General features: G+C 41.8%; 1 protein-coding gene across 2 annotated transcripts; it reads left to right on the forward strand.

Annotated features, from left to right (window-relative positions):
* The first annotated feature begins 1,781 nt into the window (after positions 1-1,781).
* On the forward strand, positions 1,782-76,799 carry NNT (nicotinamide nucleotide transhydrogenase). Of its 2 annotated transcripts, none has more exons than XM_084628356.1 (22): positions 1,782-1,898; positions 5,220-5,427; positions 12,317-12,546; positions 14,179-14,396; positions 16,791-16,878; positions 17,583-17,671; positions 19,604-19,791; positions 21,543-21,676; positions 23,819-24,010; positions 25,940-26,093; positions 34,943-35,104; positions 36,341-36,451; positions 37,444-37,589; positions 39,184-39,379; positions 40,451-40,684; positions 45,915-46,075; positions 47,214-47,393; positions 51,006-51,165; positions 52,513-52,594; positions 65,295-65,413; positions 72,106-72,221; positions 74,651-76,799. In XM_084628356.1, exons 2-22 carry the CDS (start codon positions 5,277-5,279, stop codon positions 74,798-74,800), a joined length of 3,261 nt encoding a protein of 1,086 aa, XP_084484482.1. In that variant the 5' UTR covers positions 1,782-1,898; positions 5,220-5,276; the 3' UTR covers positions 74,801-76,799. The 2 variants fall into 2 exon arrangements, with proteins under 2 accessions (XP_084484482.1, XP_084484483.1); XM_084628357.1 differs by having other exon boundaries at positions 1,804-1,898; positions 5,224-5,427.
* Positions 76,800-144,179: the final 67,380 nt, after the last annotated feature.

The following is a 144,179-nucleotide window of genomic DNA, read 5'->3' on the forward strand; positions in this document are numbered from 1 at the left end:
GGAAAACCCACTGGAGAAAACAGCAGCTCCCCCCACCACTCCTAATGTCTCCCGCCCGCTGGCGGACCCTGCAGATCAGCACCTCCCACCCGCTGCAATCAGCTGTTTCATGACAGGCAGGAGCAAGGGCACAGCATGCTCAGGGAAGGGGTGGAACTGGGTAGGAAGGGGGTGGAACAAAGGTGGGGCATGGGTGGGGCCTTGGGGGAAGAGGTGGACTCGGGGCAGAGCTGGCAGTCAAGCACCCCCCCGGCACTTTGAAAACTTGGTGCCTGTGCCCAATATAACCATACAGGCTATAAATGTGAGAATTAGCAACACTGTAATTGTCACACACAATTTAGAGACAGGTGGGAGGGAGGGGTTTCAAAAATGAGACAGGCCAAAACATGATTTAATCCTTTTAAAATAATCTCATGATTTTTTTTTTTTGGGAGGGGGGGTCTGAACTTTTGAGGTTGCTATTTTCAGTACTGTTACTAGACTTCTGAGTACTACTATTGAGCATGATCCAGTTGTTCTGATTTAGGGTTAGGGCTTCCCTCATTAAAAATCTCCTTACAAATCACATTCACCTTCACTCACATCCACTTTATATTTAACATTTTAAAATTTGAAATTAATGCTATGAATGCTGTCTTTGGACTTGACATTACTAGGCAGGGGGTTTAAAACAAACAAAAGTAAGTGTGGAACTCATTGCCATAGCACAAAAGGACGCACCACCTCAGGGGCATCTTGCACTCACAGATAGGTTAAAACTTACAAAAATGCCTATTCCACTGTAAAATGCCTAAATTGTACCTGTAAATAATACACTAGAGAGGAATTTTGAGACTACAAAAATGGAAGATAAAATGGGCAAACTGATAAATTGTTCCTTGTGAGCAGTCCTCTGTAAAGCATCATGTTACCTATTTTACTGATATTCTAATAATTAGAATTTATAGTCACTCCTTTTTGTGGTGTATAGGCCACACTAAGATTGTCACACAAAAGAGGATCTTTTGCTACAGCACACACATTTCAAGAACTAATAAAATGTACTATTTATGCAATGCTTTACATGTTCAGACTGCTTCCTGAACAAAACTCAGCTAATTAATTAGTTAAGCAAGATGCCTAAGGCACTTTATACCCCAAACTTTTGCCTTCTTGAATGTGCCTGTCTGCAATCTGCAACACACATATGACAACATATTACACACAGCAAAGGAGATGTAGATACATCTAGCCACCATTAGCCCTAACAATAAGAACAAATGACACCTCCCCTAGACTCCAGTGGTTTCCAGCTCTGGTGATTTTTAAGACAAATCTCACAATATTTGGAGTTTCTCTTTATGCCTCAGCTGCTGAAATAGGGACACTGCACGAGGCTCTAGCTTTCACTAAAGAAGCGCCTATCCTGCAGGGCTGTCCAGAAAAGCTTGGAAACCAGACCTAGAAACACCACAAGGCAAATAAAAAGACCCCGCCATATCTTAGTTTTAAACACTCTTCCCGGCTTTTGACCTCCCCCCACGCGGCTGGCAGCACCAGGACGCGGCCGGCAGCACCAGGACGCGGCCCGCGCCAGCCAGGAGAGCAGCCGGCAGACACTCGCCCCACGGCACAGTGCAGCGTGGGAGCGAGCTTGGCGGAACAGTTACAGGCGCACGCGCCGGTCCATACTGCAGACGTTCTATGAGCGTCATGTGATGAAATCCGCTATTTAGGTACTCTCTAGATCACGTGACGCGCTTTGCCTGCAGCGCTTGAACTAGATTTCTTCCCAGTACTTCCGGGTTGGAGGACGTTCGCTCCGCCCCTTTGGCTGGGCCCTGGCGCGCGCCGGCTCATGCCCGAAGGTCGGCGCAGTGGGAGCAGGGGTCGGAGGGAGCGCAACGTGGAGGTCGGTGGGTGCTATTGTTTCCTATAATGGGGCTGGGGAGGCGTCTTATTTATTCTTTAGCAAAAGGATGGGTTAATCAGTTGCGATTGCATGCAGAGCTAGGGGATAATCAGCTGCTTTTTACCCTGTCTTTCCGTTGCAATTGCAGCTGGTTTTATCCTTCTACTATATGTAGCAGATGCTTGGCATGCAATGGAGTAAAGGCTGATTTATTCTCTCTGCTCCCCCCTTCTACTGAAATTGCAGCAAGTGCTTGGGGAGCAGGGGAGGGATGAACCAGTAGGTGCTATTCTCTTCTCTTTGGAACTGCAACGGGGGTAAAACAGCTGCTGCCTACTCTATCCCCATTTCACTCAATCACGAGGTGTGGGGTAATACTAAACAAAAACTAAATGAAAGTAGATCCTGGGGCTGGAGACTTAGTATAATTTGCTGATTCGAGAGAACTTGGATGCAAGAAGGTTTTCAGGGGGAAAAAACTTGAACAAAAGGAAGTTTCTATCTTTTACAATAGCAGGACAGTGCTGAGGTATAAACAATGCATGAGAAAATCCCAGCAGTGGTAGTTCAGTTCTCTATCACATTTCAAGATGGGTTTTTACAGTGCAGGCCGGTAGAGTGAGTTAAACGTGGTGATCAAGAAAAAATTTTGGAAAAATCAAGTCTGAAGAATGAAACTTGCAGGAAGCAAGGATTCAGTTTCTGTTACTTCACTGTCGTAACGAGGGATAATGTATTGAGTTTGAGGCAACAATAGAGGACAGATCTACAGTAGTAATGGGAGAGATGACCTTGTGCTACCTAGACACAATGTGGTTTCATGGAAACATAGTTTTTGTAAAGGTTTAGGGGCGGGGCTGTAGAACGGAGAAGGAAGCTGTGAGACTAAGTGAAAAGAAGCTTGCTGCGTGGATGTATGCATGTGTTTTATGTGGAGGGAAAGGAAGATGCAGTGAGTCTGCCTGATGTCATGCTTGCACGGCTGTAGCATTTTTAATTCAACGTTGTAGATCACTTCTTTCCTGTAGGTGTTAGCTCTAAGTTATATATAGACAAATGAAGAGCTGATCGTACCAGCAATTCCCAGTGAAGTAATGGAAATTACATGTGCTAAATAGTTCTTCGATTCAAGGCATTTGGCACAGAATGTAAATATAGATGGACAGAATGAGGCTCAAAGAGCTTTAATGACTTGGCCAAGGTCAAAAAGGTCATTTATGGCACGAGAAATAAAACTCTGAACTGCTGACTTCCACTCTTGTGCTCCAGTCATCAGATCATGCTGCTTTCATAATGTGCATGTCTTTTCGATTGGCTGGAAGATAGGCGCAGGCTAGGTAGTTAAACGCGCAGAAGTTCTAGGCAAGGAATTTCAAATTATTTCAGTGCTGTTTCAATGAGTGGACTTGGAGACTCCAAGGAGAGAGTGACTGACGGGCGGTGGCCAATCAGACAGGCCTTGGGGTAAGGCATGAATAGTATTGCTCAATGCAAGCAGCCAATGAGAACCCGCTAATGAGAGCGGCGTCGGGACGCCGGCTGCTTGTGGAGCTTGCCGACGTGGTAGCGCGTTTTTGTGCATTGGTGGGGTTGGGTGAGGATTGTCCTTTAAAGGGGGACCGTTTCGCAGACAAATGTTGCTTGGTAACCTGAGGTGGCACAATTCATGTTTATTTATCCCTACTACGAATGAAGGGGATAGATTTCTTATCCTAAGTGCCTGTCTGAATACGTGGCATGAGGACTTGTAACTTACTGTGCTACAATGTTTTCTATTTATGGTAATTCCTTTAGAAACCATAGCTGCCTACTGAGCGCTGTGTGGTGACTGGGTACTTCGGGCAGGGGAGAGGGGGAAAGGGGCTGGAGTTTTTTCAGCTAGGAGAGCTGTGTGTCTTGCCAAAACAGCGGAATTGTCCTAGCATATCTCAGCCTATTGTTGTGTTTTTTAAAAATTAAAATATTGCATGTGAATCAGTGTACTCCGGTAGTTCATGGCTATTGTTTTATTTTGCCAGTGTTTGGTGTAGGCATTCAGAACTGTACTTGGCACTAAAGAGGAGACCAACAAATTAGGGTAGTGAACATGACAGATACATCAGAAAGGCACCATTCATGCAGGATGCTGTATGTGACCAGGTTCTCATTGAAGTCATTGGGCCACACAGAGATGCAGAGGTTCATCTGTGTGCAATGCACTGGCCCCAATCCTTCAAAATTAGCAAATGTTTCTGCTAGCTGTGGTTAGAGTCTAACATTGGAACGGCTGATGCCAAAACTTTCAGTAGAAGGAATTGTTATCTTGACTCTCTTAAGACCTATGCCAAAAGTCTACATGCATCTCTATGCAAGTTGGTTTTTCTCTCTATTTTCTCCTTTTTTAATGTTTTTTATAATTGAAGATTTAGACTTCAGTCTTGATTTATCAGATTTCACAATCTATACTTCTATGTAGTGAACTTCATGTACCCCAGATTTCATAAATCCTGACTAATTGTTTAATTTCAGTAAAATTGACTTAATCCTGAAGGACAGCATCCTGATGACAATAGTGACCTACTTGATAGCTATTGTATAGTGGTGTATACCTTCAAGCTGAACCTTAGGTTCACTAACATAGTCTCTACTTTTTGATAAGCAATACAAATGTCTGAATTAAGTAATAATTGCATCTTACATGGCAACAGGAAAAGGTAATGTAAAATATTTTATTACAGTCAATTGACTTTCTTATCAGTCTATAGTTAAAATGGATGTAAAAGCAAGTGTGATTTATTGTTGTTAGATTTCTCTGGAGGTGGGGGTCACTGACATCAGTTCTCACTAGTTGGATCAACATTTGTTTATAACACTTAAAGGTTTAGTTTTAATGGTCAAATATCAATTTATATTGAGGGCTGTAAATGCCTCTTATATTTAAGAGGAAGCATGGCAGTTGATGAAGCATGTGACTGAGTAGGGAAATGGATCTCATACCCACAGTGTCATTGATTTAGTGTGGCTTTTGTCAAGTCACGTACACTTTTTCTGTTTCTCTGTAAAAGGGGACCTGTATCTATCCTGCCTATTTGAGTATTATAACTTTGAACTAGTGCTAATAAAATGCTGTGTACATTGACGGTACTGTTATTCCTGCCATCAATCTGTCTATTTTTGATGGTGGTTCAGACTTTTTAGGAAAAAGTGGCCTTTGTTTTCTACTTGGAGGGGACAGATGGGCATTTTGTGTGGTTTTTGTCAATTGAAATAAGCATCTGACTCTACACAGTTCATCTCTCTAGTACCATTAATTGTTAATGCCTCTGTTTGTGATTTCTGTGCACAGCAAGGCTGCAGCAGGGATTCCACACGTGGCAGTCCTTGCTGTTAGATCCCAGGCAACATGGCGAGCCTCCTGCGTACAGCAGTTATCAGCTGCTCAAATCCTCTCTTCAACAATGTGATGTCACGAAAAGTGCAGACTGTGAAGATGCCATGCTTGCGAATGTTCCAAACCCATCAGGTACTCTGGTGTCAGGCACCTGTAAAACCAGGTAAATTAATTTAATAAAACAATTTTGTAGAGCAACTAGGTTTTCCTTTCTAAACATGGAGATTAAACTTCCTAAGTAGGTATATTTTGAAAAGGTACTGCTTAGATGAAAATGTACAAAACTCGCCCCTGAATCATTTGAGTTAATTCTAGTGCATTAGAAGCTGTACAACTTTACATTTGTTTCACAGACCACTGTGTAACAGAGTTTCTCCTTAACCACCTCCTCTCTCAATTCCCAACACCTTGGGGCCAAATTATGCTCCTGAGTATATGTTCAGAGCTCCTACTGAGTATGGCCTTGATTTAGGAAAGTACTTCTGCATATGCTTAGGTTCCATTGCTATCCAAGGCCTAGTTTACACTTAAATTTTGCTTGCATAGCTGTGGGGAAAAAACCTCACCTCTAACAGATGTATGTATCCTATGCCCTAGGATAGATGATGTTATTCCAACAAGTGTTCTTTTGAGAGTATATCTTATTTAATTCAGGGAATAGTATAAAATATGACATCAAAATAACTCTTGCTGACATAAACTGTGTCTGCATTTAGGGGATTTGCTGGTGTAGCTATATAGGCAAACCCGTTCAACTATAGATGAAGTTTAAGAGACTAAAGCACATATTTAAATGCTTCCCCGAATCTGGATGCGTCCCTGGGCCTAATGGGAATTTAGTGTATTAAAATCTGAAGACAGAATTTAGCCTTTGGCCATAAAAAGACTTTGCTGATAGTCCACAGACGACACAGACTGCAGTTTGACAGCTTCTTTGATAGTCAGTAGTAATTGTTTCTACAGATTAGGATAGACATCTTCATGTGATACTTGATGTTATGCCTTAAAGTATTTACTAACTACACAGTACTTCTGTCTTCAGAACTATCAATCCACGTGAAATATCATGTGTGTGTGACACTTACTGTTATGCCATCCAGTATTTAACACTGAAAGTAACCAAACTTAATAACCCTGCTAGTTGATGATTCAATTGGACCACTTTTTTGTTTTTGATAATCTGAGCATTGGGATTCAATAAACAAAAAAGGCAAATGAAGGGTAAATTTCTGAACAAAATGTCATGTTCTTCTCTGTTATTGACTAGGTATACTTTTATTTCTGTTGAATACTTTCTTTTGGGTTGGGGATTCTATAAATAAATTCATCAGCATATGAACTAAATTACTAAATTTCACTGTAACCTCAGAATCACAATTTCTAAAAATAAAATTAGTAAATTACTGTGATGTAAATCTGTATTTGATTAAACATTATTTAGCATTCAGAATCAGCTTGTTATAAAGAAGAAGATAATTTGAAAAATGTTAGTACATTTGTTTAGCTATTTAGGCTTGTAGGTGCTACCTCAGATTATATCCCCATATCTCACTTTGTATTGCAGAAGAGGCTTAGCCTTTATTTAAAAAAAAAAATAAAAAGGGAAACTTTGTGCTGATTCCCTTTTTCCATTTGAGATTAAATAGTCCGAGCAAAATGGGGAAGAGATTTACCACTGAGAAATCATTCATTGGAAGATATTTATACTTACATCTATTTAAAGATTGTTTCCACATTGTGTGATGTATAGTGTTTGATGTGTGCTCTGTAAGACTGAGGTTAGTGAAAGGATGTCAGTAGAAAAGTTGAAATTAAAGGTAAAATTGAAGGGTGGATTCTTTCATGTCACTGTTTGTTCTGGTTGCCATTTTCTTCGTCTCTTAGGAACGTAAGAATTGCCATACTGGAGCAGACCAATGGTCCATCTAGTCCAGTATCCTGTCTCCATCTATGGCCATTACCAGATGCTTCAGAGGAAGGTGCAAAAACCCTGCAGTAGGCAGTTATGGAGTAACTTGCTCACAAAGAACGTTTCTTCCTACACCCTCCCTTAGAGATTGGTTTATGCCCTGAAGTGTGATGGTGCATATCCCTCCCTAAACTCCTTTTTTTTTCTTTAAGCTTTTTAAAAATCTTTCCTTTGTAATATTTCATATTCTTGTAACTGTCAATTATTTCTAAATCTTGATAAGCTCTTAGTGCCAATGAGTTCCACAGGCCAACTGTTTATTGTGTCTATTAAAAAAGAAAGCCCTGAACATTTCCTTTCATTAGTTAAATTTGCTACCTTTCAGTTTCATTGTCCCCTTGTTCTTGTAATAAGATGTGGAATTAGAAGCATCTGATCTACCTTCTCTACACCATTCATTTGTCTTCATCACATCACTGTTCTTCAGAATGTCTCCTCGTCTTACTTCAGAACTCTGAGAACAGGTGAGCAGCTTCCTCTGAAGCTGATGTTAAAGTTGGTAACTAGCTGAGTTTTGTGCCTTCCTTCCCATCCTAAAGACATAGCACATAATCTGATAGTTTGCTGGGGAAAAGAGACTATGTCTGATTTTCCTCTCTGATAACATTTATTGGTATCACTCTGTATCACGGCACTCTCTGAAGTTAAAGTACTATGAAAAAAAGGGCTTGTATTTTTCTTTTGATTTCTCTACCCAGTTCTTGTTAACTTTTCCTGTTCGTTTAATATAGTGACTTGTTCAGTATTTAATCTTTTAAGTGGAAGTTAAATGGAGAGTAGACTCCTAATAGGCTCAGTTTCAATTGTTAGATACTTTTAAAAGCTTGGGAATCTAATTTGTCTACCTATTTTGTGTTGAGAGGAGATTTGTTTAAGGCCATGTGCACTTTGAAAGTCTCATCAATGAGCAGCTGAGTTCGCTGTTTACTTTTCACAGCATCACAGCAGCAAGTATGTTGCCTTATTAAAAATATTTCTACTTGTTACAGTTTGTGTATACTGTTCTTGAGGTCAATGGGACTATGCAGTTTTGGAATCCCACCTTAGAAACCCAGGTGATAAAGTGCCTCTCATTACCTAAGCTAGATAGTTGTGCATCAGCAAGCTTTTATGTATCTATTACTTGAATGGAAAATGAGTGAAAAGTTTAATGGCATCTCAGTGCCTGTGCGAGGTTCCAGGAAATTGAATTCCTTTATCCATGGCATGGGAAGCAGTTCAACCGTCACAACATTTCCCCCCCAAGTTACCTCAATTCTGATATGTAGGGTAAGAGGGCAGGTCAGTCTCCATGCCTATTCAGTCCTTGGCCCCTCTTGAGTACCAACTGGGTTGGTGGGGGGAAGGGAGGGAGAGACTCTGTGCTGTGAGGTTTGCACATGTCTGATGGGAACAGGATCAAAATAAACCTAATTTCACATAAGCCATCAAAACATCTGCTGTTGCCAGAGGCTGCTCTTGAGCTCGTGACTTACAGGCTAAGTCTCCACTTGTACTTGAGTCCCTGTAGAATCTTGTTAATGTTACAAACTATGTAGGCTATATGGAATGGGTAGGTTCTGCAGGAAGTGCTGTTGGTATTTCAGTAGGAAATGCTTCACACTCCCCTCCCTGCACAACTTAGGCTACACTTACACTTGGATCTTGGGGTGTGATTTCCAACTTCAGTAAACGTCCTCCAGCTAGTGTGCTAAAATAGAGGAGTAGCTGTGGCAGCATGGGCTAGCAGCCTCAAGTATAAACCTGCCTGGACTCTGTGGGTATGCTCTCAGAGAGGCTAGCCTGTGCTGCTGTCCATACTTCCATGGCTACAGCTGTTTTTAGGGAACTAGTTTGATGAGAGCTACTGCGAGTATGTCCACTCAAGTTGGGAATCACAACCGCAGCTCCAGGTGTAAATGTAGCCTGTTATTTAAACCCATGACTCAGAATGAGAGTGGACAATGCACTCCTGGAGATACTTCTGGGTTTTAAATTTCATTTGAAGAGTGATGATAACCCACAAGTTCCAGCTCAACTATATTTAAATTCTGCTTGTGTAAAATATCACCTGCAGAATATCTCATGTAGTTTCCATTGGATGTAGTGATCGTGGTGTCCTGCCCTAACCCGTTAATATAGTTCTTTGCTCTGCATTGTTAAACAGCTGGTCTTTTTTGTTGGGAAATGAAATGCCTGCAGATTGAGATACAGGGCTTGAAAAGCATACTGGATTACTACCAGCTAGATGCTGATGATTGTGAGTGGGCAGCACTGTACTGAAGTGGAGTCTTATGGCTGGTGGAAAGCGTGTAGTGCATTTGTGGAGTTGGTGGAGAGCAGGAAAATCACTGGGTATTTCTCAGTGACCTGCTTTCCCTGTTTCTAGGTGAAGGGCAAAACTTTCCATATTGGCGATAGATTGTAGTGTCTGTTAGAAAGGACACTAAATCAGAATAAAACATCCAGAGAAATACATTTTTCATGCAAGTAACATCTAACAGAATGAGTGAAAGAAATGAGAAAACTTTGCAACTGTCACACTGTGGATTTTCCCCTGAGCCTTCCACACAGCATCAGGGGAAAATAAATGGAATAAAAAAGAAAACTAATAAAACGATCAATTAGCAATGCAACTTGAACATGTGGTAGCAGAAAATGCTTTAAAGTCGCTTATTGAAATTTACAGTTGTCTAGATTAAGTTTGTGTTCTTTTGTGTTCTCACTCCCTCCAGTGTCAGAATGATATAAGGGATTGATCACGCTCTTCTCCCTTTTATTGTTTGATTTTTCCCTCAGGCTCCCCAGATGCCACTGCACTGTGGAGCTTCCTCTTCCTTCCTTCCTGGCTTTGTAAAAGTGTGTGTGTGTGTTTTCTCTACTCTCTCCCTTCCTTTTGCCATTTTGTGTCCGCTTTCCCCAAATCAGCCTCTGCTGTTCAGAACTTCCCTGAGCCACAGAGTGAAATTGACAATAATCTGCTTAATTTCACTTCTGCTTTCTAAAAAAGCATGTCATTTTCACTGACCTGAATTAGATAGAGTCAGGACTGGGTCCTCCACTACTTGGGTAGCTGGAAAGGCAGGGGAAGAGGTGCCTCTTCCAAGCAGCAAGAGAATAGAATAGAGTGCTGTTGGCACTCCTATTTGGCTGGCAGAGAAAGCTTCCTACTTGCCTACTGTGGGAGTAGGGGATGTTGTTCCAGTTGTATTGTGATGTTTAGGAGGGCTGTATATTGATGAAGCGGATGTTTGTAAAGTACCTCTCAGGTACTTGTGACTAATTGTTTTAGATACAAATCATGGCTATTACAGTGATGTAGCATTCTTTAAACACTGCTTATTTTGATAATTCTGTTTTGTCTGGTAATGGGGGAGGAGTTATGTAAAGAACTGTAGATGTACTCTGAGTATGTAGACGTTACATACTGATGTTTTCAAACTGTTCTTCACCATTGCAGCAATTAAATTTTGGGTGAAGACAGTCAATATCAAAGGAAAAGCTGAAATAATTAAATGAAATACACCTCTGGCTGTTGGGCTGTTTCCTCCCCTTTAATTTCTACTACCACTCATGGGTAGGTGTGTTCTGGCGTCAGTTCTAAAGGGTGTGGGCGACTGGCTAATCTAATTAGCTCTTCAAATCCAGATTTTTGTAGCAGCAATGCCAGATAATTATCAAGAATTGAAAAGTTGTGACAGCATGAATATTAACCTAAAAAAAGTGTCTGTTTAGATTAAATATAAACACTTTGTGTTTCAGGTTCATAGCTATAAGATAGTTCTGGGCTCAAGGGTGAGTCAAAACATCCCCTTTAAAAAAAAAAAAAAGTTGTATAAATAAAGGATGGGAGTGGGATAGCAGAGCAAACACCTAAATCCCCCAAACATACACTTTATGTATCAAATGTTTACATTGTATAAAGTCTGTTACAAACTCTGTTTATCACCATCTTGTATCAAAGGATGTAACATTCATGGTCAAATTGAAAACCTTGTAAATTAATTTGCAACAAAAGTTCACTTTTACAAAAACAGATTGAGTATGACTGGCACATCTCTCTCATCCATCTTTATGGATGGAATAGGCTACATAAATTGTAAATCTCCATCTCCTTAATGCAAATGGTATGTAGGACCTTCTGCAAATAGCACGACACACATTCTTATTCCTCTGTGGAAATTCCATAGACTTAAGTGGTAACTGTTTGCAGGACTGGGCTGAGATTCGATAGAGCACACATTTTTTAATGTGCTAGTACCAAAATAGTGAGGGTTGACTGACTGTGTGTGATGTATGTGTTATATAAATAAATCTCTATCAGTCTGGAGGATATTTAGACATTCCCAGTTGGATTAGACGGTTTTAAACTATTTCAGACTTGAGACTCAACAATGGGTCTTTAAATGTGCATAAATCAGAGGTTGATAATTTGAGAACCAAAGTTGTCAGTAATAAACACAACTTCTCAGCTTTTTAGAATACTGAGGTTGGCTTTTTCAGTCCCTTATTTCTCTTGAAAATGACTGTAACTTTCAAACTGAGAAAACTAATAGGCTGTCATCCCAATTTAAAAAAAACAAACAAACATTTAGTCTTTAACAGCTTTTACAGCAACCATCATCCAACATCCCAAAGTGCTTTACAAACCATTATGTTTCACAAGATACCCCTGGAAGGTAAGTAAGTATTATACTCATTTGTAAAAAGAGTAGGCTCAAGTACTGATTAGTATGGGTTCAGATCCAGGCTCTATTGTACTTTCATTAAGCCAGTCAAGCCCATAGTATTTTAGTGTAATTTATACCCATCTGAATCTTTAGAGACTTCTTGCTGCCTGTGAGCTGACTTTCCTACTACATTGAACTGCTGCTGTCACCTGTTGGTAATTAAGGAAAAGTGATGCTTGGGAGTAGAACTGCAAGATGTTACATTTCTGGAAAAAAATTGCTTAGCCTCTTACATCTGTTTTGAGAGCAGAAAATTGTTAATGTGGGATGTATCTATAAGTGTCAATACAAAGTACAGGAAAATGCTGTAACAGAACATCAGATAGTTCTTATTACTGCTAAACTAAATGCCATCTTTTCCTATGCATTTACAGGAATCCCATATAAGCAGTTGACTGTAGGTGTTCCTAAGGAGATATTCCAGAACGAGAAGAGGGTGGCATTGTCACCAGCTGGTGTTCAGGCTTTGATTAAACAAGGATTCAATGTTGTAGTCGAATCGGGTGCTGGAGAAGCTTCCAAATTCTCTGATGACCACTACAGGGAGGCAGGAGCAAAGATCCAAGGGACCAAGGAAGTATTGGCTTCTGATTTAGTACTCAAAGTAATTCTTTTTTCTTCAATATACTGTATTTTAAATGTTTTAGGGCTAATATATGACTTTTCCAAACCATTTCATATAGTTCTGCTGAACTTCGAGCTCCCTCTTTTTTTTTTAAAAAAAAAAAAAAAAAAAAAAAGCTACTGTTTAATTCACATCTTGCACATTTCAGGTTTTACCTGTGTTTTAATTTTCATCACTTGATTATTTGTTGACTCAAATCTGGGCACTAAAAACTCTACTAAGCTGGAAAATAGGACTAAACCTTTGAACAGAAGTTTTGAAATGGTTTGAGGACAACTTCTTGCTGTTCACACACAGAGTAATGGCATTTCCCAGAGCAAAGTAAGGAGAATGCTGTTCAGAGCACTGAGTAGAAAGGATCCCTGCCCCAAGGAACCTGCACTCTTAAGACTAATAATAGAAAAGAAATCAGTTATTTTTCTCCTGTAATAGCTCTACATGTGGTGCTAGCTTAAGAATAAATGCCACACACCATCCTCCAGTTGTCATTCAAAGACCTTATGGCAGCAGTGTGCTCTGAAGTGGCCATCTTAAAAATATGCTCAAGAGAGGGACTGGCTAGCTAACAGATTTGGACATCTAAGCCCTCTGGGTCTAAGGCAGACACCAGCAGTGCAAGCTTCTTTGTGTTTTTCAGCCTTTAGAGGTGGTGATATCTTTAAGAGTAGACTGGTTTCCTGATCTCTTGAGGAGTAGGACTGAGACTGCCAGTGTACATGTTAATTACAGTAATGCAAACATGTCCTTCACAAAAACTATTACCAGCTGAATAACTCATTTCACACAGGACCCTTGAATTCTATTTCTATACTGCAGGGCCGGATTAACGCAGGGGCTTTAGGGGCAGCAGCCCAGGCCCCGGGCTAAAGGAGGCCCCAGTGCAGCAGGGCTGAGACAGTCTGTCTGCATGCTGTGGCCCTATGCCGCTCCCAGAAGTGGCCAGCTGCTGGCACGTCTCTGCAGCCCTGGGTGCGGCAGGGAGGGGGCGGCTCTGCTTTCTGCCTCCGGGCCGGAGCCTACACCTTGCACCCCTCCTGCACCTCAACCCCCTGCCTCAGGTCAGAATCCCATCCTGCGCCAAACTTCCTCCAAGAGCCCGCACCCCTCACCCTCTCTTGCACCCTAACACTCTGCTCCAGCGTGGAGCCCCCTCCTGCACCCAAACTCCCTCCCAGAGAGAAACTAATATAACAGCTGTTCTAAGGTCAGAAATAGGCTATTTTGAATTAACTATATTCTACATGTTTTAAGACTGAAATGTAACCACAGAATGGTTTTATGTTAATTAAAAGGCAGGTTTATTAGAGCATTAATATCCTCGATGCCATAATTGTGATAATTTTGTTTTAAATTCTGTAAAAAGACTTGTATACAGGGACCCCACAAAATCTAATAGCCCCAGACCATAGGAGAGTTAATCCGGCCCTGCTGTACTGCCACTAAATTACCTAGGTCTGATTTTAATCAGTGACCTACAAGTGAAAGGCACGTTTCATTAGTTTAGTTGTGTAAACAATCCTTAATAAACCTCTTTGCCTGTTCATATTTTTCCATGGGACATGCAGTAATTTGTTTGTATTGATTAATCTAAACCCTTCTTTTTTCCTTCAGGTGAGGGCTCCTATCGTTAACCCTGCACTAGGAGTACATGAGGCAGATCTTTTAAAGACAGCTGCTACCCTGATTAGTTTTATCTACCCAGCTCAAAACCCAGACCTACTGAATAAACTTGTAGAAAGGAAAACTACTGTCTTGGCTATGGATCAGGTTCCACGGGTCACCATTGCTCAGGGATATGATGCTCTTAGCTCCATGGCCAACATTGCAGGGTATGGAACTAACTTTTTTTCACCTTGACTGTAAATATAGCTAGATAAAGGTAACCTAACATTCTGGTATTAATATGTTGTGTCCAAAACAATTCTGCATTGGTTTTCATGCAGCTGTTTCAAGAAGAATCCGTCTATTAGAGTTGTCTAAACTTGTCAGTCTCTTATGGTCAGCCTTGCAGTGTTCAGATTTTTTTTTTTTTTTTTTTATTGGAAAGCAATTCTTAATCTGTGAACTTGTTTGTAGTGCCTCACCCAATGAATTAGATCAGAGTGGGCTTAAGCTATAGTTGAGATAGCGAAAGACTAAGATACACAGAGTGACTAATGTCCAACACAGAGGTTGGGGATAAGACAGTATAGAGTGCTCTAAATGAAACCCACAAGCATGGCAGATGGGACTGAAAGCCTAAACTCCCCTAGGATTTGCGTTCTCAGTAGCTTCTGTGGTGACAACTTAGTTGGTAAACTGGCTGTCAGCAGGTATTATGAACATTTGCTTTTTTGTACAGGCGTGAAAGTGTCACTCTTCAAAGTAAGAAAACATTTTGTGCCCTTCAAAATGTATTTAGCCTCTTGCTCTAGGCAAATTACCAGCTTGTTTGTGGATGTATACAGCTGATGTTATTTTTTAAATTATACTAGAGAAAACCAGGTAATGGCTTGAATAATTATTCTGCATGTCTTCTCATTCATCTTATATAGTTTTAATAGAATGTGACAGGATGTCATAATATAAATTTTATAACTTTAAAATATAAGTTTTGACCCAAAGAATAGGCATTCTTTTGTGTACAGAACTAGAGATAGTCATAAGACCTCCTAAAGAATATACACTTAAAATAATGTTTTGGTGAATCCAGAACAATTAGCATGTTTCTTATTGTGTTAAACACCAATATAGCGCAGATACGGAATTGTCGGTATCCCATATCTTACTGTAAAATGTTTGGACTCCTGGTGAGCAGGAAATAAGTCCCAGTTTATTTCTAACAAAACAGAGACCAAAATAAGAGAATTGGGAAATCAGGCATGAAGCATACACCAGAAGAACTTTACTCCCTTAATGAGGCCCCAAGGCTCCTTTGTTTCCTTCTCCACAAGACTAAGCTGCGTTCTACACTGGAGAAGTTAGTAATAATGTTCCTGCACTTAAAAGGACATTTGCTCCTTTTCTTACAGTTTACGCTTTGCAAAATCACTGGAAAAAAGGGAAGATTGAGCACAGTAGGAAACAAGTACGCTAGTCAACACGTTGCTATTTACGGAAATGCAAGTTGGCCAATGAAAAGACCTAATGGGGCAGCATGAAGTGATAAGCATATTACATTACAATCTGCTGTACTAATATTAACTAAGCCTCCAAACACGCCTTTACGGTCAAGTAGGTTATTATCTGTTTTCAGATGGCGCAACTGAGGCACAAAGGTTAAGCAACTGATCCAAAACCACACAAGGATTCATTAATAAACCTGAGATGAGAAAGTTCTTGACTCCCAGCTGTGTGCTTACTCACCCAGACCGTACTACCTTTAAATCACAGTTACTGTACTCTGCAGTTTCCCTGTATGCAGATCCTCACATTATGCATACTTAAGAGAGCTGATGCTGCAGAACTTAACTTCCAGGATTGTAAACTGTTAAAGTTAGTTGCTAAGTGTCAATATATTTATCACATTTTAAAACCCCAGGCAAGGGAATGAGTGGTTAGAGACATCAGAAATCTTCCACTGCCCCACGAATACAGGCTCTTAAGTAGAAAGTGCATTGTAAGGTTTTAAGAAGATTTAAGTACCAATTGTATAGAAAGAAGTAATAAGCATTTTGAGCTACAGGGATGCATACAGACAAACATTTCATTCAGGCTATTTTTTTTTTTTAGAGATCTGGAACTTTAACTTTTGCAAAAAGACTCAAACTTTTTTAAAGAACATTTATGTTCAGAATAAATATGGGCAAGTTTCAATCAAAATTAGAGGCTCAAAAATAAGTGTTTAGAGTGGCTTGTTATAAGTGAGTTGCATCCTTAACTGGCTAGCACTTCTCCATGGCATATGACAAATGCTTGTTTTGACTACATTTTCAAGTGTTTTTTTGAGCATAAACGTATAGCTTTTACATCAGTTTGCATGTTTCACTTAAATGCGTGGGTGTTGTTTGGGAGGGGAAAGGAGGGGGGCATTCCCCCCTCCCCCCGCCGACTGCAAGCCGTGGAATTGGTCCCTCCCCACGTGTGGCCCCATTGGCCTTACTGGAGCTGTCATCCCACCCCAAATATAGAAGTCAAACTATGCCTATGCTTAAATGTGTGCCTCTTTGACTGCTGCAATGGCTGGGTGGGAGTTGGACATGGAAAAATAGTGATACTATGTTCTCATCTTTTTCCTTTGACAGTTACAAGGCTGTTGTACTAGCAGCAAATCACTTTGGTCGATTTTTCACTGGTCAGATCACAGCTGCTGGTAAAGTTCCTCCTGCCAAGGTATGTGGACTGAGAAAATTTATTCTGTAGCAGAGGTGATTTCATGAGTAGAGCAAACCCCTGTTGATGGGTGTTAAATATTTTTTGATGGGCTTGGCTTTAGTTTCAGATTTTAGAACCTGTTTATTAATTCTGAGTCACTCCTTATTCAGGCAAAGTTTTCATTGTCTGCAACTCTGCATATAAAGAATGTTGAACTTCAATAAATTTCACTTATGCTTAACTTTTTTCAGTTTAAGCTTCTGATATAAAATCAGTTCATGCATTAGCAGGGTGGGGAGGGTTTTGGAAACTATTTGGGATTGTCAGGCTGGAACTTTGGTGTCTTAGAATCCTGATAGAAGTGGCCATTGGTTGGGTTTAATGGGGGGAATGAAAGAAAATCAGTTGAGAATGGGAAACCAAAGTTTATGTAAAATGGTGGAAACATATATTCCTTACGTCAGTCTATGTAGACTCCATGCTGTATATGGGCTGACTCCCAAATTATTAGACATTAGAAATGAATTTTATTAAATAATGTGATATTATGAACTATACCCTAGTCAATTTGGACCCTGTACTCTAAGGTAATCTGTTAAATAGATCTGGTCAATGAGTCACATTCCCTATGGGGAATTCTGTACTATGTCAAACAGAATTGGTGCCACTTTTCCAGATCACTTTGTATGTAGCTTGATCTCTAATAACAAATGTTATTCTAGGTCCTTATAATTGGAGGGGGAGTTGCAGGGCTAGCTTCTGCAGGAGCAGCTAAATCAATGGGAGCAGTGGTTCGAGGATTTGATACCAGGTAAGTGTGGGTGTTTAAAATGTTAGTGGCAACTCAAACTTATCTTTAGCTTTTCATGAAATGGTGGAATGTAAACAAATCGTCCTGCCAAGGATTTTATTTCAGTTCACCCCAAAATAGAAAAATCATATCCTCAATCATTCACATTGTTCATAAGAAGTGGCTTAGAACCCACTAAAGCCAGAGGATTATACGAGTAAAATGAATGAAAGAGTGTTTACTTGTTCAAACTTTCAGGAGAAACCCCGCAGCACCTTTCAGGTCTCTGCTTATCTGGAAGCTGCAGGGGAGGAAAGAAAGAGAGGAGGCAAGGTTTATATACTCTTATTTCCCAGCATGCCTTGCCTCAGACCAGGACTACTTGGCTACCACAAGGGACTATGTTTCCCTTAAACCCTGCTATCCTGTATCCCAGAGTGAGGCCATCTGGGAATTCCTGAGCAAGGCTTTTTCCTTGCCATTGAATGGGAAGCAGAGATACAACCCACTCTGCTCCTGGAACTCAAGCATTGAGTTAGAGAAGCAGAGTCAACAGTATGAGACATTTTAAATGCTACCATCCTAAGACTGCTTCCTCTGCCTCAGAGATCATTCTCCTGTTCCAAAGGCATTTTTAAGAGGCAAGCCAGGAATAATGGGGTAATGGTGGCCCAGAAAAATTTCCCTCATGAGCCTTAAATGTTTGTTTCTCTCATTAAAGGATTTGCTTTTATTGAATTATTGTGTGCATATCCTAGAATCATAGGACAGGAAGGGACCTTGAGAGGTCATACAGTCCACTCCCCTATACCATGGCATGACTAAGAATTATCTAGGCCATCCTGGACACGTGTTTGTCTAACCTGCTCTTAAAAATCTCCAATGATGGAGATTCCACAACCTCCCTAGGCAATTTATTCCAGTGCTTAACCACCCTGACAGTTAGGAAGTTTTTCCTAATGTCCAACCTAAACCTCCCTTACTGCAATTTAAGCCCATTGCTTCTTGTCCTAGCCTCTGAGGGTAAGAAGAACAATTTTTCTCTCTCTTCCTTGTAACAACCTTTTATGTACTTGAAAACTGTTATCATGTCCTCTCTGTCTGGAAAAGAGAAGACTAAACAAATCCAATTTTTTCAATCTTTTTTCATAGGTCATATTTTCTAGCCCTTATACGTTGTATTGATAGTAATATTGTGTATCTGGTTATGTTTTCAAGCACCAAAGGCTTGGATATACCTTTTGTCAAATTTGAAGAAATAAAAATGAATACATATCAATTTTTTTATGGAGTGAAATGCTGCAAAAATTCTGGCAGAAGCACTCTGATTATGGAAACAGCTTTCAATCCATTACATTTAAAAATAACAATTGATTATATAAAGTGTGTGTGGGATGGGGGAGGAGGAGAAGCAAGCATTCTTCCCAATGGATTGTTTCTCAGATGCAGAAATTAAATTCCACCTTAGACTTTCCAAGTTTTCAAAATACATGTGCTCAGCAAACTGAATATTTTCATCTTGATGTGCAAGGATTTCTGTGCATAATTCCTTGCATGTTGAGATTATATTGAAATTGGAAAGTAGTCTCTGGAAACTTTATATTTTGCACTGTGCTGCCACCTGACGTTAATAAAATCCTGCAATAATAAGATTATGTGAGTGCAGGAACAACTGCAGTCTATCTGGGGTGATTATGTTCTGTATTATTATAGTATGAGTGCCTCGCGATTTTTAATGTGTATATATCCTCAAACATCTTTGTCATGTACTAAAATGCTGTTATGCCCATTTTACAGAGGAGTAACTGGTCATTGGACCATACTTTCTCTCTGTGCTCTTCCTCTCTCATTGGTACTATAAGGGTCTCCAATAAAATCCTGGATGGATTGAATTGTCACTACAAAAGCTGACTTGACTTTTTTCTGTGGTCTGTGTTTTGTCTAAACCTTTAGAGCTGCAGCTTTGGAGCAATTCAAATCTCTTGGTGCTGAGCCTTTAGAAGTAGATTTAAAGGAATCTGGAGAGGGGCAAGGCGGGTACGCAAAAGAAATGTCCAAAGAGTTTATTGAAGCTGAAATGCAACTTTTTGCCAAACAATGCCAAGAAGTTGACATCATCATCAGTACAGCTCTTATTCCTGGTACGTCACCAATGCAGCAGACACGTTTTCCTCTTCTGCTCTGAATACTTTTAATATTCAATCTCCACTAACCTCAGGTAAGTTTGTGCATCTTTGGGGCTATCTTGACTCCAGTGCAAGGGAGCAGAAGGCTGTTGGTAATTCAGATTTACATAAATCTGTCCCTCCTCTTCTGTTGGTGGGTTCTAGTTCTTGAAGAGGTTGCCATATTTGTCTTTCCCACAGCTGATGCCTTATGTAAAACAGGTGTTCAGTCTAGAGGGGAGTAACCAGCGAATCATGCTGCACTATTCCTCCCTTATCAAGGACTTTCTTGTTAGAGGGGCCTCCTTTGCTGTTGGGGTTCCTGGTCCTTAGACCTTTCAGGGATGGCTCTCTGTCTTTCACCTTGGTGATTCTAATGTACTATTTTGCCACGCACTCAGCACTCTTCCGCAGCCTCAGGACTCTTGATTTTGTGAAGTTCCGTCAGTCTTGCTAGAAAATAATTAGGTATTGGGAAAATGTACAGTTTCTTTTATCAGTCAAAATTTAAAAAACTCTGTGCAGATTAAATTAATTTAAATATTTCTCCTTTTAACACAATCCTCATATTCTTTGTACATATAACATAACTAAAATTATTTTGATTCATTCTATACTATCCAGCCTAGATGTTGGTGGCCAAATTATGCTCTGTTACACTGGTGTAAACATGAAGTCTGTTGACTTCTATGTGTACTATCTTTATGCTATTGTAAATATAAAAGGAATTTGCACTAAATGAGGTGAGGCTCTGCAGAACTCCTGCCTAATTGACTCTGGAACATGTGCAGTGAATAAGACAAATCGTTCTGCAATAGTAGCTTGTGATCATGTAATTAAAATTTGAATCAAAACCAGGGGGATCAGAGTTTAAGGTTGCATGGACAAGCAATTTCTGAGTGCTTTGTTTTGCAACCTTAATATTCTTTTAACTGTTTGTGTGTGGCATTGGTGATTGTTGGGTGTGACTTCAGCTGTGAGATCTGAAATTTCTCTTCATAGACCTTCCTTACCTTCATTTCTTGTCAATAGATTATTTCAATATTTGCTTACATAAGAAAAATCCAGAAATAAATGCATTCTCTCACTTAAATAAGCTTGAAGTTGCTCTTTTAAGGCCCCTGTTGCATAAAGAGACTCGCTTGCACAGTTTGACTGGATTCATTGGGATTCCACTGGCTGAATCCCTTTGCAAGATCCAGGCCTAACTTCTGCAGAAACCATACACCTGGAATGAATAGGGATGACAATGCTCCTAGATCCTATTGCTGCTTGTATTTGGAGATCCAGAGGCACTTTAGAAATACTTCTAGTTTATTTTTCAAAGGTAAATTTGCAGGTCATATCCCAAAGATAAATAAAATAAAACGAAATGCAGAATAGCATCTTTTAACATTGTTTTTTACATAACTAAAAATGTGCTTTTGGGAGAACAGCATTTTATTATTTCTTGAGGGGTCATGAGGAGGTTTTACACTTATTTGGGGAAAAAATTATACTATCTTTTCTCTCTGCAAATACACACAAATGTAGGTCACATACGAGTTTGAAAACATTCAAACTAGAGACCAAATTCCCTCCTTAATGTTCACATACAATTTCTGTTGAGTTGTGTGGTAACTATATGCAGATAGGTATATTTCTCTGAGGGGAGAATTTGGCCCATGGATATTAGCCACAGGATGTGACATGTAAGTGTAGCCTGCTATGTTTTCTTGTCTTACCAGGTAAAAAAGCTCCTATCTTGTTTCGTAAAGACATGATTGAATCAATGAAAGAAGGTTCAGTTGTTGTGGATTTAGCTTCAGAAGCAGGAGGAAATTTTGAAACTACTAAACCAGGAGAGCTTTATGTACACAAGGTATGGGCTTTCTTATGCAGCTGTTCTGGATTTATAAGAGTGTGTGTAGTTTGAGGACTCCACAGCTTATAAACTAAACACTAAAAATGTGTAGCTTCCTGGTCTACCATATAGGCTTAAAAAAAAAAAAAAAAGATATATGACTAACACTTTGTCACCAGTCATATTTTTAAAAGACAAATGTAATTCAAGGCCTGCTCAAGAAGGATTGCCTTTAAACAGATCATGTTTCTTAGACTTGGTAAAGACTGATCTGCCTCAGCTATGACAAAGGCTATGGCTACACTACAGAGCTTACGGCGGAACTGCTAATGCAGACACTCTATGCCAGTGGGAGAGCGCTCCTGTCAACTTAATTACTTTAGCCCCACAAGTGGCAGTAGCTATGTCGGTAGGAGAAGCCATCCCGCCAACATTACGTTGTCCACACCAGCACTTAAGTTGGTGTAACTTGGGTCGCTCAGGGTGGCTTATTGACATCCCTAAGTGATATAACTTATATCAACATAAGCTGTAAAGTAGCCATAGCCTGATATTTTTTTCTCCTTCTGTATTTAACTCAACTTGTTTTGGGATACCTAATTCAAAAAGACCAAATCTGTCTAATTTGGTAGGTTAAATAATTTGACTATTTCAGTTAAATGTTGTGTTCTGTTGAAAATTGATAGTAACTGTTTTTTCTTTTGCTAATGAATATAATTTACATCTCTTTGGCAGACTTCAGTTTCACAGAACAGAAATACGTCTTCATAGTCTTAGAAGTTAAATTATTTTATTTCTTTAGATTTGAACAATAAAATGATACATATAGAAAGTTTCTAAGCACCCTGAAACTAACTTAAACATTGCAACATTTAGTACCACACTTAGGAAGGAAAAATCAAATACACAAATACAAAATGGGAAATAACTGGCCAGGAAGTAGTACTGCAGAAAAAGATCTGGGAGTTATAGTAGATCACAAATTGAACATGAGCTAACAATGAAATGAAGTTGCAAAAAAAGGCTAATATCATTCGGGAGTGAATTAACAAAGATTGTTGTAGCTAAGACATGGGAGGTAATTGTACTACTTACTAGACATGGTGAGTCTTCTGCTGGAGTATTTTGTCCAGTTTTAGGTGCCACGCTCTAAGAAAAATGTGGACATACTGAAGGCAGTCCAAAGGAAAGCAAAAAAAATTATAAAAGGTTTAGAAAACCTGACCTATGAGGAAAGGTTAAAAAAGAAGGGAGGGGGGCATATTTAGTCTTGAGAAAAGAAGTCTGAAGGGCAACCTTATAATAGTCTAATAGTTTAGTATAATCAGTTATGTTAAATGCTGTCATAAAGACAATGATGATCAATTGTGCTCCATATCAACTGAAAGTAGGTCAAGAAGTAATCTGCTTAGTCCGCAGCAAGCGAGATTTAGGTTAGATGTTAGGAAAAACTTCCTAACTATAGAATAGTTAAGTACTGGAATAGGTTACGAAAGGAGATTGTGGAATCCCCATTACTGGAGATTTTTAAGATCATGTTAGACAAACGCTTGTCAGGGATGGTGTAGTTATAGTTGATCCTGCCTCAGCATGGGGGAATGGATTAGATGACCTCTTAAGGTCCTTTCAGCCCCACAATTTTATGATTGTGATTAAAAAAGCAAATATAGCCAAGGACAAATAACTCGACTCAGCCAGACAACCAACTATAAAAAAGCTCCTTTCCATCCCCTCATCAATCTGGGAACACACCCTTAATGCTCTCCCAAAAGACTGAAAAGATTTAATAGGCTATTCTGTCCACCTCTCATCTGGCTGCTTAAAGTACCTGAAGTTATAACAGAGTATTTTTGAAATTAGAGATGAAAAAATGCTCAGGTAGTGCATCCCTCTTAACATTCAGGCTTAATCCCAATGGTGTGCAAAGTGGATGGATTTACTCATGTTGTGATATAAACACTGTTGGTAAAAAACACAAACAATAAGTGTAAATCTTAATGCAACAGTTTGTTTTGTAACTCATTAAAATCTATACAAACCTGTACTAAAACTAAACTTGCTACTTGATGTGCATATCCAGAAAGGTTTGGGATGTTTAGAAACCCTGTTTCTTTTGAGAATTATACTGGACTTTTAAATATTTCACTTGGTTTTATTTAGGGAGTTACACATATAGGTTACACAGACCTTCCAAGTAGAATGGCTACCCAGGCCAGTACTCTGTACTCCAACAATGTTACCAAACTTCTAAAGGCTATAAGTCCTGATAAGGAAAACTTCTACTTCAATCTGAAGGACCAATTTGACTATGGCACTCTGGACCATGTTGTTAGAGGCACTGTGGTAATGAAGGTAAGTCAGCATACTATGTCTTAATAACGTATTTTTGTTTACTTCCCAGACTTATCATTGAAATCTCCTTAAATCCATCCTAAGGAGGTAAATATTCTCTGTCTTTTATGTGTAGCTTGTGAAACACAGCCTTGTTCATGTTCATGTTAAACATTCCTCTGGTCTGTGCAATGATTGTGTTATCACTACTTTTTTTTATTAAAGGGCCACCATCAATTTGAAAAGCACATTTATCTGAAAATGCTGTGCCTGCTACAGTTAACAGAAAAGCCTAAGATTTCTGTAACTGCAAAAAACAAAAATGTTTTTCTGTATTTTTTGTTTGCTTGCTTTGTGAATTTTGACAATACTTTCTGAGTAAACATTTATGCTGTTCGCATTTATAGTCAGTGTTCCCCTTGCTGAAAAGATCCTTATAAGCATCCTAAAGGGAGCAGAAAAATAAAATAAAACTAAAACTTCTAAAATCTATTTTTAAGGAATTTAAACAAATAAAAATTAGGAGATTCTACTTAAAGGGAGCTCTAGCAGAAATAGAATTTTAACATTACATTTAAAAATAGATCAAGTAGACAGTGTCCTTTCAAGTTGTTTTTTAGTGTAGGTCAAAGCCAAAGGAAACTTGAAGGCCTTAATTTATTCATAGAACAGGTCCAGCATCGGCAATGGTAATGCAAATTTCTCCTCTTTCCATATTAATGTGCCTCGTTTGTGATCTTATGGAACGTTTAAATGAGAGGGATTGTTCATTGTGATATTGGTGTCTGTCCACTAGAACCTGGAATAAGACCTTGAATTAGTTTCCTCATATTCCAACTTTAACTGGGAAGGGAATGAGTTATATATAGATACTGTATTGTGCTTTTTTGTCCTAACGTGTGCTTAACAGTACATGTAATCAAGAGAGACTCCTCTGGGCAGGAAATATGTCTGTCTATATGTTTGAGAGGCAACATGGCTTAGATAAGGCACTGGGCCGATAGTCAGGAGACTGTTACCCACTCTACTACTGACACGCTGTATGACCTTGGGCAGGTTGCTTAACCTTTCTGTACTTCTGTTTGCCCTCCTGGCCCTTGTTTGTCTTGTGTATTTAGATTGTAAGTTCTTTAGCAAAGAGCAAAGCTCTTACTGTATGTTGTACAGTGCCTAGCATAGTGGGGCCCTGATATTGATTGGAAATTCTAGCTGCTAGTATAATATACTCCCTCAGGTGCCTAGCACAATGTTAATTCTGTGAATAAATAATAATGGGGGTGGGGAGATGCTACTGTCAGTGGGGAACGGGAGGGACAAGAGGGGGAGCGAGGGAAGCTACTGAGACTGGATGTGGCGGGGGAACCAGCTCCAGGCTGGTGAGGGATGACCTGGAAGTTCCTACTTCTGTTTTTATGGCAGTTCCTGGTGCCCTGGCTCCCCACCCCAGTGGCTGGCACACACATTCCTGCCCTCCCCCAAGCTGAGTATCTCTTCCAGGACCTGTAGTAGTTGGAAGATAGGGAGAAGAGAATTGTTCCTACCTCCTTCCTGATGGCCGGCCCAATCTCGCGTACCAGCCCCTCCTCTGGGTCAGAAACCTAGCTGGATCCTGCCCTTGCCTCTGAGATATTTGCAGGGGAGGGGAGGGCAGAAACATACATCCGCCCTTTCAATATTTCCGTTGCGGGGGTTCCAGCCCCTGCCCACCTCTGGTTCCATTGTCCCGTACAATAATCTTTAACTTTGTCTAAAAAGATGTTTGTTATGAAGACCATTCTGTTCATAATGATGGCTCTTATTTGTCAAGCCACAAACCCGATTTTCACCCGTCATTCTTTGATTTGGATCTTGACTCTTGTCTAAAGAATTTATTGTTTGAACAAGCAGCAATGACCAGCTGGGCAAGCCATCTGTCATTCTAGCAGTAACTGTAACTTTTTGTATTGTCAGGATGGCAAGGTGATTTTTCCAGCACCTCCACCAAACAACATTCCTCAGGGAGTCCCTGTGAAACAGAAGAGTGTGGCTGAGCTGGAAGCTGAGAAGGCAGCCATGATCACACCTTTTAGAAAAACTATGACTACTGCATCAGCATACACTGCAGGTGAGAGAACTTAGTTACCTAACCCTGGATGTAGTTGCAATGTCAGCGTGTTGTGTGCTAAATTCAGCCTCTTGGAACCTTAGGCTTGTCTACATGGGAAAAGTATTCAGAGTAGCAACTGTGTTAGTCTGTATCCACAAAAAGAAAAGGAGTACTTGTGGCACCTTAGAGACTAACCAATTTATTTGAGCATAAGCTTTCGTGAGCTACAGCTCACTTCATCGGATGCATTCAGTGGAAAATACAGTGGGGAGAGTTTTATATACATAGAGAACATGAAACAATGGGTGTTACCATACACACTGTAACGAGAGTGATCAGGTAAGGTGAGCTATTACCAGCAGAAGAGCCGGCGGGGGGGGGAAACCTTTTGTAGTGATCACTACAAAAGGTTTCCCCCCCCCCGCCGGCTCTTCTGCTGGTAATAGCTCACCTTACCTGATCACTCTCGTTACAGTGTGTATGGTAACACCCATTGTTTCATGTTCTCTATGTATATAAAACTCTCCCCACTGTATTTTCCACTGAATGCATCCGATGAAGTGAGCTGTAGCTCACGAAAGCTTATGCTCAAATAAATTGGTTAGTCTCTAAAGGTGCCACAAGTACTCCTTTTCTTTTTATGGAGAAAGTAGTTTATCTTAATTCACTTTGGAAGTAAATCAAGCTGAACTGAATTAAGATCACTTTAATTCTGAATAAGAGCATCCACACAGGATGCAGTGAAACTAATCCACTTTAAAAGTTAATTCACATGAATTTTCCTGGGCATAACCATGTAGACAAGTTCTTAATGAAAAATAGTAACTTTAATCTTTCCATTAGTAACTAGTTCTAACCTGGTTGACTGCTGACTTAGTGTAAAAACAATGCAATAATTGTTTCTTGGAGAACAAAACGTAAAGAATCTCACCAGAAATGCAGGTATAACAACATCTCAAATAGTCCAGAGTAATTAGGCATGCATGTGTGTATGTTTGGCGTACTTAATTACGAATTTGTGAAATACTTAGTATTCCAGCAAAGTTCTTGGAGTGTATGTGTTTGAGTTCTTTTTTGGAAGTGAATTTTTTCACGCTTTACTGGACAATAAAAGACACTAATTGCCCACCAACTTTGCTAAGTATTGGGAACAAGTTTGTTTTTGAAGAATAAGCAGCAGGCAATGGAAGTTGCCAGTAGGTTTTCAATTAGCATTTTACGTGCACCAATATTGTACATTAGCCTATTAAGGAATTCAGAATATGTAATTGCTATGTTTGTTTTCTTTTCTTCTTTAAAACTCATGGTTTAAGTATTGCAACGGAATTTCAGCATGATTGTGTTACTCTTATTTAGCTTTTGTATTTAATCAAAACAGGAGAGACACCACATTCAGCACTACCTTTCCTAAGGTAGAAAGCTCTTCTACCAGTGTAGCTTTGTCTGTGTGCATAAGAAAAATCCAGAGAGCATGTTTATTAATAAAGATCAGCACCTGCAGAGCCTCCCTTCAGGTCCACAGATCTGATTAAATTCACACACAAAACTGTACTTGATATTTAGCTCAATGCTGTCACAGTTCAGGGCAGCTGCATCTGTATTCCCCTTCATGGCCCAGCAAGAGCACTTGCTATTGGGTCCCTGCTCCTCAGCTGGTACCTCTCTTGGGCAGAGACCCACGTCTCTCTCTGTCTTGACTGGGGTATTTCCCAACTGCACAGGTCCCTTCCTGAACTGTGACCTCCCCAAGAAACTCCGGCTCCCTACGCTGGTCTGCTTTATTTTTTGCTTCAGAGACAGTAGACTGTATAATTGCCTACAGTTCAGCTATCACACAGTGCTTTCTAAGCAAGCACATGTATTCTTAAGGTAAAAGAGAAAACATTAACAAATAATAAAAGAACATACATGCATGGTAATAAGCTTACCAGAGATCATCTCCCTACTCTAACAAGGGCTCTGTCTGGTGAACAGTCCTTCAGACTCCACCCAGGGATTTTCCTGTGGTCAGAGGTTCATCACAGCTTCACCTCAGAATAAGCCTACTCGTGAGTCAGAGAGTCCCTCCTTTATCCAGTTTGGGTCTCTGAAGACACCATGAATAGGTAGTCAGCCAGACAATGGGTTTCCCCTTCAGGGGGAAACTTCAGAAGGCTGATTTCTTACATAATTGGAGTGAGTGCATTTTCATAACCTCTTAAAAGAAGTTACATACAATCCCTCAATACTACATAAATATTTGCATTTTTAATGTAATGGGCTCCTACAGTACTTAAACCTTATTGAATTAATTTTAATTTAATTCAGTCAGGTTTGTCCAAGATATTGTCATATCTGTCACAAATGCTTTACTCCCATTGTACAGAATTTAAAGCTATAAGTACATTTGCAATCTGGACAGTAGTAGTAACTTGAGATGAACTCCTCCCAACACCTGGGCTGACACAGACAGTTAAAGTCTTATTGGATTTGCCAACTCAAATTTCAAAGTAGCCTTTGAGCTGATAAGCTATAATTAGTCCCCTATAACTATAACTGCTGAGTTAATGATTTACTAATTAAGGAGTCTCCAAGTGGGCATTACTATTTTAGAGAGAGCCGTTACCAGCTATTGGGTAACTTAGTTTAAATAGTGAGCCCAGTGCAGTCTGGTTGAGATAGACTTGTTCCATTGTTTCTGGCTTTCAGTTTGACGAGGATGGCATTTCCCCCTTTCTTTCCTCCTGGGAGTTTGCCATGTCTTTTTTAGCACTGGGAGGGAGCAGATGGGTGAGGGCCCTCTGGACCTTGTTCTCTTGGCTCATGTTTAGGGCTGGATCTGCCAGAAGGAATAATGGGCTTCCATTCACCTTTTACACAGCAAGGCAGCAATCTTCCTTGGTCTTCAGACCTTGGCATTTCCTGTTGTCTTTCATCACAAGAAATAATTTTCAGCAAAACAAGGGGTGCACAGCCAATGCTATTTCGTGCATGGGTCAGCAGGAGTGCATCAAGGGTGACACAGTTGGCTATTCATGGTCTGGTCAGATTGGGAGAGATGCTCCCTTGTCCCTTGTGATTGCGGGTCTCTCGTACTGTCTAGGTCAACATTCTGTCACAGTTCTCTTTGACAACCATCTGATTTTCACATCCCATGTGCCATTTGCTTGGAGTACCCATTACAAAAACCTTTTATTTCTGTAAACTGTGCGGATTTATTCTGGACAACAAACTGGAACCACATGTTTCCATAATTGATCACTTTTCAATGTAGGCCTGCATTTCAAGCCTCTGTTCATTGGCTGAGCCTCAGTCAGGGGGTGGGGCTATGAAGAAGGCCAGAGCTTTATAGAACAGTGAGCAAGCGACCAGGGACCGCTAACGGGGAGTTTCGAGAGGGAGTTTGGAAGGGGAGTGGAAAGGGGGCGAGGTACACTTGCCATTCTTTAAAACCTTTAAACTAGACTATAATCAAAACATCTTGATTTAAACAAAAACCCTATCATTAACCTAGGTAGCTGTAGGAGAGAATGGAGGCAGAAGCCCAGCAGCAGAGTGGGGGCTATCCTGTTTATTGCACTCGGTGTAGCATGTATGATTACCTGTCCTGTGGGTGGCTGGCATATGTGTGCATTCAGTGCAAGGAGCTCCTGGCCCTCTGAGACCGTGTACGGGCTTTGGAGGCCAGGGTGGCGGAACTGGAGGAGCTAAGGGAGGCAGAGAGGTATGTTGATGAGGCTTTCCAGGAGACTGTAGATTTGTCCCGCCTCTGGTCAGACAGCCTCTGCACTGTTAAGGAGGATGAAAGGCCCAGAGAAGGAGAGCAGTCAATGGGAGCAGAGGGAAACCTTCCCAGAGTTGGGGCCCTCTTTCCAGATGATGATGGGATATCCTCTCGCACTGAGGTTACCTATCCGGGGGAGGGAACTCCGGTCATTAGGAAAAGGCAGGTGTTCATAATGGGAGATTTGATAATTAGAAACATAGATAGCTGGGTTTGTGATGACTGGGAGAACCATATGGTGGCTTGCCTGCCTGGTGTGAAGGTTGAGGATCTCTCAAGGCATCTAGATAGACTTATGTGTAGTACTGGGGAGGAGCCGGTGGTTGTGGTACATGTAGGTACCAATGACGTAGGGAAGGGTAGGAGAGAAGTCCTGGAGGCCAAATTTAGGCTGCTAGGAAAGAGACTGAAATCCAGGACCTCTACGGTGGCATTCTCAGAAATACTTCCAGTTCCACGGGCAGGGCCAGGTAGGCAGGCAGAGCTTCAGAGTCTCAATGTGTGGATGAGACGATGGTATAGACAGGAGGGGTTTAGATTTACTAGGAACTGGGGACACTTTTTCGTTTAGGTGGAGCCCATCCTTTCTGTATAGGCTCCCCCTATCCCAAAAGTAGATCCAAACTGCTGGCACTTAACATTAAAAAGGTTGCAGAGCAGTTTTTAAACTAAGAGATGGGAGAAAGCCAATTGCTGCAGAGGCACACGTGGATTGGACAGAGACTTCTCTTAGAGGAGAGTCTATTGATAGAGATTCTCTAGGTTTTAGTCAGGAGGAGAGCATGGAAGAGGATAAAGAATCTTGACACATCAGAAGAGGGCAGACAAATAAACAGTGACAAGTTTTTAAAGTGCTTGTACACAAATACTAGAAGTCTAAATAATAAGATGGGTGAACTAGAGTGTCTCGTGTTAAAGGAGGATATTGATATAGTAGGGATCACAGAAACCTGGTGGAGTGAGGACAATCAATGGGACACAATTGTTAGGGGGCTTATTCCTTCACCCACTTACTTCCCTGGTCCTTCTCACATGAACAGAGAGCAATAATACCCAAAGTCCAAAGGTGCAAACAATTCAGTGTTTATTGGGGGTGAACTTCCAGCAAGCATGATTCCAGTTTCCTTCCTTAGTGTCCCCCTTCCCAGCTCTGACACCACAGGGCCTTACCTGTGTCCCTGTTCCCATTCCTGCCCTTAGCTAAACATGATTCCAATTTCCCCACCCCATTCCCTGTTCCCATTCCTCCCCCCACACAGTTCCTGATTGACTGCAGACTATACAGTAAAACTTGAGTTTTGCTTAGCTATACCTTAACCAATCATTTTACTGAAATTTAACTAACCAATCCTAACATATTGTAACATGATTATTTAATCAATTATATCCCACCACCTTAATTAGTTTACACCCAGCAAAATTAATTATACAGCAGACAGAAACAATCATAGAACCAGACAGAAATTATACAGACAAACAATAGGGAGATGGGGACTACAGTGATAGAACAACAAAGAAATAAGGATTTCACATCCCAGCTATTGTTAAGTGAGTTCTTGCCAGACAGGATGCTATAAAATGAAGTTTCCTTTTACATCTTCTAGGCACTTCCCTTTCTCTGGAGGCGATAGGCATTATTAGGACAGGATTGTATTCCTAACAGCCCAATAGCATCTTATTTCAATGTGACTAATTTGGAATGTAAGGATCTGACCATTCGCTTCCCAGCTTATGGCTGCCTCTGCTGCTTAGCCAAAGATCTTAGCCTAAGCACAGGGCCTCAGACTGTCACAGTAAGAGAAGGACCTAACACCGGCAGACAGTGATTTTGGTTCTTTCTTTTATTTCTCTAAAACTAGCTAAGTGATAAGAATACACCTAAATTCTTAGCGTATAGTCCTTTACAGACAGGCCTGAATATCTATATCCTAACAACAATCATTCCGGGGTACAAAATATATCGGAAGGACAGAACTGGTCATGCTGGGGGGATGAGTGGCACTATATGTGAAAGAAAATGTAGAATCAAATGAAATAAAAATCTTAAATGAATCCACATGTTCCATAGAATCTCTATGGATAGTAGTTCCATGCTGAAATAAGAATATAACAGTAGGGATCTATTATCGACCACCTGACCAGGACAGTGATAGTGACAATGAAATGCTAAGGGAGATTAGAGAGGCTATCAAAATAAAGAACTAAATAATATTGGGGGATTTCAATTATCCCCATATTGACTAGGTACATGTCACCTCAGGACGAAATGCAGAGTCAAAATTTCTCGATACTTTAAATGACTGCTTCTTGGAGCAGCTGGTACAGAAACCCACAAGGGGAGAGGCAACTCTTGATCTAGTCCTGAGTGGAGCGCAGGATCTGGTCCAAGAGGTAACTATAATAGGACCATAATATAATAACATTTAACATTCCTGTGGTGGGAAGAACACCTCAACAGCCCAACACTGTGGCATTTAATTTCAGAAAGGGGAACTAGGCAAAAATGAAGAGGTTAGTTAAACAGAAATTAAAAGGTGCAGTGACTAGAGTGAAATCCCTGCAAGCCTCATGGACACTTTTCAAAGACACCATAAAAGAGGCTCAACTTAATTGTATACCCCATATTAAAAAACACAGTAAAAAAACTAAAAAAGAGCCACTGTGGCTTAACAACCATGTAAAAGAAGCAGTGAGAGATAAAAAGGCATCTTTTAAAAAGTGGAAGTCAAATCCTGGTGAGGTGAATAGAAAGGAGCATAAAGACTGCCAAAGTAAATGTAAAAATTTAATAAGAAAAGCCAAAAAGGAATTTGAAGAACAACTAGCCAAAAACTTAAAAGGTAATAACAAAATGTTTTTTAAGTACATCAGAAGCAGGAAGCCTGCTAAACAACCAGTGGGGCCCCTGGACTATCGAGATACAAAAGGAGTACTTAAAGATGATAAACATTGTGGAGAAACTAAATGAATTCTTTGCTTCAGTTTTCGTGGCTGAGGATGTTAGGGAGATTCCCAAACCTGAGCCGTCTTTTGTAGGTGACAAATCTGAGGAGGTTTGAATGAAGTGTCACTAGAGGAGGTTTTGGAATTAATTGAGAAACTTAAGAGTAACAGGTCCCCGGGACCAGATGACATTCACCCAAGAGTTTTGAAAGAACTCAAATGTGAAATTGTGGAACTATTAATTATGGTTTGTAACCTGTCCTTTAAATCAGCTTCTGTACCCAATGACTGGAAGATAGCTAATGTAACGCCAATATTTAAGAAGGGCTCTAGAGGTGATCCCGGCAATTACAGACAGGTAAGTCTAATGTCCATACCAGGCAAATTAGTTGGAACAATAGTAAAGAATAAAATTGTCAGACACATAGAAGAACATAAATTGTTGGGCAAAAGTCAACATGGTTTCTGTAAAGGGAGATCATGTCTTACTAAACTAGAAGAGGTCTTTGAGGGGGTCAACAAACATGTGGACAAGGGGGATCCAGTGGCCATAGTGTGCTTAGATTTCCAGAAAGCTTTTGTCAAGGTCCCTCACCAAAGGCTCTTACATAAATTAAGTTGTTATGGGATAAGAGGGAAGATCCTTTCATGGATTGAGAACTGGTTAAAAGACAGGGAACAAAGGGTAAATGGTAAATTTTCAGAACGTAGAGGGGTAACTAGTGGTGTTCCCCAAGGAACTCAATCCTATTCAACTTATTCATAAATGATCTGGAGAAAGGTGTAAACAGTGAGGTGGCAAAGTTTGCAGATGATACTAAACTGCTCAAGATAGTTAAGACCAAAGCAGACTGTGAAGAACTTCAAAAAGATCTCACAAAACTAAGTGATTGGGCAACAAAATGGCAAATGAAATTTAATGTGGATAAATGTACAGTAATGCACATTGGAAAAAATAACCCCAACTATACATACAATATGGTGGGGGCTAATTTAGCTACAACTAATCAGGCGAAAGATCTTGGAGTCATTGTGGGTAGTTCTCCAAAGATGTCCATGTAGTGTGCAGCGGCAGTCAAAAAAGCAAACGGGATGTTAGGAATCATTAAAAAAGGGAGAGAGAATAAGATGGAGAATATCTTATTGCCCTTATATAAATCCATGGTACGCCCACATCTTGAATACTGCGTACAGATGTGGTCCCCTCATCTCAAAAAAGATATACTGGCATTAGAAAAGGTTCAGAAAAGGGGCAACTACAATGATTAGGGGTTTGGAACGGGTCCCATATGAGGAGAGATTAAAGAGGCTAGGACTTTTCAGCTTGGAAAAGAGGAGACTAAGGGGGGATATGATAGAGGTATATAAAATCATGAGTGGTGTGGAGAAAGTAAATATGCAAAAGTTATTTACTTGTTCCCATAATATAAGAACTAGGGGCCACCAAATGAAATTAATGGGCAGCAGGTTTAAAACAAATAAAAGGAAGTTGGTCTTCACTCAGTGTACAGTCAACCTGTGGAACTCCTTACCTGAGGAGGTTGTGAAGGCTAGGACTATAACAGGGTTTCAAAGAGAACTGGATAAATTCATGGAGGTTAAGTCCATTAATGGCTATTAGCCAGGATAGGTAAGGAATGGTGTCCCTAGCCTCTGTTTGTCAGAGGTTGGAGATGGATGGCAGGAGAGAGATCACTTGATCATTACCTGTTAGGTTCACTCCCTCTGGGGCAACTGGTATTGGCTACTGTTGTCAGACAGGATACTGGGCTGGATGGACCTTTGGTCTGACCAGTATGGCCATTCTTATGTTCTTATGTGTGTGTTCTCAGAGTAGTGTAATGTTGGCATCAGGTGTGCACTACTCATTTGTCCAAGATGATAATGAATTATTGTACAATGCTGTGATGGAGGAGGAGGGAGGGTTTTTAATCCAAGCTGTATCTTCACCATAGTATCTGAGCACCAAGAAGTCTCAAGAAGTAAGAGGTGTTCAATAGTGTACAGTTGGGTACATTCGGGAAATGGGGTGGACACCGGGAAATGCACAGTCATCAACTGCTTAATCTGATTTACATATTCAATGTGTCTTAGTTTCAGTGGAGCAATGTAAATAAACCATTCAGAGATCACAATTTTGCATTAACCTTGTCCTCCTTAGGTCTGACTAGTTTGCTGGGACTGGGCATTGCAGCTCCTAATTCTGCATTCCCACAGATGGTGACAACGTTTGGTTTAGCTGGAATAGTAGGGTACCACACGGTCTGGGGTGTGACCCCTGCTCTTCACTCTCCACTCATGTCCGTGACTAATGCCATCTCAGGTAGGTGACTACCCTGCAGCTATGTGTGTTGTCTAGAGGAAATATTGGGTGCAGCTATGATATTTTATGAGCTTTTAGTAGCAGTTTAATCCTCTGTATTTAAGATGCCACGGAGCCAGTTTTGGTGCTATTCCAACTGAACCTTTTGCCATAAATAGCAAAGATAACAGATTTCATGTGTAGTTCTAACTACTGGTAGCATTCTTCAAAGAGAATTAGTTACAAATCTGTATAGGCAAACATACTGCATATTTTTAAAAGCAATTAGCCATATAACTGGGTTGTCTTTTGCTTGGGACATGGTAACCTCTTTCCTGCATACCATACCTCTCCCTTCCAATCTATCCAAAATCCTGCAACTAAAATCATCTTCGTCTCCTTCCTTTCTGGCAGGCTTGCTGCTCTCTGCTTCCCTCCCCTTCCACATCACATTCAAGTCTCTTAGTCCTCACCTTTCAGGTCCTAAACAATCTGTGTTTACATCTCTGGTTTCACTTCTTCCTACTTCCTCTTTTACTCGCTTCACTCCTCTTAAGCCTCTCTCCTTCTCCTGTTCTCATCTTCATGCCTTCTTCAATGTTACGCTTTTATACTTGGAGTGGCCATCTTTCATGTTCCTTCTCAAAACTCACTTCTGGAAAGTCTCCCACTAATGACCTCCATGAGGTTTAAAACCCGCTCCTTGCCCTTAAAAAATTACACCAGCACTTGAGCTAGTCTGAGTCTGAACAGCTTTGTCTGCTTTTCCTGGACTGTAAGATCTTTCAAACAGGCCATCTCCTCTTAATGTTTATACAGCACCATACAGAGTTGCAATTACTGCCATTTTAATAATGAAATTAGGATTGACAGTAAACTGGCCATCACTTTGGAAATAACGGCTGTTCTCAGCCCTCATGAACAACAAAACAGGTCACATTTGTGGCCTAATAACTCAGCCTTTCATTTATAGATGTACAGCCAGTGCTGCTTAAGTTAACATTTAATGTGTTATATTCCAAAAATATATTGGTCTGTTACTTTTTACTAATGTGTTCTGTAGCACACTGGGATAGTTTTTGCAGTGAAATAAAATTATTGGCAATCTTAATTCAGAGGGATTAAACTACAGTAATGTGTACAGTGTTTGGCAAAACTATAATCAAGTGGTGTCTATTGATTCTTGAACAGAGATCGCTGCTTGGTATATAATCACCTGTTTATATTCAATAACTTACTTGTATCTTTTTCTAATAGGACTGACTGCAGTTGGTGGGCTGGCATTGATGGGAGGAAACTATTTCCCTGAAAGTACTCCTCAGGGTCTTGCTGTGCTTGCCGCTTTTGTGTCATCTGTCAACATTGCCGGTATGAGCATGTTAACTTTCTATGAACATGAATCAAAATGCACTGTGACCACAGTCCATTAATGCCTTCCACTTTTGTAGTGGTATAGATTTAAAGGACTCTAATTTAATTTATGGATTGGAATCACTTAAAAAGCAAACAAGCGAGTATGGTTGTTGACGGTTGCATTCTTGTGTGCCCCTTCTGTGATGTGACTTTCTGTTGGAGAAAGTCTTAGGACACCAGTGGTCCTTTATAGTTTAATCACTTTAGTGATTACATGGAATACATGTATTCCTCTGCATCGTGAGATGGTATTGTATTTGTCCATCTCCCTTCTTTCCAGTTCAAAATTGTGGCCAATCTACAAAAAGACTCATAATAAAAATAGGGAAAATAAGTCTTTCCACTATGTAACATGGAAGGTCACCTGACTCCTTTGAAGACTGTTCCTGGCTTGGACTGGGAGGGAAGGGAGCAAGCATAATCTCCCTTCTGATACCTCTGTTGGTAAAAGTTTTGACATGTGGTTAGGGTGTTGGTGGCATAAACAGAGGACAACCACTGCAGAATTTTCATTGGAAACTCCAGTGTGTGTCAGTGCATTTCTGTCCCACAGTAGAGAGGAGAAGTACGATACAGGCATGGATGATGAGTGGTGTGATCATCAATGAGCTATGCTGCTGAACAGGTCGACAATTGAGAGTAATGGCAGATGGGTAGGCCACCTTGCAAATCCGTGTGGTGTCCTACAGATCTTGGTATCTGTCTGTGGTTTCCAGCCCACCAACCCCTCCCTCCAATTGGATGAATTTCCTGTGTAGTCTAAAGAAAGTAGTTATATATGACTTTAATTCTAGATACCTGTATACTGGCTGGTACACCAGATTCCAAGTTTTCCAAAGCCCTTACTCATGTCCCAGTGGTTACTAGGATTAACGACATTTTTTCCTAGTAGGTTGGCCAAGGCCTAGTTTCAGCTTTTTTTTTTTTTTCTTTTGTACTTTGGCAAGGTGGCTTTCTGGTTACGCAGAGAATGCTGGATATGTTCAAGCGTCCTACTGATCCCCCTGAATACAATTACCTGTACCTGCTCCCTGCTGGTGTCTTTGTAGGGGGATATGCAGCTGCTCTCCAGGGTGGCTATAATATTGAACAGGTAAGAAGATCCTTCATTTTCTGTCATTTGCTGATCCAGCTTTCAGCAGGTCTCTTTCCCATTTGGCAACTGGTCTTAAAGTACACAGTGTTCAAATCACTTTGATCAAACAGGTTTTGAAATAAACCTGCAAAAGGAACTGTATCCCGCTGTCCTTCATCTCCCACCCAACTCTTTCTCAAATTGCCTCTAGCGTTACCTCGTTATTTATACATGTGGTAAGATGACATGGGCAAGGGATCAGAACCAGGCAAGACAAGGTCAAACGACTTTTCTGACATTTTGCAGGTTTGTAAGTAACTTAAATGCCAAAACTATTGTAGCATTAACTTCATTGTGGGAAAGGAAAAAATACACTCTGTCGGTCTTGTTCCCTTTCTCCCCCCACACACTGAATTGCTATTCTTTCAGCATTACTTTCTTCTCTGTGCTTTGCCATGCTTTCCACTTACTGGGAATGCTTCACTCTTCAGTTTACATTATGAATTCCCTCTCCCCTTTACCTGATGGCTGGGATATGGAGCTTGTCTGTACGTCAAGTACAGGCTTTTAGAGCAAGCATCCACTGAGTGCTAGTGACATGTCATACTTTTCTGTTGATAGGCTTTGGAGGGCACAAACTATTAATGGCTTTTCATCCTCTGCTTATTTCCACACAGGCAGCCAAGTGTTAGCTAACTCCATGAGCTAGCTCCAAACCTGCAAATGAACCCTGGACATTGACTTTAGTTTTGCAAAGTTTCTAAATAACAACCTCTTTAAAATATCTTTATATTTCTAAAATAGCAGCAGGGTTTTTTGCATTATGAACAAATCTCTTAAAAACGAATAGCAGAAATAAAGCTTAAATGCTATTGAAATGAGTGCTCTAGCAATACCTAAGAACGAAATAGAGAGCGAAGAGTTTTTTGAAAATTTAAAACAAAGGTAGGAGTTCTTTTACCTATGTCTTAAAACTTTACCCCACAACAAATGTGCTTTACAAGGGACATGTAGAGGGATGGGATTCTGAGCTAAGGCCATGTCTACAAAGATTCAGCCCAGAAGGAATGATAAGAGAGAAGGTCTTAAAAATAATCCCATTTCTCACAAGGTAGAATATCTTATTATAGTGCTGCTTGTTCAGATTCAGATCATACTACTTAAGAAAATGGAAATAAATTACCTTTTATTTTTTGTGGCAGTAACAATCTAAACTAACTTTGTCACGGGGATTTATAACACAGTATTTTACAAACACCAATTTTATGCTATTTAAATGATTATTTAAATGTATCCATGTAAGCTAATTTTTTTTCTTTTGTAAACAGGAAGCCAAATGTATCATAAGTAAACATCAACAATTGTTTCCATGCCCATTAGGACAGTTGAAGCAAAACTCCTCAAATTTTGATTTAAATACAAGATTTTAAAATGACCACAATCACATTACAGCAACAAATTTGCACACCACAGGAAAATCTCTAACTCCTCCTCAGGAGCGTTGGTTAAGATCAAATCCACCTTTGTGAACCATCAGCACTAAAAAATCTGTCTTTCACATAATGATCAGAAAGATTTTAATGTATATATGTGTGTTTCCATTATTTTAAAGATGATCTATCTGGGCTCAGGCTTGTGTTGTGTTGGTGCTCTGGCTGGTCTGTCCACTCAAGGAACTGCTCGCCTGGGTAATGCTTTGGGTATGATAGGTGTTGCCGGAGGTTTGGCGGCTACTCTTGGAGGCCTTAAACCATCACCAGAATTGTTGGCTCAGATGTCAGGTGCAATGACCCTTGGTGGCACCATAGGTGAGTACAGCACCATGTAAAAGTCAGTTTTATAACTTACAAGTGAAATTAATAGCTCATGGTTACATGCCCACTTTTGATATCTTTACTCTAACTTAGCGCCTATAGAGTGCTTTTATCCTTCTATCAAAGCAGTTTACTCTGGTGGGATGAAAATTGTGATCCCCACTTCTCAGATAAGGAGCTGCCTGCTTACAACAAAGTACATTTTACCCACCCACGTCCCCCTGCCATAGTAACAAGTGGGATACCAGTCCTGCTGCAAAGCTCAATACCAAGGTCATTAATGAAGATATTCAATGAGATCAAGTTCAAAGGCTGATCCTTGAGGAACTCCACTAGTAACCTTCCTGCAGCCCGATAATTTACCTTTCAGCACAACCCTTGGTGTCATGTCTTTAGCCACCCACCTCACAATTACTGTACTAATCCCAATTTTCTCCGTTTTAACTAATAATTTCCCATTTATTACTGTATCAAATGCCTTGCTAAAGTCCAAATAGATTAAATTTACTACACTCCCCTTGTCTAAAAAAAAACAGTTATCAAAGAAAGATATTGGGGTAGTCTAGTCTGGCACAATCTACCTTTGTTAAACCTTGTTGCATTTTATCCCTTTTTCCGGTTACCACCAGGTCTTTAATTATTATTTCCGTCAAAATTTGTTCTGAAGGCTTGCATACTATTGAGGTCAGACTAATGGATCTGTAGTTGCCCAGCTCGCTCAGTAAGAAAATTAAGGAACAGAGAGACTAAGTGATTTGCCCAAGCTCACACTGCAGGTTAGTTACTGACTGAGAAACTGAAATCTGGTCTCCTGAGTCTAGTCAGATTTCCTCTCTTTTTAGACTATGCTGCCGCATATAAAAGGAATACTGACTCCAGTGGAAGCTTCTCAGGTGGCTGTTGTCTAATACTAATAAATTTCTGATTTTTTGATTTCCTTATTCGTACAATGTCCCCTAGGTACAAAATTACTGACATTACTCTATTGAACAGAATACACAAGCTCATGATCACATAAAACAGTACCTTATAATATTTTAATTCTTTGTCTCCAACTCTTACCAGGTTTGACAATTGCTAAACGCATCCAGATTTCAGATTTACCTCAGCTAGTGGCTGCTTTCCATAGTTTGGTAGGTTTGGCTGCCGTGCTCACCTGTGTAGCAGAGTACATGATTGAGTATCCTCATTTCGCTACTGATCCAGCTGCAAACCTCACCAAGATTGTGGCGTATCTTGGCACATACATTGGTGGTGTGACTTTCAGTGGCTCCCTCATAGCTTACGGGAAACTGCAAGGTGAGTGTTGTCCATATTGGCTAAAAGCAAATTTTAAAATTTATTTTGTTTTTGTCATTGACTCTCACACTCATTCAATAAACTGTGTGTGTGGAGTTAAAAAAAATTCTGTTTTACAGAAAGTGTATCAGGTGAGTTAATATAGGCTTAACTTGAGGGGTTTTTTAAATGCTGCCTTGCACTTTTTAAATGTGTTGTGTAGTGCTTTATTTGTGGATGATCTGCGTTCAGTCTCCTTATGGACAGTATTTCTCATGTTAATTAACAAATAATGTAAACAATCCCTAGCCCACATTATCCAAAACTTAGTACTGCTTTGGATTTCTTTATTTCATGTACTGTACATGCTTGCTGTCTGGACATAATTTTCTTTTACTGAAATTTATTAAAATTAAAAGTACATTAATCATCTGGCCAAGTAGACAATTTAGGGTGACATCATGGCCCTATTAAAGTCAATAGGGGTTCTGTCACTGACTTCCATGGGATTTCTCACTTAGAGTACAGATTTCTTTTACTAAATCAATTGACTTCGCAAATGTTACATGACCCTATTTTAAACAGTCAAATTCATTAAAGTAATCTTATTTAGATGCATTTCTGCCTACATACCAAATGAAATCTGTCTCTTCTTTTTACATTTATAAACATTCCTGTGATACATAGGATCTTTAAAGATTCACCAACACCTGATGATTGTTCTGTACCTGAAGTACTAATTCTTCATTTGACATAAGTTGATTGCTGTGGAAGTGATTGAGTGAACACTTCAGTGCATAGGTACAAGAAATCGAAGACCATGTCCATACTAGGGCACTCTAGCTAAAAATTCTCACCAGTGCTAACCAATGTTCCCTCTAATTTTTGACAGGCCGTGTGCGCAAAAAATTTCTTATGTGCAAATTTTTGTGTGTGCGGTGTTTCGCCCTGTGCGCGGGGTTTAGGATCTGTGTGTACACGCACAGCTTAGAGGGAACAGTGGTGCTAACCCTGGTATAGCTTGTAGTAGCACTACTGGGAATTTTTAGCTGAAATTTCTCTGTATAAACAAGGCCTCACACAGAAGGTGGAAATAGAATATACAAACAAGGTGGTTTGCCCAGATAATTTCTCTAGTAGAGTGCTTTAGGAGGAGGCAGCTTTTCCTTGCTACCTCGTGAGCTCAAATCCTGAGTTGCCTGCCCCAATCCACCATCTCCTCTCCCTTTTCACCTTCGTAGTACCATTGATGGGACATCCTTGTTTCCATTACTGAGCCAGAGATACCAGAATACTCTTCTTTGTTCCTAGCACTGGAAGACTGCCCTCCCCCGAGATTTCTTGCCCTCCCCCGAGAATGGTCCTCCTTCTGAATAAACAGGCCTTGACCTGTGATAGGAGATGCTCATTGCCCGAGTTCCTCCTGTTTGCTGGGTGAGGTGCTGCAGTTTTTCTTGGTTCTGGCACCCCTTGTGGGTTGTTGCCCTTGCTGGATGGGTCTCCAGTGTCTCAGCCCTCTGGTGAAGTCACAGAGTCAAACTTGGGGTAACAGAAGTTCAACACACAGTCTGCCCTTATTAGGGTCTTCAGCACTGTCTTGGGGCCCTTCAAATCTAGCCCCTTTTTTGGGCCTTAGGTAAAGAGTCCAACTGGAACTGTTGGTCTCCCCTCACCATGGTCTTCACTGCTGGGCCCCTTTAAGTCCTGCTCTTCACTTGGACCTCTCAACTGAGTCTTGTCTCCTTGTCAGGGCTGAGGCCAATTCGCTAATGGCCGGTGCAGGGACCAACCCACTACTCCAGGTCCCAGCCTAGAGACCCCTACACACAGCAGCCACGTACTGCTTCCTTTGGTTTGCTGCTGCTATTTCATAGTCCTTTCCCCCTGTAGCTCCTTTCTCTTCACCCTGACCCCTGGGCTGAAGTGCTTAAATCCTCTTTCTCCTCACTGAATGCAAGTACCACCAGGACCTTTCTTCTGATTCTGTTCTCGAGCTTCATTGATCAGCAACAAACACCCTTCCTTGCTCCTCTGGTCCCAGCCAGGAACTGAACTGCTTAGGCACTGCAGGTCCTTTTAACTGAGCCTCTTGTGTTCTGTCATTAAACATACAGCTAAGGGTAGCATAAAATCCCTCCTTTACCTGTAAGGGGTTAAGAAGCTCAAATAACCTGACTGGCACCTGACCTAAAGGACCAATAAGGGAAGAAGATACTTTCAGATCTGTGGGGGAAGGTTTTGTTTGTGCTCTCCTTGTTCTCTCTCTCGGACAGAGAGGGACCAGGGCAGGAAAAAAACATCTCTTAAAACCCTACCTGAAATAAGCATCTAAGATTACAAAAATTGTAAGTAATAGCAAGTAAATGTGTTAGATTATCTTTTGTTTTAGCTTGTGAATTTTCCCTATGCTAAGAGGGACGTTTATTCCTGTTTTTGTAACTTTGAAGTTGAGCCTAGAGGGGAAACCTCTGTTTTAAATCTTTTTTATTACCCTGTAAAATTACCTTCCATCCTGATTTTACAGAGGTGCTGCTTTTCATAGAATATCAGGGTTGGAAGGGACCTCAGGAGATCATCTAGTCCAACCCCCTGCTCAGAGCAGGACCCCAATCCCCAATTTTTGCCCCAGATCCCTAAATGGCCCCCTCAAGGATTGAACTCACAACCCTAGGTTTAGCAGGCCAATGCTCAAACCACTGAGCTATCTGTCCCCCACCATTATTATTTTCTTTATTATAAAGTTCTTCTTTTAAAAACCTGATTGATTTTAGTGTCCTAAAGATAAAGGGTCTTTGCTCACTTTGTTAACCTATTGGTTAGTATATATTGTCAAGCCTCCCCAGGAAAGGGGGTGAAGAGGTTTGGGGGAATATTTTTGGGAAACAGGGACTCCAAGTGGCCCTTTTCCCTGAATGTTTGTCTAAATCACTTGGTGGTGGCAGCAATACCATCCAAGGACAAAGAAAGGATTTGTGCCTTGGGGAAGTTTTAACCTAAGCTGGTAGAAATAAATTTAGGGGGTCTTTTATGCGGGTCCCCACTTCTGTACTCCAGAGTTCAGAGTGGGGAGTGAACGCTGACAGGTTCTGATTGGCTGGCTGCTTCCCTGCAGCCTTTCTAGGTGTGGCGGACCCACCTTCATTGCGCCTTTCCTGGTGTGTGGTAGGACCACAAAGCCTTCAGTAGTCACAGAGCCCTTTTTTGTTACTTTCTGATGAAATATATGTAACCCTTCTGCCCGTCAGAGTTGGCAGCAACAAGGGCCGAGTTCAGTATCTAGGGGTTTCATTCCAATCCAATAACACTATGCAAAACCGGCTCAAGCCCCCACCCAGTGACCTGGGACAAATATATACCTCCCCCGCTGGGCGCCTCCAAGAGGCGATACTTCCCCTCTCGCAAGCACAGAGAAGCCTTTTAATAACCGAGAGAAACAATGTGGTATTATGTTGGGGAAACACCACCAACAGGATTCCTAACACAACCCATGAGCAAAAAACCCACCCCAAGCAAATTGGGGCGTGTCCTTTCCCTTTGGTTCTTGAGTCCAGCAACCCAGAATCACCCAAAGTCCCAAAAATCTCTGTCCCTGGTCAGGGCAGCCCCAGAGTTCAAAAGTTTATCTGCAGAGTTTTACCTCTCAACCTCAGTAGAGATGTGTGTGTGTGTGGGGGTGGGCTGGTGGTGGTTAAGGGGCATCTTAACGTGGTCGAAAGCTGATTGCCCCTCCTCTCCACGGGGCTCCACTCTGCCAGCTGCCCCCATTAGCTGCTCCAGGCATCCAACAAACTGCTCTGCTCTGCCAGCTGTCCCGCAAACTGCTCTGCTGTATATCTTCAGGCTCCCGCGCTACTTAACACAACACTCAGTGATTTCAGCTCTTAGTAAGTTTAGCTCTTTTGTGATTTCAGCTTGAAGTAGGGGAGCCTCAGTGCTGGTGCATCATTAGCCCAAAGTGAATTCAGCTCAGCAGCCTGTAACTAGATTCCTAATGGAATCAAAATTAGCTCTGATATTCCACAGTGGAGAGAGGAGGAAGTGCAATTAGCATGTAAGGTCCTCACCAGGGGGCCTATACCACCAAGTATTAATACTTGTCCCCAGCCTCTCTCCGTTTACTGGGTTTTGGAACCCATGACCCTTGCCTAGTGAGTGCTGCTTAGTTGATGGTGAGTCCCTCCATCATAACAAAAGGCCAAGTACAGTTCCACTGTCCTTGATTCATGTAATCAGGATAATAACAGTTTATTCCTGCCCCAATAACAGAGAAACTGGGGCTCCTACAGCAGCCAAAGTGACCATCTAGGCAGGGGGTGTGTGCCTATGCAAATGAGATCAGCCCCTGAAGTTCTTTTCTACAACCCACCATGACTCACCATCAGAAGTCAGGGTAGAGCTCATCCTGATTCTGCTTACATATATATGAATGTAGAATCTGTACCTAATTGGGGATTGGCATTGTGTGGTACTTCTGGTCCTGCTATAGATAGCACAAGTAAGTCTTCACCTCAGAGCTAGAACTGTATATGTAATGCATGTTCCTTTCTGCCTTCACATTCTCTCTCTCTCTCTAATCCAATCCAATCCAATCTGCTTGTTTTTATCATGAGAAATTCAGGTCAGGTTTACCTTGGAATATTCTGTGGTGACTGGAGAACTTTAGAAATTAATAAACATCATAAGGCACTAAAAACTGGGCAACTGAGAGGGAGGGATTTTTATTCTGACAGTTTAAACTTTGTTTTTGTTAATAGTTATATAATGCCAATGCTTAATTAACACTTCAGGGAAAGGATATATTTGTTCCTTCCTCCTGTTAAAGTCAAAATACTCATCTCTAAGGGCGCCCCCTCCCCTCCACCACCCAAAAAAAGAAGTCTCAAGCAAGAATAGATTTGATGTTCCTAGGAGTCCCACTTAACTTTGTCTGTCTAGCACATTGTTTCAACGAGTTCTCTAAAGCTCATAACATTTCCCTGGGTATTCATTAGCTATGTCTCCTCCCTAGAGATGTTACGCACAATCCAACGATACATGCTTGCATTTTTAATACAATGAGCTCCTAAGATACTGAAACTTAGTTCAGTAAAGTTTGTCTAGGAAACTGCCATATCTGCCAGTTTCTGCCTTTAACTTTGAATTTCACTTTGTTTTTGGGAGTTTTACTTTCCTTTAATCTCTTGGGGGGGACGGGGGAGTCAGCTGTCACTCATGCATTTTAGGTTTTAAATGTGATAATGTTTGATTCCAGGTGTCCTGAACTCTGCACCACTCCTTCTGCCAGGCCGGCACTTACTGAATGCAGGTTTGCTGGCCGCTAGCATTGGTGGAATGATTCCATATATGATTGATCCTAGTTATACTACAGGACTTACCTGTTTAGGTTCAGTGTCAGCACTCTCTGCTGTTATGGTAAGTCAGTGTGTCGCACAATACACAAAGTGAACAGCAATTACTGACATATAGAATTTATTTTGTTGCAATATCTGTTTTGCTGCAATATATGCTGAATGCCCACATAGCAAGGGAGCCCAGGGGAATCAGCATGTACAGAATTGTCAGGTGTTTTTTTGCCACATACCAAAATTGTCCCATCAATCTATTGTGATGCAGTGGTTATCATGCCATAAACCAGAGCTACTGTATCATGGACCCATGTGAGCAGATGAAGCTAATCTGTAAGAACTCAGGTAAGGTGTGGTTTAGCATATAGCTTTACAAGATGTGTAACTTTTGTATCCCTTTAAAATGTAAAATATTACCTTTTTGCTGAAGTATGCTATATCATAAGCTACTTCCCACCACATATATTGGACACCTCTGCTGTGATGCCCTGGTAAAAACTGTGGTACTGGAGTGGAATGGGAGCTAGCGTGGGACTTTAAAGGATCTGAAATTAGGCCTCGGTTCAGCAAAGTACTTACACATATGTTTAGTTTTGCTGAATCTGGGTCTTGGTGAGGACAAAACTAGTTTACTGTGCTGAATTATCCTTCTTGCCTTTGCTATTTTGGGCATTCAGCACCTTACAAATACCTTTTAGTTCACTTTAAAAATAAATTACAGTAGAATTTGAATTCACCTTTTTAACTCAAGTACTGTATCACGAATTAATGGAACTATTTACAAATAGGATAAAATAAAGACGATCAAGAGAGACCTGTTTAACGATGCCACAACATATTTATAGAGCTTCTACAAGTCTCTTTTTTTTTTCTTGGTACATCAGCAGCATGGTTTCTCTTTGAATTGTAAACCTGTTGCTTTTAGGGATATAATCACTTATTTTTAATCAAGGTCAGTGTTAACAAAAGACCTTATTTGTGAAGCTGTGTAATGTGTTTTTTCTGTCTAATCTTTGAAGGCAGAAATTATCAGAAATCCTATATGTTAATCTCTTTTACGTAGAACATACTTGAGTGTGTGGATCAAATCATTTTGGGATCTAATTTAAAGCTTTTTAGTAAATATCTGCAGTAAAACTCACATCTCTGTTGCTTACAATTTGTAAGGTTATGCTGAAATGTATATATATTTTTTTCATCTTCAGGGTGTCACTTTAACAGCGGCTATAGGAGGTGCTGACATGCCTGTAGTTATTACTGTACTGAACAGTTATTCTGGATGGGCTCTGTGTGCTGAAGGCTTCCTGCTTAACAACAACTTGCTGACCATTGTTGGCGCTCTCATTGGTTCCTCTGGTGCCATCCTCTCTTACATCATGTGTGTGGTAAGAATTAAATAGAAATTGTGTTCATACTTGAAGTTGTATTGCAAAATAACTGGGGAGCCATGCTCAGAATCTGCACTGGGCAGGGAAGGGATGTAGGCAAAACTGCTATGACCTGTTAATGCTGTTTAGAGACTGGTAAATTTCTTTATGGTCTTAATTCAAATTGTTGGATTGGACAGACTGAACCTTTTGTGAAAGTAGAAGAAGCAATTCAAAGATCAAACATGCCTGACTTTTCTGCAGTTCTGAAACACTTCTCCTTTATAAGGCCCCATTTCAATAACCCTTCCCTAAGCAGCAAAGTACTGAAGACTCTGTTTTTAATTCCCATTGACTCAGTGCTCAATTCAAAGTTAAGCATGCTCTTAAATGCTTTGCAGAACTGGAGCCTAGGAATCTGATACAAAATCCATTGAAATCAGGGAGAGTCATTCCATTGACTTCAGTGGGCTAAGGATCACACCATGAATACCTAAGTAGTCTGACTCCTCAGACTTGAACATCTTTGTAATCTTTATCCATTAGCAGTATAAATGAGGTTGAGACTTGTCTGTCTGTGTTCACAGGAAAGCCTGTTTTCATGAGTGAACTCAGCTATGAACCTTTACAAAGCCTGTAATGTGTGTGGTTCAATCTGATGATGGCTTTACTTACCATTTGAGTTAGTAATCTACAGTCCTAAGTGATGTTAGATTGGTTTGTTCAGAGTTTGATGAATATGAATCTCCACTGGGTGGCAGCAGATGCACATTAGTCTGTTATTTACAAATCTGGAATAATGTTAAGGGTTTAAGTTTAACCTGTCATGTGTAATCCTATTTTAGTATTAGTAATGGACTGTGCTCCTGGAATGCTTCCACACTAGTCTTTTTTTCTTCTTTTCCTCCAGCCCTTCTCGTTTTCTAAGCGGGATAGATAGCAGAAAACTGTGTCCTTACTGTGCAACAACTGCCATTTTTGTCTGTTTCCACTATATAATTTTCAGACCTTTTGGTTTCTCCTCCAACTCTTGCCTTCTTTCATATCAATGTTGCCATCTGTTCCCCTCCTGATATTTCCCTGTTACTAACTATGACTGTCTTCCATTACTCTGTTCCTGTTAAATTAGAGTTGGTATTGTGCAAAATGTCCTGTATAATTTAATGTGAACTTTTGTTTAAACTGTTGCTCAAGAAAGATAAGTAAAAAGGTATGGTATGCATGGCCTGATCAGGTCTGTACACAGGGAAGTTTGGAGAGTACGGGCAATCATGTTATATTTGCAAACTTTGGAGAGTTTAGCTTTTAAGATGATATTCAGTGACTCTTGTACTGTTTTAACCCAGTATAGATAACAGTCAATCAGCATAACTGCAACTGAGTTACTGAAGTGCAATAAACACAATAATGTGGTGATATTTTTCAGCAGGTGTCAGTTTTCTACCTTCCCCTAAGTAATGGACTTTGTTCCATGTTATGAACTGCCTTCCAAAATGTCGCTTTAAATGCATTACTATAATCCATGGGACTGAACAGCTTTTATTCTTCAGCAGCTCTATAATGAAAAAGAAACTTTACTCCCATGACCTGGTAGGCAAAGTCAGATTTAAGATGATATAAACTCTTTTATAATGCAAACATGACTCAAACTGTGCCAGTGAAACAACTTTCTTCTCAATGTGACTTCCATCCAAAACAATATATTTATTGAAATTTATCTGTTGCAGATGAGGAGGTGTTTGTGGAAATTTCTTAATGGTTGAAAGATTCATTCTACTGGATTTTTAATAACTTTTTTATGATTAAAACTAACTTAATCCCAAGAAACATTCCAGATCTCTTAAAGTTTTTATAAGACATTCATAGATGAATCTGCCTGTTGTGCCTTGGACAGGGTGAGTTAAGGACAAAGTTTTAACCTCCAAACCAAAAAAGAAAAACATCTTGCTGTTAGAGCCTTCTTGTTACTTGAATGGTTTCTTTTTCTTTACAACCTTAACACAGGCCTATTTTCTTAGAAAGTTTTTGCTTTGTTAGGAGAACCCCCATCCCCTTTGCTTTTGGTTTATACCTATAGATGGACAGGCTGTTCAACCGTTAACTAATATTTAAGCACTATGCAAATTGCCTGTCTGTGGAATGCACGGTGAAGTTTAGACAATAAGAAGACTTAACTATTCTGGTAATATCTTGGGGCACTGTCTCCTTTTCTGATTTCGTGGTGTTCTTGCACAGTGAGGTATCTCTTTCCTTTTAACTTCACTTGTAAAGACCTTCCAAGTAAAGTACAAGCTTTTGGGGTTGGCCTGTGTATCTTTAGGGAGCTGCTGCTTCCCCCTCTCTCCCCCCTCCCCCCAAGCTTCAACAAGACTGGAGGTTGCTCTATATCCTGCAGGATCAGCCCCTGTGTCTTTAAGGCAATTGGGTTTTGTTGGGATCATTCTCCTCTTTCCAGACCACATTACCTGGCAGTTAGCCACTACCGTGCAATTGCCAATAAATTCTATTTTTCTCTTCTTCTTCCCTTGAAACAGGGGGGTATTAAAGCGTCATAGCATACATCCAAAATTGTGTATTACTTATAGGTCTCAGAATGGGTCTGATCCAATGCACATTTAAGTCAAGGGAGGGATTGCCATTGACTCCAGTGGGCTTTGGATCATGCCCAACATCTGTCCTCATGATTTGTGAAGTGCTGTTACCACATCACCTGCGAACAAAGGCCTTCCACTTGTAACATCCTTGTCTCCCTTTCTTTGTTCTTCTGACAGGTGTTTGAATTCTCCAGAGTGGCACATCTTCTAAGGCTGTAGCAGATTTTGTTTAAACACTTAATTTGACACTGTACACTTTCTTGTGGGTTTTCCTCTCATTTGTATGTATGCACATTGACATCCGTTCTTATTAAAAGATTTGGTCTGGGCTATAACCTGGCATGGTGCGCACACTCTTAACCTAAGAGCCAAGTTATTTCCCTTTTATTCCCCTTTAAAGTTTGTCAGACTGTAATTACAATGAATTTTGCCTATTTCCTGATAGTACCTGAATATTTTGGGACCCTAGCTATTAAAAAAGCATGCATCATAGTAGTTAGTGTCAGCTAGAGGTTCTTGTTGTCAGTCCATGAAACTAAATTCTCAGGAGGAACAGCTTTTTCAGCTAAGAGCTCATGCTTTTAGAACTCTCTTTTTGGTGGTCCACCAATGTCTGGTTTCGGTCCTCTTCAGTTCCCTAATGCATTGTTTGAGTTAGTATTTGGTTAGCTTGGCTTGTGTATTTTGCTTTGTTCTATTTTATTTTTCAGCTTGAAGCTGTGGTGGCAGCGTATCAAGCTACCTATAAGGGCCATTATCATACTATGGTTTAGAGATTCTATGGTGACAGGAAGAACTGGTCAAAAACGAGGAACATCTTTTGCAGAAATTTCATCATTCCCACCCCCAGAGCCCCTTTATTGTTGAAGTGTCCATTTTTGTTGTTGTTGTCGAAATGTTTTAATTTCGGGTAAAAAAAAAAATTTTTTTTTTAAACCATAAGAGTATTTTCAGAAAAACATGATACAGAAGAAAGTTTGCTTCACAAAACTATGTTTCTGTTATCCTTAGATTTAGTCATCACCTTGTTTTTCAGGCCATGAATCGTTCCCTTGCTAATGTCATACTTGGTGGCTATGGTACCACTTCAACAGCTGGTGGGAAACCTATGGAAATTACTGGTACTCACACAGAGGTCAACTTGGACAATGCAGTTGAAATGATAAGGGAGGCCAATAACATTATCATTACTCCAGGTAAGAGGCAGTGACAGTGGATATTGTAAGATACTAGAGGGACGTAGTCAGGTTATAAATCTTCATGATTCACAATCGTAAGAGGGGACAATGTGGTTTAGTGGTTAAGGTACTAAACTTGGAGTTGGTAGTCTTTAGTTCTGTTCCCAACTTGGCCACTAGCCAACTGTGCAGCCTCCTTGAGCAAGTCACTTCAGTTTTGTGTGTCTTGGTGTCTCTTCCTACCATTTATCTAGTTTATTTAGTTCGTAAACTCTTAATGTCTGAAGCTGTCTCTTACTCTGTACAGCCAATACCTAGCACAACAGAGTTATAATCTTGGTTGTGGCTTTTAGGCACTATCATAATACAGCTAGTGGTAGTAATTAAATTTCTGTACCGTGGATTATTAGAACTGGAAGATTTTGTGGTTCTTCTCCAGTAACTCAAGGTTCTATTGTTTGGACTGCTGATAAATATCTAAATCCAACCACTGAGATAATAAAAATCCTGAAAACACTTTACATAGGTTTTATAAAACCTTTTTTATGGCCAAAAACATGTAGGTTTTGTATACTTCTGTAACAGAGTATCCTTTTAAAGAGAAGTTGGTCATTAATTATATTTCAAGATTTGTTTTCATTAAACCACATGATGCCAATGGCTGCATTGGACAGTATCTTACTATTAATTTATAAAACTCCACCAGCACTCTTATTATCCTTGTACATATGCCGTTCAGGCAAATACACTGTTTCATAAGAGTTACCTTTGCTTCAAACAGGCACACAGATGTATTTTTTTGGTGTTTGGCATTTGTTGCTATCATTGGTACTTCCAGCACTATATTACTGGAAGAATGCTGCTTACAATTTATGCCCTTGAGCGTTTTAAGGGTGATGCATGTTGCTCCCATGCATTATTTCTGTACAAAGTTAATGAAAGTAAAAGAATTATATATCCCTAAAGGCTGCATCTGGATTTGCATTGTAGATATCCAAAATTTGGTGGAAGGTACGAGTTTGAAGGTATGACAGTAGCTTCTTCACCAGTTTTTGGCTATTTTTGTGTGAAGCCTCCTGTTCCAGTACAACAAAACAGGATGTATGTTTCTGTAAAACTGAAGTTTACCATTTGTAGATTAGTTGTCCAAACAGATGTATTGATATCACAAATGTAGTTCAGTCTAGAGAGCAAAAAGAAGAAGAAAAAATTAGGTTGTGCTGAAACCCTCATGAGTAGTTGTGATGTTTGAGTGCAGCTTTTTTATGGTTAGAGGTTCTGGTGTCCACAAAAAGTAAATGAAACAACTTTTCCTACTTCGAACTCGAGAAACAATTGTTTAAGTAAGGGGAATATTTCTTTCAGGTTATGGTCTGTGTGCAGCGAAAGCTCAGTACCCCATCGCTGACCTGGTGAAGATGCTGAGAGAACAAGGCAAACATGTCAGGCAAGTACCATTGTGATACTTGTGAGGGGGTGTGTGTGTGTGTGTGTGTGTGTGTGTGTGTGTGTGTGTGTAGAGGGAGACATAACAAAGGATTTTTGATTGTATGAAAACGCCCTAGAAGTCTGTCTTTTTGCTGTCACCAATTATGCTTCTACTGATATCCGAGAACGAGCTAATTAGAGGAACGTTCTAGTCTTATCAACCTACCAAACAGTCTAATAATTTCATGATACTGTTTAATCACACAGGTATTGGTGCCATTTATTGACTTCAGTGGAGTTGCATCCATTTATGCCAGCAGTTAATTTGGTGTTTGGGTACAGCAGTAACCCTTTATCTTTTTAAGCTTAGTACTACTTTGTTTGGTTTCTCATGCTGGGCTCCATCCTTACAAGCAATGGCGACAACACTCTTTAACCATTTACTACTGTTGCTCAATATAAGTGCTCATGACATCTTTGGGAAGTTGAATCTCTTTTTTTATATTCCCCTTCTCTTGGGAGTATCTCTCAAAGAACAGTCATTTGGTTTTCTAAAGACACAACACATGAAGGAGACTTCTGTGCAGGAACGTCTACTTCACTGAAATATAGTACAGAGTCCTGTTCCCTAACTTTTGCTTCACTCATGCTTCCCTATTGCACAGTCACTGTCTTCTGGGGAGGTTTAAAGTAGGAGAGGATATGGCTCTCTTGGAACTCAGGAGTGGCAGGAAGGAAGGGAAGGGAGAAAGAAGGGGAAGGGACTGCTAGGAGAAATCAATCCAATACCAGATGGAAGGATGTTAAGGTACCTCCCCCTGAGGCAGCAGTCTTCACACCATGAGTACAGGCTTTATTTTCCTCAGGAAACTTAAGAATGAAATCCAGAGTAACTGATTTATACTAATGGAATCAATGTTTACAGTCTGAGGAGCCAATAAAACACACGGTAGTGGCCAGTAAAAACACAAAAGGTGGGCAGCTCTCCCTGGGTGGCTTTATTTACACTAAAAAGGGGGTAAAAAGGCTTGCATTTAAAATATTGGGTAAATCTCTCTCTCTCTTATGAAGGCTAATACATATAAAAAAATTCTACATTTCAACTTTTTCTCACAACCCACTGAATGTCGTCCGTCATGTCTCCCCTTCCCCCCCCCCAAAAAAACCCAAAAACCAACATGTTATGAGTTAGCTAAGAATGCAGAGTACTTGATGGCAAATTCATTTTTAAATGCACAAGTGCTAGCAGGCTTTCAGACACTGGGGTCCTTTGGCAACTCTGGTGATGGGGTAGGAGAGGCATACAGAGCAGCAGGAGTGCTTGGAGATCTCTCAGGAACCCCTTAGTCTATGTCTAACAGTGAAGTGGTATAGCCTGCTCTAAACTGTGGCAAAAGGTTTCCTTCTCAAGGACGTCTAATTCTGAGGAGGGCAGATCAGGCAGTCCCCTCTGTTAAGATTAGCTCTCTGGTCTAGCGTGTTCCTAAAAGTCCTCGCAGGGTCTTTCTGTTGTCCGTGGCAGAGACTAACTTGCAAAGGATACACTGAGAACTCTGCATGAGCCTTCTAGTCCCTTTGCAGCTCACCATTGGACTCTCCCAAATGACAGTGCTGCATCATTTAGTCTTTTACACCCCATGCCCTTGGGTGTAAAAGCACCTAGCTTCTGATTTATTTAGAACGTTCCTGGTGTCTGCCCAGCCCACCGTGGCTACTTTCTGAAGAGATGGGCTTTTGTTGCCTTTGTAGCTCCAGTCATAAGAATTTGGAGGCCAGGTTTTTTTCCTGAAGTTACTGTTGCAAGTTGGACTATAGATTTTCACATCCATATTTACATCAACTCCTCTAGCTCTACAGGTAAAGGCTGGAAATCAAAACAAGTGTTACTCTATTGGGGTAAATTCTATGGAGTGTACGTTACAGAAAGGGGAAGTAATTCACAATGAAGCTAACAAACATGAAAACTTTAGTCTTTTCCTCCTTCCTTTCTCATAAGAATTAGCTTTCCCGTGCTTTCAATACCTGCCATGTCTCCATCGCTAATTGTTTTGGAAACTATTTTTTAATTATGGTAATTTAATATCTTAAAAATTAGTCAAGTCTCAGTTGTCATATTGAAAAAAAGATACTCTGACAGATGCTGGTTAACCAAACTCATTCTCTAATTTCTGCATGTTTATTTTAAGTACATGATGACTTTGCTTTGGAGTCAATGTTTTAGCAATTAGTGTGTTTTTTTCTTCAATATTTTCCACATTCATCGAAATGATATTGATAGTACCTGGCAGTGTTTGTAGTATATAATTTGATGGATAAGAGTACCAGTTAGTAAAATTTGTTCATTAGCAATCACCCAAAATAATGCACTTCTGTGTAGCAGTTTAATCTGCATGTAGGAAAGCTGAATGAGGCCCCTGCTGTCTTTCTTTCCCATGGCAATTCTTTTCATCCCTTATTTTCTCACCACTAGTGGAAGCTGGTTGCATAGCCAAATTGTATTAAAGATACTGAAGGCCCATTAGGCATGTAACAAAAGAACCTCATTTTGGGTAATATGATGACAATATCCTGTTCTTTCTTTGATTTTTCCTTTTATGGCTTCTGTGTGGGCTAGCTTCCTTTTTCATAATGATATAAAGTATTATTGATTTCACCTTGTATGTCAGCTTTGTATGGGAGAAATATGAATGAAGCTTTGTGAAGTAACTGGATTATATTTAAAATGAGTCAATTTCAGGAAGAGATTGCTGCAGTGGTTACCTAGTATTTTAATGAAATAAATCTGTATTTACAGTTTGTGGTAATTTAGGCCTTTCATCACTTTGTGGAGCTCCCACAGTGTTCATTGAGTGCAGCTGCTGTCCCTCTGGTTTCAGTAGGTCAGAAGTGCCTCAGGACCCAAGCACGCCCAGCATCCAGATGCAGTGACACACACACACACATCCTCTGTGGCTGAGTGCCAGCCTGGACATATGATTGTCATCAGTTTGTTATGCCCATGCTGTGCCAAGAAAAATTGCATTTGTCATATGGTCTTTTTTTTTTGCTTCATGGCTCATGATTGATTCAGAGACACTGTTTCCTTAACTTTGCCTGTAGTCATAACACGCTCAGTGAAGAGCATAGATTATGTAACATGATGTATAACATTTTATGACTAAGTCTTAAAGTCGGAAATACAGGAGGGTTTGCAAACTTAAGTCTGCTTTAGTTATTAAAATGCATTGCTAACATCACCACTGACTTGAAATGCTCTTGCAGCATATCGCATATTAAATCTATTAGTAGAATCATGTAAGAAAACTGCATGTTATCCAACCTTCCTGCTGTCTTTTCCTTTCTTGTTATTGACTGGTAGAGCTACAAAAAGTGTCATAGACTGGAAGGTTCCCAGAATCCATTCCCAGAGGGAAGACGCTTGGTCTTCAAGCAGTTTTATTCTCTTTACCTTTGTAGTAGCACAGAGCTGTCATTGAAGGCTCTCCATTTACCATATATCTTGAATGGTTCACTACAATGCATGTAAAGGCGTGATTCTGAATTATCTTAATGCACTTCAGAAATGGATCAAACTAATTCAGAATAAGGCATTCTTAATCTACAGCAAAAGCATCCACATAGGGAGTTAATCAGGAATAGCTAGTCCACTTTAAATTCATACCCTACCGTAATCTGAATTAAATTCAGTGTAGGCAAACCCTATAAACATCCATCCATAGAATTTTAATCTCTTAAATTATATATTTAATGGTGTGTTTAAAATAAAGAAATTCTCAAATACATAGCATATTGAACACCGTCTGCAGACATTCTAGATTCACTATATTTTGGCCATGATATCAGTTGTGTGACTTTATAGCCATTCTTATAGAATGTATGTATTTAAAATTTCTGCTCAAGGTGCAATAGTAACCAATTACAGTAGTTTAAGGAAGTTCCATACAAGTGCTGAAGTAGTCTAAGAAAGTGCACACACTTAATTTTAAATCTGTTGACTAATGCCACAGGCATGTGGGTTCTTTACTTTTTAGCTGCCATAATCAGTGGAATATGCAGTTGTGAGAGAAAATCTAGATTACTTTCTGAATATTTTTCTCAAACTTCAGTCACTAGATGGCTGGTCTTGCCTAATTTTTATAGGTGAATATCTTGGAAGGACTTATGTGCCAGTGTCTCATGACCTCAGGACACAAGGCAAAGCCCCTATCTTCTTTCTTAGGCATTTGAAAATGGGGTAAATTTTAAGGTAAGTGGACTTGAGTTTTTAAATTTACTTTGGTTACAGGTGTTGGGATGTAGTCAAATTGTACTGCTGCATGTAGGATACTAGGTGTTGCATTTTAATTATGCTAAGGGTTTCTGGAGCATATGGAGGGATGCCATCTTTAACTTTTCTTTACATTTAAATAAATAAAACTAATTAGTTTGAATTCTTAAATTATTCTTTCAAATTAAATGAATCTTGCCTTAAAGAGTCATAGAGTTTAATACCAGAAGGGACCCCAGATCATGTATTCTGATTTCTTGTATATCACTGGCCACAAACACCAACCAGAGCCCGCACATCAAACCCAACAACAGAAATTAGACCACAGTGTGGTCTCGTGTGGTCTGTAATTCTGTTATGTGCCACAGGGAAAGAATAAGAGGGAACAAGTTGCATCAATGCCTGATACCCTTGCAATGCCCAGGAATTGCTTAGGTGAGAGATAACCACAAAATCCTGGCAAATGACCCACACCCCATGTTGCAGGGGGAGGTCTTACTTTACTAAAAGAAAAACTGGAAGTGTTTTCTTGACTGAAAGGTCTATTTTGTAAAAATGGACAGTTTAAAATCTTTTCCAATCAGGCCTTATGCTTTGCGTAACTCAGATTTTCATGAGCAATAAACAAGTGCTAGAGTATCTGCATGCCCTTTGTACTTTCAGTTGTCATTCATGTTATCTCTCCATGAAACTGGAGTGTGTTTTTTAAGAGACTTGGCAGATGTGTATGTACTGGGAACAGAGAAGCTGCATGTGTGGAACAGAGGGCATAGAAAGTTAAAAGGGGAGAAATTGGGCTCTGTTGAGCAAGCTATCCTGTGTGTGTATAACTTCTACAAATGTTCAGAAATTAAAAAAATTTGTTGAGCAAGCTAAAATAGGCACGAAGCAGATGTAACTTACTTAGAGCACCCTATGTCTCATCAACTTTGGCATAGTTACAGAAATCCTATTTTTACATGGATGAAGTGCTCTGGGAGGAAAATTGCCGAACACTGACTCCTGTGTGTTGTGTTTAACGTTAATTCATAATGCATTCTTTTAGTGCAAACACCAGAGTCACATGACAATGAAATGATCTTGAACCACTTCTGCAATGGGTTAAATATAAATAAGCTTATTCAGGATTGAGGAAAATAGTATTGTTTTCTTTTCATCTGTTTTGAGTAAAAAGATTGACTACATTAACCGCAAATAGTAAATCCTACTCTGAAGTTCTTCAGTCCTCAGTAAGCATTAAAAATAGAATACTACTGCATCTGTAATAACATCCTCGGCAACTGAGTTTAAATTCAACACAGACAAAATTGCACAAAAAATTAAAGCTATTTGATCAGTGCAGAAAACTGGTATCCCAGGATTCCTGACATACAGTCCGTTCAGCTGGCGGGGGGTGGGAGGGGTTAATGCATCAGCACTGGTAGTGTCTAGTTTTGTCGTTTGGGAAGGCTTTGTTTCTTCACGATAGGGTGTGTACTGTAGGGGAATGCTTAACATGTGACCGTCTAGATTTATTTATAGGGCTCACATGGCATTTTCAGATTTTACAGAATCTAAACTTTCATTTTTAAAAAGGAAACTTTCTAGCCAATAGGGCTGCGAAGAAGACAGTCCAAATGTGAGCTGATTGTAACAAATTCAGTACCGTCTTCCTGTGTTGGCAGAGAGTCTGAAACAGTAACCCTTTATTCATGTCACTGAGGTGGTGAGACTGGGTGCGCATTGTACTGTAAATGCTAGGCCATCTCTACAAGTGGGTTTGACTTCTTCAGCCTAGTGTGCCCCCTCATCCCACTGCTTAATTTTACATATATGCAGAGAATATATAGACAAAGAACAGAAGACATCAGCATGTGTAAACAATTCTACCAATCAATTTTCATGAATCCAAATGCTTCTGACTTGCCCACAGAAACTAGCTTTTTCTAAAAGAAACCCATATAAAGGGCTGGATTTCAAACCAGCTCCCCATTTTATTTTATCTTTTGATATAGTTTTGCTAAAATGTATTCATGTTTTTTTGTTTTTTTTTTCCTGGTAACTCATATGGGTACAAAATTTGGGCACAAGGTTATGCCTCTGAAACTAGAGACTTGAAAATTGGGCCCAGAATTGTACCATCTGACTTATTTGAGGTCCAAAAAGAGAACCTGTGTTTTAGTACAGCACTGAGCCAACCCCTCCGATAAACTAGAGCATGGTCATGAATTTTAGTTCTTTGGGCTGAACTTGTTGTAGCCTACACGTTTTGCCAGACACGTATAAGTTCAGCAGGAGGAGATGCAAACATTTGCATAATAGAAGGTCCTTTAAAATTTCTTATTTTTCAGTCGAACACTAAAAACTTCCTGCAATTTTTTTTTGAGAAAATCTGATGTTCTTGCAGCACTGATATTAAAGACACTCGAAAAAGATACTTCTTAAGCAGTTAAAGATTATTAATAATTCTCCATCTTTTCAATTTTCAATTTCTTCCATAAAGTTTCTCTCCTGTTATATTTTTAGATATTTCCAGAATGGAATGAATGAGTAGGAAAAAAAATGGGTTTATTTTAAAACTTGTTGTGGGAGAATACGTTTGGCAAATATTTTATGCCCGTAAAAAAGCTTGTTGTTTTCAAGAACTGCTGTTGTAATGTGCAGTGAACAGGACATGTCACACCCATCGCACATGATGGCGGTGAAAACAAGAGGTTGAAATCCCCTCTGTTTATGATAAATTGAGTGCAAATCTGTAACTATAAAAATAATTCTGCAAGGTTATACAGTGTTCAGATGGGACATTTTTAAAAGTGTCCTCTTTTTCTGGTGTTTCTAGTGTAATCTCTTCCATGTTTGTGAGGAACTTGGTCTGTATTGCTTCTTCTCAGCCTTGCCATGCTCACCTGAATGGCTGGTAGGAGGATCTTCCTTTTTGAGATGAGGGGACAATTTCTCTAACTATCTGTGTAAATGTTGCCTGTATGAAATCTTTATCAACATGATCATGGTGAGTGTCTGTACACACACTCACACACTCTCTATCTCTAAATGTATATATTTTATTTATTTATTTATTTATATATTAAAAAATCTGGTTTGACAATTTTGCATGAATTTTTTCCAAGGGGTACTGGCAAGCCACTGTCATATTTGGTCATCAAGACTTTCAGAAACAAACTCCCTTTGGGAGTCATTTATATGTCTCCTGTCAAATAGATTTTATATAAACAGTTCATAAACCTCCCAAATGTGTAGTGTATGGTTTCTGGCAGTATTTGTCAAAACCTGTGACAGATGATGATCCATACCATAACTCCTCCCATCAAGCAAAAATGTTTCTTGCCCCTTCTTTTTCTTCTTCCCCTTGCCTCTGCTGAGGGAAAGTCAAAGGTGAAACTTCATTCACTTGGCAACTTACGTGTTGGTTTGGGGATCAGCCCTGGAAACAAGGTTGTGTTGGAGTATTTAATAAAAACCTCAAGCATATTTTGTTTTTTTTATTTATAAGCCAGCTTTAATCAAAAAGAAGCTCAAATAATTTTATTAGAAACTAAAGAGAATTTTGTTGGGAAATCTTTGTTCCTTGCCAAAATAGTGATGATTTTCTAATATGTTTCAAAATAAGAGTTCTTCTAATGTACTAAAAATCATTGCATTTGGGAGCAGTTTGGAAGCAACTGTGCTGCTGCACATGGTTTACATTACTGAGTGGTTGATGTGAAACTTTAAGCTGTTAATATTTTGTCCTATTTGTTTTGCTGTCCTGTATCTGATTCTAGGTATTTTCCTCTGCACCAGGATCGCAAACATTTGCCAGCTAAATATAATGTATTCTTTTTCCTTCCTGTGCAGCTCTTGTATAAAACTGGCTTCCATTCCACTCTTGAACCAAAGTTTAACGATACTTGCATCTTGTCACAGCATCTAATAGTGCTTAGTGGTGTGATCATTCAATATGTCTGGTTTTGAACTTGGAGTTCAAATTACCTGATATTCAAGTTGCCTTAACTCGACCTTACTACTGGTAGTTGACCAGATTATTCTCATTCTAAATTTATATTTGTACAGCATTAAAATTACTAATCACTATACATCAGTGATTGTAATAACTGGCATGGTATCACACTTTTATCTGTGCCAAGCAAAATATTGTGTAAGATCATAGTCCAGCGTATATCAGAGGCAGTTGATAGTGTTCTCAGAAAAGAGGAAGCTGGTTTTCGGAAGGGGCGTGGATGCACAGACCAGATCTTCACTCTAAGAAACATAATAGTACAGTGCTTAGAATGGCAACAGCAACTCTACATAAATTTTATAGACTTTGAAAAGGCTTTTGATAGCATTCACAGGACTAGCCTATGGCACATTCTGTGGGTATATGGAATTCATTTCCATATAATCAACATCATCAAAAGCTTCTATTTCAACTTTACATGCAGTGTTGATTACAGCGAGCTCAGTTCTGAATCAAAACAGGAGTACGTCAGGGGTGTGTTATGTCTGCAATCCTCTTCAGCAGTGCCATTGACTGGGTAATGTGGCATACAACAGAAGACATGCCAAGAGGCATTAAATGGACACTCTTCTCATCCCTTGAAGACCTGGACTTCGCAGATGATGTCGCTCTCCTATCGCATACCCAACACCATATACAAGAAAAAACAACTTGGCTCACTGCATTCAGCCAGCAAATTGGACTGAAAATCATCCTCAGTAAGACAGATATCATGACCCTTAATATTGTCTCTTCATCACCAGTATGGATAGAGGATTATGTTCTCACCAATGTAGAAACATTCACATACTTGGGCAGCACCATCAACCAGGACGGTGGAACAAGCTGGGACATCCAGAACAAAATCAGTAAAGCCAGGAACATCTTCAGGAGCTTAAATACAGTCTGGAATCATCAACATACAAAACCAAAACCAAACTCAAGATTTATCAGAGCTGCATACTTTCAACACTACTTTATAGTGCAGAATGCTGGGGAATGAGAAAGTATGACATGTCCAAATTGTCTTCATTCCACACAACCTGCCTTAGAAAAATACTCCTTATCTTTTTGGCTCAGAACAATCTCAAACCAAGATCTATTGACACAGTGCAGCCAAGGGGATCTGAGCACCATCATTGCCAGGAAGCATTGGAGATGGATCGGTCACATGCTTTGGATGGAAACTGATTCTATCACCAGAGTAGCAATAAGATGGACACCTGAAGGCAACCGAAAACTAGGCTGCCAGAAAACAACATGGTGAAGAGCTATGGAAGCCGAGCTGAAAAACATGGGGCACAGCTGGGGAAAGACATGCTAGAAACAGACAGGAATGGAGGAGCTTCGTCACTGCCCTAAACATCAGAGGCATAATAGGAACATGATGATGATACATCAGTGGTTCAAAAACTGTAGTTTGTGGACTTTTGGTGGTGTTTATGTGAACTGATTCCATCATAATGATGAAACATGCACAATTCTCCTGTCCTAGCAAATTTCTATTGCTCAATCATCAGTCTTCAAGCAGAGCTCTTTTATATTTCTTTAAGAGCTCCTTTATCACACCTCTGATTCTTTGGTTTGATGTACAGGAACTGAAGTCACTTAATTATCTCTTTGGCATTTCTTTGTGTAAATTCAGCCATGATCAAAATTGCCAACTCCAAAACTGGAGGATATCAAAGGTATTGGACAACATAACCCACCTGCAAAGTGGCCTGGAGGAGAGACTAGAGAAGTTGGGGCTGCAGACAAGGAGGTGATTTGGGTCTGATAAATGTAAATACCTGTACCTGTTGAGAAGAAATGCATTAAAATAGTGGGAGGAGTTACAGCTAAGTGGTCATACCCATGAGATTAAAGCAAGTTAGCACCTATCTCCTGAATTTTGTCCTAGTACTACTTTCATGTTCTGATCACCGTTGCTTCTTTGGAGAACATGTTGGCTTATGATTAGTAATGTGGGAAGGAAATGACCATGAGAAAATCTTTTGTAGGCTAATGGTCCTCAGTATGGAAATATTTGAGACTCTGCTATATTGGGCTCAAACGTAAGGGTGAAAAGCAGCCTTATAATTAAGACAGTTTTTCAGTTTTACAGAAACAAATCTCTCCATAGTATCTTTGGATTCATAAGCTGGGGAATATCAAGTAGGAGTAGGGAGGTGCTATTAACCTCTGTGTAGCCTTAGTGATGCAGGGAGGAACTGTTCTGTGGAGTTGCCATCATTTAGATGAGATGAAAAAAACAGAGGTCCTGACCATTTGCCTTCACCAAAAATTCTATGGCTAAAACTCCATCTACTATTCATCCAGAGTAGTGGATATTATCTCTGGTGCCCTGGTTAAATTCCATTTTCGGAATAACCTTTTGGCTACCTAAACTTGCTCTGCAATGTCGTTAGGATATATGGTAGAGACTTCATATTCTGGCCTGCATTATTTGTAGTTTTGCTGCACTACTAGATGTAAGGTACTGGAAAACTTTATATACCTATAACTGTATCCTCTGGTGTTCCCTTGCCTCCAACAAATATTCAGGTAAGAGGTGAACTCTTAAGTAAGGCTTTCTTGGGTAGAAAAAATTGCAATGCTAACTTTGTACGTTTTGTCAGTGTTTTGATATGGTAAAGTATTGAGTGGAGAAGAAAAGGAGAACTCTCAACATGTGCACTCTAAGAAAAAAATCAAGCAAAAACTAAATAATCATTAAGGAGAGCAGACTTCTGTTCCTACTGTAAAGACCTTAATTACTTGCATTTTTCTTTTAATGACTACCAGATGAAATGGTCATAATTCTGCCTGACAAAGTTCATTTGTAACAAAGTAGATCTAACTTGTCACCAATCTTATGTTTTTATAGTATCCTGTTTTGTCTGAAAGTTACAGCATAATACATCAAGCAAAGTACAGATGACATTTTACTCTTGCCTTCCTCTCATTGGAATAAAGTTGTTAATAATGTCAGAGTCTGGGGATTAGAGGAATACATGTCATGAGACGGAGTGTCCTCTTTCATTCTAAGGAGATTTCATGTTCTTTGAAAAGATGCAAAGAGCTACCTGCCAACTTCTTAAAAACAGATTTCTAATGCCCCATTTGAGTTCATTGCATGAAGTAAATAAAGTAGAGCACACAGCCTTCTCCCCCTCGCCCCAGTTTAATCTTCCATTTCATGAGAGTAATTTTATGGCAATTACTCTTGTTACCCTGATAAATTCAATGGTTCCCATCTTTCAGAAATTAAAATAATTTTATCCAGAAGCGGCTGAAGTCCTAGATAATTGGGACAAACTTTCATTTAAGGAAACTCTTGTGTTCCAGTCTGAATTCTTGAAAGGATATATTTTATCTGTAACCAACAGAGTAAAGTATTCTCTCTAACTTAGCCTTGAAGATTTTTCTGGAGAAAGTTGGGAGATACCTTTTGGTTGTGGAACACCCCACATCATGTTCCATTTTTCATGGGAGAGTTGTTGATTCTGGTCACACCCCTAACTATATGTAGCATTTGCAGCTCTTGATAACCTAAGGAGCCTTCCCAACATCTGTTTTGGGAGCTAAAGACAAATATGCCATTCATATGTTTTTAATTCTTCTAGTATTGTTTGGGAGATACACACAAACATTTGGCATATATGTTTCACTTTGGCTGGTGAGAGAAGGATTTGTCAGCCAAAAGGGAGCAGGAAAAAGGCAATTATCTTTAAAATAGTTTTTAAAACCCCACCCTATTGAAGTAGAATATTACCTTGTGGAAACTTTACTTCACTGTTGCTGTGTTGTTCACCAGTGATGTATTTCCTGACACTTCCCATTCACTTACCTTGAAAGCCTCTGCCACTAGTTCCTCTGCTGCTGTAATTGGGAGTGCCTCTGTCATTCTCATTGTTACAGGATCTCCAGAGGCAGCTTCCGTGTGGATCAGCATACTAAAAGGGCTTGCTCCATTAAATAAATGTTAAAATCTACTCAATTTCCAATTAAAATCTGTCAGAATTGGAAACTTTTTCTCTTGTCCTGGATGCGTCAGTGGTTCTTTAACCTTATAAATGGCCATCTTGTCTCAGGGTAAGAGGCAAATTTAGGGGCTTTTCTTGCCTGTGGTTTCCAACACATGAATTTGGTTTTGGCACAGCTTTATGCTGAAGGATTTAATCTGTGGTCCTTGAGGCTGAAGGGTTGAGATATAAAATCGTAATCTAGTGGCTTTATGTGATTTCAAATATCTTCCTCTTCTATAACTCCTTCCTTCCCACTCTGTCTCCCCAAACTCCCAGGAAATACTGAAAAATACATGTGATTTGTCTTTGGAGATTTAATTTTTTTGTTAGTAATTCTGTATTTGGTATTAGCACATTTAGGAACTAGCATTCCAGCCCACACTTGGCCACATCCTTAAAGTATTAAATGAAACAAGATATATCTGCTAATGAGTGTGTTCTTTTTTTTGTTTGTTTGTTTTGTTGCTAGGTTTGGTATTCACCCTGTGGCTGGTCGGATGCCTGGTCAGCTGAATGTGCTCCTAGCAGAAGCAGGTGTGCCATATGATATTGTGCTGGAAATGGATGAGATCAATGAAGATTTCCCAGGTTAGAGAGAGTGATAACTTGAAAACTATGTTATTTGCTAGTATATGAAATGTGCAGTGGTTATGTTTTGTTTATTTTTCAAATGAAAATAGAGGCAGATATAATATACTGTGTGTGTTCGTTTGTCCGCACACGTCTATAACAATAGGCAACTTCAACGGTAAGCTTTGTTTCCAGCTCTGCTTAATGCTTTCTATTAGAAGACTCTCTTATTATATGCTTTATAAATTTACCAACTTTTAACCATTCAGGCTGAATCTTTTGGAAAGTTTCAGCAAAACCAGTTCAGCTGTTTGTGAACATTGTTAGAGAAAAGTGTTTGTTTTGCCAAGGATTAAAACATTCTTACAGATGCTTCATTAACAAGTTTTAACCTTTCATATTCTGGAGCAGAGACTTGAAATGGGGCAGAGGGGTTACCTTGGAGTCAGAAAGGTGCCTCTTACTGTCCTCATGAATGTTTACACAAATTTGGCCAAGGAATAAGCCTCTGAAAATTGCCATGGCACATGTTCAGTAGAGGTTTGCTAGAGGCTGGCAACTAAATTCTGCAAAGTTCCATCTGCACTAAGCATGCTCCAACTCAAGGCTGCAGGGGTTGAGCAGGACTTTCCCTTGGCTGTGGCACCAAGTACGAGACCTGAGGGCAGTGTTCTCCTCCCCTCCCCCGGCCCCTTTCTGTATTCTCACTGCTTCCCCTGCTGATGCTGAGGGAGCATGGACGAGAGGGAAGACTCATGCTGACTCAAAGGTAGAGGATTAAGGAGCAGAGAGGAGATGTAGACAGGCTAAGGATGGGAAGGAACAGGAACAAGAATAGAAGGGAACAGAAACAGATTGGGATGGATAGGAATACAGGTGGGTGGGTGGGGAACAGAAATAGTGTGGGGAACATAAGAGCAGAGGGAACAGGCTGGAAGGGATATGCTAAGGGATCGGCTGGGAATGGGCTAAAAGATCTCTAACCACTAGAGAACACTCCTCTCCAGAACCTGAAATTCAGCATAGGATTTCTGATCTATACATTACTTTGCTGTGAAGGCCTAATAGCTGTGAAACCAATGGTATGTGGTGTGTCTCATCTCCCTGTAGTGGCTGGTCAACAGGAGATAATGGTACTAGATACTGTCCAGTTTAGCCAATGTATCTATTCAGGGGACACCATCATAGGGCCTAATCATATCAGCCACACTAGCAGAGGCTCGTTCACCGGAGCATCTACCAATGTGATATATGCCATCATGTGCCAGCAATGCCCCTCTGCTATGTACATTGGCCAAACCGGACAGTCTCTACGTAAAAGAATAAATGGACACAAATCAGACGTCAAGAATTATAACCTTCAAAAACCAGTCGGAGTACACTTCAATCTCTTTGGTCACTCAATTACAGACCCAAAAGTGGCAATTCTTCAACAAAAAAACTTCAAAAACAGACTCCAACGAGAGACTGCTGAAGTGGAATTAATTTGCAAACTGGATACAGTTAACTTAGGCTTGAATAAAGACTGGGAGTGGATGTGTCATTACACAAAGTAAAACTATTTCCCCTTGTTTATTTCCCCTGCTACTGTCCTTGTAAACTGCTGGAAATCAAGGCCCACCTTGATTATCACTACAAAAGGTTCCCCCTCCACCCCCCGCTCTCCTGCTGGTAATAGCTCACCTTTCTTGATCACTCTTGTTACAGTTTGTATGGTAACACCCATTGTTTCATGTTCTCTGTGTATATAAAATCTCCCCACTATATTTTCCACTCTATGCATCTGATGAAGTGAGCTGTAGCTCACGAAAGCTTACGCTCTAATAAATTTGTTAGTACCTAAGAGTATGTCTACACTACGAAATTAGGTTGAATTTATAGAAGTCGGTTTTGTAGAAAGCAGTTTTATACAGTCGATTGTGTGTGTCCCCACACAAATGCTCTAAGTGCATGTAGTCGGCGGAGTGTGTCCACAGTACCGAGGTAACCGTCGACTTCTGGAGTATTGCACTGTGGGTAGCTATCCCGCAGTCTCCACCACCCATTTGAATATTGGGTAGAAATCCCAGTGCCTGATGGGGCTAAAACATTGTCGCTGGTGGTTCTGGGTACATATCGTCAGGCCCCCTCCCTCCCTCCCTCCCTCCCTCCCTCCGTGAAAGCAAGGGCAGACAATCATTTTGAGCCTTTTTTTTCTTGAGTTACCTATGCAGACGCCATACCACGGCAAGCATGGAGCCCGCTCAGCTAACTGTCACCGTACGTCTCCTGGGTGCTGGCAGACGTGGTACTGCATTGCTACACAGCAGCAGTTTATTGCCTTTTGGCAGCAGACAGTGCAGTATGAGTGGTAGCCGTCGTCGAAGTCCTGGGTGCTCTTTTAACCGTCCTCGATGAGGTCAGGGGTGCCTGGGCAAACACGGGAGTGACTCAGTCAGGTCACTTCCCTTTTAAGTTTCGTCTCATGGCGATTGAATTCTACCGGCAGTGCACTGTCTTTTAATCAGCAGCCAGCAAAAGATGATGGCCAGCAGTCATACTGCACCGTGTTCTGCTGAGCACCCAGGAGATGACAATGGCCAGCGATCGTACTGCACAGTCTGTTGCCAGCAAGATGTATAAAGATAGATGAAGTGGCTCAAAACAAGAAATAGACCAGATCTGTTTTGTATTCATTTTCTCCTCCCTTCGTCCATGAAATCAACGGCCTGCTAAACCCAGTTTTGAGTTCTATCCTGGAGGGGGCCATTCAGTTTCTCGCAAAGCCACCCCCTTTGTTGATTTTAATTCCCTGTAAGCCAACCCTGTAAGCCATGTTGTCAGTCGCCCCTCCTTCCATCAGAGCAACAGCAGACAATCGTTCTGTGCCTTTTTTCTGTACAGACGCCATACCATGGCAAGCATGGAGCCCGCTCAGATCACTTTGGCAATTAGGAGCACATTAAACACCCCACGCATTATCCAGCAGTATATGCAGCACCGGAACCTGACAAAGCAAAAACCAGGCAAGTAGGCGACGTCAGCGTGGTGACGAGAGTGATGAGGACATAGACACAGACTTCTCTCAAAGAAGGGCCCTGGCAATGTGGGCATCATGGTGCTAATGGGTCAGGTTCATGCGGTGGAACGCCAGTTTTGGGCTCAGGAAACAAGCACAGACTGGTGGGACCACATAGTGTTGCAGGTCTGGGATGATTCCCAGTGGCTGCGAAACTTTCCATGCATAAGGGCACTTTCATGGAACTTTGACTTGCTTTCCCCTGCCCTGAAGCGCATGAATACCAAGATGAGAGAAGCCCTCACAGTTGAGAAGCGAATGGCAATAGCCGTGTGGAAGCTTGCAACGCCAGACAGCTACCAGCCAGTCGCGAATCAATTTGGACTGGTCAAATCTAGTGTGGGGGCTGCTGTGATGCAAGTAGCCAACGCTGTCAAAGATCTGTTGATATCAAGGGTAGTGATCCTGGGAAATGTGCAGCTCATAGTGGATGGCTTTGCTGCAATGGGATTCCCTAACTGTGGTGGGGCCATAGACGGAACCCATATCCCTATCTTGGTACCGGAGCACCAAGCCAGCAAGTACATAAACCACAAGGGGTACTTTTCAGTAATGCTGCAAGCACTGGTGGATCACAAGGGACGTTTCACCAACATCAACGTGGGATGGCCGGGAAAGGTACATGACGCTCGCATCTTCAGGAACTCTGGTCTGTTTCAAAAGCTGCAGGAAGGGACTTTATTCCCAGACCAGAAAATAACCGTTAGGGATGTGGAAATGCCTATAGTTATCCTTGGGGACCCAGCCTAGCCCTTAATGCCATGGCTCATGAAGCCGTACACAGGCAGCCTGGACAGTAGTCAGGAGCTGTTCAACTACAGGCTAAGCAAGTGCAGAATGGTGGTAGAATGTGTATTTGCATGTTTAAAAGCGCGCTGGCGCAGTTTACTGACTCAGTTAGACCTCAGCGAAACCAATATTCCCACTGTTATTACTGCTTGCTGTGCGCTCCACAATATCTGTGAGAGTAAGGGGGAGACGTTTATTGCGGGGTGGGAGGTGAGGCAAATCGCCTAGCTGCTGGTTACGCACAGCCAGACACCAGGGCAGTTAGAAGAGCACAGGAGGGCGCGGTGCGCATCAGAAAAGCTTTGAAAACCAGTTTCATGACTGGCCAGGCTACGGTGTGAAAGTTCTGTTTGTTTGTTCTTGATGAAAATCCCCGCCCCTTGGTTCACTCTAGTTCCCTGTAAGCTAACCACCCTCCCCTCCTCCCTTCGATCACCGCTTGCAGAGGCAATAAAGTCATTGTTGCTTCACATTCATGCATTCTTTATTCATTCATCACACAAATAGGGGGATAACTATCAAGGTAGCCCAGGAGGGGTGGTGGAGGAGGGAAGGACAAGGCCACACAGCACTATAAAAGTTTAAAACTTATTGAATGCCAGCCTTCTGTTGCTTGGGCTATCCTGTGGGGTGGAGTGGCTGGAGGCCCCACCACTGTGTTCTTGGGCGTCTGGGTGAGGAGGCTATGGAACTTGGGGAGGAGGGCGGTTGGTTCCATAGGGGCTGTAGCGGCAGTCTGTGCTCCTGCTGCCTTTCCTGCAGCTCAACCATACGCTGGAGCATATTAGTTTGATCCTCCAGCAGCCTCAGCATTGAATCCTGCCTCCTCTCATCATGTTGCCGTCACCTTTCAGCTTCAGCCCTCTCTTCAGCCCACCACCTACTCTCTTCAGCCCGCCACCTCTCCTCCTGGTCATTTTGTGCTTTCCTGCACTCTGACATTGTCTGCCTCCACGCATTCGTCTGTTGTCTGTCAGTGTGGGAGGACAGCATGAGCTCAGAGAACATTTTATCGCGAGTGTGGTTTTTTTCCCGCGAGTGTGGTTTTTTCTAATCTTCACTAGCCTCTGGGAATGAGAAGATCCTGTGATCCTTGAAACACATGCAGCTGGTGGAGAAAAAAAAAGGGACAGCGGTATTTAAAAAGACACATTTTATAAAACAATGGGTACACTCTTTCACGGTAAACCTTGCTGTTAACATTACATACACAGCACATGTGCTTTCGTTCCAAGGTCGCATTTTGCCTCCCCCCACCACTTGGTTAGTCCCTCCCCCCTCCCCGTGGCTAACAGCGGGGAACATTTCTGTTCAGCCACAGGCAAACAGCCCAGCAGGAACGGGCACCTCTGAATGTCCCCTTAAGAAAAGCACCCTATTTCAACCAGGTGACCATGAATGATATCACTCTCCTGAAGATAACACAAAAGAGATAAAGAACAGATGTTGTTTGAATGCCAGCAAACATACACTGCAATGCTTTGTTCTACAATGATTCCCGAATACGTGCTACTGCCCTGGAGTGGTAAAGTGTCCTACCATGGTGGACGGAATAAGGCTGCCCTCCCCAGAAACCTTTTGCAAAGGCTTTGGGAGTACATCCAGGAGAGCTGCGCATACCAGGGCAAATTAATCATTAAACATGCTTGCTTTTAAACCATGTATAGTATTTTAAAAGGTACACTCACCAGAGGTTCCTTCTCCGCCTGGCAGATCCGGGAGGCAGCCTTGGGTGGGTTCAGGGGTACTGGTTTCAGGTCCAGGATGAGAAACAGTTCCTGGCTGTCGGGAAAACTGGTTTCTCCGCTTGCTTGCTGTGAGCTATCTACAACCTCATCATCATCATCTTCCTCGTCCCCAAAACCTGCTTCCGTGTTGCCTCCCTCTCCATTGAAGGAGTCAAACAACACAGCTGGGGTAATGGTGGCTGAACCCCCTAAAATGGCATGCAGCTCATCATAGAAGTGGCATGTTTGGGGCTCTGACCCGGAGCGGCTGTTCGCCTCTCTGGTTTTCTGGTAGGCTTGCCTCAGCTCCTTAAGTTTCACGCGGCACTGCTTCGGGTCCCTGTTATGGCCTCTGTCCTTCATGCCCTGGGAAATTTTTGACAAATGTTTTGGCCTTTCGAAAACTGGAACGTAGTTCTGATAGCACGGATTCCTCTCCCCATACAGCGATCAGATCCCGTACCTCCCGTTCGGTCCATGCTGGAGCTCTTTTGCAATTCTGGGACTCCATCATGGTCACCTCTGCTGATGAGCTCTGCACTCACCTGCAGCTTGCCATGCTGGCCAAACAGGAAATTGAAATTCAAAAGTTTGCGGGCCTTTACCTGGCCAGTGCATCTGAATTGAAAGTGCTGTCCATAATGGTCACAGTGGAGCACTCTGGGAGGCCAATACCATCTAATTGTGTCCACAGTACCCCAAATTCGACCCAGGAAGGCCGATTTCAGCGCTAATCCCCTTGTCGGGGGTGGAGTAAGGAAATCAATTTTAAGAGCCCTTTAAGTTGAAAAAAAGTGCTTCGTCGTGTGGACGAGTGCAGGGTTAAATCGATTTAACACTGCTAAATTCGACCTCAACTCCTAGTGTAGACCAGGGCTAAGGTGCCACAAGTACTCCTTTTCTTTTTATGGATACAGACTAACACTGCTGCTACTCTGAAACCTGTATTTAAGTTGTAAGCTGTTCAGGGTAGGGACTCTTCCAATGAGTTTGGGGCTCCATTGTGTGAGGCACTGTACACTCTCTGTTGGCACTGTAGGTGCTATCGTAATGCAAATCAATATTCATAGTAACTTCTGTATTGTGGTTCCTGATTTTTCAAGTTCTGTTTTTTCCTTTTTATTTTTTTAATGCAGAAACTGACCTGGTCCTTGTTATTGGTGCTAATGATACAGTTAATTCAGCAGCTCAAGAGGATCCTAACTCGATCATTGCTGGAATGCCAGTTCTAGAAGTTTGGAAGTCAAAACAGGTAAGGCGAACAAATAAAACATAGTAGCAACCTCATTTATCCACCTTTTTTTAAAACAGCTTTTGTTTGGAGATGCTAATAGGATTATCCTACTTTTTCTGTTTGCATACGAAGTTTCCCCATCATGTTCTGCACTGTGCACAACAGAATATTCTGTGCTTCAGAAGTGCACTGCAGAGCATTAGTAATGTTGTAATACAATCATATTGCTGTGCTCTGATCCAGTGAAGCTAATGGTGGCTACAACTGATGAGGCTAAAGAGTAGAATTAGGTTGGCAAGTATATTTGGCACTGTTGGCCTGGGGAAGGGTGGAGTGGACAGACAGCCATGTCGTTTCCTTATTAGCTGTCATTCCTCAGATAGTGAAACTAATAAAGCAGCCAAAGGAGTTAGTCTGGTTTGAAAAATGATCTAGCATGTAGAAAATTCTTAAATGTAACTCTACCTCTTATCCACACCTCACCCCAACAGTATCTGTATCAGTGCAGCAGTACAAATGTTATCAATTATTCCTTGTCACTAGTGTGAATTCTCAGTATTCAGATTTGCCATCCTGAAACACTCAAGTGCTCAGAGTGATGGGGTTATTATTAGTGTTCTCTCAATAGCCCTTTATCATGATTGGAGGAATACATATAAGCATGTTTTATCCATGCAGAATGCTTTGTTATGGCCTCATTTCACATTATGCTCCAGTAACTTCCCTACCTCCAAGTCCACTGATTAATCTCCTTAATTGGCTCTAGCATTAATTATCCCAAACGTATTTGTTTCTTCTAAACAGTTTCTTCAGAACTGACAACCCATTATTTCACAACGGGTTATCTTGGAAAATAGTTACCAAGAATGTGATCTTATCAACTATTGGTGCAGGACCTTCCCGCAAATATTTCTTTTGGTTGTTGTTACCGAGAGGCTGGGTTCTAATAGAAAGCAGTTGCTTTATTTGTATAATATTCTTGAGTGCCAAAGTCTTGCTTTGGTTCCTTTGTGATACATAAGGTGTAAAAATAATGTAGAGCTATCCTACATCAGATGAAAAGATTGTGGCGAACAAGAGACTTCACTGAAGGTTGGAAAAACCTGTGCTCCTGAAGCTGGCATAGTCTTAAATTGCTCAACTTCTAGAGGATGAAAATCTGTTAAGCTGTAGTGACTAAGAAGGCACCATTTTGCCAAGCTATGCCTGCTTCTTGGAGCTCCACAGCCTGAAACAGTTAACTGTGGATTAGAACTAAGCACCTTTGAGAGCACAGAAGACTCTTGAGGAGAATTGAATCAACTCAATATTACAGCCAACAATGGACTTTAGGTAACTCACATTTAAAAGATGATCATTCACTTTATCCACTTCCCAGTCATTGCAATCAAACATTAGGGAGTGATGTCAGGGGATTCTTTAATCATGCTTTAAGGGCCTTCCTGACATCTTTCTGCAGTCAGCTTTTTCTGCCCAGTTAATTAAATGTGTTGTTTCCCGCGCAGTAAACTTTAAATGCAGTGGTCAAGAGTAGAGTTTCCATAGGTAACTTGTGTGTGCAATAAGACTTTTTAACTGGATCATTATTACCCAGTCTCAAGTGCTGTGGATCTGAGATGCTACATGCGCTTGCAATTAAGGTGTCACATCCTGCATTTTGTTACATCCATTTTCATTGTATTTTTAACTTCTTTAGTATTTTGTACAGCGTCCAGTGCACCCTTGGGAGTGTTTTAGTATAATAATTCTTCACGCTCCTAGCCGTCGTCAGGGTAAGTCTAGACTGCAGCTCGGCGTGAGACTCTCAGCCTGGGTAGACTGACTTGTGCTAGCTTCATGTGAGCTAACATCCTAAAACTAGTAGTGTGGACCCAGCAGAGGCTTGGGCTAGCTAGTCATGCTCGGACCCAGAGCCTGAGCTGCCACCCAAGTCACAACATTCATATTGCTATTCTTAGCATGCTAGCTCGAGCCGAGCTGGGGTAAGTCTGTCTACCCAGGCTGGGAGGCGCTCTCTCCCAGCTGTAGTGTAGTCATACCCTCAGTGGCTGGAGAGCATTGGGTTAGGGCTTGTGGGTGCCAGTACAGTCCCTAGTCAGCCATTGGTCTTGCTTTTGATTAAAGCAAGCCATTCCTTCCCTGGGTCTAGGAACACACCTTACCTATGCCGGGGGTGAGGTGGAGACTGAGAATCAAACCTATGTTTCCTGCATGGAAATGTGGAACATTACTTGGAGGCCACCTGTCTACCCTGTTCATGTGACAGAGTGACATTGACTTGCAAGTAGTATATTCTGTATATTGGCACCCATAAAGTCATCTATTGCAAGACATAATATCAAATCACTTATTTTTTTATTTTGTGTATTGAGATTATTTTCAAATCTCCTGCACTGAGGGAGAAGGTTGATATGTGCTATGTCGAATATAAACTCTTCCCTTTGCAGATCATTGTTATGAAGAGATCTCTGGGTGTCGGTTACGCAGCTGTGGACAATCCTATCTTTTACAAACCCAACACCGCTATGCTTTTAGGAGATGCCAAGAAGACCTGTGATGCCCTGCAGGCCAAAGTCAGAGAATCCTACCAGATGTAAATACTGATAATCACTTATCAAAGTTAATATTTGGCCAGTATGAAAAACAAAAAGACCATTATTTTGTACATCAGAATGTAAGGCAAAGTTATGAGAAAAAAACACGAGTGCATAAATTGGCTTATATAATTTTGACATCTGAAAAAAATCAATACTACGTTAAGTGTCTAGAAAAACCTGAATTGTGTTTCTGTTGTGGGTTTTATGGATGCTATGAATCAGGAACACTTCAGCAGAATGAGTTCATCTTTAGATGAATCCAGTTGGACTGAATTTTTTTCCTCTCCCCTAGTAGTCACCTAGGTAATATAAATTGAAATGTAGGATTTCATGGACCTGTTTCATTAGTTTCCAAGTATGACATGATATAAACATATGCACCTAAAGTGCTGAAATATTTTTCAGCAAATGCAGCTAATTCAAATCTTTATCCCCTCCTACAGTTGTTGCCATTTCAACTGTTCTGAGAAAACAATGGCCCCAATCCCGCAATCAATTCTGTTTGGGCACCAGCAGTTGCTACACTAACCTGATTGCAAAATCTTGTCCACTGCAGGATATTTCAGTTTCGGTTCACTTTTGACTTTTAATTATATTTTGCTACTTTCAAATGTATTTTGATGCATTCTTAATCAACATTTTTGTAATGCTGGAAAAAGGCACTTTCTTAACATATTTAAGATGCTGGAGAAAATGCAAATCAAGAGTTTCTTTATTACCATTTTTTAAAATTAATCAGCTGTCGTTTGGGGACTGTAAAAGCATACCAATCTTACAATCAATGTTTTCAATATTTGACTTTCCCTTAATCTAATTAAGTGCACTATTTAAATTTTCATAATAAGTACGGCTAAGCGGTAAATCAGTTTATGGCATATAGTGCTAATTTATTTTTATTATGTTAAGAGTACTTGAATGGAACTCAAATATTTGCCTAATAAAATGAATTAATCATGTTTGCACAATGATGTAGCAGTTGTCCTCAGTGACAAAAGCTAAATACAAATAGTTATATTTGTGTTAGAAAGCATTAACATCTGGGGAAAACAAACTACTATGAAGCAAGTTTAAAATTGATCCATCCTAACTGTTTATAAAACTGATTTTTTTAATCACATCATGTATTGGGACCTTGCATAACTCAATAGCATTTGAGAAATATTACCACTTAGCTACCTCTGTTTTTATGTAAGGATAACTTAAAACCCATTTTTTGAACAGGTAGTATATCAAGAAATGTAATAATGTATGAAAGTAACAGCCTTTTTAAAAATCTGTCTTTTCTATAAGCTCAAAAATAAAATTAGCATATAAGCATAAATATGTTGTTACACAGCATAGGAATACTTGAGTCATTAAATTCTAACTTAACACACTGGGGCAGCTATGTTTGAATGCAGTATGTATGGCCTCGTAATATAATTGTATTAATAGCTATATTTCTGTTGGGTCTGTGCAAAAAGAAAAAGAGAGAGAGGGGAGAAAAGGGACTTAAATAGAGGGCAATTTTGTAATCATGGAATATTAATTTTTTTGCTTGACCAAGTCTGATTTGAGTATTATTGGCTGCAGTGTCCAACTTATTTCTGCTTGCATGTAGCTAACTAAAAGTTAGTCTTTTCTTAAAATGCCTTTTCCTTTGTATTTGAAATGAAAAATGTAATTTGTTATGGATCAGAGGTGCCAGGATTAACTTTAGAACTGTGTTTGATCATAAAACATCAGAGAATTATTAAAAAAGTTTAAAGAATGTGGTTTTTGTTCATAATCATTGGTCATCTCCTCTTCAGTATAGCGTAGCCTAAAAAGGTAACTAGCCTGACACTCCACTTTGGGAGTCACAGCATCAACATTATACTGAAGGCAGGGCAGGTTTGTTTTATGCCCTTTGTAGCAAAATCTCTTTGGATGCTTCTATTTTTCACCAATAGTTACCAGTCCTGAGCTGACAAGCTCTTGATTAAAATTTGAATAAAAGTTTGTTTGTTTTTTTAAATCATCTTGATCTTAAGAGGTAAAATTCTTATATTTTTAGAATGTAGTTCACTATTAGTCCTTTCAGCTGGGGGTCGTAGATTGTTGTAATGGTACCAATAATCTAAGTTAGACATTTCTACACTTGATGACATTTAAAATACAAGTGGATGATGATCTCCCTATATTTGCTTACTTAAGTACACAATCTAACTTCAGGCAATCTTGCAGACAGGTTTCCCAGGGTAAAAAGGAAGCTGTTCTCTTCAAGTTTGGATCTGGTCAGAACTTAGCTCTTTCTTGTAGGTATCCTATCCAGGAGCAGCAGTCAGAGGCCTTGATTCAATAGGTAGCTTTCTCTTCCTCTTGATTGATTACAACTTGGAGCCAGGACCCTTTGTGGTACCAAAATTTGGTTAAATTGTAAGAGTTCCTGCACCTGGATAGTGAATAAAATGTCCATGATTTATTTTTTTAAACTATGTTAATACCATGTCCCAGCCACATTCCAAGTTCAGTAACTAAATTCTGCCTTCATACATTTCTCCTGCACTTTCTGCTATCGAGTATCCCATTCACTTTCTGCCCTAAACTGTGTGTCGTTTTGCACTCTACTGTTACTATCTGTTTTGACTTCAGATGTGGCTTGCATTTCAGTGAGGGGTGAAGTGATCCCAGTATATAACTTGAATGAATAAATCGGTAAAGTAATCTGCAATCCTCTGGAATGAAAGCACTTTGCAACACAATAACTTGCATTTCATATTCAACCTTACAAAGTGATGGCATAGTGTAAATTGTATTAACATGGCTCTTAAAAAGGAGTACTTAATGAAACGTTAGCCTGTGACTCCAGGGGTCAAACTTGTGTTTTGTTCTGGTATTTTTAAAATGAGATGATGATGCAATGAATAACTCATTTCCTGCTGTATCAACTGTTAGTTTTTTTTACCTGGAAAGTATAGTGGGACTCCAATTTCTTCAGAGATGGAAAGTGATGGAAACTCAAGCATCAGAAGAGGCACCATAGGCTGCAATTCCTTTCTTCCAGTCCTGCAGATTTACTTTGTAATGACTTAATCATAAACTTTATGCTCCACTGCTGTGTGTATACTTTGAGCAAACTTTCCAATCCCACAGGAGAACTTTTTACATTCAAGAGTTTGAATATTGGGAAAGTTGGGCCGCCTTGTTCGTATATCTAGGCAGAGTGGTTCAAATATTAAATTTATGGAATTTGCCAATTTACTGGGTATTGTTCCAGCAACTGTGATTGGTGTAGGATGGCGAAAAAATTCCTCTGCTAAAATGGCAGTGACTTGCATAATCCAGTTGCTCTGTAGTCACTCATAGAAAATAAATATTACATTAATTAGGTTACAGACTATTCTCATGTGATCCTTAGTGTTGTATAAAAGAAACAGAACATGCTATTGTAGCTGGTTTAAAACTTTCAAAGATGCAAGTTCCTAAAAATGTCTAATTAGATATTTTGCTGTAGCCACCTATCCTAAAATCTTGTTGTGAAAAACTCTGCTTGGAATTAAATGGTTTTAAAATGGAAGAATGGTTGCTCCCAGGACATTGATCTCAGTGGCCTTTTTGGATGCGGGACCTTTATCTCCATAAGCATGGATATGAAACATTTGGATAACAAGAAGTCCATGAAGAAAAATGTTAAAATGAAACTTTAAATCATTTGGTCTATTAATCTGTCTTTACCTCCCTCTGAACTTTGGAACCTCCAGTCCAGTTTTGCACACAACCTTGATTTAGGACACTGGCATTTTTGGGTCCAACTTATTACCTAATTTAAAGAAACTGTTATGTAAAATCCCCTATCTAATTTTTAAATCCACCCCTCTTGAAATTTTCAAATGGTCCTTTTTATATAGGTTGTATTTTAATCCTTGCATGGCAACTGTAGAAAGAGCAAAGGAAGCAGAATCACTAATAAACCATATTTAACTGCTGTGCTCGTATCAATATTCTTAGTATGCGAACAAGGAGAAAATTAGAACCATGTTGGCTTTGGCTGTATGATTACGTGATGGCTCACATAATAAAGCCAATGTTCTCTCATGAAGGGAACAAGTTATGTACAAACAAGGTTATTAAAGTAATAAAGTAAACATTGAAGAATGAATGACAGTGGGGCACTGAGATAGCTTTGTGCCTTATACATCTCAGTTTTGTTTATGAAGAGCAGAGGTGTTACATATAGGACAAAAGTCTGTTCTTTGCAGCATATGTACTTTTATTGAATACGCTGATGTGTGAATTAGCTAGCACTGTGGATATTTTGCAATCAGGCTTTAGATCTGTGCTCGTAAAGGTCCTACAAGGTCTCTCTGCTTCTTGAACCTCTTCTCCATCTCCCCAGTTCTATGCTGATTAGACCCGGAGAGCTGGTTTTTGTCCAACCCCATCTCCCTTGTGGGAAGGAAGTCACAGAAGGACAAAAGGGCTGAGAGGGCTTCACAGTCAAAAAGAGATGACTACAAAAAAGATTGTGGTTGTTCTCTAGTTCAGTATAAAATTGTTATTCTGTTAAATAGTGTAACTGATAGTTTCTATGTTCCTGGGAATTTTTTTTAATTAACAGCTAGCACACATTTTGAAAAGCTCTAGCAGATGTTAAAGTTGTCCCATGCAATAATAGCAGTTTCCTGTTTTCTTTATTAAAATATTACAGATGTGGATAGGAAGAACTGTTTGAGAAATGTTAAATCAGAAAATCACAGTTTTATCGTCATTATAGCCTATGAGACAATTAACGTAAATGTTTGGGTTTTTTCTTTTAGGAGGGATTTACTAACATGCAGACACCACAGGAAGATGACTTTTGCCTTTGATTTATAGGCACACCAACTCTTTATTTTAACATCACCGTTCTCTTTTTGAAGTGTCAGTTTAGAACTGGTTTGGTACTACATGCAATTTTAAAAGCTATAATTAATGTATTTACAGTACATGTAAGTGCTAAGTATTGCTAAAATCACCCTTGTATTGCACAGCGTGGCCCACAGTGGTCATCAGCAGGAATCTCTCTCTACCCCCTGCTCCCATTTCTTGGCCTTGGGATTTTATGAGGGTTCCAGGGCCATCTCATCCTAATGGACAGGTAGTATGACATGCTGACAACAGTATTAGGTCCATGGTTGAGATTCTGCTAGTCTCCCTGGCTCAGAGGGGCCTCCTAGAAGTACAGGAAGAGCCGTAGGCCACAACTACAAGACAGACTTGTGCCTTTTGTGGTTAGTGCAAGCAAACAGCAAGAGAGGGAGCATTGTGACCATTACGGGCATACTTTAGGGGAGGACAAGGTGCCAGCTTCCCTCAATAAGCACACTCTGTCTCTGGATAGTGACAGCTTTACCACGCGCCAGTTATGCCGTGTCTCTAGCATTTCCTAATCCTGAGAAATTGCTGGTTTTGTAGTCATTTGAGTTCCTAGACCTCTTTCAATCTGGTTTTTGGCCTGACTTTGGTATTGACACTTCGCTGATTCATTGGTCAATGAATTCCTTGCCAGTAAATGAAGGTTAAGCATCTGTGTTTAGATCTGTGAACAATCATCCATGTGGGTGACCCTGAAGCGGTTGAACTTACCTGCAGACCATGAGAGTGGATGGAGTTCTGTTTCCCTAGACGATGCTATTGCACAGTTGCCCATCTGCCTGTTGAACCCAGCCTGTTCAATGGGTATTGGAGACCACTATGGAAGATCACATTGCAGCCCAATCTCACTATCATCTGAGACTGAGGGAAAAGAGACTGTTGTGTCTGTGTTCCTAGTGCTTGCCCACAGAGGCATAGATGAGAGTGGGGGTTTGAACCACAAAACAGACAATGACAGTATTGTTGGTACATATAGAGCAGGGGTCAGCACCCTTTCAGAAGTGCCGAGTCTTCATTTATTCACTTTAATTCAAGGTTTTGCGTGCCAGTAATACATTTTAACGTTTTTTAGAAGGTCTCTATAAGTCTATATATTATATAACTAAACCATTGTCATTTGTAAAGTAAACAAGGTTTTCAAAATATTTAAGAAGCTTCATTTAAAATTAAATTAAAATGCTGATCTTACGCTGCTAGCCCGCTGCCAGCCTAGGGTTCCGTTCACCTAGGCCGGCAGCAGGCTGAGCGGGTCCTGTGGCCGGGACCCCGGCTGGCAAGGGGCCGGCAGCCAGAACTCCAGACTGGCAGTGGGCTGAGCGGCTCAGCCCGCTGCCACTCAGCCCACTGCCAGTCTGGATCCTGGCGCTGCCCACATAGAGTGGGCACCTACCTTCTCCCTGGTTCTAGCCCATTCTCTTCCTCTCTCTCTGCACTGAGCTGAGGGTGGGAGTGCACTGAGCACAGGGCTGGGGGTGAAGGAGCAGGTTGGGGTGTAGGGTCTGGCCAAGAGCTAGAATGAGGGAGGGGGCTTAGGGTTGGGGCAGGAGGTTTGGGTGTGGAGTGCTTACCTGGGCAGCTTCCATTTGGTGCGAGTGTGCAGGTGCTCCCGTTTGGTGCTCAGGGTGGGGGGTGCAAGAGTCAGGGCACAGGGTGTGGGGGGCTGGGTATGTGTGGGGGTGCAGGAGTCAGGGCTGGGGTCATGGGGGGATACGGTGATCAGGGCAAAGGGCTGAGGGGGTGCAGGGGTCAGGGCATGGGGTGTGTGAGGAGGGTGCAGGGGTCAGGGCAGAGGGCTGGGGTTGTGGGGGGGTGCAGAAGTCAGGGCAGAGGGCTGAGGGGGGTGCAGGGGTCAGGGCAGAGGGCTTAGGGTGTGGGCTGGGGTCGTGGGGGTGCGCCCAGCCCCTTGCCCTGAGCGGCTCACGGCAGGGGGCTGGAGGGGATATGCCCTGATTCCACCCCCACTTCCCCAAGGCCCCATCCCCACCTCTTCTCCGCCTCCTCCCCGGAGCAGCGAGCGCGTGGCTCCGCTTCTCCCCCTCCCTAGCAAGGGCCATCAGCTGACCGGTGACAGAGAGGGAGAGGAGAGGGGGCAGGAACCCAGCACGCTGGTGGAAGAGGCAGGGGAGCTTGCCTGCCCTGAGCAGTAGCCGGCAGGAACAAGCTTCTTCACCCTGCCCCCACTGGGTGGGGGGTGGGGGGCAGAGAAGAGCAGGCCGGGGCAGGCAGGACTTTTAATGGCACGCTGCTGCCTGGGCGGCTGGGACCCTGGCAGGCAGCAGCGTGCCATCTTTGGCATGCGTGCCATTGGTTGCCAACCCCTGATATAGAGGAAGCACTTAGAGTGTAGTGGGGTAGTATCTGTCCCCTCTGAGTGTGTATCCCATGGGTAGCTCGAGAAGAGTGGAAGGATTTAGTCTCTTGCAGACTGGTGGACCTGTGTTATTGTTGAACACTCTTCTCTCGAATTAGCTTCCACAGTCAGTCTGGATGAGACAATCTGTTGCCTTTCATGACATGTTGTGTCACTGTATCACCATAGTACATAAGCCAGTTTGAGGTGATGCTATAAACTTTTCTGTTTACTTTCAGGTCTTTGGCTGAAGAGTGAGCATGGGCTGAATGGAGATCATGAGCAAGGGAACTCTGGCTTCTAGGTGTGTTGGGTTGAAGTAGCTGTATGTGCATTTTATAATGGCTACATCTTTTTAATTAAAAAGTAAATGAGCATCTTGATAAGGAGTCTGAAACCAAACACCCCTTCACCCAATGTGGAAAGCAAAGAGGTTTTTCCCATGGCAATGTGTTCAACAAATTCATTGTTAAGCTGCAAAAGATGGCATTTAAAACATGGGGCTAGATTCACAAAGGGGACTTACACATTGCAATGTCTAACTTTTAGGTGATCTCCTGCCTTGTGGAATTCACAACCCTGAATTAGGCTCCCAGGCTTCCCATACAATGCACGGGGAGACTTAGGAGTCTAAAAAGGGGATTCACAGAAGCCAGCAAGCAGAGTGGGGTGCTGCCTAGGATAGCCAGTAGGAAATGCGAGGGAAGAGAGTGGCGCTTGGGCTACATCACTCATAATGAGCACCTGTTTCCACTCAGGATTCACAGCCAGGAATTCTCTCCTGAGTTAGGTGTCTAAGTCAGTCCTTTCTCAAGAAAAACTGAAAGATGGTGATACCCCTCCCTTTATATTCTATATCCCAATGTTTGGAGCCCTCGGGATGAGGGACACTCGGGTTGACATTGCTGCTGTGCCTGATTAGAAGCAGAGACTCGAACTCACACACACCCTCAGATCTCCTGCCACCCAAATGCGTGCTCTAACCACTGGGCTATAGCGTATTATGGGGTGGGGTGTTCTCTCCTATTTGAAGCTGTTACACTTTGTATAAATTCTTAAACATTGGAGCAGGGACTGGAACCGGGGTCTCCTAGGTGAGTGTGCTAAACACTAGGCTAGAGTCTCACTCACAATGGCCCATTGAAGCATTTATACGAAATGGAACAACTTCCACCGGGGAGCTCGAGAGAGTCCTACCTCAGCATAGTCATAGCCCAGTGGTAAGGATATTTACTTGGGATGTGGGAGACTAGGAGTCAAGTCCCTGCTCTGAATCAGGCAGAGGAGGGATTTGAATCTGGTTCTTCCACATCTTGGATGAGGGTGCTAACTATTGGGCATAAGGGGGGCATGGGTACCATGACAACAATGTACAAGATCTGGTAAGTGTGCTCTTAGGAAGCCTCTGAGTGTGCCTACTGCATTGGGCCCTGCAGTGAGATAGTTGGGAGAATGCCTGGCTTGTGAATCTTGCTGGGGCTTAGGCGTGAGGTTGGCACCAAACTGCTCAGTGGTGTCAGTTAGGTGGTTGTGCACACGCTCACTGGCAGAAATGTAGGTGCTCTGGGGACTTTCAGTGCCTACAGGGTTAGGCAGCAGCTGAGCAGTGGCTTTGTGAACGCCACTGGCATCTAAATGTTGGACTTAGGTGCTTAACTGCCTCTTTAGGTGTTTAAGTCCCCCTTGTGCATCTGGCCTTTGTTGTTTTTTAGGCCTATGATTTTCTAGTCTTCCAAAACTTGTTTGTTTGGGTCACAGCAAAAACTTAAGTAATACTTGGGGAGCAATTTGGGTTTTGATCAGTGTGGCTTGAAGTTAAACAACTCCGGAGCATTATGCTCTTTGCAATGAATATTTGCCAGTGTTTTAAAGTTAATTAGTATTTTTCATTTCCAGACAGAAGTCATCCTATCCCTCTTTGGTCCACTTATTTTCAGGATTTGCTTCCCATGTGGCATGTATTTTTAAGAAAAACTTTAGTATTTGGCTTGGAAAAAATTGGTACAGTTTACTTGGTGGGTGAAAATGGCTTTCAAATGTTTTCTTAATCATCTATACTTTGCTTTGGAAAAAGTGGACATAGATGATGGAATTGATATTATAATGGAGCCAGGGAAACATTAACTTTTTCACGATAACATTTTATGGACATTAAACTGTGAAGAAAACTAAATTAGTATAGTACAGGGGAGACTTTCAAAGGCACAAATAAGAGTCAACTTTTATTAGAAATTGGACACTTAAGTGCACCTTTTTGTCTTTGAAAATCTTTCACTCTGTACCTTAACATTGCATAGGCATTAAGATGACAGACACTGCAAGTTACTTAGTCCAATCTGTATTCTATATGTTCATAATTTACATTGCTACTAATGGGAATTGTGTGTCTGTTTTGATGGGAGAACAGAACCTTTAAATGTACCTCACAAGCTGCTGAAGTTGAAATGAGGAACACAGGATGCAAAGTAAGAAAAGGCAGGATTCTCTGTGAGAATTAATCAACTTTAAACATTTTACTTTGAACTTGAAATTTAAGATCTATAATTTAAAATAAATCAATCTTCCCCTTTCTTGATAGTATTCTTGTGGGTGACAGATACATTTGGACTAAAAGAAGGGACAGGTGATATATATATCTGGAGATTGTTTTCACCGAAAGGTGTAACTCAAGATAATGTGACACAGGAGGTAGAGCATTTTGAAGAGGAGACTCCTAGCTTGGATCTTGGCTGCCCTGAAGGAACTGCCTATGCTCACAGAAGGGACAGACTCTAAAAGATTGTCACCCCAAATAGTATACACACCTAGACTCTCACAATAGAGGGTGCACGATGTGAGTTATCACAAGATAATTGCCCAGCTTGGCAATGTTAACACTTTACCTTCAGTCATCAGAAAGCATAGTAACAAATGCCACCAAGGCCCAAATGATGCTGTATAGCTTGCGTAAGAGCAGTTACAAACATGTATTTTTTTTATGCCATTTCCTCTTTGCATCTTCACATTTTGCAGTTAATCACGTAGGTGCCATTCTTTGAAAATTTGGTCCAAAATGTCCTCCCGCAATTAAAGTATATCCTTGTTTTAGCCATAAAAAAGTGTACATCAAATAGTTTGTTATAAAAATAACATTTAATGGGAGGATACATTATCTTCAGAATGTGAAATGGGATTGTTACAGCATAGTTCTTTTGTAAAGGATCTTTCCTTCTCAGGAAAGATTGGCCTGCTCTCCCCAGGTACTGAGGGCTTTCAGTAACATGTCAGCCAAGCCCATGATGGCTTTTAACTTTTTTTCTATTGAGAAACCTTACTCATTGGTAGTGGTGGGGATCCTAAAATTCTTCTGTTACTGAATCTCATAGCTGGCATTAGGCTTGCTCATGTTTTTCCTGGAATTGGCATGTTTCTGGCTTCTATAGCTATTTCCCTCTATGGCAACAATGATTTTAACTTTATTTTAAACCCTAAAGTGTTGAAAACCATCATTTGAAAATGTATAATAAAGCGTGAATGTTAACAGTAATACAGCCAAGAGTAAAGCACTATGTTGAAAGCAAGAGGTATAGCAAGAATAAGGAGACTGTATGTGGTGTAAGGTGGAAAAAAGCTATTTAAAAAAAGAATAAAACAGAAATTAATTTTACAAGAAGGTCTTTAAAATACTTTCACTTAGTTAGGATTTGATGTCTCAGAATTAGAGAGCACTTGTTAGCTCTAGCTCATTGGACTGAATCCACCCCATGTCTGTAGTAGGTAAAAGTCTACCACATAATGAATGCCTACGTCAAATGATTCGTAGTTCTCAGTTAATATGTGCCATCAAACTGGAGACGTTTGCTGGCAGTCATAATGAAAATGGCTAAGTCTGCTTGTTTGTAGCATTTTGGCAGGTCAGGACAGGCAACCACGTTCTTTACCTGTCTATGCTTGAACATAATGATTCAGCTTGCAGAGTTTTGACTCCAGGATTTTTCACAAGCACTAAATTCACAACATGTACGTTAGAAGATGTACCTTAAAAAACAGTTTGAGTTAGAACAATGCTTTTATAAACTGATTTAGACAAGGTACTCATAAACCGCAGCGATAGGCAGGGTATAAGAACCTGAACAGAATAGAAACTAAAGAAACTGATTCAGTTTATTCAATGACGTGAAACGTGAACACGTATACTGTTCTCAACCAGGGAGATCACAGGATTCATTGACAAAGCAGATTGCTCCCATTTATCCAAGACATTTTATAAGTAAGCAGAAGTATATAAAAGAGTGTGTCATGTGCCCATATGTTCATATTAGACACCCAAGAAATTACTGAAAGTGTTTTGTGACATTTGTTTTAAATATTATTGGTTAATGAGTTTTAATCTGTAACATAATTACACAGTGTGGAATGCTCATCCATTACCTAATTGGATTGTTTGTTAAAAATCTAAGCCATTTAATAAATTTCCTTACCAACATTTGTTGATAAGGAACATCCTGTTTTTGGAGATGTTCCTGTTATGTCTCTACCACATAGGCCACGTTAATCTATTTTTCCAGGTACTCACTCTTTACCTCACTCTTTCAGCCACAGAATTTGTCTTGGATTTCTGGAGTGGTTTGGTAATTGTATGTTTGCATATTTGTTCTGTCAGTGTTTAAATGGCATAGGATTTGCTAGGGCTGCTATGAAGAGTCTCAACTACCTGTGTTCTTTCTAAGAAATCTGAGTATCAGACATATCTCAAAAGGAACAACATAAAGATGATAAATTCAGCTCATGCTGTATGAAAATGTTGTCCTATTCCTGAGTCTGCCCTAGGAGATCTACCTTTTGGAATCATTCCAGAATGGCCATGTAGGGAGCCAGGGTGGCTTCCTGCCGAACCAGAGGGTAAAGAGCCACTCGCTCAGCCTGTGTGGGCGGGGCCAGACCAAGCTTACTCCAACCCCCGGAAGGGAAGGGGTGGAACAGGAAGTACAAAGGGTGGGGCCCTTAGCCCAGTCAGGGCAGCACCAGAGAGGGAGATAGACACAGATTGCTGGCTTTTCCCTTCAGACCCTTCTGCCGAGCCAGGGGAGGCCCTGGACGAGAAGAAACCTGACCTGGAGGAAGGACTGGGGCTACCAGGACTGCCAGCTGCCGAGTACTCGGAGGAACTAGAGGAGCCAGGCAATAACCTGGACCAGCGTGAGCCTGACGCAGAGGAGGAGCAGGAGCTGCCAGCAGCTGAATACCCTGACGAGCTGGAGGGACCAGAGGGACCCGCTTGAGAGACCAGGTAGGAAGTAGCCCAGGGGCAGAACTGCACAGCGTGGTGGGTCTATTTGGTCAGCATGTTGCGGATGGCTCCCCGCTGACCCAGTGGCGGGACTGTCAGGGCCCTGGGCTGGAACGCAGTGGAGTTGGGTGGGCCTGCGTTCCCCTACCCCGGCCAACCCGCCTCGGGTAGCAGAATCCTGACAATACCGCAGACTCTGGCCGGCGCTCCCCCCGCCTGAGGGGCGCGCCGCAGGCTCTGGCCGGCGCTCCCCCCGCCTGAGGGGCGCGCCGCAGGCTCTGGCCGGCGCTCCCCCCGCCTGAGGGGCGCGCCGCAGGCTCTGGCCGGCGCTCCCCCCGCCTGAGGGGCGCGCCGCAGGCTCTGGCCGGCGCTCCCCCCGCCTGAGGGGCGCGCCGCAGGCTCTGGCCGGTGCACCTCCCGCCGCTAATTCCCCAGTGACAAAGAGGTGTGACCCAGGCCTGCCAGTGAGGCAGTAGCTCCCTACCACCCCCCAGTGGCTCGGTGGACCAATTGAAACCTGTCACAGGCCAAATTAGAGATCTGCCAAACACTGTTCAAACAACTCCTTCCAAATCATGTGATTCTCAGAGGTACCCTGTTAAATTTTTTCTCTCCAACTGAGAAAACAGAGATGGTTTCCCTACCTCTGTAGGCGGCATCCTCGACAGAACTGTCTATTACAGAAATGACTGAGCTCTGGAACCCACAAAAATGTCCTTGAATTTGGTTGCACTTAATTTCAAGTGTTTACAAATATTCCTTGGATGCTTACAGCCCCCTCCACAAGGTCTCACCCCTTAACCCCACTTGAGATTACATAGGCTGTTGCTATGCTATGCTATCAATATACATGTATATTTTTCAGGAGCAAAATATAAATGCTCACAGTCAAGTGCAGCTTTAGATTTTTGCCAAGTGCAGTTATCTCCTTCCTTTCCTTATGACCCAAAGTGCCACGCAGCTCCCTTGGATTTGTGGTTTCATATGAGTACAATGAAACCCCTTTTAAAAAACATTGTTAGTGTTGCTTTAAGATTCAAACAGCATTTGTTGTGACTGACCTGGTGGTCAAATGGTGGTACAAAATTTGGGATTCCAGTTTGTGATAAAGTGAGGTCGTTGCTCCTTTATCTGCCCCCTTAATCCTGGGGTATGTCTTCACTACCCATCGGATTGGCAGGCAGCGATCGATCCAGTGGGGATCGATTTATCACGTCTAGTCTAGACACGATAAATTGACCCCCAAGCGCTCTCCTTTCTACTCCTGTACTCCAGCACTATGAGAGGCACAGGCAGAGTGGATGGGGGAGCGGCCGCAGTCGACTCACCGCGGTGAAGACACCATGGTATGTCGATTTAAGTACGTCGACTTCAGCTACGTTATTCACATAGCTGAAGTTGCTTAACTTAGATCAATTTACCCCCCTCCACCTCACAGTGTAGACCAGGGCCTGGAGTCCCTCTTCAGCATGCCCTCATGGAGCAGTTCTTGAAGGAGCTGTCTAGCTATCTTCAGCCAGAAGGATAGGTTAATATGCTACAGGCCCTTAGCCTAGGCGGGAAGCAGATAAAAGAAGAGAGCAAGGGAAGGATCATCAGACTACCTGGCTCAAAAAGTGAAGGCTTAAATACAAATAGTAATTAACTGAACCAGCCACTGGGTGTCACTTGTTTCACACAAATATACCTGAGAAATTAATAGTCTGGCAGCAGAGAATTTGTGAGTCTATTCAAGATAATACGATACAGATAGCTTCAGAGTGAATATCCTCTTTCTTTCCCTCCTGTAGCTGTCAAAGTGGGATACCTTGTATCTAAGCGTCAGCTCAAAGTGTGAGATATCTACAGCAAATAGTCACCTGTGTGACCCAATTATGAACCCACCACTTCTTGAACGGCATGCCAGACTAGCAGCTGCAGGAGGACTCTAAACCTGCCACGCAACTAAGCTAGCTTTTGCCTTGCTGCATGAATATGACTCAGTACATAGACATGGTCACACCAAAGCGTCTGAGTTTTTGTGCAGCTGCAGACCTGGCTGAAACAGAAGGCAGAGACTGAAAGATGTGCAAATAGAGAGAGAGAGAGAGAATTCACCCCAAAAGCAAAAACAGGCAGAAAGCCATGAAGAAAAATTAAGACTAAGAGGAGAGATGCAACAAAGAGGATAAAGAAGGGAGAAAAAAAGGAAGGAGAAATGAGTGTCTTCAACCGGCCAGTAACTACATCAGACTTAATTAACTAAACTCCCCATCTTGGAGGGCTGCATGGATGCATTAGATTGAATTGTAATCTCACAGTGGTTTTAAGTGCATTGACATCCATAAAGTTACTCTTGATCTACACCATGGGAAGAGAGAGTGGAATCAAAGCCACTGTTTGTAGCCTGCTTGTTACCACGGTTAAGATGGAACTTTATGCCAGCAGCTCTACCAGATGATCTAAAAGGGGAGAGTCTCGGTTAAGCACTCAGGAGCTGGGTTGAGTTTCTCTTGGGCAGAAGTCAGTATGTGCATATGTAACTCAATTTGTGGTGTGTTTCATTCCCTCTTCTACAGTTTCAAGCTATAGATGTTCATCTTTTTTATCTCAAATTGTATAGGCCCATGCTTTTAGCTCTGGAGATTCCCAGTTCAATCTCCCAGTCATGACCAAGATGATGATTATCTCACACATTTTACGAGAGGACAAAACAGTTCATAACCAAATAGCTTGACTAATGGTGGAAAATGACTTTCAATTATAACGTTACAGAAGAGAATTAATGTATTTCTGAATTTTCTCTCCATGAATTCTAGGAGCTATAGTTGCTCTGGCTCCCTTACAAGCACTAGAGTAAATGGAACTGGAAGTCCTATGTCACGAGTTGATAAGTGAAAATATCTTCTTCTTGAGCAATATTACTGACCGTTTTATTTTGATAGAATAGCAAGATTATAAATAGCAGGGAAACCTATTTAAGGGGTTTCTAGGAGTTAGCCAGCTTTTTAAAATGGCCATTGGCACTTAGGTACATAAGCTCTGGGGTGAAATCCTGGCATTGATAAAGTCAATGGCCGTATTTCCATTGACTCCAATAACAGCAGGATTTCACCCTTTTCAGTTGTTCTTGAATTTTACAACATTTGATTCATACAAAAATCTAGAAACATTTAGGAAACGAAATCAAAGTTCACTTTTTTCATGCATCTAAAACATATTAGCCCTCATTTTATTCTGAATCAAACTGTACATGCAAAAATTAGTTATTGCTATATATAGAAGCATGAATCAAATGCATTGGAATTAATTATTATTAAACAGACCCATATTCTGAAAAATCTTTCCTGAACCCCCTCTTCTGGCCTTCAGACAATTCACTGCCTTGCCAAGCTCGTCATCAGAAGGAAGCTCCCTGCAGACCAGGATACACCAACTCAAAGCGGCACCAGGCCTTGCAGAACAACAAATGCAAAACCTGCAGACATATCTTGACTGCTATGATGATCAATACCCGTCACAACACACTGTCAAGATCCATTGGTCCTATGCATGCCTGTCACAACATGTGGGGAACCTCATCCGATGTATCAAATGCCCTAGCAACAATGGAGTGGGAGAAACCCGACAATCACTATGCTCTTGAATGAACTCTCACAGAAAAATAGTAAAAGACAAAAATGCCATATCACTCATGGACAAACACTTTTTACGAAATGATCACTGCATATCTGACCTGTCAGTCCACATCCTCAAAGGAAACCTGCACAACACTTTTAAAAGATGAGCCTGGGAACTAAAATTCATAACTCCACAAGACACCAAATAGTATGGACTTAATAAAGACACTGGATTTAGGACTCCTTTATCTCCTGACTGTAGAGGTATAAACTGCTGATTTAATATATGTTGCAAAAGATAATGTAAGTTGAATGCTGTATCTATTCCACCCTTGTATTCAGCTGTGATACTCTGAGTACCTTTCCCAGATCTGAAAAACAGTTGTGTTTAAGCTTGAAAGCTTGTGGAGTCTTTGACCAATAGAAGTTGGTCTAATAAAAGATATTACCTCACCCACCTTTTTCTCTCTAATATCCTGGGACCAACACAGCTATAATAACACTGCAAACAACTATTAAATGAGTCATTCTTAATTTAAAGCTATTATTAGTAATTTTTCCCTCTGTTTGCCTTTCATCATCTTGACTCTTTCACAGTATACTAAGGGTATGTCTACACTACAAAATTAGGTTGATTTTATAGAAATTGATTTTTAGAAATTGATTTTACAGAGTCGTTTGTGTATGTCCCCACTAAGCACATTAAGTCGGTGGAGTGTGTCCTCAATATCTTGGCTAGCGTTGACTTACGGAGCGGTGCACTGTGGGTAGCTATCCCACAGTTCCCACAGTCTCTGTTGACTATTGGAATTCTGGGCTAAGCTCCCAATGCCTGATGGGGCAAAAACATTGTTGAGGGTGGTTTTGGGTACATGTCGTCAGTCGCCTCTCTCTCCCTCCCTCTCTCTGTGAAAGCAACTGCAGACAATCATTTTGCACCTTTTTTCCTGGGTTACCCATGCAGACACCATACCATGGCAAGCATGGAGCCCGCTCAGCTCACCGCGGCTGTTGTGAGCATCGTAAACACTTTGCACATTATCCTGGAGTATGTGCGGAACCGGGCTAAGAGACTCCAGCATGAGGATGATTGTGATGAAGACATGGACACAGATGTTCCTGAAACCATGGGCTGTGGCAATTGGGACATCATGGCGACAGTGGGGCTGGTTGATACAGTGGAATGCCGATTCTGGGCCTGGCAAACAAGCACAGACTGGTGGGACTGCATAGTGTTGCAGGTATGGGATGATTCACAGTGGCTGTGAAACTTTCGCATGTGTAAGGCCACTTTCCTTGAACTTTGTGAGTTGCTTTCCCCTGCCCTGAAGCTCAGGAATACCAAGATGAGAGCTGCCCTGACGGTTGAGAAGCGAGTGGCGATAGCCCTGTAGAAGCTTGCAATGCCTGACTGCTACCGGTCAGTTGGGAATCAGTTTGAAGTGGGCAAGTCTACTGTGGGGACTGCTGTGATCCAAATAGCCACTGCAATCATGGACATTCTGCTATCAAGGGTAGTGACTCTGGGAAATGTGCAGGTCATACTGGATGGCTTTGCTGCAATGGGTTTCCCTAACTGTGGTGGGGTGATAGATGGAACACGTATCCCTATTTTGGCACCGGACCACCTTGCTAACCAGTACGTGAACCACAAGGGGTACTTCTCAATGGTGCTGCATCACACAATTGGTGGTGGATCACAAGGGACGTTTCACTGACATCAACGTGGGATGGCCAGGAAAAGTGCACGACGCTTGTATCTTTAGGAACTCAGGGCTGTTTGAGCAGTTGCAAGAAGGGACTTACTTCCTAGACCAGAAAATTACCGTTGGGGATGTTGAAATGCCAATAGTTATCCTTGGGGACCCAGCCTACCCTTGCTACCATGGCTCATGAAACTGTGCACAGGCAGCCTGGACAGTAGAAAGGAGCAGTTCAACTATAGGCTGAGCAAGTGCAGAATGGTGGTAGAATGTGCCTTTGGACGTTTAAAAGCGCACTGGCGCTGTTTGCTGACTAAGTTAGACCTCTGCGCAACCAACATTCCCATTGTTATTGCTGCTTGCTGTGTGCTTCATAATATCTATGAGAGTAAGGGGGAGATGTTTATGGGTGGGGTGGGAGGTTGAGGCAAAACGCCTGGTGGCCAATTTTGAGCAGCCAGACACCAGGGCGATTAGAAGAGCACAGCTAGGTGCTCTGTGCATCTGAGAGGCTTTGAAAACCAGTTTCATGACTGGCCAGGCTACAGTGTGACAGCTGTGTGTGTTTCTCCTTGCTGCAAACCTGCTCTCTTTGTTGATTTTAATTTTCTGTAAGCCAACCACCCTCCCCACTTCGATCACAGCTGGCAAAGGAAATAAAGTAACTATTGTTTTGAAACCATGCATTCTTTCTTTATTAATTAAAAAAAAAAGTGAGATAACTGACAAGGTAGCCCGGGTGTGGTGGGGTGCGGAAGGAGGGAAGGACAAGGACACATTGCTTACGTCGCCACATAACAATTCAAAACTGTTTGAATGACAGCCTTCTGTTGCTTGGGCCATCCTCTGGAGTGGACTGGCTGGGTGCCCAGAGCCTCCCCCCACCACATTCTTGGGTGTCTGAGGGAGGAGGATATGGAACTTGGGGAGGAGGGCAGGCGGTTATACAATGGATGCAGCGGGGGTCTGTGCTCTTGTTGGCTTTCCTGCAGCTCCACCAGATGCCTGAGCATGTCCGTTTGCTCCTCCATTAGCCTCAACATCTCCTCCTGCCTCTGCTCTTCATGCTCACTTAATGCTTTCCTGGTATCTGCCACTGAATGCCTCCATGCATTAAGCTGTGCACTATCAGTGTGGGAGGACTACATGAGATCGGAAAACATGTCATCGTGAGTGCGGTTTTTTTTGCCTTCTAATCTACGATAACCTCACAGATGGAGATGATAGGAGGAGCATATAAACATTTGCACCTGGGGGAGATAAAAAGGGAGAGTAAAATTTAAGAGGATACATTTCTGAGAACAAAAGGGAGACTCTTTAACAGTGAATCAAGCAATTCACAGCACACAGAACATGTTGCTTTAGGTACAAGGTCTCATTTTGCCTTTTATATTGAGTGCCTGCTGTATGGTGAGACATCACACACGGTTGGGCAACAGAATTCGGTTTCCAGGCAGCCATAGTAAGCCTTTTGATATGCAGGGTTGGCTTCTTCTGCCTTCATAACATGTGGGAATGGTTTCAAACTGCAGCACCATCCTTTCCCATAGCAAGCAATGCCAGTTGGGTTTCACATTTAAAAGGAGGGGGTGCGGTTTTTGGGTGGATATGTAGCATACACCTCCCCTCACCCAACACATGGCTATTCTCCGGGATGATCCCTTTTAGTCAAGCACAAACAACCCAGCATGGATGGGGTCCTTTTACTGTTTCCTTACAAAAATTCCCCTATTTCCACCAGGTGACCATGAATGATATCATTTTCCTGAGGCCAACACAGAAAGATAAAGACCGAATGTTGCTTGAATGCGACCAAAACCCAGGACTTTTCGCTGCCATGCTTTGTGCTGCAATGATTCCAGACTGCTTGCTACTGGCTTGGCATGGTAAAGTGTCCTACCGTGGAGGATGAAATAAGGCAGCCCTCCCCAGAAACCTTCTGCAAAGGCTTTCAGAGTACCTCCAGGAGAGCATCATGGAGATGTCCCTGGAGGATTCCTGCTCCATCCCCAGACACGTTAACAGACTTTTCCAGTAGCTGTACTGGCCACGAATGCATCCCAATTCTTCAGGGCAAATAAAACATTAAACATTATTGCTTTTTAAACCCTGTACTGTAGTTACAAATGTGCACTCACCAGAGGTGCCTTCTCTGGCTTCAGGGTCGGGGATCCCATCTTGGGAGGGTATTGGCTCCAGGGTGATGAAAAGGTCCTGGCTGCTGGGGAGAACGGATTCACTGCTTGTCTACTGCGCATTCTCCTTCTCTTCCTCATCCACAAAATCCTCCTCACTGTTGTGTGAGACTCACCCCTTGCAGGTGTCCATGGACAGTGGTGGGGTAGTGGTAGGGTCCCCCCCTAGAATGGCATGCAGCTGATCATAGAAGCAGCATGAATGGGGCTCTGACCCAGAGCGACTGGTTGCCTTCTTTGTCTTTTGGTAGGCTTGCATGAGCTCCTTCACTTTCATGCGGCACTGCAGTGTGTCCCTGTTGTAGCCTCTCTCCACCATGCCCTGTGCAATTTTGGCATATATATTAGCATTTCTTCTTTTTGATCGGAGTTTGGCCTGCACAGACTCTTCTCCCCATACAGCAATCAGATCCAGTGTCTCCCTTTCGGTCCATGCTGAAGTTCTTTTGATTCTGGGGGGGACTGCATGGTCACCTGTGCTGCTGAGCTCGCCATGCTGACCAAACAGAAAATGAAATTCAAAATTTCCTGGGGCTTCTACTGTGTAGCTGGCTAGTGCATCAGCTAGTACCTGGCTAGTGGAGTTCAAAGTGCTGTCCAGAATGGTCACATTGGAGCACTCTGGGATAGCTCCCGGAGGCCAATACTGTCAAATCGCGTCTGCAGTACCCCAAATTCGACCCAGCAAGGTTGATTTTAGCGCTACTCCCCTTGCTGAGGAAGAGCACAGAAGTCGATTTTAAGAGCCCTTTAGGTTGACGGAATGGGGTTGGTTGTGTAGACACATTCATTTTAAAATCGACCTAATGCGGCTAAATTCAACCTAACCCTGTAGTGTAGACCAGGGTTAGTATGCTCAGAAGACTAAGTAAGAAATACTTTACATGGTCAAGTGGTTATCCACTTCTCTAGCTTTAGCCAAATACTACTCTCTTTCCAAAGACCCTGTAATCATTCCAAGCATTTCAGATCTGCTGCTTTATCACATGCTGTTCACAAAAGATGTGAACCTCTTTTGACTCTCCAGTTTTGTTGTATCTTATAACCCAGAGGTGGGCAAACTACAGCACATGGGACCGTCCTACCTGGTCCCTGAGCTCCCGGCCAGGGAGGCTAGCCCCCGGCCCCTCCCCTACATCCCCCCTCCCCCGCAGCCTCAGTTCACCACGCTGCCAGCGCTCTGGCCCGCCGCTCCTGCTGGGCAGGGCAGTGGCGTGGCTGGCTTTGGCCGGGCAGGCGGGCGGGCGGGCTGCGAGCTCCTGCTGCTCTGAGCGGCAGCTGACATGGTAAGAGAGCAGGGCATTGAATAAGGGACGGGGCAGTTGGATGGGGCAGAGGTTCCAGCAGGGGGGGCAGTCAGGGGAGAAGGAACAGCGGGGATTGGATGGGTTGGGGTTGGGGGGGTGGTCAGGTGACAGGGAACAGGGGGGTTGGATCGGCGTGGGAGTTCCGGGGGCCTGTCAAGGGGTGTGGGTGTGGATAGGAGTCGGGGCAGTCTGGGGACAAGGAACAGCGGGGGTTGGATAGGGGGTGGAGTCCCAGGGGGGCAGTTAAGGTTGGGGGCGGTCAGGGGACAAGGAGTAGGGGGGGTTGGATGGGTCGGGGGTTCTGAGGGGCGCAGTCAGGGGCCGGAAGTGGGAGGGAGTGGATGGGGTTGGGGGCCAGGCTGTTTGGGGAGGCACAGACTTCCTTACCCAGCCCTCCATACAGTTTTGCAACCCCAATGTGGCCCTCGGGCCAAAAAGTTTGCCCACCCGTTATAACCCCACAGCCAGACTCTTGCCCCTGCTCCTCATTACTTTATACAATATTAATTACCCCAGGGTGACGTTTGCCTCTCCATGTTAACTATAAAACCAAACTAAATGCTAAGGGGAAAACTGAGCTCATGCACTCTTAATTACGTGCAATCCAAGTACTGTACAACACAAACCTATGCTAATTTTGTTTTAACAGTTAAGCATATTGGTCAAATTTGGGTAAATGATGCCCTAAAGGAATTAGCAACAGATTACAAGGATTATAAACAGTTTTTCTTGTGAAATGTAGTCACTTTATGCACTGAATGTTTTAATTAGCAAATGTAAGTGGAAATATGTTAGCGTTTTCACTGACCACAAGTGTGTGCCTAAGCAATTAAGGATTCATATTTTACTTTTTTTCCACTACCACTGTGCACTTTTCTTCCTCAGCACCATATTTGTCTTCTAACAAAAGGCCACTGTGAAATTTCAGATTGAACTCTCTCTTCCCCAGATACGTTCCTGGAAACAGGGGAGGGGAGGGGAAGGTCATTCCCACCATGACTGTTCATGGAGGGGGCCTTCTATGTGCCAGCCTCTGTCCTTCTTTACAGAGGAAGCCACCCTTAAAAGTCCTGTCCTACTTTGGATGCTGGGTCTGGACATGGACCTCCATCGATCCTGGGCTCCACATGTGAGGGGAAGTGTGTGGGGGCATGTATCATTCCTTCATCTCCAACCCACGTCCAGCAGGTAGAGTAAATTCTACCATAAAGAAAGCCCCAAGTAATATTCCCTTTTCTGCAGTGCCCTTTGTGTGGAATCCCCTTCCACGCTTCATGGACAGGGATTGTGAGGGCAGCAGTAGAGGGAAGGAGCTGGGAATCCTAGAGTCAGTGTGGAGCAAACCTCACCCTCCACAGATCCCTGCCTGAAAGAATTATGATAATGTTGTATGAGAGAACCTCACTGAATATTCCTCCCTCCAGGCTCCCAGCATGTTGGTGAGGGGGTTAATCTGTCTAATCCTTAGGAAATACATGGAAATATAGACATGTAGGATTGGAAGGGACCCTGAGAAGTCATCAAATCCAGCCCCCTGCAATGTAGCTGGACCAAATAATCCTAGACAATCCCCGATATGTGTTTGTCCACCCTGTTCTTAAAGTCTGCCAATGATAGGGATTCCACAACCTCCCTTGGAAGCCTATTCCAGTGCTTAACTACCCTTATGGTCAGAAAGTTTTGCTTAATATCTACCCTAATTCTCCCTTGCTGCAGAATAAGCCCATTACTTCTGGTCTTACCTTAGTGGACATGGAGAACAATTGATCACTATCCTGTTTATAACAGCCCTTAACATATTTGAAGACTTATCAGGTCCCCCCCCTCTGTTTTTTTTTCTCAAGACTAAACGTGCCCAGTTTTTGTAACCTTTCCTCACAGGACAGGTTTTCTAAACCTTTTATGGTTTTTGTTGCTCTTGTCTGGACTCTTTCCAGTTTGCCCACATCTTTCCTAAAGTTTGGCACCCAGATTGGACATGGTATCCTGTTGAGTCCTCACCAGTGTTTAGTAGAGCAGGACTTTTACTCCCATGTCTTACATATGACACTCCTATTAATACACCCCTATTTGCCTTTTTTGCAGCTGCATCACATTTTTGATTCATATTCAATTTGTGATCTACTGTAACACCCAGACCCTTTTCAGCAGTACTAGCATCTAGCCACTCATTCCCCATTTTGTACTTGTGCATTTGATTTTTTCCTTCCTAAGTGAAGTACTTTTAAATTTATCGTTATCGCATTTCATCCTGTTGATTTCAGACCAATTCTCCAATTTGTCAAGGTCATTTTGAATCCTCTCATTCAAAGTGATAGCAACCCCTCCCAGCTTGTATCATCCACAAATTTTATAAGTATACTCTCCACTCCATTGTCCAAGTCATTAATGAAAATACTGAATAGTACTGAACCGAAGACTGACCCCACTAGATAATGTCCTCCCAATTAGACAGCAAGCCATTGATAACTGCTCTTTGAATACAATATTTCAACCAGTTATGCACCCACCTTATAGTAATAGATTCATAGAGTTTAAGGCCAGAAAAAAACATTAGATTATCAAGCCTGACCTGTATAGCACATGCCACTAAATTTCATCTGGTGATTCCTGTATTGAGCCCAACGACTTGTGTCTGGTTAAAGCAGAATCTTCCAGAAAATTGTTGTTACAAGGAGGAGGGAGAAAAATTGTTCTGTAACTTCATCTAGACCATTTTCCCCTAGTTTACTTATATGAATATCATGTGGGACTGTATCAAATGCCTAACTAAAAGATCTATCTCAACTACCCTCCATCCCCCACTAGGCCAGTAATTCAGTCAAAGAAGGAAATTAGGGTGTTTTGGCATGATTTGTTCTTGACCAATCTATTCTGGACTATTCCTTGTAATCCTTTGTGACCGTGGCTCAGTGGGAGCCAGCTGTGGTCACTCACTTAGGCTGTGGTCACTCACTGCAAAGAACGGGGCAGACAATCCCCATAAAGCTAGTGGATATTCCAATTTTTATATTTACCAAGCCAGCATAAAAAAAAAAATTCTTTATTACCTTACTGGTTACTCAGAAGTCCAAAACCATAGTTCCCTTAAAGTGATCCAGCCTCAGGCCTCCATCCGGTACCTAAGTCAAATATGATGACTTCTGAAAATCTTATTTCATCATATAAAATAAAAGGTTCTACCAATCCCAAAGGATCGGACACATTACCTCCAAGGTTAATGAATGTTTCAGATCTTACCCAAATACACGCTACAGCCAATTCTTATTAACTAAACTAAATTTTATTAAAAAACAAGAGAGAAAGTATGTTAAAAGATCAATATCTATATAGACATGAGTTCAGTTCTAAAGATTCAGATTCATAGCAGAGATGGTGAGCTTTGTAGATGCTAGGAGTTCTTTCAGAAATAGTCCAATGTTTATATGTCAGGGTGGTTCAGTTAGAACTGGGATCTCAGTCTTTATGGCATAGGCCTCCCCTGCATGAAACCTTAAGCAGATCAAGACCCAACTATCTTTTATACAATTTCATGTCCTTTTTGACAAGTTGGAGTTCCTTGGGGGAAAAAACGGTAATTAGGATGACTTTGAAGGAGGTCCATCACCTGGTACTTAGCTATAGAATTAACATAAGGCAATTTGCTTGTTCCTCCACCATTCACACATTACATGTCAAAGAGAGATGAATACAGAGATATCCCATGTTTACAATTCATTTAAATGCTAGGATGTTCTTTTGATCTCTGAATTATCAGAATACAGCATAGACAGGGACTGTTGATTACATTGTTGACCCTATTCATACATATGTAAATACACAAAAACACAACCATTACCTTACCACAAGTCTTTAAGGGTTGAATTTGAGTCATTTATTTTGCAGGATGTTTAACCCTTTCTAGACATGCATCACACTCTTGTTATCCTCCAAATTGGTTAGCAATTTGTTTCAGTATTTTTCCAGGTATTAAAGTTCAGCGGTGACTGGTCTATAATTCTCTTGATCCTCTTTGTTCCCCTTTTTAAAGACAGATACTATGTTTGCCATTCTCAAATCTTTTGGAACCTCACCTGTCCTCCAGGAGTTCTGAAACATAATTGCGAAGGGTTCCAAGATTGCTTTAGCTAGTTCTTTTAGTACCCTAGGATGAACTTCATCAGGCCTTGCCAACTTGAATACTTCCATCTTATCTAAATAGTCTTTAAAAACCAGAGGAAAGGAATGCAATCCAAAATAGTGAAAGAACAAGTTAATGTTAATTGTGTTGAGTAGCTGGTCAGCAATAACCTTTAAGCCCTGGTCTACACTAGAACTTTAGGTCGAATTTAGCTGCATTAAATCGATGTAAACCTGCACCTGTCCACATGATGAAGCCCTTTATTTCTACTTAAAGGGCTCTTAAAATCGATTTCCTTACTTTACCCCTGACAAGTGGATTAGCGCTTAAATTGGCCTTGCCGGGTCAAATTTGGGGTACTGTGGACACAATTCAACAGTATTGGCCTCCTGGAGCTATCCCAAAGTGCTCCATTGTGACCGCTCTGGACAGCACTCTCAACTCAGATGCACTGGCCAGGAAGATAGGAAAAGAACTGCGAACTTTTGAATCTCATTTCCTGTTTGGCCAGCGTGGCAAGCTGCAGGTGACCATGCACAGCTCATCAGCAGAGGTGACCATGATGGAGTCCCAGAATTGCAAAAGAGCTCCAGCATGGACCGAACGGGAGGTACAGGATCTGATCGCTGTATGGGGAGAGGAATCCGTGCTATCAGAACTCCGTTCCAGTTTTTGAAATGCCAAAACCTTTGTCAAAATCTCCCAGGGCATGAAGGACAGAGGCCATAACAGGGACCTGAAGCAGTGCCGCGTGAAACTTAAGGAGCTGAGGCAAGCCTACCAGAAAACCAGAGAGGTGAACGGCCGCTCCGGGTCAGAGCCCCAAACATGCCGCTTCTATGATGAGCTGCATGCCATTTTAGGGGGTTCAGCCACCACTACCCCAGCCGTGTTGTTTGACTCCTTCAATGGAGAGGGAGGCAACATGGCAGCAGGTTTTGGGGATGATGATGATGATGAGGTTGTAGATAGCTCACAGCAAGCAAGCGGAGAAACCGGTTTTCCCGACAGCCAGGAACTGTTTCTCACCCTGGACCTGGAGCCAGTACCCCCCGAACCCACCTAAGGCTGCTTCCTGGACCTGGCAGGTGGAGAAGGGACCTCCGATGAGTGTACCTTTTAAAATACTATACATGGTTTAAAAGCAAGCATCTGAAAGGATTAATTAGCCCTGGCATTCGCGGCTCTCCTGGATGTACTCCCAAAGCCTTTGCAAAAGGTTTCTGGGGAGGGCAGCCTTATTGCGTCCTCCATGGTAGGACACTTTACCACTCCAGGCCAGTAACACATACTCGGGAATCATTGTACAACAGAGCATTGCAGTGTATGTTTGCTGGCATTCAACCAAAATCCGTTCTTTATCTCTCTGTGTTATCCTCAGGAGAGTGAGATCTAATTCATGGTCACCTGATTGAAATAGGGTGCTTTTCTTCAGGGGACACTCAGAGGTGCCCGTTCCTGCTGGGCTGTTTGCCTGTGGCTGAACAGAAATGTTCCCTGCTGTTAGCCACGGGGAGGGTTGAGCGGGTAACCACATGGTGAGGGGAGGCAAAATGCGACCTTGTAATGAAAGCACATGTGCTATGTATGTAATGTTAGCAGCAAGGTTTACCCTGAAAGAGTGTAGCCACTGTTTTATAAAATGTGTCTTTTTAAATACCGCTGTCCCTTTTTTTTTCCTCCACCAGCTGCATGTGTTTCAATGATCACAGGATCTTCTCCTTCCCAGAGGCTAGTGAAGATTAGAAAGAAAAAAAAATGCACTCGTGATGAAATGTTCTCTGAGCTCATGCTGTCCTCCCACACTGGCAGAGCACAGACAAATGTGTGGAGGCAAATAATGTCAGAGTGCAGGAAAGCACAAAATGACCGGGAGGAGAAGTGGCGGGGTGAAGAGAGTAAGTGGCGGGCTGAAGACAGGGCTGAAGCTCAAATGTGGCTGCAGCGTGATGAGAGGAAGCAGGATTCAATGCTGAGGCTGCTGGAGGATCAAACCAGTATGCTCCAGTGTATGGTTGAGCTGCAGCAAAGGCAGCTGGAGCACAGACTGCCACTACAGCCCCTGTGTAACCAACCGCCCTCCTCCCCAAGTTCCATAGCCTCCACACCCAGATGCCCAAGAACACGGTGCAGGGGCCTCCGGCCAACCAGCCACTCCACCACAGAGGATTGCCCAAAAAACAGAAGGCTGGCATTCAATAAATTTTAAAGTTGTAAACTTTTAAAGTGCTGTGTGGCATTTTCCTTCCCTCCTCCACCACCCCTCCTGGGCTACTTTGGTAGTCATCCCCCTATTTGTGTGATGAATGAATAACGAATGAATGAATGTGAAGCAACAATGACTTTATTGCCTCTGCAAGTGATGATCAAAGGGAGGAGGGGAGGGTGGTTAGCTTACAGCGAAGTAGAGTGAACCAAGGGGCGGGGAGGGTTTCATCATGGAGAAACAAACAGAACTTTCACACCGTAGCCTGGCCAGTCATGAAACTGGTTTTCAAAGCTTCTCTGATGCGTACCGCGATCTCCTGTGCTCTTCTAACTGCCCTGATGTCTGGCTGCGCGTAACCAGCAGCCAGGTGATTTGCCTCAACCTCCCACCCCACCATAAACATCTCCCCCTTACTCTCACAGATATTGTGGAGCGCACAGCAAGCAGTAATAACAGTGGGAATATTGGTTTTGCTGAGGTCTAACCGAGTCAGTAAACTGCGCCAGCGCGCCTTTAAACATCCAAATGCACATTCTACCACCATTCTGCACTTGCTCAGCCTGTAGTTGAGCAGCTCCTGACTACTGTCCAGGCTGCCTGTGTACGGCTTCATGAGCCATGGCATTAAGGGGTAGGCTGGGTCCCCAAGGATAACTATAGGCATTTCAACATCCCCAACAGTTATTTTCTGGTCTGGGAATAAAGTCCCTTCCTGCAGCTTTTGAAACAGACCAGAGTTCCTGAAGATGCGAGCGTCATGTACCTTTCCCGGCCATCCCACGTTGATGTTGGTGAAACGTCCCTTGTGATCTACCAGAGCTTGCAGCACTATTGAAAAGTACCCCTTGCGGTTTATGTACTTGCTGGCTTGGTGATCCGGTACCAAAATAGGGATATGGGTTCCGTCTATGGCCCAACCACAGTTAGGGAATCCCATTGCAGCAAAGCCATCCACTATGAGCTGCACATTTCCCAGGGTCACTACCCTTGATATCAGCAGATCTTTGATTGTGTGGGCTGCTTGCATCACAGCAGCCCCCACAGTAGATTTGCCCACTCCAAATTGATTCCCAACTGACCGGTAGCTGACTGGCGTTGCAAGCTTCCACAGGGCTATCGCCACTCGCTTCTCAACTGTGAGGGCTGCTCTCATCTTGGTATTCATGTGTCTCAGGGCAGGGGAAAGCAAGTCACAAAGTTCCATGAAAGTGCTCTTACGCATGCGAAAGTTTTGCAGCCACTGGGAATCGTCCCAGACCTGCAACACTATGTGGTCCCACCAGTCTGTGCTCGTTTCCTGAGCCCAGAATCGGCGTTCCACCGCATGAACCTGCCACATTAGCACCATGATGCATGCATTGGCAGGGCCCATGCTTTCAGAGAAATCTGTGTCCATGTCCTGATCACTCATGTGACCGTGCTGACGTCGCCTCCTCGCCCGGTATCGCTCTGCCAGGTTCTGGTGCTGCATATACTGCTGGATAATGCGTGTGGTGTTTAATGTGCTCCTAATTGCCAAAGTGAGCTGAGCGGCCTCCATCCTTGCTTTGGTATGGTGTCCGCACAGAAAAAAGGCGCAGAACAATTGTCTGCTGTTGCTCTGACGGAGGGAGGGGCGACTGACGACATGGCTTACAGGGTTGGCTTACAGGGAATTAAAATCAACAAAGGGGGTGGCTTTACATCAAGGAGTATTTCAGGCAGGACTTCACGGAGGGTTCCAATAAGAAATGGTACACCTAAGTAATTGTTCTTATTGGAACAAGCAGGTTGGTCTGGCCTCTGATTGATACATGGCTAGATTTACCTCGCTGTACCTTCTCTGTGAGTGACTGCAGTGTGACCTAGAGGAAAGAGTCCCCTAGACGGGGGAGGGCGGGGAAAGCAAATGAGTACAAAACAAAGCTGGTCTATTTCTTGTTTTGATCCACTCCATCTATCTTTTACATCTTTGGCTGGCAGCAGATGGTGCAGAAGGACTGCAAGCCATCCACATCTCATGGCTGCTTGGCAGAAGATGGTATAATAGGACTGCTAGCCATCCTCATCTCTTGCCTGCCCGGCAGAAGATGGTACACTAGGACTGCTAGCAATCCGTATCACCTGCCTGCTCACCATAAGATGGTTCAATAGGACTGACTGCAGGACTAAAGAGAATGACCTGGTCAAGTCACTTCTAATGTAGTCCCTGCATCCATGTCTGCCCAGGCGCTCCTGGCCGACGTGGCCAGGAGCACCTCGGACATGACGATGACGGCTACCAGTCCTATTGTACCATCTGCTGCCACAAGGCAATGGGTTGCTGCTGCTGTGTAGCAATGCAGTACCACATCTGCCAGCACCCAGGAGACATACGGTGATGGTTAATTGAGCAGGCTCTATGCTTGCCATGGTATGGCGTCTGCACAGGTAACTCAAGAAAAAAGGCGCAAAACGATTGTCTGCTGCTGCTTTCATGGAGGAGGGAGGGAACGGGGGCCTGACAATATGTTCCCAGAACCACCCGCGACAATGTTTTAGCGCCATCAGGCATTGGGATCTCAACCCAGAATTCCAATGGGCAGCGGAGACTGCAGGAACTGTGGGATAGCTACCCACAGTGCAACACTCAGAAGTCGACGCTTGCCTCGGTACTGTGGAAGCACTCCGCCGAGTTAATGCACTTAATGCACTTAGAGCATTTTCTGTGGGGACACACACACTCGAATATATAAAACCGATTTCTGAAAAAAGGACTTCTATAAATTCGACCTAATTTTGTAGTGTAGACTTGACTTAAGCAAAATAGGCAGTAAACACCTCAGCTTTTTTAATGCCATCAGTTATTAGCTCTCCTTCCCTGCTAAGTAGAGGTCCTACACTTTCCTTCATCTTTCTCTTGCTCTTAATACATTTATAGAACCTCCTTTTATTGCTTTTTATGGCCCGTGATAGGTGTAACTTATTTTATGCCTTAGCTTTTCTGATTTTGTTCCTACATGTCCTTTTGTGCTCCTCCTTAGATATTTGTCCATGATTCCATTTTTTGTTGGATTCCTTTTTGATTTTCAGATCATTAAAGAATGCTTAATGGCGCTACATTGGCCTTTTGCTGTTCTTCCTCTCTTTCCTTCACATCACAGTAATTTTCAGTTTTGCCTTTGTTGTCTCCTTGAGAAACTGCCATCTTTCCTGAACTCATTTTTCCCCTTAGATTTTTTCTATTGGGACTTTACCTACCAGTTTTCTGAGTTTGTTAAAGTCTTCTTTTTTGAAGTCCATTGTCCTTATTCTGCTGCTCTCACTCCTTCCTTTGAATCATGAAATCTCTCATTTCATGCTCACTCTCACCCAAATTGCCTTCCACCTTCAGATTTGCTACCAATTCATTCCTATTGGTCAGAATCAAGTCTAAAATGGCCTGATTACTTCCTCCGTTTCCTGGAACAAAAAGTTGTCCCCAATACATTCAAGAACTTATTGGACATATTGTTTTGTCCTATTACTTTTCCAACTGATGTCTGGGCCATTAAAATCCCTCATTACTAGTAGGTATCTACTTTCATAGATAAAGCAAGCAAAGATGAATCAGCTTTACCTATACCAGTATCTTCTAATGAGCTCCTCTGCTAATTCTATAAGATGTCCAACTTTCCCACTCCTTGAACATAATAATGCCTTACTAAATGTTACTCTAATTCAAGTTTATTATTCATGATGCCACAAAGGGTGGTGTCCAACAGAAAATCATGTTACTGTAAAAAAATCCTCTTAGATTCTTAGGGCAGTTATACGATAATCATGGGATAGCCAGCTGTCATAGTAAAATTCCATGTTTAATCCCCATTGAGCTTACACACAGGATTTATGAACAGTAAGTGCTAACAAAAAACACTAGGCATGCCAGGGTTTTCTTTTTCTCAGCATTGCAAACAAATCAGAATAGGGTGAATGGAGAGCTATTTAGTATTATACAACATGATATACATAGATGTTTTTAAATGCTATACATAAGGGACCTACTGGCAAGACCTGAGAAAAGAACAGTGTGTCACAACCTAGTCAATATCACTAACTATGCATACTGTGACACCCATAAAATACTTGACAATGGTTAGGCTGCAGATTTGTGGACACCACTACTTATCATGGTGATCAATATCATCTCATTGTTTACTTGTACTCCACTGTCTATATCCATCTCTTGTCTCTTGGCTTATAGTTAGATTCCAGGTTCTCTGGGGCAAAGGGCTGTCTCTTTGTTCTGTATTTGTGTAGAGCCTAGCATAATGGGGTCCTAGATCGGGGTGGGCAAACTTTTTGGCCCAAGGGCCACACTGGGGTTGCGAAACTGTATGGAGGGCTGGGTAGGGAAGGCTGTGTTTTCCCAAACAGCCTGGTCCCCGCCCCTATCTGCCCCCAACTGCCCCCCTCAGAACCTCCGACCCATCCAACCCCCCCTGCTTCTTGTCCCCTGACTGCCCCCTCCTGGCACTCCCTGCCCCTAACCACCACCCTGGGACCCCACCCCCTATCTAACCCCTGCTGCTTCCTGTCCCTGGACTGCCCTGCCCCCTGACAGGCCTCCCGGGACTCCCACACCTATCAAACCACCCCCGTGTTCCCCGTCTCCTGACTGCCCCTCCAGAACCTCCACCCCATCCAACTGCTCCCTGTCCCCTGGACATCCTGCCCCTTATCCACCCCTCCCCCCCCCGCTCCCTGCCCCCTTACCATGCCACTCAGAGCGGCAGGACTGGTTTATCAGAAAGCCTGAGAGGTGGGCAGGCACAAGCCATGCTGCCTGCATGGTGGCATAGCTGAGGGGGAGGAGGGACAGCAGAGGAAGGGCAGGGGGCGAGCCACCCTGGCCGGGAGCTCAAGGGCCAGGCAGGACGGTCCCGTGGGCTGGATGTGGCCCGGGGTCCATAGTTTGCCCACCTCTGTCCTAGATGCTATGGTAAGACAAATAGTAAATAATAATGCAATTGATAATGGCAGGGTCTTATTCATTTGTTTTTAGTTCTTGTTTTAGAATTCTGTACCCTTTGTTCATAGCAACTCTTTGGAAGCTAGACATTCAAATGTTTTCTCTTACTGAAGATATTTCCTTTGTTATGTAAGCAGAGTCAGGATGAGCTCCACCCTGACATCTGGTGGTAAGGTGTGGCAAGTTGGGGAAAAGAACTTCAGGGCCTGATCTCATTTGCATAGGCACACCTACCCCGCCTAGAATGAGGCCATAGCTGCCCAAATGGTCACTTTGGCTGCTGTGGGGTCCCCAGTGTCTCTGTTATTGGGGCAGGAAGAATAAATTGTTATTACCCTGATTATGGGAATCAAGGACAGTGGAACTGTACTTGGCCTTTTGTTATGATGGAGGGACTCGCCAGGCAAGGGACATGGGTTCCAAAACTCTGTGAATTGAGAGAGGCTGGGGACAGGTATTAATACTTGGTGGCATGCGACTCCTGGTGAGGGCCTTACATGCTAATTGCACTTCCTCCTCTCTCCACTGTGGAATATCAGAGCTAATTTTGATTCCATTAGGAGTCTAGTTACAGGCTGCTGAGCTGAATTCACTTTGGGCTAATGGTGCACCAGCACTGAGGCTCCCCTACTTCAAGCTGAAATCACAAAAGAGCTAAACTTACTAAGAGCTGAAATCACTGAGTGTTGTGTTAAGTAGTGGGGGAGTTTGCGGGATGGCGAGCAGAGCAGTTTGAGGGACGGTGAGCAGAGCAGAGTGGCTGGTGGAGCAGAGCAGTTTGTTGGATGCCTAGAGCAGCTCATGGGGCGGCTGGCAGAGCGGAGCCCCATGGAGAGGTGGGGCCATCAGCTTTGGACCACGTAAGGTGCCCCTTACTCCCCCTCTCCCCCCCACAATCTCCACCCAGGTTGGGAGGTAAAACTCTGCAGATAAACTTTTGAACTCTGGGGCTGCCCTGACCAGGGACAGAGACTTTTGGGTTGTTGGACTTTTGGGACTTTGGGTGATTTGGGTTGCTGGACTCAAGAACCAAAGGGAAAGGACATGCCCCAATTTGTTTGGGGTGGGTTTTTTGCTCATGGGTTGTGTTAGGAATCCTGTTGGTGGTGTTTCCCCAACATAATGCCACATTGTTTCTCTCTGTTATTAAAAGGCTTTTTGCTACACTCAGACTCTGTGCTTGCGAGAGGGGAAGTATTGCCTCTTGGAGGCGCCCAGTGGGGGTGGTATATGTTTGTCCCAGGTCACTGGGTGGGGGCTCGAGCCAGTTTTGCATTGTGTTATTGGATTGGAATGGAACCCCTAGATACTGAACCTGGCCCTTGTTGCTGCCAACTCTGACAGGCAGAAGGGTTACAGTTAGATTAATTCATTTTGTTATCAAAGGGTTGCTCATGAATATTTTTTGCAAACTTCCATTAAAAAAAACACACCCATGCACCCGACAATTTACAAATAAATATTTGGAAGAAAGGGGTAAAATATTGGGCACCCTAGTGTTGATAGACTTACTGTAGATAATTATTAGAGCTGGTCAAAAAACTGAATTATTTTGTCAACATTTCAAATTTTAGCCAAAAATGGAGGACAAAACTTGGACAATAAATTTGCATTTTTTTGCCAGTTCTAATAACCAGGGTATATGTGTGACACTATAATAAATGTGTTGCTGATAATAGATATGGTCAACAGCTAAACTGCGCTTGTGCGGACATGGGGCCAGATCCTCAAAGGTGTTTAGGTGCTGAACTACAGTGTGATTTAGCTACCTAAATACTTTTGAAGATTTGGGCCTAAACGTGCCGCTGTCTGCTCAAAAAGTACAGGCCTTCTATGACTTGAGCTTAAGAAGAATTTCTGAAACTAGTCTTAAGATGCAGTAATTTTAAAGAATTTACACTCCTCTGTGTGTCAATCAATAGAGATGAACTTAGTTGCCTACAATTTAAAAAGGGCAGGCATTCCATCGAGTAGATGAAACCAATACATTACAATAGGGAAAGTCATGAGTGCAGTGCTTTTTGTAATTAAAAAAATGTTCATATGAATAATCTCTTAGGAAATGGGGGAAGACAAGCAATTTTCCCACACTATGAATCCTAGAATGTGGTTTTCGTAGGGAGAGTTATCTGTGCCAATATGTTTTTGCATGAATGATTTTCTTCAGCTTGACATTTGACACCTTTTCTACCCATCAGTAAATCAAACCAAACAACTGAGGTCTAAAGTGTCAACAAAAGTCAACTGATTTTAAAGGGAAGGTGTGTGGCTGTGAGTGTGTGTAAGGTAATGAGAGGGTGCATTTTTTTCCTTTTAAAAGAGGCTGCTCATTTGCTTAAAGTTTTACAGAATAAAACATTGTTTACACATTTTCCTGTGTTCTGTTTATCTGCCAAGATAATTCTTGCACCATACTAATTCCTGTTTGAGAAACAAATGGCCCCTTTCACATTACAGCTATGCACAGTTTACATGAAATTTTCCAGGACTCCACTTCAGAAGAACTGCAGGAACACATATGCTTCACTCTTCCCTTGGGTTCAAACGATGACCTCTTTATCGAGGACCCCATTATTGTACAAGCCAAATAACTAGTGTGATAACCTATAGGTGTTACGCAAAGTACTCTGGTAAACAGGGGCACTGCAAGCTTCTTTAGAGAAAATGCCATCGGTTCTACTATCTCAAAATTTGAGATAGGCAGGCCAGAAATGGGAATGAGGAAAAAGTTTGATGTGAGACTAGGATTAACTGCTTTATGGAACAGATACATCCAGGGCACTTTCTACCTTTGTTCTGAGTGCAGATATTTCATTAATATTGAGGGGCACACTATGCTTGAAACCAATCACATAAAGTTTGCTAAATTGATAATTCCACTGTGCCAAATGTGATTACAGTAACAACATGTAGCTCAAATAAAACTCTGCTTTCCTTTAACAAAGGAAGCAAAATGACCAAAATGGCAGAAACTTTTTCCAGGGTAGGGTCTTTTATAACATTGGCTTAGTTTGGTAACAGAGTCTCCAAAGCTTATCAGGGCTATTGGGAGCTATGGCCAAACAGATCCATTCCAGTGTGATGCAAGAAGCTTCCTCTCTCTCTTAGGGGCTGAGGTTAGTGCTGCCCCTTTTTATCCCAGCAAAGTCATTTCAATTATGTTTAAAAAATATACACATTAATGACAGGCAAAGGTGGACTCTACTGTACAAATATGTTAATACATATCTTAATCCCTCTTAGTGGTGGTGCTATAATTTGTAAATATTACCATCTCTTCTTTCTTTGGAGTCGAACCCAGGGGCGTTCACTCAGTGCTCTATTCCTCCTGCTAAAAGGACAAGAACAAATCTTGTAAGCTCAACTTTTTCCCAGAGTCTCCTCACACATCCCCAGAAACACTATTACTTGATTTGATGCCAGTTCTAGACATATAAAAATATATTTATATGCTACACATAAAGGACCCAAGAGATCCCAGGATCATGGAAATGCTGTAGATGAGGGTGCTGCCATCTAGCCCATGAGATGGAGGAGGAGAAAGAGGGTACAGACAGAGTGGTCACGAGTGGGAACACCAGGTGGTCTTTGCCCCATAGTAGCTGAGTAGGAGGAATGTGCAGTACCCCCATGTTCCAGTTCATATGACTCTAACTACAAAGTACTTGTGTCATTCAAAGGAGGAGAAGGGATAATGTGACTGAACAGGCAGCAGAAAGGACACAGGACATGGTAAGGAGGGTGGTGATGAGCCTGATGCTCCATACAAGAAATGAGAATCAGCAGCACTGAATATGTTTGAGTTTCTTACATATGATGAATCAAAATGTGGCATGTTCCCCTTCCCCCAAAACACAGTGACACTCCTGATGTAACGTGTCCCCTTTGTTCGCTGTAATGGTGGAAGGTTTACCAGCATATCAATAGAAAATGGCTCTCATAAGCCATCTGCAGAGATGTGGTGTTATGTTCAGGTGCCCACCTAGAGAGGTTAGATAAAAACTTGACACCCCGGGTCCATATTTGGGTGGCTAGCTTGTGTTGCCACTCATACTGCAACGTCCACACTGATATTTTTAGCGTGCTACCTTGAGTAGAGCTAGGGAGTTATTGCTATGGGAGTTTAGTAAGCTTTTTCCCATCTCACATGTAGCGAGAGAGGGCTTCTACAGAGCAATGGGTAAACCAATTATTATATTGCCAAAGAGCCAAATGGGTCCATGCTATAACAGTTCATAGAATCATAGAATATCAGGGTTGGAAGGGACCTCAGGAGGTCATCTAGTCCAACCCCCTGCTCAAAAGCAGGACCCATCCCCAATTAAATCATCCCAGCCAGGGCTTTGTCAAGCCTGACCTTAAAAACTTTTAAGGAAGGAGATTCCACCACCTCCCTAGGCAACGCATTCCAGTGTTTCACCACCCTCCTAGTGAAAAAGTTTTTCCTAATATCCAACCTAAACCTCCCCCACTGCAACTTGAGACCATTACTCCTTGTCCTGTCCTCTTCCACCACTGAGAATAGTCTAGAACCGTCCTCTCTGGAACTACCTCTCAGGTAGTTGAAAGCAGCTATCAAATCCCCCCTCATTCTTCTCTTCCGCAGACTAAACAATCCCAGTTGCCTCAGCCTCTCCTCATAACTCATGTGTTCCAGACCCCTAATCATTTTTGTTGCCCTTCGCTGGACTCTCTCCAATTTATCCACATCCTTCTTGTAGTGTGGGGCCCAAAACTGGACACAGTACTCCAGATGAGGTCTCACCAATGTCGAATAGAGGGGGACGATCACGTCCCTCGATCTGCTCGCTATGCCCCTACTTATACATCCCAAAATGCCATTGGCCTTCTTGGCAACAAGGGCACACTGCTGACTCATATCCAGCTTCTCGTTCACTGTCACCCCTAGGTCCTTTTCCGCAGAACTGCTGCCTAGCCATTCGGTCCCTAGTCGGTAGCTGTGCATTGGGTTCTTCCGTCCTAAGTGCAGGACCCTGCACTTATCCTTATTGAACCTCATCAGATTTCTTTTGGCCCAATCCTCCAATTTGTCTAGGTCCCTCTGTATCTTATCCTTGCCCTCCAGCGTATCTACCACTCCTCCCAGTTTAGTATCATCCGCAAATTTGCTGAGAGTGCAATCCACACCATCCTCCAGATCATTTATGAAGATATTGAACAAAACCAGCCCCAGGACCGACCCCTGGGGCACTCCACTTGACACCGGCTGCCAACTAGACATGGAGCCATTGATCACTACCCGTTGAGCCCGACAATCTAGCTAGCTTTCTACCCACCTTATAGTGCATTCATCCAGCCCATACTTCTTTAACTTGCTGACAAGAATACTGTGGGAGACTGTGTCAAAAGCTTTGCTAAAGTCAAGATACAATACATCCACTGCTTTCCCTTCATCCACAGAACCAGTAATCTCATCATAGAAGGCGATTAGATTAGTCAGGCATGACCTTCCCTTGGTGAATCTATGCTGACTGTTCCTGATCACTTTCCTCTCATGTAAGTGCTTCAGGATTGATTCTTTGAGGACCTGCTCCATGATTTTTCCGGGGACTGAAGTGGGACTCACTGGCCTGTAGTTCCCAGGATCCTCCTTCTTCCCTTTTTTAAAGATTGGCACTACATTAGCCTTTTTCCAGTCATCCGGGACTTCCCCTGTTCGCCACGAGTTTTCAAAGATAATGGCCAATGGCTCTGCAATCACAGCCGCCAGTTCCTTTAGCACGCTCGGATGCAACTCGTCTGCCCCATGGACTTGTGCACGTCCAGCTTTTCTAAATAGTCCCTAACCACCTCTTTCTCCACAGAGGGCTGGCCATCTATTCCTCCTGTTGTGATGCCCAGCACAGCAGTCTGGGAGCTGACCTTGTTCGTGAAGACAGAGACAAAAAAAGCATTGAGTACATTAGCTTTTTCCACATCCTCTGTCACTAGGTTGCCTCCCTCATTCATTAAGGGGCCCACACTTTCCTTGGTTTTCTTCTTGTTGCCAACATACCTGAAGAAACCCTTCTTGTTACTCTTAACATCTCTCGCTAGCTGCAGCTCCAGGTGCGATTTGGCCCTCCTAATTTAATTCCTACATGCCCGAGCAATATTTTTATACTCTTCCCTGGTCATATGTCCAACTTTCCACTTCTTGTAAGCTTCTTTTTTATGCTTAAGATCCGCTAGGATTTCACCGTTAAGCCAAGCTGGTCGCCTGCCATATTTACTATTCTTTCGACACATCGGGATGGTTTGTCCCTGTAACCTCAACAGGGATTCCTTGAAATACAGCCAGCTCTCCTGGACTCCTTTCCCCTTCATGTTAGTCCCCCAGGGGATCCTACCCATCTGTTCCCTGAGGGAGTCGAAGTCTGCTTTCCTGAAGTCCAGGGTCTGTATCCTACTGCTTACCTTTCTTCCCTGTGTCATGCCATGGATATGACTGCTGTGCAAAATAGAATTCTCTTAGCAGGACACTCCATTGGATAGTATCAGACCTTCCTGACAGAGAAAAAGACCATTAAAAGCAAAATAGAAAAAGGTTTGTCAAGAAATACTGCAGCACCAAACTGAATGAAAGTAGGGTGAGAGGGCATCCTATGGAGCTTGTACCCAAAAGTGAAGGTACCTGTGAGTGGTTTACCTTTTTTCACTTTCTGCTGCCAATGTTGATCCCTACCACCATGGATCTGATTTATCATGTCATTAGGGTTTTTTTTCCTTTATGGAGAATCAAAGGCAGCAGTACAGAAACTGTGCAGGTTATTCCATTACCTGGTTCTCACTCTGGTCTGAAAAATCAGTGTGTCTACTCTGCCCAGGTTGGGCTGATAGCCCCAGCCTTGGCTATAAATACAAGCAGCTGACCATACATGATGAGTACATTTTAACCCAAAGATGATACCCTGTATCTGTGAGCCATCACTTGGGTAGAAGTGATGAAGTGAATGCAACACCTGGAAGCATATTTACCTATGAGAATGGATTCGATGTAGGTGTCTCTGAGCAAAATAGAATTGTACATTTCAAATGCAGGGAGGACCATCCTGGACATCTTGGTAAGACTGCTGAATCACAGAAGAGTGATTATTTACAAACACATGCTCAGACCCTAGTAAATAATTTATCACCTTTTACCAAGGAAATGAGAACCTTCAGAACTTGGCCAAGGACGACAACAGGCATATACCACCATTCCTCACTCACATGAGCATCAATCTCCAAATAACATTTAAAAGATACCTGATAAATGTGGCCAGCTGCCATAAAGGGAAACTTGCTACTTTTGGCTAAGACTTATTTTGTGTGTGCATCTTTGGGAGCAATTTTGTGTATGGATGCCAGCTGTGTCACAGACATTGCTCGCAGTGGCTGGTTTACATACAAGTAAAGTGGGTGGACATAAGCAGGCAAAAGGAAGTCTAAAGCTAAGGGGCTCTCACCATAGTCACCCTACCCTGAATTTGGCACGAAGCTATTATTTAAATGAAACAATCGTCATTCTGATGTGTTTTAAAACTGAGTGAAACATTTTAAAGCATTCAGTGTTAACTTAGCCTCAACCAACATGCTTTTATCATGGAAAACCAAGTGCACAGCCTTCATATTAACCCATCATCTGAGGGTGTAGTACAAGTGATGCTTCTATCTCAGGCAAAAGCAAGAATCTGGGTGGTCCCTTTTGCCCCAGTATCTGAGCACTTCATAACCTTTAATGCTTTTATCCTCACAGCACACCTGTGGGATAGGAAATTGCTGTTATTCCCATTTAGCAGATGGGGAACTGAGAACAAGCAGCTTTTCCAACATCATAGAGGAAGCTTGTGCAGAACAGGGATTTGAACCTAGATCTTCTAAATCCCAGGCTAATACTTTAGCCACTAGGCTATCCTTTCTCAGTACAGTTTCAGATGGGCTGTTTCTGTATTGTTAGTTGCATAAAGGGCTTATGTTCATTTCCTGTTAAAGGAACTGAGAACATCCATGCAAATTTGAATAGACAATCTCTAGATATCTGGTAGTTTTCTGACGATTTAGTGTATGACTAAGAAATAGTCTTCCAGAATCAGGAAGCAGCAGGGAGGGGGACACCCCTCCACAATAACTGATCATAATTAGTGTTTATAGCTGACCAACATCAGCTGGGTGCGCTTCCTCCATCAAGAATGCTCCATAACATTCAAGAAACATATTTTGTAAAATTCATAACTGCTCAGATATTCCCAATCAAAGAAAAACAATCTTTAAAATACCTCTCATATCACTGGGATTAAGCATTATTTGCTTTCAGTGTTCCATGCTTTTGAAGTTATCAGTTGCAGATTTGCTTTTAACCCTAAGCACTACCACTATTTTATTGAATATTATTTGGCAACCATGTTTCCCTGCCAGCAGGTTTCTCATCAGTTGAAACTATTTGCTGCAAGATCTGATGATATTTACCAGCAGAGCAATATTTTCTTAACACGGCTGCATTTTCTGTCCCGTTGTGATAACATTTTGTTCTTTTTCACTTTACTGCTTTTTTCTCATACATGAGCTCACACAGGCACAATAAAGCAACATATATAGAACCTATGTTCCATAAAACAAATTTCAAATTGAGATATTTATTGTAACAAATATAGATTTCCTCATTAACATATATCCTTGTACTGACTTGAGAAAAATTTGGTCATTGCTTCTTGTGTTTTAATGATCATGAGTATGCCAACAACAGCAACCAGATAAATGGTAGGCCATACATTTGAAAAACAGGTCCTATATTACTACCTTCATTAATAGTTGAAACTCAAGCACTAGGAAAAATGCGTTTTCTTTGAAAGGGATACTATCAGGTTATAAATGTCATATTTAAAATTAAGTTTTTGTATGTGTCATTAATAGAACCTTAAATTATTAAAAATTAAAAATCTAAAAATATAATGTACTGTTCACCATTACGTTACTTCGTAGGAAAAATAGGAAGTATAGCAAAAGACCATCTTGGCTTAACCAGGAGATCTTCAATGATCTGAAACTCAAGAAAGAGTCCTACAAAAAGTAGAAACTAGGTCAAATTACAAAGGATCAATATAAACAAATAACATAAGTGTGCAGGGACAAAATTAGAAAGGCCAAGGCAGAAAACAAAATTAAACTATCTAGAGACATAAAGGGTAACAAAAAAACATTCTACAAATGCATTAGAAGCAACAGGAAGACCAAGTACAGGGTAGGCTTATTACTCAATGAGGGAGGAAAAACAACAGAAAATGTGGAAGTGGCAGAAGTGCTAAATGACTCTTTTGTTTTAGTTTTACCAAAAAGTTCAGTAGCGATTGGACGTTTAACATAGTGAATGTCAGTGAAAATGAGGTAGGATCAGAGGCCAAAATAGGGAATGAACAAGTTAAAAATTATTTAGACAAGTTAGATGTATTCAAGTCACCAGAGCCTGATGAAATACATTCTAGAATACTCAAGGAGTTGACTGAGGAGATAGCTGAATCATTAGTGATTATTTTCGAAACATCATGGAAGGTCGGAGAGATTTCAGAGGACTGGAAAAGGGCAAATATAGTGCCATCTATAAAAACGGGAAATAAGAACAACCTGGGGTTTTATAGACCAGTCAGCTTAACTTCAGTACCTGGAAAGATAATGGAGCAAATAATGATGCAATCAATTTACAAACACTTAGAAGACAATAAGGTGATAAGTAACAGTCAGTATGGATTTGTCAAGACAAAATCATGTCAAACCAACCTAATAGCTTTCTTTGACAGAGTAACAAGCATTGTGGAGGGTTGGGTGGAAAGCGATAGACGTGGTATATCTTGACTTTAGTAAGGCTTTTGATACCGTCTCCCATGACCTTCTCATACACAAACTAGGGAAATCCAATCTAGATGGAGGTACTCTAAGGTGAGTGCATAACAGGTTGGAAAGCCATTCCCCGAGAGTAGTTATCAGTGGTTCACAGTCAAGCTGGAAGGGTATATCAAGTGGGGTCCTGCAGGGATCAATTCTGGTTCTGGTTCTGTTCAATATCTTTATCAGTGATTTTGATAATGGCATAGAGAGTACACTTATAAAGTTTGCGGACAATACTAAGCTGGGAGGGGTTGCAAATGCTTTGGAGGATAGGATTAAAATTCAAACCGGTCTGGACAAACTGTCTGAAGTAAACAGATGAAATTCAATAAAGACAAATGCAAAGTACTCCACTTAGGAAGGAACAATCAGTTGCACACATACAAAATGGGAAATGACTGCTTAGGAAGGAGTACTAAAGAGAGGGATCGGGGGTCATAGTGGATCACAAGTTAAATATGAGTCAACAGTGTAACACTGTTGCAAAAAAAGCAAACATCATTCTGGGATATATTAGCAGGAGTGTTGCAAGCAAGACACAAGAAGTAATTCTTCCACTCTACTCTGTGCTGATTAGGCCTCAACTGGAATATTGTGTCCAGTTCTGGGAGCCACATTTCAGGAAAGATGTGGACAAATTGGAGAAAGTCTAGAGAAGAGCAACAAAAGTGATTAAGGGTCTAGAAAACATGACCTATAAGGGAAGATTGAAAAAATTGGGTTTGTTTAGTCTGGAGATGAAAAGTCTGAAAGGGGACACGATAACACTTTTCAAGTACATAAAAGGTTGTTACAAGGAGGAGGGAGAAAATTTGTTCTCTTTAACATCTGAGGATAGGACAAGAAACAGTGGTCTTAAATTGCAGCAAGGGTGGTTTAGGTTGGACATTAGGAAAAACTTTCTTACCGTCAGAGTGGTTAAGCACTGGAATATATTGCCTAGGGAGGTTATGGAATCTCCATCATTGGAGATTTTTAAGAGCAGGCTAGGCAAACACCTGTCAGGGATGATCTAGATAATACTTAGTCCTGCCATGAGTGCAATGGACAGGACTAGATAACCTCTTGAGGTCCCATCCAGTCCTATGATTCTATGATTAAAGCTGTTTATTAGTTGCATTTCTCCCTGCTTGGACAATGAAAGTAGACTAATCTGTTTCAGTTTTGTTTCTAGTCAGTTTCATTTCCTGGTTCTTATGTAGTAGTAAAATCAGACATCACATGGAGTTATGAATACTGCAGGGGCCCCTTTAAATACAAACAGCTATTTTCAGCGGAATATTTTTAAAAAATCATGATATATTTTCTATTCATTTTATACTTTGTAAAAGCCTAGCTTTACAAAACCTAAATTTTAGGCATAAATTGATCTGAGACTGTCCATTTAAAGAAATGATTATGTAAAGAAAGCTCTTTGGGTATGCTTTACATTTTATTACTTTAGAGTTGGGGACGAGGGCATTGGACAACTCACACGAGAGGAAAAAAACCTGACAAATTCTTGGGTTGTATCCAATTCCTTAGCTAAGCCACCAACTCCATATTTGGCTTGAAATGAGGAATTTTCTCCCCAACAGCTGCCTCTGGAGTCAATATAAACTGTTCTAGAATATTTAGTAACCAACAGAATGATACTATAGAAAAGCTTTAAAAAGGTTGTGTAGCATTGAACTTCATAGGGAAGTCAAGATTCATGTGCTGTATGTTAGAGAACATTACATAATATTATGGAAATCCATATTCATATTTTCATGTTGTAGTACATTACCTAACAAGAGTATCCTCAGAGTGCTGCAACCCAAAGACATGTGAATAGTTTTTTTATGAGTAAATCACACTGAGATCAATAAAACTACTTCTGTGAGTAAAGACCAGGCATTTTGTTATATAATAAAATCTCTTTCATTTATTCCTTGTGAGATTTTTAAAATATCCTTGCACATCCTTTTTCTCTAACTATGTTTTTTTAAGATCCATTTCCTGAAGGAAGGATGCTTTCTGGAACAGTATTTGATGATGGCAGCATTCACCACCTTACACCTCAAACAAAGCCCCCTTCTTCCCCACAACTCTGCAAGGAAAGATTTTCCTTGAGTAGAGTTTTACTATTTTAAATCAACTGAACATTCAATCACATTCCCCAGCCACAATTTAGAGAACACCTTCTGAAGTGGATGCTTCTTTTTGTTCTTTCATTTTATGCACCATTATAAAAAAATGAGGCAAATAATTTTTTTTAAAACTTTGATCACATCCCCAGTTGAGCTGAAATTCTGAACTGGTCCAGAGTAGGAAACCTGGTAATGGAACAGAGCTGTGGTCACCTACTCTAGGTGTCTGATATTTATACCACTGCACAAGCAGCAGCATTACTGTATATTTAAACAGTGTATTAAAAAGATTGCACACAAATAAAGAATGACAGCTAGATATAAACCAGAACCAGCTGGAGTAAGGGGGCTGTGGTACTGTATCTTCTCTCATGGAACATTTTGCCATCTGCTAAAATCACTGTATATTTTATAATTATCATAGAAGATGAGCACTGTTGAACTCTGAAGTATTGACTTAGAAGATTTGGATGATCTCTAGAAAGAAAATATTACAAAAATGTGTCACAGAAAAAAAGGGGAGATCAAAAGAATACAATAAAAATCCGTTTACTTTGTACAAAAATGCAATAGGATTTTAGCACCATTTTACAAATAAAAAGAAAGAATGGACCCACTTTGGGGACTGATGTGGTGCAATGTTAGGACATTTAATTTGAAGTTTTAAACTCACGTGGTATTATGTTTATGTTTTAAGAAAGATCTGTTCTAAAGGTAACACGCATTTGGACCCAAGCTGTTCTAAATCTGTTTAACTAAATCCAATTAATGAAACTGTAGGAGTCTAAAAAGTACAAAAAAGCTTAAAGCTTATGCTTATTATATTGATAGTATAAAATTTATGACATCCTTAACAGTTCACCTCCTTGCCTTTTAATAAATCAGGATGAGTAAATGACTTGTTAGAAAAATACATTGTTTTAATTTAACTACTTTAAATGCTTTCAGAAAAAAAGTGTGTGTGTGTGTGTGTGTGTGGAGTTTGGATTGTATTACCACCTTGGTAAAGGCTTTTAGAGTAAGGGGATCCAATTCTGCAATCCTAAATCACATGAGTAACCCTGTTAAAGTCAATGGGACTGCTTGTATGAGTATAAGGATTACAGTTTTGGGTCCATAATTTTAGTGGCCTAAATAAGTCTGGGTCAGATTCTCTGGTCTGCTTAGCCCAGCTAGCACTGAATGGTCATCAGGTGGTGACTGAAGAACCACCACTCTGCAGGGGAATACGCCATTGGCAGAGGCAGAAACTCTTCTTGCTTCCACCCCACCCTTGGCAAAAGGGGAGGGAGGGAGATGTGTCTAGAGAGTGCTAAGGACATACCGTTTCCTTTTTATCAGGAACCTCACGTTAATGGAGAGATGAGCTTAGTGGAATTCTGCTCTTCCACACCCCATTGTCTTCCCTGTCAGGCTCATTTCCCTCTCCCAGAATGCCCATCATGGAAGTCCCATTTTCCCCTTGTGGACATTAGTACATCAGAGGTGTAAATCAGAGCTGCTCCCGTGTATCTCTAACTTGCACTGTGGCTAGGTGACTGAAAATCCAGGAGCCACAATAAGCTCCCTTCAGTGTTCCCTCTTCACTGTGAGGGGGACAATCTGCCTCATCTGTTTCCAGCAGCTGTATCCATCCTTGAATGTCCCATCTGATCAAAATTTTTCATTACTTTTCATCTCTTTTTCTGCAGGTGGAACAATACCTTTCCCAAACCCTACAACAGCAGCAGCAGCATAGCCAGGGTAATATTTTATAACCAAGAATTCATTCTATAACATTATACAAGACAAATCCTTGGATTCCTTTCCCAAGGTTTGATTTGCATATTAACTGATGCCAGATTAAGGCTCAAGAGGACTGCCTATTGACAAATACACAAGGGGTCAGTCCCAGAGCACCCGTTATTAGTGTTAATGGAATTGACATCAACACTTCCCTCTGAAATCCATAACCTCTATGACCAATCAGTCAAGGAAACTTTTGGAAACAATGGACATGGGCCTATTTTTGTTGTTATTGTTTCCAGGATTAACATGGAGACATTTGTTTTATTGCAGACATTAGTCTGAGTGTTCAGAGATTAACTTCTGAGTCCAAAACTTCTTATGAAGCAACTAATATCACATGATTACAACTTAAAATGGAGGCTACTTTTGGCAATACAACCTTTTCCTGGGATCTCCTCAGATCTCACAGGCTAAATAGGGCCCGGCTTGGACGGGAGTTAGCATGGGTGTCATTAGGTGCCATACTGCCTTTTGATTCAATATTGAATCACTGTCACATAGTAGGGTTAGTATAGTTTACATCTTCCCTGGCCTCATCCTTCAAGGTGACCTTTCATGTCCCAGTGTGAAAGAGGGAATGGGATTCAGGTCATGCGGGGAACACAGGCCAAGTTAAGGAGAGAGGTTGTTAAGGAGAGAGGTTCTGGCTGAGGAGAGTGATCCTATCATGGCCTCCCATTGTAGAACCTGCAGGACCTGTAGCAGAGCCAGAACTCTCTCCAAGACAGAGTTGCCAGTGGCTGCAGTGCTATGCTAGAACTTAAAAGACCTTGGTTCAATTCCCGGGTCTACTACAGACTTCCTGTGTGAGCTTGTGTAAGACAATTAGCCTCTCTATGCCTCAGATGAGCCACATCAGCAAAATGGGGATATAGAGTTGCTCTGCCTCACAGGGGTATTAGAGATGGGCAGGAATTTCTGTTAGGAATGATTCCCCCCTTCCCTCCAAAAAACCCCTTTTTTCAAAACCAAAATTTTCCAGAGGCATGCTAGGCAGGCAGCTGAAACATTCTATTTGGCTCTCCCAAAAGGCAGTTTTTCCTGAGATCCCTTCCTGTGAAAAACTTCATATCTTTGATATTTTCTCACACCTTGGGGGAGAATTTGTTTAAAAAAAGAAGTTTTTGAGGGGATTTTGATTCTCTGGCCAGCTTTAATAAATACATTAAAGATTGTAAAGCTCTCAGATACTATGGTAACAGGGGTTATATAAGTACAATAGATAATGTATTTCTCTTTACTATGTGGTCTGCGTAATATTTAAGATGTCCTTAAATATTCATTACCTAGATTTTAAATATTTAGGTTTTCTAAATGATGCAATAAGTAAATACATTGTTGTCATTTAGCTAACTTCATTGGTTTTTCATATAGATCTCATTGGGTTTTCATGTCATACAGATAACAGTTGGAACTCTCAGTACAACAAGAGGACACTGCTAATCACTACATGCTTGATGTCCATTAGCAAACAAACAAAAAATAACTGGGAGGGCTTGACTGCTGGAAAGTTATTTTCTCTCTTGAATTAAAAAAAAAAAACAAATAAATTGCAAAGTACTTTTCCATTTTTTTTAATTTTTGCATTTGTCCATCATCAGTATTTCCCAACTTTTTTTCAGTCAAATGCACTCTTTGTATCTGTATAATTGTGTTTGTATTTACATTTTCCCAGGCTCTTGTAGCGCCTCAAGGAGTAATTTATGGGGCTGTAATAATGTGTTATATTATCATGGCCCCGTAAATGACTTCCCAAGGCACTAAGAGAGCCTGGGAAAATGTAAACACAAATATAAACAAGAAACAAATACCTGTGAAACAAAGAAAGCACAAAGAAGGATAATATATGACCCTATGATCACCTCCGTTTAAAAGGCTCAACCCAGCTCCCATTGAGGTCAGTAGGAGTTTTACCTTTGATTTCAGTGGAAGCAAAACTGTGTCTTAAAACCTCAACTGTAATATTGCAGTTGCTTAGCTTTTATATTTAATGACACTAATTGTATCTATTTAGTGATATAGGGCTATAATTAGTCACTACTAAATTAAAAAAATGTAATTTAGTACTGAATATTTGGAAATACTCCTGTATCTTTATTTTTGATTCATTAGAAAGTTATCTAGGGATTTTTATTCCTTCAGGAAGGAATATAGTCCAGTGGACTGGGAATCAGGGGATCTGGATTCTATCCTCAGCATTACAAATTGCTATGTGACCTTAAGGAAGTCATTTAGGGCCAGACCTCTAATTCCAAGTGTCCAACTTTAGTCACGTTGCACTGACTGACTCTTGCTCTGAGGCTGCAAAGCAGCAGAAAGCTGGCTTAAGTTGGGGCCTGAGGATACCCCTGTGAAAGGGCAATTCTTGGGTGGCAAATAGTTGCCATAGCACCATTTTGCCATCCCTCCTTCATAGGTTCTTGATTCATGGGATGTTTCCAGGAGGCAAGGAGCATGGCATAGATACGTTGCTTTGCTATCCCCAGCTGCTGGAACAACTTCGTGATTCTGTGGGCAGCTGGGTGTAAGTCAGAGCAGAGATCAGGGTACACTAACATATCCTGGGGTATGGACTGGCACATGGACAACCCCAGGATCCAGGGCATAAAGCCATTTTGGCCCTAGGCATAGGGGGGATTTGTGCTTTCCTGATCAGATAGGCAGTGCAGAAATTAAGGCATGTGATAACCCTCCTTACTTGTCAGGAATTGAAATATAATGAAAAAAACCCAATTTATCTGATAGACACTTCCTTCAGAACAAGGCATGTGCATATGGTACTGGGTTGCCATTCTCTTGTGTCTGAGGTGCATTTAAATAATTACCTCTTTCTTTAGATTGAAAACACTTTTTCATACATGAAATGAATTGCTACTTAAATGCTCACTAAGGGTCTAAGTTCATGGAAGCAAAAAGTCATGGGAGTTGGAGAACAATGAAGAGTTGATTAAAATACTCAGACCTGAAAAACAAAATCAAATTGTTATTTTCCAAATGATAAGCAGCATACGTATAAGATGTTGGGGGACAATGCACAACTTGAAGTCCACTTTGCTTAGGTGTGCATAGGGATATCTGTAATGATTGTGAAGGACTAAGTTAAGGAGCTGAATATATTTCAGCCATGCAGAAGAGGGGTGAAGTCAAGTGGTGAAATCATGTAAGCATCACACAGCTGCAGTCCTGTCAGAGTTTAAGAGGAAGGTTGTATGATAAATCTCTTCAGGAATCTTCAGGCCTTGATCGTGTATTCATATCTTACTGACTTCTATTAGATCTTGGTCCAAGTTGCTGAGGAAGACCCTTTTCAGCCAATGTAATCAGAGGCCAGGTTGGAGATTCCTTACTCACCCTGGTGAGCATTTACTCACTAGCTTGAATGGCTCTGCTTGTGGGGAGTAAATGCTCCACCATATGAGCAAGGGGTGCACAAGCTAGTCCTATATGGTTTGATGATTTAGGCCCAATCTTGTTCCCCTTAGATTCAATAGGAGTTTTGCCAATAATTCCATGGGAATAGGATCAGATCCTGTGTGAGAATATTTAATGCAGTTGAGGCAACCTCCACCTACCTTTTGTCATCATGAGGAAGTATATACCAAATGAAAAATAAATGAAGTAGGGTGAGGTAATGAGGTGGACTTTGTCTACAACACTGATGGTTTGTAGAAGTGGGGGTGTTATCCAATGAATGTCCAATCAACACGGTATGAGCCTCTAATCCCCCCCTCCCCCGGCAGTGAAGTCAGTTCTGAATGACAGATCTTGGCCAAATGCAGCCTGTTATGTTTTCCATCAGTAGAGCTGGATATCTGTGTATCATTCCTGTGGGATTTGAGGATGGTAATGTATACACATAGAAAAAGTTCAATTTCAAGTAGCTGCTAACATCCAATAAACAATGTGTTCCAAAATTCCTTTCAAGGCTCATAGCACACAATGAGTTTTGTTCTAAACACTGCCGTTCTTTGCAATGTCCAAGACTTCTGGTGAGAAGACTTCATGCTCTGAAAAGAAAAGAATGAGAGAAAATATGTGACACTGAAACTACTATCAGCAGAAGGCCCTTTTCCTAGCCATAATTCAGGTATTCCTAGTGTGCCCATCATTTAGGCATTTAAGCATTTCAGTTCAGCATGTAGAGTCATTTTTAAAGCTGTCTCTTTGTGTGGAGATTATTAAGGGCAATATAAGTTAGGCACGTTTTGTGTAAAAATAATAAAGTTATTTGAATAACTTTAATAAGAAAAATTGGAAGGCGGAAGTGGACACTCACACAGACCCTCATAGTATCATGACCACCCCCAGGGTCCTTCCCCAGCAGTATGTTTCCTTCTTCCCTCCTACCTCAATAAGATCATAAACTCCTCACTCTCCCAACCACCCTTCCCTCACTCCTCCTCCTTGCCTGTGTACGCAAGCCCAATTTCTGCACAAGGCTCTGCCTTGATCCTCTGTTGCCTCCAGCAAATATCTCCTCCATGATGAGTCTGTCCCACCCAGATCCCCTCCCGAGCCTGTATCCTCTCCCCCCAAGATCCAACAGCTGCCTTCCTCACGGGTTCTCTCCATGAAGTTATGTGCCCCCAGCTACTACGTGTGGTGACCATTGTAACTGGACAGGCAGTGTGCATGTCAAAGCTGTCTTATTTACAATTTATTTTTTGAAGTTACTGTACATTCAATTCAGTTGAGAAGAAGATCTCAGAATAGTCTGTGCTGCCCGTGTGAGCTCAATGGTCACTGAAATTCTACAGAATTTCTAAAGAAAATGTCTTTTCAATATATTTTCCAAAAAAGCGTATTTATGTGTTTGTGTATACACACCCACACCCACGCATAACCAGAACAGAACCTTTGCTCAGCCACATGGCAATTTGACAACAGCCTATAAAATCAACGTTGATGCTACAGCAGAAAATTCCTTCATGTTTAACCCACAGTTTGCTTCTTCACACAGCACAAACCACAGACGTCAACCACTGCAGTTTATCCAAGCGCCACTGAGTTCCACCCCAGCTTCTAGGCCAGAAGTGCACGCGCACACGGACACAGCTGCATACATGTACACACAAACGCCTCCCTCTTCCCCCAAATCACCTCACCACAGAAGGTGTGAGTACGGAAGTCAAGCTACTTGAGAGGAAGTCACTTACCTCAGCTTCCCTAAAAGCTACAGGGTCTGTTTTTCTTCGAGGACATGACATCTCATGATTTCAAGAATTGAGTGAGCCCTAAAAATAATCTGTGAGCTTGGCTTTGAAATCATGAAGTTAAAAAAAAAGAAATGTTGGGTTCTTTACCTCCTGGTTTTGGGCCTTCACAGGGCTCTGAGGTCACATTTTCAAGCTTTACTTTGCTTGAATCTTACATTGAAAAAAAAACCCGGAAAGCTGAGGTTCTCATTTAATCACTTGACTCCAAAAGCTGGGGCTTTCTGGAACTTGCCAAATATTGCCAGACTCATGATAAAATCTCAAGAGTTGACAACGCTACTCATGAACACATAACCGTAACACAGAGTGATGGGGCGTCTGCCCATACTGGCAGAAAAGGGGTAAAAGCAGCCCTCGGGAGGCTGCGCAGGAGGCAGCCAATCACAGAAGGGCTTATAGGAGCAGCCAGTCAGGGCCTGGCTAACCAATATAAGAAGGGCTGCAGAACAGAGCAGAGTCAGTCACTCCCTAGAGCTTGAGAAGGGAGTAGGACTGGCTGCCTTGTACAACGACGGCGACAGCAGCAAGCACCCTGGGCAGAGCAGTTCTGCAAGCAGAGACCATAGGGAGCTAAAGACAGATCCTGGAAGGTTGCAGGGGTCTGCAGACTGAGACCCTGACACAAGGGCAAGGAGGGTGCTGGAGCCACTAAAGGGAGTGGCTGGACCATGGACTGCAGTTTGCCACTGAAGGGAGTGGACAGTAGATTGCAGGTCCCCCTGGAATGGGGGGACAGAGTTTGGCACAGCTGGAGGGCAGTGTCACTGAAGCGGATGCTGCAGTTCTGGGAGTGACATGGGTCCAGAAACAGAAGTGACAGTGGATGAAACATCACCAGAAGAGGGTCCAGTGTTAATTCCCTGGACAGCCAGCAGGAGGCGCTGCAGTGGTGAGGCACGCCCCGTCTCACACAGACCAAGTGATTTTGGTTGGGGTCACGTTAGGGCCATGAATTCCACACAACTGCCATTTTAAGGCCCTCTGCCCCTCAACCTGCCCTCAGTGCAGTGCCTCTGGTGCGTGCAATGGGTACAGAGAATGCCCTGTGTGGCTGATCCTTTGTCTCCACTGCTCATGCAACACTGCCATAGGTCCTGAATAATGCAGATGGCCCTTCTCACCAGGGTGATTTTGAATCATGTGGCATTAGAGGATCAAACCGATCACCTTAATTTCACTATGGCAGGACACCGCTTGCATTGTCCATACCCCAAAGAAAAATGACTACCTATTCTAATTCTGTAATATAAAGCTGGTTTCACATTCATGCGTTGCTCACTAACATTCAGAAAGTACCTATAAAAATACTGAAGCCGATTCTGTACTGAATTTCCAGGGATAGTCCGATCAAAAAGGCATAGCTCAGAGGCAGGGTGGGAGTGCAGCAAATGTATTTTTATACCACCTAGATTCTGCCTGAACTGGGTGGGGATCATTGTGGCCCCAGGGCTGGTCTAATTTATGGCATCATTATCATGGTTGCCTGTGGGCTGCTTTAAAGCCCAGAACCCCTTGTGATGCAGATCACTGTATACGTGCCCCCTCCTAAAACCAGGGCACACCCAATACTTAGGGCTGTAAACGAGGCAATGTCAGACTACTCCTGTAAATCCTACATTGCTCCTGCACCAGAGGAATTATCCCCAAGTGGTAGTGTCTCCTTTACATCACTGGAACAGCATGTAGGAGCCTGAGTGGAGGCCATACTAGTCCCCCTTTTTTTTTATTGGATTGGAAACTACTAATTTTATGAATTGTTATCTGGTAATGTAATTGTATAATTCATGTATTACTTCCACAAGGAAATTTCTGTGGAAAATCAACACATTGGAAAAAAGTCAAAAGTTTCACAAAATCCATCTTAGCATTCTTGCAAATTTGATGGGTTGGACGTGAAGTTATAATTTCTGCATTGTGATGTTGATGAAAAGGCTGATGATTTTGTTGTACAGGAGCCAACAGTGTTCTGAGTTCCCATTTTATTTGCAAAAGGGCATGGTATGCTTTTGTGATATTGAAACAACTGGATTATAAATTCCCAGATCAGCCAAGATTTCCAAATGCTTCACAAAAGCGTGACTCTCCCCGCAGAGAGATTTGTATGGGCACAGGCCCATCTATATGCAATTAACCCATCACATCTTTCTAGCTAAACAGTGATAAGTTCTACATCAGTAACTCTGTGCTTATCAGTTTGTGCTTTGAGATCTTATTAGTGAATGGGATTATAAACACAGCAAAATGTGGGGTGAGGTATGTTCCTTTCTCACTGAAATGTCTCTATGACTGCACAAAGTCAAACTGAGATGCCTTCAGTTGGAGGCAGACTCCACATAGGAAAGGGTTTAGCGATGATGAAACTCTCTCTCTCATGTAATGTAATGCTAGGGAAAGATTGCATAAGTGACAGCACCATCTAGGGTGACCAGATGTCCCGATTTTATAATACAGTTTTATTATACAGTTCTGATATTTGAGGCTTTTTCCTTATATAAAAGCTTATTACGCCTTCACCCCCATCCCAATTTTTCACACTTGCTGTCTGGTCACCCTAGCACCATCTAGCCATAGAACAGTTACGGCACAGATAGTAGTGGAAGCTTCCCCACATTGCCATATCAGTATCTGAATCCTAACTAGAGGTTGGAGCATAGATCATTCTCCATACCCATTAATTCTTTTGCACACTCTTGGCAATCCTAGCAAAGGAGCAAATTGGTCATTTCCATTGTGATGTGGACATCTGAGACCACTACCAAACAACCATCAGACAGGAGCAGCTTTCAGTCTCCGTCTACCTGATTTAGCCAAGGGCCTAGGTTCTGTTAAATAGTAGTTCTCAGACTTTAGAATAGGAAATGATACTACAACACAGTGTCTGAGATAGTGGAAACTGCCAGAAAGTGGTAAGTTACTTTTAAAATGGTAACTGCTGTATTATTACCAACTTCCTGAGCCATCCAGTCCTGTATTTTGCCCTCTTCTGATGAGCACAAAATTCATAATTCTGTCTAACTGGGAGTGTTGAGTGAGTTACTATACTCAAGAGAGAGCCAACTTACGCTGATCAATAGCTGAAATTTGAGTATCAAGCAGCCAAAAGCTTCATCTCTGGAACTTGCCCAGGACTTCAATATAGTAGCACACAGCAGTTCCACTGGGCAGCAAGACAGGTTCTATACCCTTATTTCTGAAAAAGAATGTGTTGATCCACTTTACAATTTTAGGTTGAATTTTTAGAAGACACTCCCAATGTTGAAGGGAATTTCCATGCCACTTGCTTAGCCATGAACTGGAAGACAAATAAAGGAGACAAGTTTTCACCCTTTCAAAAACTGTGGATACAACCATTCTGATCGTTGAGCCTAAGCCTCTCCACACTGACACGGTTTTATTTGATGTGCTTTATGTTAGCCTTATTGACAAGTTTAAAAAAATGTGCCTAAAGTGTTCTCAGTTCAGCTAGTGTCATTTGGAATTTTCTTTAAATGATGACTTTGAAGAGAAGCTCAGAAAACACTGCATAAGACAGATGGAAGCAACATTAACACATCTGATAACACTTTGCACTTCAACAGAGCCTGTCATCTGAACATCCCAAAACACTTTACCAACAATAATTAAGCCTGCCCAAATCCCTGTAAGGTAGGTATATCAACTACAAATATACCAATGTTAAAAGAGAGATCACTGAACTACTAAGTGACTTGTCAAAAGTCATATAGTAAGTCATTGCCTGAGCTGAGAATAAAACCTAGTAGGCCCATCTGTCAGGCCACTGCTTTAAATCATTAGACTGCCCATCATTAGAACTCTAAATAAACTCTCAGCAGTCCTAACACAAATTCCAATGGTGCCTTACTACCTTTGTCAGTATGTTAAGAGCAGACAATGTTAACCGTGTTGAAACTTACTAGAGAATCTGATGTTGGAGCAGTTAGACTTATCACAAAGGCAACTCATTACACCTGATGAGGCTTTATAGGAGAGGGCTCTCCAGTTGGTTGATTCCCACAGAGACATAAATGACACAAATGTTTTGAGAGTGGGGAAATCCCTTTTTGGGAAAGTCAGGTGAGTATTCAGGCTTTATTTACTTATTATTTATATTCAGACTTTATTTACTTATTTATATTTCATGCCTCTGATGAAAGCTGCATGTCTGGTCTAATCTCAGTGTGACAGGGTTCATAAATGTACACACTACAGTTGATACATTAATGGCCATATTTATGCTCTGCTGTTTGACCTGTTAATTTCTTCAGACACCCAGAGATGAGAGAGAAATGTGCACACTGTACATTGCATATACCAAAAATGTTACCATTTGCAGGCCACTGAATCATAGTTACTGAGGATGCACAGCAGCATATGCAACATAAAAGAAGTCAGGTAGCATGAAAGACCAGCCATTTAGATGAAAATCAGCAAACTTCTGGGAGAAGTAAATGCAGAATAGCAAAAATACCCTACACCGTCCTTACTCACACTGTTGATGCTTTCCATTGAAATCAGTGGACCCAGTTCTGGACCCCATTCCCGTTTGATGCCATCCACATATGGTGCAAATAGGAGAAAAATTGGCAAAACTGCCTCACTGGGAATTCCTCTAGAGCTGGAGGAATCTCTGGGTAGCATAGGGGCAGCACATCAGCATAGTGGGGTGGTTGCCAATACTTCATGATTCTGATGGAAGTGCCACCATGCTTTCATTGTTCTTGCCTGCCACATCAGGACCCTGGGGCCATGGGCAGCTTGGACAAAGTCAGAGCAGTTCATGGGCTGCTCAAGTTTGCACAAGGGAGTGCATTGTGTCTGTTGGCTCCATTGAATGCAATTGTATTTATCTATCTATATAGCACCAAGAGTATGGAAACACTTTACAGACATATCCTCTAGCAGTATTGTGAATTATAGAACACTACAACATTCAGTATTTTAACGGGTGTAATTTGTTTATTGCTCCTCAAGATGAGAATTTCATATGGAAGGGCCAGCATTAACACTTGGTATCTGTGAAATTCATCTCTCTTAGCTTCAGAGTTAAAAAGTTTAATTTCTATTTCATTATTCTTTTATTTAAAAAAATAAAACATTGTTCAAAATTTTACTCTACATTTGTAGACAAAATGGTCACATCAGTATTAAAACATATGGCATTCCATTCACCTTTAACTGATCTGCCTCAACCATACCATAGTATAGGAAAATTATGCAGCCTTTTTTAGATTTAATGAGCTCTCTTCTGTCAAAGGTTTAACACCATGAGTCTTAAAAGGCACAGTGTGGTCTGGAACTCAGAAGAGCTGGGTTCTATTCTTGGTTGTGCTGCTGGCCTGCTCTGTGACTTTGCCATTTTGTGCCTCTATTTCCCCGGGCCAGAGATTGTCCATTCCTGTATGTACATATAGTGACCTGTACAATCGAGCTCGGACCTTGACAGGGGCCTCTACGCACTACTGTAATACAAATAATATGAGTGATTACTATGTCTTGATAAATTAAATAGAAATCAATGGGCTGGGTTCTGCTGCACACTGCAGCTTGCTTACACTGTTCTGGTGGTATAAAGGTTGGCGAGGGGGTGTAAAATGGCTTTCTATAAAATTCCACTCTCTCCATTGTTCTCAACAGGCGTAGCTGGGTGCCCAGAATGTTTGAAAACCAGGCAGTTAACTGAGTGTGGATTTGTGAACCTATCTTTGGACTCCTATCATTGAAAATATTGGGTTTTTTCCTAGCTTTGACTTCCCAAGGGAGCAGAATTCTCTTTGATTTAAACGTATGGCAAGTCTTCACCTTTTTTATGTTGTTGTTAGATGCCAAGGTTTGTATCCTGTTCTTTTTATATGTTGTGATGTACCTATTGCTCATACAATATTTGTATGTTGTTGTCCCTTGTGGCTGCCCCGCAATAGTTCAGGCTGGTACAATAGCCAGGGTTATGAATTTAAACAAAGCTCACCTATGTTTAACAGTGAAGGGATTACAATGGCACCATAAGATTACCTTCAGCTGAATAGGTTACAGCAGTAGATAAGTCATGATGATCTTTACATACACTTCCTACTAGACAAAAATACTCTTTGCATTCTTGTAGCATGCAACAGAGTCCAGGAACCAGCTGGAAAAAATGCTGTCTTCATATGGATTAGTTAATATTCCTGTGATCCCTTTGTGTTGTTTCATCCACCTATTTAGGCACCTACACGCATGGTCTGGTCCTAATGATGTGTAAGCTACTGCATTCTTTGATACAGATTGTCCTCATATGCACTCTATACATCTGGATGTTCTGTCTCGAGATCTATCATATTAGCAAGGTATTTGTGCCGCTTCCTCATGTTTTTAGGAAGTCAGCTGGAAAAAAACAGCTTACAGCACTTGTTTTCCATTGCTCATGCTTCTACCCCACTGGTGACCCTGAGGTCTTAGTCAGGAGTAAGATGTTTAGCTTTTCTTTTCTAGTGTACAGTCAAACATGTACTTCTGGAGACAGCTCAGCACCCCAGGGATAATGTTATTTGTCACATGGCACAGTGCAATTTACTACTTGTCCTTAGACTCTCGTTGCTCCCTAGGGAAGCATTCATTTGGAATGCAGTGAAAGCATCACAGTTAGCTTGTGGTGGAATAGGGTGTCTCATAGCCATTTCCAGCCACCTAAGGAGTGAATGTTACCCAGTGGGCTTTGAAGACCTATCTAGTCATTCTTGAAATGAATGTGATGCATCCTCTTGCAGATGGAATGGGAGAAAATGGAGGAGGATCCTCAGAGATCTCTGTAGCATGTGCAATTTTTCTTCAAGCTTTTATCAGTGATAATATGGAGCACTTTGGCCACAGCTAATTATAATTTGCATTTGATACTGCCTTGCATGACCTTCTCGTAAACAAACTAGGGAAATACAACCTAGATGGAGCTATAATAAGGTGGGTGCATAACCAGGTTGGAAAACCATTCTGAGAGAGAAGTTATCAGTGGTTCACTGTCAAGATGGAAGCGCATAACAAATGGGGTCCCTCTGGGATCAATTCTTGGTCTGGTTCTCATCAATATCTTGAAAGGTTTAGATAATGGCACAGAGTACACTTTTAAAGTTTGCAGATGATAACCAAGAGGGGTTGCAAGTGCTTTGGACAATAGGATTAAAATTCAAAATGATCTGGACTAACTGGAGAAATTCTGTGAAGTAAATAGGATGAAATTCAATAAAGACAAATGCAAAGTACTCCACTGAGGAAGGAACATCAGTTGCAGACATACAAATTGGGAAATGACTGCCTAGGAAAAAGAGTATGGTGGAAAGGGATCTGGGGGTCATCATGGAACACAGGCTAAATAGGAGTGAACAGTGTAACACTGTTGCAAAAAAAAAAAAAAAAAAAAAAGCAAACATTCTGGGATATATTAGCAGGCGTGTTGTAAGCAAGACATGAGAAGTAATTTTCCACACTACTCCCTGCTGATTAGGCCTTAGCTACAGTATTGTATCCAGTTCTGGGTGCCACATTTCAGGAAACATGTGGACAAGCTGGAGAAAATCCAGAGAAGAGCAAGAAAAATGATTAAAAGTCTAGAAAACATGACCTATAAAAGAAGATTGAAAGAATTGGGTTTGTTTAGTCTGGAGAAGAGAAGACAGAGGGGACATGATAACACTTTTCAAGTATAAAAGTTTGTTGTATGGAAGGTGGAGAAAATTGTTCTACATATCCTCTGAGGATAGGACAAGAAACAATGGGCTTAAATTGCAGCAAGGGTGGTTTAGATTGGACATTAGGAAAAATTTCCTTACTGTCAGGGTATTTAAGCACTGCAATAAATTGCCTAGGGAGGTGGTGGAATCTTCATCATCGGAGATTTTTAAGAGCAGGTTAAACAAACATCTGTCAGACAGCTGAAGAAGTGGGGTTTTTTACCCACGAAAGTTTATGCCCAAATAAATCTGTTAATCTTTAAGGTGCCACTGGACTCCTTGTTTGTTGTTTTACCTGTCAGCGATGGTCTAGGTAATACTTAGTCCTGCCATGAATGCAGGGGACTGGACTAGATGACCTTTCGAGGTCCCTTCCAGTTCTATGATTCTATAATATCCATAAACTGTAGTTACAAAACAGAATAAGACACCTTCCTCCCCCAAAGGGGTTATATTACATAAGAATGGCCATATTGGACCAAACGTCCATCTTCCCCAGTACCCTGACTTCTGACAGTGGCCAACGCCAGGTGTATCAAAGGGAATGAACAGAACAGGTAATTATCAAGTGATCCGCCCCATTGCCCATTCCCAGCTTCTGGCAAAACCAAGGCTAGGGACACCGCCCCTTCCCATCCTGGTTAGTAGCCATTGATGGACCTATCCTCCATGAACTTATGTAGTTCTTTTTTGAACCCTGTTATAGTCTTGGCCTTCACAACGTCCTCTGGCAAAGAGTTCCACAGGTTGACTGTGCATTGTGGGAAGAAATACTTCCTTTTGTTTGTTTTAAACCTGCTGCCTATTAATTTTGTTTTGCGACCCCTAGTTCTTGTGTTCATGAGAAGGACTAAATAACACTTCCTTATTTACTTTCTCCACACCAGTTATGATTTTATAGATCTCTATTATATCCCCCTTTAGTTGTCTCTTTTCCAAGTTGAAAAGTCCGTCTTATTAATCTTTCCCCATATGGAAGCTGTTCCATACCTCTATTCCAATATCTTTTTTTGAGATGGGGCGATCACATCTGCATGTGGGCATACCATGGATTTATATAGAATATGATATTCTCTTTCTTATCTATCATCCATTCTTGATGATTCAAGATGAGACGAGACAGGCTTTACTCCTTTGAGCACTTGCCCTTTTGTTTTCAATGGTACAGCTAAAATCACAAATTAAAACTTCTATGTTACAAAATTTACAAAGAAAACATGGAAAAAAATTCACAATGCGAACAACTTTGTGGTTTGGAAGTAACTGAGATAGAGACCTTGAAATTAAAATTAGCAACATATTGGGTAGAATTTGTTACAAACTTCCCAGTGAAGGGAAGCAACATGTACAGTATTTGTGAAAAGGAGAAACTGGCAGCATTAGGCTGGTACTGAGGGCAGGATGGGGATCAGGGCTGGGGTAGGGGGTTGGGGTGTAGGGGGGTGGCGCTTACCTCAAGCGGCTCCCAGAAGCAGTGGCATGTCCCCCCTCTGGCTCCTATCCGAGGCGCAGCCAGGCAGCTCTGCTGAGTGCTGCCCTGTCTGCAGGTGCCGCCCCTGCAGCTCCCATTGGCCATGGTTTCCGGCCAATGGGAGATGAGGGGGCAGGGCTTGGGGTGGGGGAAGCATGTGGAGCTGAGCCTCCTGGCTGCCCCTACACATAGGAGCTGGAGGGGGGACATGCTGCTGCTTCCAGGAGCTGTGTGGAGTGGCCCCCGACCCTGCTCCCCAGTTGGAGTGCTGGAGCAGGGCAAGCCTCAGATCTTGCTCCCCAGTGGGAGCTTGAGGGCCAGATCAAAACAATTGGCAGGCCAGATGTGGCCCACAGGCCATAGTTTCTCTCTATTCCATAGAACAGGGGTGAGCAGAGATATGGTTTTCTACAGGAAACACTTTGGTTACAGGAGGGTGTAGTAGGCTAGGAGCCAGAAAACCACAGATTCTAACCATTTGGCTTCTCCAATGACTGCTGTGTGTATTTCTATGCGCTTCAAAACCCTTATGAATATTGAACATGGCCTACCTCAGGTGTGAGGCAAATATTTCCCTATTTTACAAGTAAGTTATGGGAGAAGGTGAATAAGGTCACTGCTTTATACTTGATAAGATGAATGTGTTTGTGTATAAGATAGGTGTTGTGAGTTTCATGATGTCCTCAGCTGTTCAGTTGAAAAACAAAGCACATGAAAGCAAGGAAATGATGTGCTTGGTATGTACCTTAGTATCAGTTAGAACGTTTAACTCATTTACGAATTTAGTCTGTTTGTAATTGTCTGAAGTATGACAAAAGAGGGAAACAAGGATATTGCATCTGAGGGAGGTTTGGAAGCATGAAAGATGTGACAGAATGGGATAAAGCATTTTGAAAGAAAAGAGAAGAAATGGAATGAAAGAGTAATCAATATCAAGAGGATATGCAAAATTGTGTAGGAATACTCTACACCAAATCCTTGATGTGCCACTTGATGTGCACCCTCAATCCGCAGTGATATTAATGGGAGCTCAGCATTTCTAGGTATATGGCTGTCTACAAGCTGTGCCCGTGGACGAAGAACCACAAAGAATAATCCAAGGCAAGGAAGTAATATATATGTGGAATCAAACATTAAATGCTGAGGAGAAACAGAAAAATTAAACAGTGAAGCTGAGAGTGCAAAAAAGATAAGAAAAGCAATGTGAGATTACGACAATTCGAAAGTTTTCATGTACAGTGCATGAGGGACAAGAGGTAAGTGAAGGAAAGAGCAGAACTTCTAACAGTAAATCACCCATGCTGCTCTTAGAAGAGATGGAAATTGCTAACATCTATATTATTTTCTAGTTATCCTCTGAGACAAAGAGCTATAAAGCTGCACATTTGAATTCAGCATAGGGAGCCTGGAAATACTTAAGCAATAGATTTGGCATGACATTAAATGTGGGGGAAAAATTACCTGTATTTTGAACAGGATCTCACAAATTCACCAAGAAAGGGAGTTAACTACCTTAGCAAATAGAGATGCCTGGATATTGAATTTTATAAATGGCTCTGTCTTCCCTCTGGCCAGACACCAGTCTGTTGTAAATTGACCCAGATCCTGGGCCCCACCTGCTTCTAAGCCCCTGGGTCAATATTTCTAGCTCTTGGTCTCTCAGGCTCACTCCTATGTCTGACACCCTTCTTGGTCATTGGGACCCTGCTATCTTGTCACCCGAAACCCCCAAACAAATGCCTCAGTCCTCCTGAGCCACTCAATTGCATAGACATATTTCCCCAGAGCCCCCTTGGCTGTGGAAGTGTTGGTTATTAATCAAATCCTTCAATGTGTCTGGAGAGGAAGAAACACAGGCTTAGCAAAAGAAGTTCTTAACAACCGTCAATTTTACTTTGGAAAGCACCAGAGAAACACAGATCTTTGAAAGACAACAAAATCCTGAATGCAACCCGCCCTCAACCTTTGGTTTGAGCTAACTCCTCCCTGGAGTCCTGGGGTTAGTCAGTCTCTTTAGGCTACGCAGCTGTTCCTGCCTTCTCTCTTCTTATCCTGGCCTTCTTGTATGTGGCAGTAATCTGGCCTCGTTACTCAGAAGAGCACGCACCTTTAAAATGTCTCTGTTCCTCTTCTGCCCATGTCCTTTAGATGGGGGAATTCCAGGCTCCAATCCCTCTCCCTCCCATTGGCTTCTGTGTCAAAGTCCATGGTGATACCCCTACTAGTAAAAAAACAAACAAAAAAAACCCCATTGTTCCAGTAGGGAAGAGTCATGCTTATAACCCTCTCATTGTTAGCCCTCTCCGAGGTGTCCCATGCCCCAGCATGAGCAGGGCAGTCTCTAGAATAGACTGGCCTCATCAAAATTAGACTGTTTTTTCTAAACAACCCGAAAGTCTTAGGCCATGTCTACACTATAGAGCCTATGTCAGCATAGCCCCTAATGTAGATACAGTGTATGTCAACAGAAGGAGGAGTTCTGTCAGTATAGAAACATCACCTCCTTGATGATGTTAGCTGTGCCAACAGAAGCACTCTTCTGTTGGCATTGCTGCATCTATGCTGGTAGTTGTCTGTGTGGGTGTGATTTTTTTCACACTCCTAGCCAACACAGCTATACCAGTGTTCAGTGTAGACTAGGCCTTAGTCCATTATAGAGGTTATAATACAAAGTGAAGGCTACAATGAGTGTTACAATCAAAATGGCATGCACAAAACAAAATGGAGTTCACCGTTTGACACAATCCTCCCACCTGCCTCTCCGCCCAATCTGTCACACTGAAGATAATATTTATCTTCATATTTATCAGAATTACTAGGCTAAATTAATTTCTAGTGTAACAGACTGACACCAGCAGGAGAGTGAATTTGTGTGTGGGGGGGGGGGAGGGTGAGAAAACCTGGATTTGTGCTGGAAATGGCCCACCTGATGATCACTTTAGATAAGCTATTACCAGCAGCACAGTGGGGTGGGAGGAGGTATTGGTTCATATTCTCTCTGTATATATAAAGTCTGCTGCAGTTTCCACGATATGCATCTGATGAAGTGAGCTGTAGCTCACGAAAGCTTATGCTCTAATAAATTGGTTAGTCTCTAAGGTGCCACAAGTACTCCTTTTCTTTTTGCGAATACAGACTAACACGGCTGTTACTCTGAAACCTGAATTAGTTCAGTGAGAGATGAATTAGGTCCAGTGAGTGGAACCTACAGACCAAGCAGAGGTCAGTCATCGGACATTGGGGAAGAATACGCTACAGATGTCCACTTTATCTAATCTGCACATTAAATAAAGAGGAATTTAGGTTTTATTGCTGCAAATAATAATTTTTACCAGCACAAACTTTCACCCACACAACCCATCTGCTCCACCTTCTGCAACCCCCAAAAAGGAAGTTCACAAAAATCACAGCTTGCTAATGTATTTGCAAGTTGTTTTGTGTTAGTTAGCTATGAACCTCTTCCCCAGGACACTGGCTCTTTCTGAGAAAGCAGAATGCCTGAGAAGTGCTCCCATTCTTCAGAACTTTACCTATCACACCCAGACTGTGCATTGCAGTCCTTGCCCCATTTTATTTCTTGCTTCCCACTGTGAGGAGATAAAGTTGCAGAACAGAGATATTAATTCTGTGGCTGATGTGAAATCAGTTTGGTTGTTTCAGTTCAGATGTGTTCACCTCACACGAACCACTGCTACCAGGTTTGGCTTTGGTTTGGACCGTTGTTGGCAGACTGAGGAGAGAGGATTAACTGGGCCTGGAGACTGAACTATCCTCTTACCTCCCCCTAGATTTGGTCTTTATTTAGCAGATAGAGGACTTTATCCAAGGCTATCTATCTGGTACCATTTACAAGCAGCAGATTAACTATATTTTTAAAAAATCAGTTAAAACAGTCTCTCAATTTTCTTATAAAAATACCACTACAATATTTTACTGGTTGGTCCCAAATGCTACATTTTGCAATAGTGGTTTGGACCAATGGTGTAATTTTCTCCTAGGGGTCATTTCCTAAAATCTCTTTACAGGTAATAATTCATGTTTCTATTTATTATCTATTCTAGTTCCTGATGTTAATCCTGCTAAATTAAAACACAGTCACCAAACTCTGTCACCGTCTGAGATAAAGGAAGAGTGTGATCAAATGTCACTGTTGACCATGGTCCATATGAAATGAAGGAAGTCTGATGTGTGAACATGTGGCTTTGCATGAAAAATGCTGGATTTATTGTGAGAGTTTGTGTGTGGGCTATTTTATGCTTTACTGCTGCAGTTTTATAAAGAAAATCTGGGAAAGAAACTTGAGACTGATTGCATCCCATTTAAAAAAAAACAAAACCCAAAACATTTTGCCAGATTTAGTTATCAATTTTGGTGAGTGGCGCCTGTTGGAATGAATGTAGGAATCATCTGAATGTTATTGTTTCAACACTCAAAAAACACTGCTGTTTCATATGGAGTTGATGAAAATGCCCCAGTATTCTGTCATGCCTGGTAGAAAAATTAGTTACTGCATTTTGGGGAAGTTTCCATATTTTTCAAACAATTGAGTTTTTTCCTGTTTCCATACATGCTGCAGAGTTTAATTTTAGCAGCATGTCCCATCATAAAATATTTTAGATCAAAATGTCTGGTGAATGCAGGAGATGTGTCTATGAGTGGGGTGAGGGGGACAGCATATTTTGGAAAACAGCATATATTGTAAATTCTTTTTCAAAGTTATTTCATGTACCTATTAAAATGATTCTCATTCATGACTAGCCCCTGAACTTGTTAATTTTCTGTGATGACATCTAAAATGGATAACTTTTTAATAGCAGCAGTATCAACAAAGATGATCACATTACTCACATCAGAATTATCTGAAATTCAGATTTCCACATATCCATTCTGTCTATTATTATTTTGAGAATAGCCACCCTGTCTTATTAAGAATTACTTTAAATACTTTGGGTGTTTTTTACAGGAAATATTCTGTCCTGATTTACGTCTCCTGCAACCCTTGACTTATGTGGAGGGTAAGACAGTGTCAAACTTGTACAATGGTATATGATGGTCTAGATAATACTTAGTCCTGCCATGAGTGCAGGGGACTGGACCAGATGGCCTCTTGAGGTCTGTTCCAGTCCTATGATTCTATGATATGCAAAGGGCAACTTTCAGCCAAGATAGGCCTAGCATACCCCTTTACTGGATTAGTTGAGGTGAATGATTCCTTTGGTAGCTGTGTTGTCTGTAGCTCAACAAGGCCCCAGTGCTGCTATCTGTAGTAGCATGAACTCTGCCAGTTCACCTATTGGCTAGAAGACTCCACTAAGTACCTGAGATGATGTTTCTAAAGATCTAATCAAAAGCCCATAAATGCTGACAAACAGAGTAGTCTCTGTTGGAGCATGGCAGGGCTGCAAAGGTGATTGATCCAGGATTATATTTTATTAGTCTTTTGAGTACTACCTAACCCCAGGAGTAATCTAATTTAAATTAATGGAAATACTCTGTGAAATAAGGTAGTACTCAGCATGGGTAAAGTGACAAAATCTGGGCTTTAATAATGTGTGCATTATAAAATGAGGAGAGTTGATAAGAAAGTTCAGTGTGTTGGTAACCAGAGGACAGTTGGCTGTAGTGGGGCTTTATTGTATTAATGTAATGGATTCAAGCTTTGGGTAGCAGATTTAACTGGATTATTTGATGAAAAATTGTTGAGAAGTTTCAGCGCAGTGACCTCCAGTCCCTCTTGTAGATCAGAGTTTCAAAGCTGACCCGAGTCCTTTATTTCTCCTAGTCTGACAGGAGCTGGGAGCATGGTATAAGCGAGGTGCTTAATACTGTGTACAAGCCCTTCTTAGTTGATATGGGTGGGCAGTGATATTCCATAAAGAGAGAAAAGGAGTACTTGTGGCACCTTAGAGACTAACCAATTTATTTGAGCATGAGCTTTCGTGAGCTACAGCTCACTTCATCGGATGCATGCCGTGGAAACTGCAGCAGACTTTATTTATACACAGAGAATATGAAAAAATACCTCCTCCCACCCCACTGTCCTGCTGGTAATAGCTTATCTAAAGTGATCATCAGGTGGGCCATTTCCAGCACAAATCCAGGTTTTCTCACCCTCCACCCCCCCACACAAATTCACTCTCCTGCTGGTGATAGCCCATCCAAAGTGACAACTCTTTACACAATGTGCATGATAATCAAGTTGGGCCATTTCCTGCACAAATCCAGGTTCTCTCACCCCCCTCCCAAAAACCACACACACAAACTCACTATCCTGCTGGTAATAGCTCATCCAAAGTGACCATTCTCCCTACAATGTGCATAATTAAGGTGGGCCTTCTCACATCCCCCCCACCCCCATACACACACAAACTCACTCTCCTGCTGGTAATAGCTCATCCAAACTGACCACTCTCCAAGTTTAAATCCAAGTAAAACCAGAACATCTGGGGGGGGGGGGGGAGGAAAAAACAAGAGGAAATAGGCTACCTTGCATAATGACTTAGCCACTCCAAGTCTCTATTTAAGCCTAAATTAATAGTATCCAATTTGCAAATGAATTCCAATTCAGCAGTTTCTCGCTGGAGTCTGGATTTGAAGTTTTTTTGTTTTAAGATAGCGACCTTCATGTCTGTGATTGCGTGACCAGAGAGATTGAAGTGTTCTCCGACTGGTTTATGAATGTTATAATTCTTGACATCTGATTTGTGTCCATTTATTCTTGGTCACTTCAATCTCTCTGGTCACGCAATCACAGACATGAAGGTCGCTATCTTAAAACAAAAAAACTTCAAATCCAGACTCCAGCGAGAAACTGCTGAATTGGAATTCATTTGCAAATTGGATACTATTAATTTAGGCTTAAATAGAGACTTGGAGTGGCTAAGTCATTATGCAAGGTAGCCTATTTCCTCTTGTTTTTTCCTCTCCCCCCCCCCCCCCCCCAGATGTTCTGGTTTTACTTGGATTTAAACTTGGAGAGTGGTCAGTTTGGATGAGCTATTACCAGCAGGAGAGTGAGTTTGTGTGTGTATGGGGGTGGGGGGGATGTGAGAAGGCCCACCTTAATTATGCACATTGTAGGGAGAATGGTCACTTTGGATGAGCTATTACCAGCAGGATAGTGAGTTTGTGTGTGTGGTTTTTGGGAGGGGGGTGAGGGGGTGAGAGAACCTGGATTTGTGCAGGAAATGGCCCAACTTGATTATCATGCACATTGTGTAAAGAGTTGTCACTTTGGATGGGCTATCACCAGCAGGAGAGTGAATTTGTGTGGGGGGGTGGAGGGTGAGAAAACCTGGATTTGTGCTGGAAATGGCCCACCTGATGATCACTTTAGATAAGCTATTACCAGCAGGACAGTGGGGTGGGAGGAGGTATTTTTTCATATTCTCTGTGTATAAATAAAGTCTGCTGCAGTTTCCACGGCATGCATCCGATGAAGTGAGCTGTAGCTCACGAAAGCTCATGCTCAAATAAATTGGTTAGTCTCTAAGGTGCCACAAGTACTCCTTTTCTTTTTGCGAATACAGACTAACACAGCTGTTACTCTGAAATCCATAAAGAGAGGTGGCTATGAAGCGACTCCAATTGAGGGACAAAGGAAGGAGGCTGCTTCTCAGGTGTGTGTGTGTGGGAGTTAGGGTTTGTTTGTAACTGCATCTTATTAGGCAGAAGTATTCCTGTCAGGCACAGCACAAAGTTGTAAGGGTTAAAAAGCAGTGGCAACCCACTGAAAAGAGGTATGCTAGAAATTGTCTAAGTGAATCTTCAGAGAAGACTGACAAACCCGGGGGGAAGAATAAAAGCTAACAAGCTTCCTTCTCTGAAAAAGAAAAAAAACCCCACAATTAATAAAGCTGAGGCCTTGCATTATCCACTGTGTCCCAGAGATCTCTTGGTGCCAACTGGCAGAGGACACCAGGACTCATAAGGATTAAAGCAATTCCCTGGGTCTGGAGTGATGGCAGGAGACTCATCTTTATTTCCTGTTCCCAGCCACATGATCTGGATCAGGTTACAAAAGGTTGTAACCTTCATCTCCACTCTCAAAAGGCAGGAGTAAGTATCCAAGAGAGAGTGACAACCTTTCCAGAATTCATTCCAAATCTGTGTGTGATATCAAAAGGTACAGTGCTTCTAGTCTCTTAATTTCCTCTTTATACTGCCAGGATTTTTGTCTCTGTTCCAATGCTGTCCTCTTGGCTCAATCTTCTGTTATTTGGGTATGGCACTTCCTTCTGATTGCTGCCACCAGCACTTGCCGGTGCTACTTACTTAGGCTTGTTGCAATTTCTAGCTCTGTTGTCCACTAGCTACTGTTAGATTAACTCAGTGGCAAAGGGATGAGAGAAAAAGAAAATCTCCCTTTAAGAAAAGGCATTTGTAGCAGAAACCAGAAGAAAAAAACCAGTTCAAACCTGATACACTCTGAACTGGACAAAGATTCCCCAGAGTAGTCTGTCTTTGCTATTGCTAGCTCTAAAAGATGCTGTGCAACATTTTAAAGTCAACAAGGTGTCAACTAAAAATATGAAGCGGAAAAAAAGGGATTTTGCTGAATTCTTCCATTTTTGGAATCTCTCTAAAAACAAATTTGTTCCAAGTCTCTCATTTATTTTATGCCATTTACAAATCCC

This window comes from Lepidochelys olivacea (genome assembly GCF_965140295.1).
Source record: "Lepidochelys olivacea isolate rLepOli2 genome assembly, chromosome: 5".
NCBI classification, from domain to species: Eukaryota; Metazoa; Chordata; order Testudines; family Cheloniidae; genus Lepidochelys; species Lepidochelys olivacea.

What these genes read in the sequence shown, in the direction of transcription:
- NNT (XM_084628356.1), top strand. Translation starts at nt 5,277, where the DNA reads ATGGCGAGCCTCCTGCGTACAGCAGTTATCAGCTGCTCAAATCCTCTC. An exon ending in GACCCTTGGTGGCACCATAG is followed by an intron (nt 39,380 to 40,450) that starts GTGAGTACAGCA and finishes AACTCTTACCAG; the next exon opens with GTTTGACAATTGCTAAACGC. An exon ending in TCTCTTACATCATGTGTGTG is followed by an intron (nt 47,394 to 51,005) that starts GTAAGAATTAAA and finishes CTTGTTTTTCAG; the next exon opens with GCCATGAATCGTTCCCTTGC.